Consider the following 130,000-nt stretch of genomic DNA (forward strand, 5'->3'; position numbering starts at 1 on the left):
CCGTGTGTCGTGCTGTGTCGTGCTGTGCTGTATTTATGTATTTATTGTGTCATGTTGTGCTGTATTATGTATCTATTACTGAGAAGAGTAAATGTATCCATGCTCCAGTTTTATGTACTGTATATATCCAGAGTTTCAATACACTCTGTACCGATCACAAATACCACCGACCTGGCTGTGTGGCAATAAAGGTATCTTGCACTTGGCAGCAGGCTCTCATATCTTTCGCTGACATTTACCCCCCCCCCCCCCCCCCCCCCCCCCCCCCGGCAGCTTGTTATCTGCAGTCTCAGAGACACACACACAGCCCTGAACAGCAAACCACTGCAACTCAAACTTTAATCACGGGAATAATCAACAACTTGTTTTCTCTCTTTACAGTATCGTGCACCTTCACCCTCCGCCAGAGAGAACATTCGGTTTCCTCTTGACCTTTTAATTAGACACATGGTGGATGGAAATTGGAGCGTCGTTTTCAGCTGAAGAACCGTTCTTGCTGAAAATCTGGAAATGCTGACGTTAGAGTCGACCTTTACAGAGCGGAGAGATAAAGTGGGGGTGTGGGGGGGGGGGGGGGGGGTGCTTTAGAATCCCTATCCACGGACATAGACTGCCCTTTTGAAACAGGTGATATAGGGTGGTGCAGCTATATCTATGATTTAGTATTGGTCCTGTGTGGTTCAGTATTGGTTCTGTGTGGTTCAGTATTGGTCCTGTGTGGTTCAGTATTGGTCCTGTGTGGTTCAGTATTGGTCCTGTGTGGTTCAGTATTGGTCCTGTGTGGTTCAGTATTGGTTCCTGTGTGGTTCAGTATTGGTCCTGTGTGGTTCAGTATTGGTTCTACTGTGTGGTTCAGTATTGGTTCTGTGTGGTTCAGTATTGGTTCTGTCTGTGTGGTTCAGTATTGGTCCTGTGTGGTTCAGTATTGGTTCTGTGTGGTTCAGTATTGGTCCTGTGTGGTTCAGTATTGGTCCTGTGTGGTTCAGTATTGGTTCTACTGTGTGGTTCAGTATTGGTCCTGTGTGGTTCAGTATTGGTTCTGTGTGGTTCAGTATTGGTCCTGTGTGGTTCAGTATTGGTTCTACTGTGTGGTTCAGTATTGGTCCTGTGTGGTTCAGTATTGGTTCTACTGTGTGGTTCAGTATTGGTCCTGTGTGGTTCAGTATTGGTCCTGTGTGGTTCAGTATTGGTTCTACTGTGTGGTTCAGTATTGGTCCTGTGTGGTTCAGTATTGGTTCTGTGTGGTTCAGTATTGGTCCTGTGTGGTTCAGTATTGGTTCTGTGTGGTTCAGTATTGGTTCTGTGTGGTTCAGTATTGGTTCTACTGTGTGGTTCAGTATTGGTTCTGTGTGGTTCAGTATTGGTCCTGTGTGGTTCAGTATTGGTCCTGTGTGGTTCAGTATTGGTTCTGTGTGGTTCAGTATTGGTCCTGTGTGGTTCAGTATTGGTTCTGTGTGGTTCAGTATTGGTCCTGTGTGGTTCAGTATTGGTACTGTGTGGTTCAGTATTGGTTCTGTGTGGTTCAGTATTGGTCCTGTGTGGTTCAGTATTGGTTCTGTGTGGTTCAGTATTGATTCTGTGTGGTTCAGTATTGGTCCTGTGTGGTTCAGTATTGGTTCTGTCTTTGTGGTTCAGTATTGATTCTGTGTGGTTCAGTATTGGTCCTGTGTGGTTCAGTATTGGTTCTACTGTGTGGTTCAGTATTGGTTCTGTATGGTTCAGTATTGGTCCTGTGTGGTTCAGTATTGGTTCTGTCTGTGTGGTTCAGTATTGGTCCTGTGTGGTTCAGTATTGGTCCTGTGTGGTTCAGTATTGGTCCTGTGTGGTTCAGTATTGGTCCTGTGTGGTTCAGTATTGGTTCTACTGTGTGGTTCAGTATTGGTACTGTGTGGTTCAGTATTGGTCCTGTGTGGTTCAGTATTGGTCCTGTGTGGTTCAGTATTGGTACTGTGTGGTTCAGTATTGGTTCTGTGTGGTTCAGTATTGGTTCTACTGTGTGGTTCAGTATTGGTCCTGTGTGGTTCAGTATTGGTTCTGTCTGTGTGGTTCAGTATTGGTTCTGTCTGTGTGGTTCAATATTGGTTCTGTATGGTTCAGTATTGGTCCTGTGTGGTTCAGTATTGGTTCTGTCTGTGTGGTTCAGTATTGGTCCTGTGTGGTTCAGTATTGGTTCTGTCTGTGTGGTTCAGTATTGGTCCTGTGTGGTTCAGTATTGGTTCTGTCTGTGTGGTTCAGTATTGGTCCTGTGTGGTTCAGTATTGGTTCTGTCTGTGTGGTTCAGTATTGGTCCTGTGTGGTTCAGTATTGGTTCTACTGTGTGGTTCAGTATTGGTTCTGTATGGTTCAGTATTGATTCTGTGTGGTTCAGTATTGGTTCTGTATGGTTCAGTATTGGTCCTGTGTTGCAATTGGAGGATGAAGAAAGGAGGGCAGAGTTTCAGACAGGCCAGGGAGGTGTAGTCCGCCGTCACTTTGGACCGCCCGCAAGGTTCACCCGTATAGGGATTTATCATTGGGAAAATGGATTATCGGCTATTGTAACAATTCTGCCTCATGGACATTGAAAAGCGTTTGCACAAAATGAGTTCCCTTCTATCACTAACGTTATTGTTTAAGCATTTTTGGTTGAAATAAAATTTGGCGATTTTTTTTATGATTAATTGCGAATATTTTCATGTTAGCTATAGATTGTGGATGAATACGCACAGAAAGGTACACCATGCAAATGTTCATGCTTTATTTGTTTAAAACGAGACGATTTAGAAATGGGCAATGGGGGAAATACATTGCAATTTTGCGAGGTGGACCGGCCGGAAACAGCAATGATGTAACTACTACACCTCCCTATTGGCACTGGGGGTAACCCATGCCAAAAAACAAAACGCTCCCAAGGTACTGTGATGTAGTCGAATGCATACTTTTCAGAAACAGAAGCATTTAGACGGCTAATAATTCCACCTGGCCGTAGCGAGACTAACACATTTCAGAACAGTTGGAGGGGATGGAGAGCTAGAAGACGGCACTCATAGATCCGGTGGAAACGCTGTCAGACGTCACAGCACACGGTCAGGTGTGAGTCACAGAGAGAGGAGCAGTGGGCGGGACGTCCTGTTCAGTGGCGTCGTTAGCCCTGGGCTTCCGGGGCTTTAGCCCCGGATGTTTTTCTCCTAGCCCCAGATCTAAAAAAAAAAAAAATAAAAATTGTTTACATTTTTTTTTTACATTTTTTTTTTTTTTATGTCAGCATCCCCATTGTCTGTGCTGAATGTTTGTTAGTGTTTGGTATTTTTTGTTGGTTTTTAGTACTTTTAAACATTTTTAGTAAGTAGTTTTCATTTGATCCTATAATTCTTTCATTCACCGATTTGTGGACTTTTTTTTTAGTGTCCTGAAAGGCGCCTTATAAATCAAATGCATTATTATTATTATTATCATCCAGGAGGGAAAAGACACTTTGGATAGTAGGGACTGCATCTCTGCCTGTCCTGACCAGGAAACACTTTGCAACTGTGATCTCATGAGACTACATCCGGCGCAGTCATGAGCAGTCGCATTACAGAGAGCTCTCACCATCGATCCAAAACAACAAGGTTTTGTGCACATTTTCTCCTCCTCATAATATGGATTACGGATTTATACCTCAATTCATCAATGAAGCAACATCTAACAGAAGTGGAGAGAAGTGAAAACGGATTTAACGAGACCCACAGTGACTTCTACCTTCTCAATGGCTCTGAAAAGAAACATCTACACGTCGGAACGGCGGCTATACACACGCTACTAACAGCGAGCCCGGCACGTAAGAACTTACCCCCGAATGGCAGATTGGACCGTAGGACCATGATCATCCTGGTTCTACTACTTTCGGGAGACATTCATTTAAACCCAGGCCCGGTCTTGACCAGAACTCAGGCGAGAAGACTTGGTCTGGCAGCGCAAGAAGCGAAGGTGGTTTCCATCGCGACCAACATCAACAACTCGACCCGTGGCAACATCCACTGCGCGGACGGCAACTGTTCCCCAATGACGCCGCAGCAGACGAGCACACGTGAGGCAGAGACGAGAGGAGGTGAACCGAGGGTCGAAACCATGACGACCAACTCGACGCGGGATTTAAACATCTCGACGCCCGATAGCCGGCTAGCTAGCAGAGCTAACAACGGAAACATCCAGGAACGAGTCCTTTGTTGTTCCAACACGGCGCGGGACCCGACCCCCCCCCTCCCCCCTTCTTTGTTGTTCCAGCACGGAGCGGGACCCGACCCCCCCTCCCCCCTTCCCACCCTCAACAACAAAGCCCCCCAGCCCTACACAGAGGAACAGATCACAAACGAACAATACTTCGAACCTGCCAACATCAATGAAATAACCAACGCCAATGGACTGAACATTTTTCACATTAACATTAACAGCTTAAAAAACAAATTGGATGAAATCAAACAATTATTCATAAATGGTAAGGCAAACATACTGTGCTTCTCAGAAACTAAGCTTGACGATTCTGTAAAAGATCCAGAGATAGAGATTGAGAACTACTCAATAATTAGGAATGATAGGAACAAACATGGAGGTGGTGTCTGTATGTACATACACAAGGACACCAAATTCATCAACAGAAATGACCTGAATCATAAATCAATTGAAACTGTATGGGTGGAAATCCTATTCGAAAGGGCGAAATCCCTACTGGTTGGCACAGTCTACAGGCCGCCAGATCATAGTGAATTTTATGATACACTGGATGGGTGTTTAGCTGGAGTTGAAAATGTAGACAAAATTCTTATTGGAGACTGGAACACGGATATGCAACGAAAAGATGCACCCGTCTTCAAGTCATTCAGTAGGTTTTGTGATCTGCACGGCCTCAGCCAGCTAATCACCCAACCCACACGTGTATGTGAATCAACTCAGACTACCATTGACCTCATTCTGACCTCCGACAAGTCCAAGATCTCCAAGAAAGGGGTTATAGCATGCGGGTTAAGTGATCATTATATGATATTCTGTACCCGCAAAAAACTAAAACAAAAGGCTGGCTGCCACAAAACAGTCACATCTAGAGACCTTAAAACCTACTCTAGCGAGGCCTTTAACCTTGAACTGGAGAGCCTGGACTGGTCAGATGAACTCAATGGTACACTGGTTGAAGAAACATGGCTTGGTTTCAAAACCAAATTCTCAACAATACTAAACGACATGGCCCCCCTAAGAACCACCAGGGTAAAAAATCGCGCTGAGCCGTGGATGCACTCCGAAATACTGGCCGCTATGAAAACCAGAGACAAAAAATGCTCTGAGTTTCGTAAAAATCAGTCAAAGCTTACTAAAAGCACGAGCAGTGAACTCCAAGCCCACGTGACTGAACTCAAACTAGAAAGAAACAGACTAAGAAACGACGTAAACTCCATGATCAAAACTGCAAAAAAGAATTTCATCAATGACAAAACTGAGGAAAACAAAAACAAACCACGTGAACTTTGGAAATTACTCAATAATCAACTAGGATGCAGTAAAAAACTTAAAACCAGATTCTCAAACATAAACATAAAAACGGACAACACGCTCATCACAGACAAGCTGGATGTAGCCAATTACTTAAACATTTTCTTCACAAACATAGCCACAACACTGGTAAACAAACTACCCTCCCACTCAGGGCTTTATGGGGTAGAACACATAGTAGCTTACTACAAAAACCTAGGGGTCCGCAAGGACGACTTCAAGCTGGAAATGGTAACAACAGATGAGGTACTCAATAAACTGAGCGCCCTCCAACCTAACAAGGCCACTGGCCATGACAACATCCCCTCCAAATTCCTCAGAGACTCAGCAGCCGCCATCACCCCAATCATCACACACATAATAAACCTCTCCATAAAACAGGGACACGTCCCCAAGGACTTCAAAATTGCGAGGGTGACCCCTCTGCACAAAAAGGGCAGCAAATTAGACCCAGGCAACTACCGCCCTGTTTCTATTCTCACCTCCATCTCGAAAGTCATGGAAAAAATAGTCTACGAACAGGTCGAAAAGTACCTAGCGGAAAAAAATCTAATCTACGAATTCCAATCTGGCTTCAGAACATCCCACTCCACTGACACATGCCTTCTCTATTTGAATGACCACATCAAACAAGAGGTGGACGCAGGCAAATACTGCGGCATGGTCATGCTGGACCTACAAAAGGCCTTTGACACGGTCAATCACTCCATTCTGATTGACAAGCTAAAAGCAATTGGTTTTGATAGTCTATCAGTGAGCTGGATGCAATCCTACCTTGAGGGGAGGGAACAGATGGTGGAGGTAAACGGTACCCTATCCCCCCCTCTCACAGTGAGCTGTGGTGTTCCACAAGGAAGCATACTAGGACCGCTACTGTTCCTAATTTATGCAAATGACATGTCGTCAGCTTGTGACTGCAACTTGTTCCTGTTTGCGGACGACTCAGCCCTGCTGGTCTCTGACAAGAACAAGTTACAGGTTGAAAAAACCCTCAGCTCGGAACTAGGCAGAATCTGCATATGGCTCGCTGATAACAAACTATCATTACACATGGGCAAAACAGAGTCCATTCTCTTCGGTTCAAATAACAAACTCAGCAAGACCGACGGCTTCTCAGTTACAGTGGGTGACAATATTGTCACAAGGAAAGATGAAATTACCTACCTGGGTTCCATCCTAGAGGCTAATCTCTCCTGTGACAAAATGGCATCCAATGTAATAAAAAAAGTCAACCAACGAACTCGATTCTTGTACCGGATCTCCTCTCTGGTAAACAAGAATACCCTGAAGACTCTGGCAGGAGCACTCATTCAGGGGTACTACGACTATGCTTGCACCTCATGGTACCAAAGCACCTCAAAGGCGCTAAAAACAAAATTACAAACATCTCAAAACAAACTGGTCAGACTACTGCTTGACCTTACTCCTAGAACCCACCTCACCCCTGCCCACTTTGACAACCTAGGATGGCTTAGAGTAGATGACAGAGTACAGCAACTTGCAATGGGCCTGGTCTACAAGATACACTACACGACCAAGGTACCCATGTACATGGCAAAATACTTCCCAAAGGTCAGTGAATACCACGATCACAACACCAGAGGGAGCTCCACAAATCATGTTAAACCCAGATTCGGCTCAAATAAGGGACTAAACACGTTTCGCAATTATGCCACATCAATGTGGAACGCCCTACCCAAAGCTGTAAAGGAATGTGGATCACTACCCACTTTCAAAACCTCTCTCAAGAGACACCTACGGGAGACTGCAATTCAACACTGGCCCCTGTAAATATCCTAACCCAACCCCCTCCAATGTACAGTCATTTACCTAGTATGGTTTTGTCAATAGTTCAATGTACAATTTTGTTTGTTTGTACAGAGTCTCCCCCCCTCAATGTACAGTTTTGCTTGTTTATACAGTGTGCCCCCCCCCCCCCCCCCCAACCACCTCCAATGTAAATTACCCAGTATGGTTGTCAATATCCCAGTGTACCCAACCCCCCCCACCCAACCTCCTCCAATGTACAGTTTCTACGTCAAATGTATATACTCCCTTTTCTTGACTCCTTCTGTATCACAAACAGTACTGTATTTGCAAATCTGGTATGTCATAAATGTATAGATGTAGCAGTACTGACTATCTGTATGTCATGTATGTCATATGTCCTGATGAATTGAAAATGGGGGACCCTGGTGGAAACAAGACGAAAGTCTTTCTCTGGTCTGCATCCCCTTAACAATTGTGTGTATTGAGCTGTACTGTATTGTACCCATTCTGCAATCTGTTAATAAAGTTTTCAATCAATCAATCAACCAATCAATCAATCAATCAATCAATCAATCAATCAATCAATCAATCAGCAATAGTTGGATATTGTTGGGTTGCAGCAATTCCACTGAGAGAAACTGGTCTGAGGCTGGATAACATGCCTGTATGCCTCTCATAAATTGTTATCCAACTCATGAGAACCTGCTCTCAAGCTCTTGCAGCATTCTGTCGACGACTGGATAGAACAGTCTCTGTCTCAGCTGATCTCCTGAGCTGAGGTCTGAGCTTGTGCCACAAGATGACTCAACTACATACTCGTCCATCCTTTTCTGCTTCCTCCTTTGGCTGGTAGTATGTTCCTCAATCCAAAGGCCATTACATATGGCCTTTGTCCTGTCATACATGTCCACTGCCATCTCTGATGTGCGATAACCTTTGAGTGTGTCCTGCACTGTGCTTTTAAATAGTACAGATATTGAAGATGTGCACTTTAACGCAGCAGCACCTGGAGCCATCCATACCCATGTCCAGTGTCCTATAATAAGCTTTAATCGAACCTCGGATAGTCCGGTTGGTTTGGGGTGGTGTGAAAGCTCATTCACTCTTGCAAGTGAACCCTGCTGCGGTTCATTTGAGATGTGAATGCAAAGCGGACCAAAGGCAGGAAAAGACCCAAAAATCGAATCTTTTTTTAATGAGAAGACTGAAACATATGTATATAATGAAACACACAATAGTTTTTTTTCGATTGCCTATAGCATGATTTTGAAAACGGGGCCCGGTGTTTCAAAACACACAATTAGCACAACCACACACACAATTATCAGAACACCTCAGATCCTTTGCTAAATTAAACACTTGTCAAAACCATACACTAATTTTGTTACCATATGAAACACACGTTACATAATGACTTAATTCTGTTTGAACCAGTTACACACACTGCTGTGCTTAACCTAAAACACATTTAGCAATTCTACTTCTCAGTGATTAGAGTACTGTAAGTGAAGTACGCAGATAATGTGCAAATATACAATAAATTCACCAAACACTACACAAGACCAATGCTGTAGACTGATGAAAATATAATTTATTTATCTACATATACCCAAATCAATGATGCAGACTGATGAAAAAAATAACATTTTCTCTCCATATAACCAAATCAGTCAACATTTCAACATGGAGAATCACAACAATACATGTCCCAGTTTTCATGCTACTATGTGCATAACACTGTAAGCTCAGCAAATATCAGACAAACATAAAATACTGTATCCAGTACAGGTTAAAATTACAGTAACACATTTTTTTTTTGAAAAAATGTAAACAGAAAATACTAGACATTATCTCTTTGCCTAGCTGGATCTGGCAAGATAATTTTTTGTTGTGATTCTCCATGTTGACTGATTTGGGAAAATGGGAGAAAATGTATATTTTCATCAGTCTGCATCATTGGTTGTCTTGTGTAGTGTTTGGTGAATGTATTGTATATTTTCACGTTCTCTGTGTACAGTACTTCACTCTCCTTCCATTTTGGTTGAAGACAGGTGAACTCACCTGCTGCAGGTGACCCCCCCCTCCACCCCCCTGGGCTGAAGCCCCCAATGTTTTCTAACCCTAAAAACGCCCCTGGTCCTGTTGTGTGGATGACTGAGCCTCACAGACTACTGTCAAATCAACCCCCGTTACTATTTCATGCCCTCATCCAACTTTTATACCAGCGGGTAAACTCCTCACAGCTAACGTTGTTAGAAGAGAAGGAGATGCAAAAGGGGGTGGTGTGTGTGTTGGCGGGGGGGGGGGGGGGGGGGGGGGGGGGGGGAGGGGTTCAACCTGTCACAGGAGCGCTGGGGCCCTTATAATAATGATAATAATTATAATGATAGGATAATAATAATAATGATAATAATGATGATAATAATGATAGGATAATAATAATGATAATAATGATGATAATGATAATGATAGGATAATAATAATGATAATGATAGGATAATAATAATGATGATAATGATAATAATAATGATAATAATGATGATAGGATGATAATGATAGGATAATAATAATGATAGGATAATAATAATGATAATGATAGGATAATAATAGGATAATAATAATGATAATAGGATAATAATAATAATAATAATAATAATAATAATAATGATAATAATTGTGAGGGCCGACGATCCACTCCACTGGTCAAATTACTTACTTGTGAGTAGTACGTCCGTTGATAAAGAAAAGCAATGTCCACAGCCGCTCCAGTGCAAAGTAAAGATATCCAAATGGTTTATTTGCAAAATCTCTCTTTACAGAAGTGGTCCTAAATCTACTTTCCTAAATATTCCTGTCACTACTACAAATATTACTACAAGTGGCTCCTACTAGCTACAAGTACTAATACTAGCTACCGCAGTACTACTACAAGGTAAGAAAACTGTATTTTCCCAGTCTCCAAAATTACCGCCGACTCGACACAATTCCTTCGTAATGTGAAAGCCGTAAATCCACGTGCTGGCTGCTGGCTTCTGGCTTCAGTCCCTTGTTGAGTCCATCCGTTCAGTCCTGTTCAGTCTGGTAGAAGATGCAACAATGCCGTTTTGAGGAAACACCCGTACCCACTCTGACTCACGCTGACTGACTCCCTTCCCATTGTCCCTCTTCAGCAATAAAGCTCAGAAAATGAACAAGGTGAACAAGGCAGGCTTTTCCAAGACTAGCCTGAAGGAGTTAACTGATCCGCTTGACCTCACTAACCAATCCTGCTCCACTCTTGTAGTTGATGGCGGATGGCTTCTCTACATGGTAAAATGGGAACAAGGTCAGACTTGGCAGGAGATTGCCAACATTTGAGCTACGTACAGTGTCTTGGCCGCCGCTCTCAGAAGATCACTGTGGTCTTTGATGGCTATAGCCGATCACCAAAAGATCATGACCACATCCGGTGCACTAAGAAGCCATGCTGTGATCTCCAGATTCGACCGGATATGATATGACTGGACACCAAGAGCAAAGTTCCTGGACAACACCAATAACAAGAGTGAGCTAATCCACCTCCTCTCTTCAACATTCAGACAACATAACATCACAGTGGAGCAGTGTGACAATGATGCTGACACTTCGATTGTGAGAGCGGCATTGGCCACTGCTACAGATGACTCTGTTGAGGTTAGTAGAATTTGTGTAGGTAGCCCATTTTATTTGTATAAAGTGCAATTACTTTGGAAACAAAAGTATTCACTCTCGAGTATTCAAACTTGAAGTTTTATCTGGTTTTGTATAGTGCAACACGCTTTGCATATTTTGTTCCATTTTCAGGTGCGGGCAGAAGATGCAGATGTGCTGGTGATGCTAGTACACCATATTCCAAGCAACAACCATCCACTCTTCTTCACAACATCTAAGGGCTCTTATGATGTCAGAAGGATCCGCAAAGCTCTCTCTGAAAGAAAGAGATGCTTCCTGCTCTTTTGTCACACCTTCACTGGTTGTGATACGGTTTCTGCAATAGCTGGCCATGGGAAAACAACCTTATTTGACAGGTAATAATAATAATGTATTTTCTTTTCTATTTCACTTTATATTTGAAACAAATGCCAAAGTGCATTTGTTTGCAGGTTCTGTGCAGGGGACATTGATGAACACATGGATATCTTCCTTGACACACAAGCTACTAAGGATGCAGTGATACAGGCTGGTACTACCATCTTCCAGTACATTTACCATCATGCACCAGGTACTGCTTTGGGTGAAATTCGACACAACATGTTCTCATGGAAGGCAGCGGCAGGGCTGATCAAACCAGAAACTCTACCTCCAACAGAGGGTGCAGCTGAACAGCATTCTATCCGTGCCTACCTACAAACCCAGGACTGGATCCTTCTGCAGAGTATGTCTCTGAACCCCAGTGACTATGGATGGACATTAGGTGTACATGGGCTATGAGCCAGTCCCAACACTAGACCCCATGGCTCCTGAGGAGCTACTGCAGTTCACAAACTGCAACTGTAACGGAGATTGCAGCAACCGGCGGTACAGCTGCAAGAGGAATGGCGTTAAGTGCATCTCAGCATGTGGAGTCTGTAACTGAGGGGTACAATTCCCTGACTGTATTGATAAGTATGGTATTATTAAACCACTACCTCTTGTACTTTAACTTCTGGCCATCCAGTACATGATATAGATATGATGAACACTTTCCCACCTGATGAAACGAAGTCCACACAAATGTACAAATCGAATATTTTATATAGCAAAGGGTATATACAACGTTCACTTGATGACATTTATGATTTGAAATGCACTTGTATGGCAAATGAGTATTCGTAGGTAAATCAACATTGAATGTCCAATCTCTGGTTACGCAGGGAGTAAGTATACAACCTGGTTCTTTAGGGAACTATAGCGATGGTACTTAAATGATTATAGCTGGATACACTAAGGGGGGGGGGGGGGTCCCGCTGGTTGTAAGACAGTAGGAGGGGGGGGTTAGAAGAGCCGCTGGCGGTATCCCATCTGGCCGACGATTTCTTGGGAGAATTTAGAGTCCTGAACACGATGCCCACAGAACCTCGGTCCGCAGATGAATACAGCTGGACCCTCTGGTGGACGGTAGCTGCCGGTCCACAACGGAGAGACGTGAGGCGACCTCACTGGTGTAGAGCGCCGTCTCACCTGGACTCCTCTCCGGGGGGTAGTTCCAACACTCAGCAGTGTTGGCCGTTATCCATGGAATAATCAAAGCACCCAAAGCATGTAGATAATCCAAGCCGTGGAAGGCTCGCCGTCGTCCGGGTAAAGTAATCCAATGTACAGGTCCACTCGTCCTGGCCCGGAGCTCCTCGGATGCAAGCACCACAAGTGGTCTGCCCAGCCTGGTTAAGACTCCAGATAACGTCAGGAACGATGGGGGTGCTGCTCACTTTATAACTCTAACCGAACGATGCACCATACATAATAGACTATTATTAGCTTAATAGAAATACGTCCAACTCGACGGTATAGTGCCAAACTATGACAATTCAACTATTAATCCACACGATATCTCAATGCCTATTCTGAGGCCAAGTAGGCCTTACTGCACCACACGTGCGTCGTGGGTGAGGCTTCGCGTCTGTTACTAGGTTGGAGGGTAAAGAACTAATGGACTAAAAGAAAGTTCTACTTTACTTGCGCCATATATATATGCGCTGTGAACAAATAGTACCATTCGTATTTCGCCAGACGTATTCCTACGCGGAACCGGGCTTGCCACGACATGTTGGTCGGCACGATTGAACTTGAACCTAGGGGTATGGCTGCTGGCGCCAGGTTCTCGTCCAATGGTAGAATGAAACTATTATGGGCTGTTTAGTAGACTAAAGGGATATTCAGTGCATATTGTACAAGGAATATACAGGGGATATCAAACGATATACAAATACTATTAAATATATATCCATAAATAAATATATATATTCGGTTTAATCTGATCCTTCACAACAGCCGCCCCCTAATTAGCTAAGCAGAGACAGATTAACCGCACTGTCTACCACTCAAGGTCCGCTGTAAGGGTCAGTCAACTCACAAAGTCATGGGGTCATGGTCATCATCGATAGTATCTGGGAGTCGGGGCAGTTCTATTAGCCTCGCCACGGGTCGTGTGTAAGTTCGCCCTTGGACGAGTACTTCAGCTGCTCGGACCTTGCCATTGGCACCGGTGACCACTTTGCTTACGCGGCCAGCCGGCCACATAGCTCTGGGTAGTGACTGGTCGATAATCATGACGACTGTTCCTTCTGTCAAATTGTCTCTCTCTTTTACCCACTTCTGGCGGGTCTGTAGAGACGGTAGGTAGTGGAGTAGGAAGCTGCTCCAAAACTTGTCAGCTAGTACTTGACTGTACCTCCACATTCTTCGGCCGTTCGCTTCTTCAGGCCTGTACATTGTCTGGGGTAGCGCGGGGTCCAGCCGCCCCATTAAGAGTGTGTTGGGGGTGACTGGGTCGACATCTGCTACATCACTGGAGACGTAACCGAGGGGTTTTGAGTTCAATACTCCCTCGATCTCCGTGAGGACTGTCATTAGGACTTCCTCCGCCACAGTCTGGGCCCCAAGCACGGCGTACAGGGCTGTCTTTATAGAACGTACTTCTCGTTCCCAGGTTCCACCGAAGTGGGGTGCGTTCGGGGGATTAAACTGGAAGTCAATCTGGGATGGAGCTAGGTGGGTCTTAAGTTCTGGGCCCATAGCTTGGAAGCTCTCTCTCAGCTCTCTTTCTCCGCCTTTGAAGTTTGTCCCGTGATCAGACAACAATGTAGACGGTTTTCCTTTCCGTGATGTGAATCTTCGGAAGGCCATAAGGAATGAGTCTGCGCTCATGGTCGGAAGGAGCTCGATATGTATCGCTCTGGTGGTCATGCATTTGAATACAATACCCCACCGCTTCTCGGTTCCTCTTCCTCTCTTTATATACAACGGGCCAAAACAGTCCATGCCTGTGGAGTGGAATGGCTTGTCGCCGAGTCGGAGGCGACAGGGGGGTAAGTCAGCCATCCGTGGTATGCTGGGCTGCGCGCGCCACTTTCGGCAGTCTAGACAGGTTCGCTGGAAGCGTCGCACCGCTTCTCTTCCTTGAAGTATCCAATAGCGACGTCTGATCTCCGCGAAGACTCTCTCTGCTCCTGCGTGGTGTACATCCTCGTCGTATTTCTTTATGATCAGCTCTGTGACCTTGTGTCGGCTGTTCAAGACTATCGGGTACTTAATGTCATCCGGTAGATCGGGGGCTCTCCGCAGGCGACCACCCACTCTGATGGGATTATGGGCGTCACTCTCGGGTGCCAGGTGGAGCAGTCTGCTGTCTGATGGGACGGGCTTTCCTCCCTGTAGACAGTCTAGCTCATCGGGGAACGAGTCTCTCTGGGCTCGTTGTAGTAGAAGAAGTTCTGCTTCTTCGTAGTCAGCTGCTGAAATGTCAGTGGTGGACTGAATCTCTGGGTGGTGCCACAGGAATGTCTTTTGCTGCGCACTCTCTAGGGTAATGCAGTCATCTATGTTGGGGTCTGTGGAGGCGACTGTGCTCAGTCCACAGAACATAGGTTTCTTGTTCTCAGCCTCCTCGTTACTTGCTTCCCGTGGGGTGGGCGTAGGCCACTCTTCTTCCGGGAGCTTGAGGAATTCTGGTCCGTCACTGTAGATGTTGCGACGGGTGAGGTCATCCAGAGACATTCCCCGGGTGATGACGTCAGCTGGGTTGTGTTTGGTGTCCACATACCGCCAGCTCGCTGCTTCTGTTAACTCTTGAATCTCGGTGACTCTGACTCCCACGAAGACTTTGTATCTGCATGAATCAGACTTGATCCATGTGAGTACTGTCGTGGAATCTGACCACAAGATTGTTCTGTGCACCGGAATGGTGAGTTCACGTTGGATTAACGTGGCTAGATGCGCTCCTGCTAGGGCTGCGCAGAGCTCTAGACGCGGGATAGATTGTTGCTTTCGTGGGGCTATTCTTGAGCGAGCCAGGATGAAAGCAGTGTGTATCTTTCCTCCCTTCTCTTGGGCACGCAAGTAGGCCACCGATCCATAGGCTACTTCGGAGGCGTCGCTGAAGACGTGTAGATCAATCTTGCATGTCTCTGGCCTCACTGTGGATGGGAAGTAGCTGCGGCGTATATTGACGCCTGGGAGTGAGCGGAGTTCCGTCTCCCACTCTCTCCATGTTGAGGCAAGGTGTGCGGGTATGGGGTCGTCCCAGCCCTGGTCCTTGTCCCATAGTGCTCGTACAATCATCTTTGCCCTGGTGGTGTAAGGTAGAATACATCCCAACGGGTCATATTGTCTGGCAAGTGTTCTGTACACACTCCGTCTGGTGGTCGGTGTCGCCGTCGACCTTCCCTGCTCTGGAGTCAGGGGTTTGTGTCTATAGTGGAGCGAGTCTGTTTTGAAGCGCCAGACTAGTCCTAGTGTCATTTCTTGGGCTTCTCCTGGGATGGTCGCCATCCAGGTCTCGCTGCTGGCAGCCTTGTCCGCGGGGGAGAGGCTGCGCAATACGTGCGGGTCACTGCTGGCCCACTGCCTGAGATCAAAGCCGCCTTTGATCAGGGAGGCGCGTAGCTTGATTAGGAGAGCCTCGGCTTCTTCTTGAGTCGAAACGCTTTGTAAACAGTTGTCCACATAGAAACTGTTCTTCACACTGTGTCGGACCTCTTCATCTGCTGCTGGGTCCTCTGCGACGTGTTTCTGTAGTGCAAATGTAGCACAGCACGGGCTGCATGTGGTTCCGAAGGGGAGTACATCCCACTGGTAGATGGCTGGGTTCTCATCTACGATCCTCTCTCTCCATAGGAACCGCAGCAGGGGCTTGTCCTCCTCCACTAGTCTCACCTGCAGGAACATCCCTTTGATATCCCCGCTGATAGCTACCTTGTCCTGGCGGAAGCGCAGTAGCACGCCTAGTAGGGAGGGGCCGAGTGTGGGGCCGGGCAAGAGCTCTTTATTCAGATTTTGGGATCCGATCTGGTAGCTGCAGTTAAACACAATGCGATCCTTGCCGTTGTGGTGGACCTTGTGATGCGGCACGTACCATGATTCGGTCGTCTGATCGGCCTCTTTAATGTCAATCTTTGTCACGTGTCCCGCTGTGATTAGCTTCTCAATCTCAGCGCGGTACACACCCTCTTGAGCGGGGTCTTTGGCTAGGCGCCGCTCCGTGTTCAATAGATAGCGCTCCGTGGCGTCTTTCTTTGCGTGAAAGGTGGGCATTCCCTCTCGCCTCAGGAGTGGAGTTGCGTATCTCATCACTCCGCCGACTGTGACTCTCTTTGTCCCTTGCTCGAGTAGGTTGATGGCGTAAATGTCTTCTTTAGAACGAATATCTTTCTTTTCGTTCTTAAAGGGCATTGTCTCTAGTGTCCATAGCCTCTCGACATGCTGCAGGAGAGTGGTGTCTTCTTCTGTCGTTCTGGAGTGGAGGCAGCTAGTGGCTGCTGTTCGGTTGAGAGATTTAGCGAGGGGGCCTTGTAGTGTCCACCCTAGGCGGGTCTCGACTGCTGCAGGACAGCCTCGGGGTCCTGTATGGACCCGGTCAATCGGGACTATGAGTTCTGCATGGTCGGAGCCTATCAGCAGGGTCGGGGTAGCGCCGTCTATGAGCGGGATAGGTAGTTGACGCAGGTGCACATATTTATCCATCAACTTGGCGATAGGGTAGGTGTACTGCGATAGTCCTATTTCTTGGCTGGTGAAAGCATTTGTAATCCTATACCGTCGCTCTGGCTGCCCGTTTGCTGCGATAGTGAAGGAGACATTCTCGCCCTTTATCGTCTTTAAATCTCTTCTTATTGTCCGAATCGTCATTTGGTTCTCGCTCCCCCGCAGTCCCAGCTGGGCCGCAGCGGACGCGAGCAGAAGGGTCTTCTCTGACCCGTCATCAAGGACGGCGTAAGTGTCCATGACTTTATCTTGGTAGCTCAATGTCACACGGACTACCTTTAAGAGCACTTGGGCGCCGCTGCTGCTGGCGGGGTCAATGTACATGACACTTGCCTTGGTGCCGCTCGATGGTGCAGGTGAAGGCCGTCTTCTGTTACTGTCGTGTAGTATATCTAGATGGGCTCCGTCGCACCGACTGCACCTTTTCTTTAGGCGGCATTCGGCTGCCATGTGACTGCGCGCACATCGGTAACAGCGCCTGTTGGACTTTATCCATTGACTCACTTCTTCTGCATTCATCTTTGTGAACAGGTCACATTGTGACAGCCAGTGTTCTTTCTCACAGTAGGGGCACACCATCTTCCACTTCTCTTTTCTCGAGGGGGTACTGTGGCTCTTACTGCTCGGTACTGACTCTGATTGGTGCATGACAGTCACCGATCTTCTTCCATCATTTATTCTCCTGGGTCCCTCTCTGGAGCTTGGCGTGCTCCGCCCGAACGTATCCAGTCGTAAGCTGCTGACTTCTCTCGCCAGGAAGTCGGCTAGATCAAGGAGGGATGGTTCGGGGCCGTTAGGATCCCGGTAGTCCCTCTGCCGCCTAAAACGCTCTTGTCTTGCGGGTGGCAGCTTCTCCAAAATCCTCTCGACGTTAGAGTTGGCGTATAGCTCATGCATGCCCTTTTCCCGTTGCGCTCCCAGCATCCCTACCAGGGACTGCACTTTGATTGACAGGTCGTCTAATGAGCGATTGTCTGTTGCTGGGGGTAGGCGATCAATATGCCTTATCTCTTGGATTACGTAATCCCATATACGTCCATATCTCTGGTCCAGCGCTGCTAGGGCCGCGGTGTATGGGGTCGTAGAGGTGGCATAGGCTAGCGCTATATTGTGCGCTCGCGGTACTTTCAGGTGCTTCAGTAATATTGCATACTTGTGGCGTTCATCAGCGACATCCACCATCATTGTCTCTAAGCACATCCGGAGCTCCGTGTACTGTGCTCGATTCTCATAGGTGAAGTCTGGAAACGACGGCGTGGCAATGTATGACGCCGTGGATGGCTGATACATCGGCGAGCGTTGGGGGAGAGACCTCCTAGGCGAGTCTCCTCTTGCGCCTCTCTGTGGGCTGGTACCGACAGGGTACCATGGCCCGCTGGTCCAGGTGCTATTCCTCGGGGCTGGTCGTGCGTCGTGCTCACCCGTGAATAGAGTCGGGGGTCTGTAGCGCAGCGCCGCGGGGGTATAGCCTGGGCTGTACTGGACCTCCTGGTCCGGTGGAGTACTGTGCTGTCGTCGGGCTTGGTTCTCCTCCTCTCCCTCTTCTTCCTCTATCAGGTCTTCCAGATCCTGTAGTCGTTTATTTAGCTTCTCCGCAGTGTATGCCGCTTCTTCCTTGTAGCTGGGTCTCGCTTGGACCGGTCTGGGAAGGGGGTCTGCGGGGGGTATAGGCTTGGTCTGTTGGTCAAGTTCAGGGTCGCTTGCTCGGTTAGGAGACGCTGCCCTTGACTGTTGTCTCGACGAGTTCCTTGAACCCCTGGCGGAGGGAGAGGGTGTTGCCTTGAGGATCAGCTGCTCCATTAGCTGCGCTTGTAACTTGTCGCGCTCGACTTCGCGCTTGGTGAGATCTGCTTCTCTTTGGGCACCGGCAGCGGCGCGCTGGGCGTCGGCCCGGTCTCTTGCCATATTCTCTTCCGTCTGAAGGCGTCTCATCTCCAGGCGTATGCGCTCTTCTTCGCTCCGTTGCTGTGCTTGGAGTCAATCGCGTTCGCCCTGAAGTCGATCGCGTTCACCCTGAAGTCGATCGCGTTCGGTAGAGGCTGTCAGGCTGACGAGGAACGCCTGTTGTAGCATCCTCTCCGCTTCGCTGGGGGAAGGCGGTTGTGGAGGTGAGCCGCTCCTGGGTGAGCCGCTCCTGGGTGTACTCGTTGGGGAGTCCTGGAGCTCTATTTCCTCTGCGCTCTCCTCCTCTTCTTCCGTGCAGAGTTCTCTCTCTGTAGGGTTGTCTTCCTCCCGGGGCTGGTCGGGGACTACTTCTTCGGTATTGGCGGGGGGTAAAGGCATGTCAGCTCCCTCCTGGTCCCCACCGTGAGCTTGGTCAGTTACATTAGAACCTACTAGGGCCTCTGTGGTCGGGGAAACCTGGTCGTTAAGGTCAGACATAATTTTACTTTCTACTTTTACCGCGTTTACCGTTTGTCGAAGGCTAGGTAGTTGACTGACAGCGTAATCCTCTAAGTACTGAGGTGGCTGTCGTCTGCGCTGCGGGCGTTCTACGTTAGGAGGACCGTTTCGTGGAGTGTTCATCATAGGCCATTTCAATATTAATAACACTATATTAATATTACACTAGTTACCCTCCGGCTCGAAGGACCAATTGTAACTGAGGGGTACAATTCCCTGACTGTATTGATAAGTATGGTATTATTAAACCACTACCTCTTGTACTTTAACTTCTGGCCATCCAGTACATGATATAGATATGATGAACACTTTCCCACCTGATGAAACGAAGTCCACACAAATGTACAAATCGAATATTTTATATAGCAAAGGGTATATACAACGTTCACTTGATGACATTTATGATTTGAAATGCACTTGTATGGCAAATGAGTATTCGTAGGTAAATCAACATTGAATGTCCAATCTCTGGTTACGCAGGGAGTAAGTATACAACCTGGTTCTTTAGGGAACTATAGCGATGGTACTTAAATGATTATAGCTGGATACACTAAGGGGGGGGGGGGTCCCGCTGGTTGTAAGACAGTAGGAGGGGGGGTTAGAAGAGCCGCTGGCGGTATCCCATCTGGCCGACGATTTCTTGGGAGAATTCAGAGTCCTGAACACGATGCCCACAGAACCTCGGTCCGCAGATGAATACAGCTGGACCCTCTGGTGGACGGTAGCTGCCGGTCCACAACGGAGAGACGTGAGGCGACCTCACTGGTGTAGAGCGCCGTCTCACCTGGACTCCTCTCCGGGGGGTAGTTCCAACACTCAGCAGTGTTGGCCGTTATCCATGGAATAATCAAAGCACCCAAAGCATGTAGATAATCCAAGCCGTGGAAGGCTCGCCGTCGTCCGGGTAAAGTAATCCAATGTACAGGTCCACTCGTCCTGGCCCGGAGCTCCTCGGATGCAAGCACCACAAGTGGTCTGCCCAGCCTGGTTAAGACTCCAGATAACGTCAGGAACGATGGGGGTGCTGCTCACTTTATAACTCTAACCGAACGATGCACCATACATAATAGACTATTATTAGCTTAATAGAAATACGTCCAACTCGACGGTATAGTGCCAAACTATGACAATTCAACTATTAATCCACACGATATCTCAATGCCTATTCTGAGGCCAAGTAGGCCTTACTGCACCACACGTGCGTCGTGGGTGAGGCTTCGCGTCTGTTACTAGGTTGGAGGGTAAAGAACTAATGGACTAAAAGAAAGTTCTACTTTACTTGCGCCATATATATATGCGCTGTGAACAAATAGTACCATTCGTATTTCGCCAGACGTATTCCTACGTGGAACCGGGCTTGCCACGACATGTTGGTCGGCACGATTGAACTTGAACCTAGGGGTATGGCTGCTGGCGCCAGGTTCTCGTCCAATGGTAGAATGAAACTATTATGGGCTGTTTAGTAGACTAAAGGGATATTCAGTGCATATTGTACAAGGAATATACAGGGGATATCAAACGATATACAAATACTATTAAATATATATCCATAAATAAATATATATATTCGGTTTAATCTGATCCTTCACAACAGAGTCTGTAAAGGAATTTCATGCAAGAATTGTGGTCATGATGTTGGCGAGTCTGGAGAAGACTCAGAGATTGACTCCTGAAGTGATCAGCACTTGTAACTACAAATAAAGCTACTTTCGAATTTAAATATAAGAGTGGGCGCGCATGGCCTTTTTTCAACCAAGGAATGATTTTAGTGAAAAATACATGATTGCAATCAACTCAGAATCCTTAAAAAAAACCTAGTTTGACCCCTCACAAGTTACCCAAGGCCAAACAGAACATTTTAGATCTTTCGAAAATCGGTATTCGGTACCTCAACTTTGAGCAGTTGTTACAAAAAAACATACAGCATTTGAACTTCAACTTTTTAATACATCTTACTACACACCTTTACAAACACATTAGTAAAGAAATTGATTGGTAAGGATTTAGTTTGCAGATTTTCATATATTTCCCTTACTACTGCTTATATAGAGACCAAAAGGTTCTAGAATGTTCAGTTATGACATCATACGGTGACATCACGACGGTTCCATAACCTTCTATCATGATGTCATACTGTGGTTCTAGAATGTTTTAGAAAGGACTACTATGACATCACCCCAAACGTTCCAGACTGTTTTATGTTCTAGAAAGTTCCATTATGACATTACCACAAACGTTCCGGACTGTTTTATGTTCTAGAAAGTTCCATTATGACATCACCACAAACGTTCTGGACTGTTTTATGTTCTAGAAATATCTATTATGACATCACCACAAACGTTGCGGAATGTTTTATGTTCTAGAAAGTTCTATTATGACATCACCACAAACGTTCTAGAAGGTTCTATGTTCTAGAATATAGAGTATTATTGTGCATTACCATTCTCTCCACACCGCGGAGGGAAAACTCCCACTTGGGTAGGGAACTCTACGCTCTAGTGTCTGGGGTCTGCAGAAGCCGTACTTGGCCTGGGTCTGCCGGCGCGTCAGCCTGTTCTCCGCCCAGCAGTTCTTCAGCTCCAGCTCGCGCTCCTTTGCCTGGTGAACGAGGTACATGATCTGGTGCTGGTTCTTGCTGAAGGACTTGCGCTCCTGCTTCTCCTCAGAGATGTTCTTGGTCATCCACTGCTGGTTGCCGCTCAGCTGGTCGTCTCCCTTGATCTCCAGGGACTTCGCCTCCTCTTTCCCCCGATTCCTCTCCCCCTGCAGTCTCGTGAATGGAGTCTGTGCTCTCTTCTGAACAGGTTCCTCATAGTCAGAGTCCGAACTCGCTCCTCTGATCTGTGGTACAGTGATCTCGACAGGTCCCGTCCTCTTCTTGGGCAGTCGCCATGCTTTGGGAGTAGGGAGGAGCGAGAAGAGCCATCCTTTGCTGGGTTTGCTGGATGTTTCTTCCAAGTCACTGTCACTACTGTAGGCTACTAGAGACATGTCTTTCCACAGCAAACCGGTAGGCAAGGCACCTTGGTTGAGAAATGCAGGCTTCAATCTATGTTGTTTAGTCTATCTGTTCAGTCCTGATCAGTACAGCTCTTGTTGTCATCCTTCTTTCAGCGCTGCAGTAGTTCGTGTTGTTCCTAATTCCTTCGTAATGTGAAAGCCGTAAATCCACGTGCTGGCTGCTGGCTTCAGTCCATTGTTGAGTCCATCCATTCGGTCCTGTTCAGTCTGGTCGAAGATGCAAAACTGCCGTTCTGAGGAAACACCCGCTTATATAGAGACCCAAATGTTCTAGAATGTTCCATTATGACATCACCACAAATGTTCTAGAATGTTCCATTATGACATCACCACAAATGTTCTAGAATGTTCTATTATGACATCACCACAAATGTTCTAGAATGTTCTATTATGACATCACCACAAATGTTCTAGAATGTTCTATTATGACATCACCACAAATGTTCTAGAATGTTCTATTATGACATCACCACAAATGTTCTAGAATGTTCTATTATGACATCACCACAAATGTTCTAGAATGTCCTATTATGACATCACCACAAATGTTCTAGAAAGTTCTATTATGACATCACCACAAATGTTCTAGAAAGTACTATTATGACATCACCCCAAACGTTCTAGAAGGTTCTATGTTCTAGAATGCTCTAGTATGACAAATACGACGGTTCAATGACTCTAAATCCAATCAATATTAAACATTCATATAATACAATAACCTAAATATATATAGCTTTGGCTCTTACAATAATAATGATGATAATGATAATGATAATAATGATAATGATGATAATAATAATGATAATAATAGGATAATAATAATGATGATAATAATAATGATAATGATTATAATAATAATGATGATAATAATAATGATAATAATAGGATAATAATAATAATGATGATAATGATAATGATAATAATGATGATAATAATGATAGGATAATAATAATGATAGGATAATAATAATGATAGGATAATAATAGGATAATAATAATGATGATAATAATAATAATGATAATAATGATGATAATGAAAATAATGATAGGATAATAATAATGATGATAATGATAATTCAATTTTAAAAGCACCTTTCTCAAACTCAAGGACACTGAAGAGGATGAAGAGATGTAGGGATGTAGGTGTAGGGGTGGAGTGTAGGGGTGGAGTGGGGGTGTAGGGATGGGGTGTAGGGGTGGAGTAGGGGTGTGGGGGTGTAGGGATGGAGTGGGGGTGTAGGGTTACAGGGTTGGAGTGGGGGTGTAGGGTTGGAGTGGGGGTGCAGGGTTGGTGTGGGGGTGTAGGGTTGGAGTGGGGGTGTAGGGTTACAGGGTTGGAGTGGGGGTGTAGGGATGGAGTGGGGGTGTAGGGTTACAGGGTTGGAGTGGGGGTGTAGGGTTACAGGGTTGGAGTGGGGGTGCAGGGTTGGAGTGGGGGTGTAGGGTTGGAGTGGGGGTGCAGGGTTGGAGTGGGGGTGTAGGGTTGGAGTGGGGGTGTAGGGTTGGAGTGGGGGTGTAGGGTTGGAGTGGGGGTGTAGGGTTGGAGTGGGGGTGTAGGGTTGGAGTGGGGGTGTAGGGTTGGAGTGGGGGTGCAGGGTTGGTGTGGGGGTGTAGGGTTGGAGTGGGGGTGTAGGGTTACAGGGTTGGAGTGGGGGGGTAGGGTTGGAGTGGGGGTGTAGGGTTGGAGTGGGGGTGTAGGGTTGGAGTGGGGGTGTAGGGTTGGAGTGGGGGTGCAGGGTTGGTGTGGGGGTGTAGGGTTGGAGTGGGGGTGTAGGGTTGGAGTGGGGGTGGAGTGGGGGTGCAGGGTTGGTGTGGGGGTGTAGGGGTGGAGTGGGGGTGTAGGGTTGGAGTGGGGGTGCAGGGTTGGTGTGGGGGTGTAGGGGTGGAGTGGGGGTGCAGGGTTGGTGTGGGGGTGTAGGGGTGGAGTGGGGGTGTAGGGTTGGAGTGGGGGTGCAGGGTTGGTCTGGGGGTGTAGGGGTGGAGTGGGGGTGTAGGGTTGGAGTGGGGGTGCAGGGTTGGTGTGGGGGTGGAGTGGGGGTGTAGGGGTGGAGTGGGGGTGTAGGGTTGGAGTGGGGGTGCAGGGTTGGTGTGGGGGTGTAGGTAGGAGTGGGGGTGTAGAGATGTCCAACGCTACTTACAAGCTCTGTACAACAAGTCAGCAGGAAGAGAAGGGTACAACTCTGGCAGCTAAGGGTCAGTGGTATTGTTCGTCAAACAGTGTTGAACTTGAGTGCTACACTCTTGAGTGCATAGTAGTATAGACAAATTAGCATAGTAGGTACAATAGATTACTTAAAGTACATAATAGTCAAAGACAGTACGAAGGTGTCGTAATTTAAACTTTTTTTAATTTCAGATATTGATTGAAGAAGTGTGTTTTTAGTCGACAGTGGAAACGTGGCCAGATTTCAGCTGTGCCGACTGTGGTGTGGAGTTCGTTCCACCGTTGTGGAGCGAGGAGAGAGAATAGTCTGCTGCTCTTTGATGACCCCCCCCCCCCCCCCAGGAGCCCGAATAGGAGTGGGTCTCAGGCGTCCAGAGGGTGCAGAGCGTAGGGGTCTTGAGGGTGTGTAGAGCCAGCGGTTCTCAAACTACGGGTCACGACCCAAAGTGGGGTCGTGGGTAGGTGACAGTTGGGTTGTGCAAGTAAAAAATAGTAATAATAATTTAAAAAAATTCTATAATTTTTTTTTGCAACATATTTTGGCTAAATATGCCTCGTTTTATAAATGTGTATTGATAACATAGTGCTGTAATACAATTTTCTAATAAATATGCATGATCAAGTTCAAAAACGTGTGCTTTTATTTTGATATTCCTTAATTCCACATTGAAATGTGGAATTAAAAAAAGTGTGGGGTCAGCAAAAAATGTCCTAAATAAAATGGGGTTGTAGTATAAAAGAGTTTGAAAACCCCTGGTGTAGACCATTGACAGGAGGTAGGAGGGAGCCATTTTATGGGAAGCCAGTGAAGTTTGTGTAGGGTGGGGGGTTGATGCGCCGCCATGGTTTGGCGTGGGTGAGAATCCTAGCAGCGGAGTTCTGTACATATTGGAGCCGGGGAAAAGGGCCTTGACGGGAACACTGTACAGAACTCAGTGCTGTTGTCATGGCAACATGAGATCTCTCAGAGCAACAACCCGAGCCACGAGCCGCTTTAGGACGAGCCCCCAGTGATGCCACAGAGAGGAGATCTAAGAAAGGTCCTCACGTGACCAGTATCCAAGCCACAGGGACACCCAGGTCCCCCTGCCGCACACTCCTATCCAGGGCCGGACGGGGGAGAGCATTCAGGCCGGGGAATATAGCGCAAAATATATATCCCAGACAGTAAATATAGCACGAAATATATCCCAGACAGTAAATATAGCACGAAATATATCCCCAGACAGTAAATATAGCGCAAAATATATCCCAGACAGTAAATATAACGCAAAATATATCCCAGACAGTAAATATAGCACGAAATATATCCCAGACAGTAAATATAGCGCAAAATATATCCCAGACAGTAAATATAACGCAAAATATATCCCAGACAGTAAATATAGCACGAAATATATCCCAGACAGTAAATATAGCGCAAAATATATCCCAGACAGTAAATATAGCACAAAATATATCCCCAGACAGTAAATATAGCACAAAATATATCCCAGACAGTAAATATAGTGTGGAATATATCTCCAGACAGTAAATAGTGTGAAATATATCTCCAGATATTAGTAAATATAGTATGAAATATATCTCGACAGTAAATATAGCGTGAAATATATCTCCAGATATTAGTAAATATATAGTGTGAAATATATCTCCAGACAGTATATATAGTGTGAAATATATCTCCAGACAGTATATATAGTGTGAAATATATCTCCAGACAGTATATATAGTGTGAAATATATCTCCAGACAGTATATATAGTGTGAAATATATCTCCAGACAGTATATATAGTGTGAAATATATCTCCAGACAGTAAATATAGTGTGAAATATATCTCCAGACAAGCCACTTAAATGTTTTTTTTCTGCTGGCAAATTTTTGTAAGTCCTACTGAGAGGTCCTACTGAGAGGTTCTACTGAGAGGTTCTACTGAGAGGTCCTACTGAGAGGTTCTACTGAGAGGTCCTACTGAGAGGTTCTACTGAGAGGTTCTACTGAGAGGTTCTACTGAGAGGTCCTACTGAGAGGTTCTACTGAGAGGTTCTACTGAGAGGTTCTGTTGAGAGGTCCTGTTGAGAGGTTCTACTGAGAGGTTCTGCTGAGAGGTTCTACTGAGAGGTTCTGTTGAGAGGTTCTACTGAGAGGTTCTGCTGAGAGGTTCTACTGAGAGGTTCTACTGAGAGGTTCTACTGAGAGGTCCTGTTGAGAGGTTCTACTGAGAGGTTCTACTGAGAGGTTCTACTGAGAGGTTCTGTTGAGAGGTCCTACTGAGAGGTTCTACTGAGAGGTTCTGTTGAGAGGTCCTACTGAGAGGTCCTACTGAGAGGTTCTACTGAGAGGTTCTACTGAGAGGTCCTACTGAGAGGTTCTACTGAGATGTTCTGTTGAGAGGTTCTACTGAGAGGTCCTACTGAGAGGTTCTGTTGAGAGGTTCTACTGAGAGGTTCTACTGAGAGGTCCTGTTGAGAGCTTCTGTTGAGAGGTCCTACTGAGAGGTTCTGTTGAGAGGTTCTACTGAGAGGTTCTGCTGAGAGGTTCTGTTGAGAGGTTCTACTGAGAGGTCCTACTGAGAGGTTCTGTTGAGAGGTTCTGTTGAGAGGTTCTACTGAGAGGTTCTACTGAGAGGTTCTACTGAGAGGTCCTACTGAGAGGTTCTGCTGAGAGGTCCTATTGAGAGGTTCTGTTGAGAGGTTCTGTTGAGAGGTCCTACTGAGAGGTTCTACTGAGAGGTTCTACTGAGAGGTTCTACTGAGAGGTCCTACTGAGAGGTTCTGTTGAGAGGTTCTACTGAGAGGTTCTGCTGAGAGGTTCTGTTGAGAGGTTCTACTGAGAGGTCCTACTGAGAGGTTCTGTTGAGAGGTTCTGTTGAGAGGTTCTACTGAGAGGTTCTACTGAGAGGTTCTACTGAGAGGTCCTACTGAGAGGTTCTGCTGAGAGGTCCTATTGAGAGGTTCTGTTGAGAGGTTCTGTTGAGAGGTCCTACTGAGAGGTTCTACTGAGAGGTTCTACTGAGAGGTTCTACTGAGAGGTCCTACTGAGAGGTCCTGTTGAGAGGTTCTACTGAGAGGTCCTGTTGAGAGGTTCTACTGAGAGGTTCTACTGAGGTCCTACTGAGAGGTTCTACAACTCATCTTCACTATCACGCCATCGCAACTAGAAACACTATGTATATGTATCATTTTATTTATTTATTTATTTATTTGGGGGGGGGGGGCATGTAGGCCACTTAGCAAGCCAGGCCACCAGAAAAAAAACTCAGTGGTCCCGATGGCCGGTCCAATAAAGACAATGGGTCTCATTCCCGAAAATTTTTCAAAGATATATTCTGGAAGACTTATCTTGGAACCACTGAGACATAATCTATGACAAGTACACTCTGAGTCCTGAACGTGCTGGAGATATGTCTTAAGTGGCTGAAACGGTCGCACAAATTATATTATCTGATATCTGCTTGGAGAATGGCATTCTGTCGTAAACTCCAAAGCGCGTTCCCGTTCAGCTCATTTGCATACAAAACACCGCCTCCATAGCTCCTTATAAGGCAACTGGTGACGCAGCTGTGTGAAATGGAATGGCGGAAGTGCTTTGCGAGCCGCGTGATTACGAAACCTAGCGTCAGTCAGTGCCAATCAGAGAGCGTCTCCGAGAAATGCGGCTAGGTTTCGTAATCACGCTTGCGCCCATCAAAACTAGATTAGATTAATGTATTGGCATCATATACAGCTCACGGTACACACCTGCCGCAGCGCGCGCGCACACACACACACACACACGCGTGCAGTACTGTATATGAATGAATGAATGACATAATATATATAGCCTACGGCGGGCGTAATGAATGAACGCAGTATGGCTTATTATTCCATAATTAAGCCTATAGGCTACTGTTCATTCGTAGGCGCACACAAGACTTGTTATGGAATATTAATGCAGTCTATTTCCACTGATTAGCTTTAGTTCTTATTTATTTATCCACTGTCATTTCAGTGTTGGTGTATAGGCTATATAGTGTATTTCAATATAAGTTTAATTGATTAATGATATATTCGAAGGAATGCAGGTTTATAGCTATATCAACCCCCTCCAATGTACAGTAAATGACCAAGTATGGTTGTCAATATTCCAATGTACAGTTTTGCTTGTACAGTGTAAGTCTATCCCCCACCCACCCCTACCCAACCTCCTCCAACAGTTTCTACGTCAAATGTACTCTTTTTTATAGACTCTTTTTGTATCACAAACAGTACTGTATTTGCAAATCTGGTATGTCATAAATATATAGATGTAGCAGTACTGTCTATCTGTGTCATATATGTTATGATGAATTGAAAATGGGGGACCCTGATGTAAACAAGACGAAATTCTTTCTCTGGTCTGCATCCCCTTATGTAATTGAGCTGTACTGTACTGTACCCATTCTGCAATCTGTTAATGACGTTTTCAATCAATCAATCAAACAAAGGTCTGTCCCATTGTATACCAATCAATGGGATACATTGCATGTTGACCTGCATTCTTTCAAATGTATATAATTAATCATTAAAACAGATGTGTAACAAATAAGAAATACAAATTCCACAGAAGGCATTAAATTATTATTATTTTCAATCATTTCACAATAATTGCATAATTGTGTTTGAATATCTGAGTAATTATTTGTCCAAAATAGCTGGTTCAGATATGGTTAATCAAGCTGCCCTGTGATCAGATGAATCCATATTATTTATTTTTCCGACATCAAATTCGTAATTTCTTATCGTACAAATATTGTCATATTTATTTTAATTATGATTAAGTAATTAATTCCAAGGAGGCCTGTAGCGTTGACGTGAAGGAATCACTATGAGAACACAGTCTGTCAAGTTGTAATACAGTTTTAAATTAGTCAATCAATCATGAGATTTGATCGTGGGCTGAGAGCATATTTAAGTGTGCTCCTCAGCACTCTTAGATCTGCTCTCAAATAAGATCTCAGGAAAATTTGAGGACTCCCACTCCCAGCCCTAATATGTCTTAAATAGGCCGAAATCTGGCTAAGATGAAATATTTTGTCGTAACTTCGTTCGAGAATGAGACCCAATGGCTTCGATTTTCCTTCCACGTATTAAGAATCCGGTGACGGCTCTCATTATGCCGCATTGTTTGATTAAGCGGCTGAAGCAACGAGGTTAAATGACAACATTAAACATGCGCCGACAGCCACGGTTCCACTCATGTTCCACTACAATCTCCCAGACAACAAGAGCTGGCCAAGTGGTTTTTCTGAATGGATTAATGACGTCAGGATCTGCATAATATATAAATTAAACAAGTGAGTTTGATGAGATTAGCTATGCAAAGTGAATGACTCACCAAATACAATTATACATCACTTGCAGCCAATCCACACATTATTGAAGTAAGCGTTAGACAACATGCTACACAACTGTTGAATTGTACTCTATATTATTCAGTAATCATTGATCAAAATAGATGTAGATGTGATATGTTTGCTAGAGGATGTTTGGTCTACAGTACTGCAAGGGAATAACAAGCCCCGGCTCTCATGTTTCATTCATGTCATTCCTTCATCCATATAATTCCACTAAACGCCTCCGTCTTTCCTGGTAAAAAATAAATAAAGATGTACCATTAAAAATGCAAATTCCTCTGGAATAACTTAACATTTAGAACAGCGTTAAAAAGCAACTGAGTCAGGATTGTGTTTTTTTTTTTTTGACTGAGACTATGGATTTCTATAATAAGGATAAAGCAACAACACACAGAAAGCACAGGATGTGTGCGTGTGTGTGTGTTCTCATGCAAAATGATGTGAGCAAATAGGATGCTTGTGTTGTTGTCATCGTCGTTTGTGGTTTAGTGCTTGTGATCAAAGGAAGATGATTAACCAGACGGCAGTAAATGAATACTGATGATGAGCTGGGGTTTCCACGGTGTGCAGACAACAATAGCTGTCAAAACACCAGACTCACCACATCACCACCTGAACAAGACCAGGCTTCATACAGCCAGACTCACCACATCATCACCTGAACAACACCAGGCTTCATACAGCCAGACTCACCACATCATCACCTGAACAACACCAGGCTTCATACAGCCAGACTCACCACATCATTACCTGAACAAGACCAGGCTTCATACAGCCAGACTCACCACATCACCACCTGAACAAGATCAGGCTTCATACAGTCAGAATCATCACCTGAACAACACCAGGCTTCATACAGCCAGACTCACCACATCATCACCTGAACACCGTGTACTACAGGACCAACTGGCCCAGACAACAGTGGGTTTCCCCTCTCTCTGACACACACAGGCCAGGCAGACTAAACTTATCTGGATACATATTTTTTGACCATGGTCCAACATCCCCCAATGAATGTATGATTCATAAATTATTGGCACATTTTCTAGCCAAACTAAAGTGACCATGATGGTTGGTTAGTAAACCGTCACATGCATATAGCTATATATTCAAGAGTTCCCCATCCAGAGATCATAGGACTCATGATAATACTCCTTTAAGATTCAGCCAAGCCTCGAGGTTAAAGCCATTTGAATGACTCCCAGGTATGAATCAGGAATGGCTATTATTTGGTAACATGTTTATTACTTTAGGGGGCATAATACTACTAATAATAATACTGAATAAGAACAGAGGAACTAATGTGGAACTATATATTAACTAACTGTAAGTTGGCAATCACTTACCGAGGTCTTGAGTTTGACTTGATAATTATTATATATTATATATATATATAAGAGCCCAGAAAAAGAAAAAAAAAACCTCAAGGATGCTACACAAAAAAGTCAAGACTTATTTCCATTGTGGTCCTTGGTCTCAGACAGACAAGCAATACAAAACATGACCACAAATAACAATATGACAAACTACATAGACATGAACATAAAAGATGGCTCACATTCAGTCCTATCCATCAGACAATCAAATCTCCATCTTCTACCTGCACTTACTTCAAAACATTAGCGTAACAATCACTTAAATAATATTTGTTCCCACATCTTGTATAGTTCCTTATTAGCTCCTTGAAGTAAAGTGTTACCATTTCCTCAAGTAGACATGCTTGGCGAATTGGCCTGAAACAACTGTGCTATGCTGTACTGTACTACTGAACTATAATATTACCACTATGTATTCAGATGGTTAATATTAGGGTGTTTCTTCTGACCATGCCACTGTTGGCCTGTAGGGGTGCTGTGGTGCGTACTTCACACAGTGGCTTACATCTGTGATGAATGCACACAGTGATGATGGGGAAGGTCCGTATAAGTAAAACCCACCGTTTGAAATCCGGATCCATTCAAAATACAAAGGGCAGCAGTAGACTCGACAACAAAGACGTAACATGAAAATTATAAATATAACAGGCCCTGAAAACATTAACGGATAGGCCAATAGGTTACTTATAAACAGTTAAGTGCAAACTCACCAAACAAACACAAGGAAAAATAGTCACAAATTGGAAATAAACATGTTTTATACAACTGCGATTAAATACAGAGAATTACTTTTTTTTGGCGTGTTAATAAAAGGCACTGTCGTGTTCAGGTTCATCCTCTTTATTAAATGGCTCTAAAGTTGAATCACGGTCCTCACCTTGTGCGCCAGGTCCTCGTTATAGGGGACCGTGGAGGAGGAGGAGGGGGTGTGGTCCTCGCTGTCCGAGCGCCTCAGCTCCATCATCTCCCAGCCGGCGCTCTCCAGCTCACAAGTAGACTGATACTCCCATCATATCGTTCATTCGTATCGTAAAAATAAATAAATAAAAAATCACTTACGAGGCTCAAATCTACAGCTAATTTTTATTAAAAACGACTCGACGCAACTTTCTCTCACCCTCTTCATCTATTGCTCCCATTTCCTCTGATTCTTTACTCTTGGAGATTTATACCCTGCATCTGAATGACAGAGACCACTTTAAGAATAGACAGCCATGAATATTTAAAGCGTTCCGGTTAGGAACACGGAGGTGTGGTGTTTCGTGTGGAGCTTCTCTGCAGGACGAGTGCTCCTCAGCACCCAGGAGAGCGCCTCTCTTCTGGAGAAACTTCATTCGTCATTCCACCCACTGTACTTCCTCCTTTGGTTTACTGCAAGTATAGGCCTATGAAATAAACTAACCTTAATTGGTGACTGAGAAAGTATTAACCCACATCGGCTAGCCGGTGTAAATCAGTGAGTTACATTTTAAATTTTTATTGATGTTTACCCATCACCCATAGAAAAACAAAAAACAAAAAGAGTGAGTGAGAGTATAGATGTTACTGATCCTGGACTGGTAAACCTATCCATCCATCCATAGTATAAAAAAGTGTCAAGATTTACAATATACATATGTACATTTGTGTGTGTGTACGTATGTATGTATGCATGCATACATGTATGTGTGACTATGTATATGCGTGTGTACTCTAAATGTAGAGTGACTTTATTGACACAATAAAGTATATATATAAAAAAAAAAAGTGTTACATTCTTTTGAAAAGACTACTCACCAAGATCTCCATAACCAACTCAAAAGATGGAAGTTGAGGAGGTCCATGTTCACATCGAAGAAATCACAATAAAAATGACAGACGACAATGAAATAATCCAAAAAAAAAGACACCAAGGAATAATTCATGGTTTTGTTTTGTTTATTGAGCCACCAGTCGACGTGTCCGTCAGGGGGGGGCCTGTACCAGATGCCTCCTGCTAGAGGCTGAAGCCCTCTCCTCGCAGGTAAGAGCCAGAGAACCGTAACGCATCACCGTCATGTGTCACATAAAGGATGAGTCACCAACCAACCAGTCCCCCCCCCCCCCCTCCCCCGCCACCCACCCGGGGAGAGAAGGTCCATTTCAAACCACCACGAGAGTGGAGCGTGAAGACTGTCCGATACAAAACACACACAAGCAGACGGCAGTCCTTAATAGTGTGGTGAAGATGAAAGGGACTACGATTCTTTCCTCTCAGACGTAGATTAGAAAAATATTGATATTCCTTTGATGCCAGACTTGCTTTCTTGTTTCTTGAACACAGGGGGGGGGGGGGGGGGGGGGCTTCACTGAAGCAAATGTGCTGTGCAAGGTCAACAAGGTCACTTGAAAACTCATAGTGGCAAACTATTAAAAAACAAAACGTAAAAACAAAAAAAAAACAGATCGAGGGCATTAAACTAATTCTAAAACAATAATATTACAAACCGACAGTGGGCTCATAAACGGCCAAAGAAAATAGCATTAATTGCACATGTCTTCAAGCTATCGTTCAACGGTAAACAATTCATCTGATGAAGCTAAGAAAAAAGGCAGCTTAAGATTTTCACGACCCTGGCTAAAAAGAAGCAAAGTAAACGGAGGAGTGCTATTTGAGCCGGTAGACTTGTGTAAAAACGGAACACGTGAAGAAAACGCTGGCTGAATAACGGGTGTCTGGCCGGGTGACGCTCTCCGCCGCTGCGTGGCGTACGTACAGGGCACACAAACACAGAGGTACGTTTATATATACTGCATATAAACTGATAGGAGGTATATATTATGATACGAGGTCCCAACCTAGACATCCTTTGAAATGTACAAAAATACAAATAAAATCAAAAGAATGTCCTCCCCTTTTCAATTCGTCCATAGCCTCACACCGTATAGTAGGTTGCAGAACACGCGTGATGTGGACTACAGATGTCGTCGTTATCGTCATTTCGAAACACAGTTCATGCCGCATCACTTCAGGCACTTTTTTTTTTAACCCTAACCAAGCGGTTAACCCTTTCACTGCGACAATACACAGAAGGTTAAACCTTTCACTGCCACACACCAGGAGGTTAACCCTTTACTATCACACTACAGACGGTAACCGTCGGTAGTGTGATAGTCAGGGGTGCGTTGCTCATGGGACGGGGCTCTGTGAGCAGAAGCACACGCGTGCACACAGGAATGCGCTGCACTCAACTGATGCGCCAACTCGCCAAGCACCCACCTGGCTACGTTGCATAACACTAGCACAGGTCGTCAGGTGTGTTCAAATACGTCCTCGGATACATTCACACAAAACATGTGAATGAAATGTGTTACATTCCATTCGTAGAGGGAATTAGGCATCGTCTTTAGTCTGTGCGCACGCGAGGGAACATTTATGCGCATGCGCGGGAGCACGCACGCACATGGCGTCATTAAAACACAGTGCAACCAGCTTTGAAATAGTAAAGGGTTAACCTTCTGTAGTGTGGCAGTGAAAGGGTTACTGTATGTAGCACACTCTCAGGGGCTCATACAGAAACAAGCATTTCATCATCATAAAGTATTCTGTATTTTGTTGTGACAATATAATAAACAAACTTGAAACTTCCTCCAACCAGACGGGACAGGCCGAGAGGTTTCATCAGGAAACACATCTTACACACAGCCAGTTAAAAAAAACTAACCAACTAACAGACAAAATGCATACAAATAAAAATAAAAGTCGTCACACATTCAAACAAAGCTGATGCGCACAGTACGAGAGCTAACATTGAAAGGAGACTTAGACCCTCGGAACTCCAAACTTCCTGTCTTAAATATTCATTGATGTGTCCTGTGCAATAGTGAGTGTTGAACCTCTACCCCCTGGAGCAGCACTTTAAACCACCCACTGTCAAGTAAAAACAGGGCGAGGAGGATGTCGTGACCCTGTCTGTACCCCTTTCTCCTCCTCCTGCTCCTCCTCCTCCTCCGAATGACCTCTCATGTAACATTGTAGTCTTACAGTAAAGTGCATTTCATCACTCGGTTCCCAAACGCTCACTTAATAATAATAATAATAATAATAATAATGCTTAAAAATAAGCATGGAAATATCCTCCCCCCTCGAATCCTCCCCCCTGAAATTAAGATAGAACACAGCAATGAGCCTTTTGTTGGGAGTGTTGGCGACCCCGCTTTCTAATCCCACAAAGCAGGGGAAACATGAAACGTATGCAGCGCGGGAATAAAGAGTTCACCACATGTGCTCTTTCTTTTCAAAGTCCAAACCAGACAGACCCTGACCGAGTGACCGAACCAGCAGAGGGCGCTCTCAAGACAGTCCGTGGAACCGTTCAGTGGCGTCTTTCAAAACAAACAACACAGCGGTTATGCTCTCTCCTCGCTCTTTTAAGTCTTTATGTGCAAATTTCCAGCAGGCATGTCCTCCTTTAGCAGAGTCCATATCGCCACGCGACTGAAAATGTCTCGACTCTTCAGTGTAGGAGAGACTCCTCGCTCGTCTCGGCGCCTTCGGGGTTAAAGAGCCGGCCTTAAAGAGCCGGTAGCCCTCTCAGAGCTCTCACCCTCTGAGCTCTCACCCTCTGAGCTCTCACCCTCTCTGAGCTCTCACCCTCTCTGAGCTCTCACCCTCTGAGCTCTCACCCTCTGAGCTCTCACCCTCTGAGCTCTCACCCTCTGAGCTCTCACCCTCTGAGCTCTCACCCTCTGAGCTCTCACCCTCTGAGCTCTCACCCTCTCTGAGCTCTCACCCTCTCTGAGCTCTCTCACTCTCACCCTCTCTGAGCTCTCACCCTCTCTGAGCTCTCTCACTCTCACCCTCTCTGAGCTCTCTCACTCTCACCCTCTCTGAGCTCTCTCACTCTCACCCTCTGAGCTCTCACCCTCTGAGCTCTCACCCTCTGAGCTCTCTCACTCTCACCCTCTGAGCTCTCACCCTCTGAGCTCTCTCACTCTCACCCTCTGAGCTCTCACCCTCTGAGCTCTCACCCTCTGAGCTCTCACCCTCTGAGCTCTCTCACTCTCACCCTCTGAGCTCTCACCCTCTGAGCTCTCACCCTCTCTGAGCTCTCACCCTCTGAGCTCTCACCCTCTGAGCTCTCACCTTCTCAGAGCTCTCACCCTCTGAGCTCTCACCCTCTCTGAGCTCTCACCCTCTGAGCTCTCACCCTCTCTGAGCTCTCACCCTCTGAGCTCTCACCCTCTGAGCTCTCACCCTCTCTGAGCTCTCACCCTCTGAGCTCTCACCTTCTCAGAGCTCTCACCCTCTGAGCTCTCACCCTCTGAGCTCTCACCCTCTGAGCTCTCACCCTCTCTGAGCTCTCACCCTCTCTGAGCTCTCACCCTCTGAGCTCTCACCCTCTCTGAGCTCTCACCCTCTGAGCTCTCACCCTCTCTGAGCTCTCACCCTCTGAGCTCTCACCCTCTGAGCTCTCACCCTCTCTGAGCTCTCACCCTCTCTGAGCTCTCACCCTCTGAGCTCTCACCCTCTGAGCTCTCACCTTCTCAGAGCTCTCACCCTCTGAGCTCTCACCCTCTCTGAGCTCTCACCCTCTCAGAGCTCTCACCTTCTCAGAGCTCTCACCCTCTGAGCTCTCACCCTCTGAGCTCTCACCCTCTGAGCTCTCACCCTCTGAGCTCTCACCCTCTCTGAGCTCTCACCCTCTGAGCTCTCACCCTCTGAGCTCTCACCCTCTGAGCTCTCACCCTCTCTGAGCTCTCACCCTCTCTGAGCTCTCACCCTCTGAGCTCTCACCCTCTGAGCTCTCACCCTCTGAGCTCTCACCCTCTCTCCGCATGTGTGTGTGTGCGTGTGTGTGTATGTTGGGACGCCCAGAGTCTTCCCTCTCTCCCCCGAGGCTACCTGATACGGCCGTCACTTTTGACGGGCCCCAGGTCGGACTTGGGGTCCGGGGACAGGGAGCTCCAGGAGGACTTGCTGCAGGGCCCCAGGGCGGGACAGTGGGAGGTGGTCTGGGTGGTGGTACACAGGTCCCCGGTCACCCAGAAGGCCGCCACGCTGCTGTCCACCCAGGCCTCCAGGGGCCGGCCCACCAGCTGGGCCTGGCGCTGGGCCTCCTGCAGGGCGGGCTCCTGGGGGGGCAGCTTCAGCAGGGAGCTCAGCTGCTGGAAGTCCTGCTCCAGGTACAGATTGCCCGGAGGACCCGAGTGGAGCCAGCTGTCCTCCTCTGGGGAGGCGGGGACATCAGGGGACAAGACAAAGAGGAGGTGAAGAGGAGATGTTAAGACTCCATTCATTACACTCACTGGAGTCTTCCTGTATAAAGACATCACATGCTAAATTCCAATACTGGTAGTGAAAGGTTCACCTTCTGTAGTGTGGTAGTGAAAGGGTTAACCTTCTGTAGTGTGGCAGTGAAAGGGTTAACCTTCTGTAGTGTGGCAGTGAAAGGGTTAACCTTCTGTAGTGTGGTAGTGAAAGGGTTAGCCTTATATAGTGTGGTAGTGAATAGGGATGCCCCCCGAAACCCGGTTCTAAATGGGAACCGGTACTAAATTAGAAAAAAACTGAGTATTGATAAGCTCCGACGTTATCGGTACTGCTATCGGTAGTCTAGGAGCGGATTAGCTACGGAGCTAACAGTGTACCATCCATCTGCGACGCAACGGCGGCAGCCAGCAACACTGGAAATGGAGTAACGTTAACGTTATGCCGAGTTCATACTACACTACACGTATGAACTCGACATAACGTTAACGTTACTCCGTTTCCATGAAGTGTTTAATTAGCAGCAACCTGTTGTTGAAAATGTGACGTTAAAAATCTCCGTGCATAGCACCGGAAACCGTCATGAAATCATTGTAGTCATATTGTTTATTTTATTTATTGATCTTTTCCCCCCTCCTTTTTCCTCAGTTTTTCTCCCATCCCAATGTTAGTAGTTATGCCAATTCCCAATCCCCTTCCTGGTCGCTGCGCACCTACCCCCCACAGTCGGTCTGGGAGAGTGGAGGCTATCACGTGCTTCCTCCGATACACGTGTAGCCAATCAACCGCTCCTTTTCACCTGGCAGCGTGGACTCTCACTTAGAGGGTGTAACGTGTGGAAGGATCACACTACCCCCCTTAGATCCTATCCTCGCTGAGCAGGCGCCCCGACCGAACTGTAGGAGTCGCTGTTTACAACGACCAGGACCCACCCATCAGCTTTCCCACCCCCAACACTGCCAATTGTGTTAGTGTGAACGACCAGCCAAGCTGATAGCAATGTGGAGAGCTGGGCTCGAACCCAGCATCTCCTGCATTGGTGGCGAGCGCCTTGCCCACTACACCACCTATTGTAGTCATATTGTAGTCTTTTAGTCTTATTAACTAAAAGATTTTAACAAAATAAAAAGCAGCAGCACTATTGCATAACTGAGTCATGTTTGCTATGCATTTCTTTCTTTAGGGGAGTAGGACATTTGTTTCACAGTTTTAGCATGATGTTTTATAGATGGCTAGGTTAAACACAGGTTTTTGTTTTTAAGAGGGGGGGTTTGATTTGATTGAAGTTTATTTCAAGTATGCAACACAACAAACAAACATCAAGTACAGATATGGCCTTAAGCCGTTCAAATAATAAATGTATAATATTTTTTTTAAATAATAATAATCTAAAAGAACCGATAAGAGTATCGATAAAGTGGGCGGCTACGTGGCGTAGTGGGCAAGGCGCTCACCACGGATGCGGAGACGCTGGGTTCGCCTGTTCGAGCCCAGCGCTCCACATTGCTTTCAGTTTAGCTGGTCGTTCATACTAATACACATTGGCCGTATTAGGGGGAGGGAAACTGATGGGTGGGGATCGGGCGTTGTGGACAGCGACTCCTACAGGTCGGTTGGTGCGCCTGCGCAGTAGAATCAGGAAGTGTCGGGGGCAGCGTGAGCCTCCCACGCGTTACTCCTCGCCACTGAGAGATCGAGCTGCGCAGGTGAAAAGATGCGACTGCTGTTACCTCAAGTACCGGAGGGGACTTGTGCTATGTATGACTTAGTCCAGTGATTCCCAACCTGGGGTCCGCGGACCCCTGGGGGTCCGCCAGGGGGTCCGCCAGACCACAGATGATTTGAGTTTTTTTCTTTTTTTTTTTTTTTATCATCAGAAGCATGAATAGTCTCTCCACTACAATAAAAAAATAAAGATAAATAAATAAACATCTAGACATGATTTTTGAATGTTAACAGTAGGCTACCGGGTAGCCGCTAAAACGCGAATCAGTTGACTGTATCACTTTCTGTATCACGCTAGTTAACTTTCTCGGCTCGTCTGCAGTCAGCCGCCAGAGGCGAAAATGTGTGACAAACGAAAAGGAGATGATGGCAGCTCATCTGCAAAAAAAGTTAGGACCTACAGCAATCGCGAAAATTACATCACCATGGGCTTCACTGAGGGACCAGACAAACGACCTGAGTGTGTGATTTGTGGAGAAAAGTTGGCAAACTCGAGCCTGAAGCCCAGCAAGCTGAAGAGACATCAGGCGTCTAAGCACCCAGAAACCATTGGGAAGGATCCAGACTTTTTTCGGAGGAAAGAACAGTCTCTCAAGGCGAACAAGCCTGTTGATGTTAGAGTAGCGTGGAGCAGGGGTGGCAGTGATTTACAGAAGGCTACCGAAGCCTCCTTTGAGTGTTCGCTTTTAATTGCAAAAGCAAAGAAACCGCACAATATTGGCGAGCAGCTCATCAAACCAGCCTGCATCAAAATGGTTTAGAAACTGTGCGGCCCACAGGTGGCGGATAAACTAAAATCAGTACCACTCTCGAACAATGTAGTGAAATACCGAATTGATAAGATGTCAAGTGATTGCGAGCAGCAGCTGTCAGAAAAGCTTAGAAAGGGTCCATTTGCCATACAACTTGATGAAACTACAACTGTCGCAGACGAGGCTGTGCTCATCGTTTATGTGCAATATATTGAAAATGAGGATCTGAAGCAGGACATTCTCATGTCAGTCAACCTTACTACCACCACTCGAGGTGAGGATATTTTTACTGCAGTGGATTCTTACTTCATTCAACATAAATGCAAACCGTTCACCATTAGGGCCTGATTTGAGAGGATGAATACAGGATTTGAATATTGGCCAAAATTTTGAAATACATAAGGTGCAAGATTAGATTTGTTGATTGAAGGCACAAGTCAAAGAAGCATAGTGGGTCTAATTATGATGCATATGCCTGTGTATAAGCAGTTTGTTATTAAAATGAAAAAAAAAAGGTATTAAACCCAGCTAGGACAGATTCTCTCTGCTACTGATTGGAATTTCCTGTCTCATATTTAGTTTAATTTGTTGCATTGATTTGTTCCATAAATGCAAACCGTTCACCATTAGGGCCTGATTTGAGAGGATGAATACAGCATTTGAATATTGGCCAAACATTTTGAAATGCATATGGTGCAAGATTAGATTTGTTGATTGAAGGCACAAGTCAAAGAAGCATAGTGGGTCTAATTGTGATGCATATGCCTGTGTATAAGCAGTTTGTTATTAAAATGAAAAAAAAAAAAGTATTTTATGGTATCTTATTAGGAGGGGGTCCGCGAATTTCATCAGAGATGTTTGGGGGTCCCTGGGGGGAAAAAGGTTGGGAACCACTGACTTAGTCCACATTGCAGCCGGCTTGTGGGAGGCAAGAAACAGCGTCCGTGACAGGGGAGGGTTTAATTGGATGATGCAAAATTGGGATGGGAGAAAAATATAGAAAATGGGAGAAAAAGTGGATAAAAAAAAAAGAGTATCGATAAAGTACCGAACCGTTAAGCAGTATCGACAACAACAACTGAGGAGCTCCAGCCCCCTCTACCTCCTCACCACCTCCTCCTCACCTCTCCGCAGGGGCTCCTTGCCCTTGAAGGCGACGGGCATGACGAGGAAGCGCACGTGGGCCACGCGCTCCCACTGCCGCAGCACGCGCACCGTCCAGGTCCCGGGCCGCAGGGGGCGCTGCAGCGGGGGCTTGTACTGGGTGTACTCCGCGTCCACGTCCACGCTGATGTCGTAGGACGCCGCCACCACCTGCGCCGGGTCCACCCACACCACGGTGGCCGTGAGGTTGGGCCCGCGCGCCCACTTCTGCACCGCCACCGGCTCGTCCAGCGGGCCCATCACCCCGCCGTGGTTCCGGAAGATCCTCTCCTTGGGGTCCCACTCCGTGCCGATCTGCCGGAGAGAGAGAGAGGCGTGTCGGTCGCCGAGTCGTCCCGTTTACATTTTAGTCGTTTAGCTGGAGGCTTTTAAAACCCTTTCACTGCCACACGACAGCCGGTTAACCCTTTCACTGTGACAATACAGAAGGTTAGCCCTTTACTATCGCACAACCGACGGCGATGCTCCATCATTAGCATCATTAGCTCCGAGCATCGCCGTCGGTTGTGTGATAGTAAAGGGCTCACCTTCTGTCGTGTGGCAGTGAAAGGGTTCATCCAAAGGGGTTGACATGTTGTGTACAACGAGTCAGCAGGAGGGAAGGGTACAACTCTGTGTGCAACACTGTGCTACACTCTTTAGTATAGAGACATATTAGCACAGTAGGTAGTAACATAGGCACAGTAGATTACTTGGTAGCAAAGTGCATGATCGTAAAAAAGACGGTATTTATTTTTATTTTATTCATTTTAAATGTTTTTACGTTTTAAACCTTTTTATTCTTAAGTTTTTATTTCATTTATTTGAATGTTTTCATGTTTTAAACCTTTTATAAAAAAAATTCCTTTCCTTTCGCTGTGAAGCACCTTGATATCTCTCAGAGTTTAAAGTGTGCTATATAAATTAAATGTATTATTCTTATTATGATGACATAAAATATATATATATATATATATATATTCTGATATTGTTTGATGTTGTGTGTTTTTAGTTGACAGCGGAAAATTGCGGCGGGTTTCAGCTGTTTCCCGACTGTGGTGCGAAGTTTGTTCCACTGTTGTGGACCGCAAATAGCCTGCTCCTCTTTGATGACCACCCCCCCCAGGAGCTCGGATAGGAGTGGGTCTCAGGCGGCCAGAAGACGCAGAGCGTAGGGGTCTTGAGGGGGTGTAGATAGTTAAGAGACCATTGACCGGAGGTAGGAGGGAGGCGTTCGCCTCGCTGCACGGTACGCCAGGTCAAGGACCTTGAGGCGGATTCGTGCGGCAATGGTTCTGTAACTGTAATCTGTAACTGTAATTGCCATGTAGTTATCCTTGGTCTGAAACCAAGGTGAATTCACTTGAGTTAATGAATCGGCACTATACCTCCACTAGAGCCTCTTCTCAGTCTGCGGGTTGAACAGCAGGGTATCGTGAGCTAATCCAAGCAGCACATTTTAATCTCGACTCGATGGAAACCCAAATGACCCTGCACACCGTGTTACAACATCGTGGCTAAAAGGACTGTGTGTAACTAGGAGGGATATGAGGACTGTGTGTAACTAGGAGGGATATGAGGACTGTGTGTAACTAGGAGGGATATGAGGACTGTGTGTATGTGTAACTAGGAGGGATACAAGGACTTTTACCATCCCCCAGCCCCTTTCGAAGGCCACTTCGGTGGCAGGTGTGACGATGATGAACAACAACAGCCGATCAATCTAGGCCTTGTTTGCCATTTAGCTACAGCTGGTGAGGCAAGTGGCTATCGATGAGACGAGTGGCTTCTCTCCCACAACCTTGATCTTAACTCAATGGCCGCCAACAACGATTATACTCGTTATTGGCCGCCAATCGGTGAACGCCAACAACGAGTATACTCGTTATTTGATCGTTATTTCTTTTATTCGATATTTCTATTCATTACAGGCCCACTGACTCGGGGTTAACATTGGGAATCGCATTGAGAATGCCTAGGTGCAATACCGGCCGCATCAGGCTAGATGGCGGTATCGAGCACCCTTTCTACCCTTGTATCTTTCTCTGTGAGACGGCCCCAGGTCTCGGGTTTCATTTTTCCTTGTCGGGCGAGGCGAGCGGTTCTCAAATATTCCCGATCCATATGTTATGGTGGGTTATGCCGTGGACCAAATGGACATTGGATGTACCAGATGGCGATCAAACAATTGGAATATTATTTTTGGAATACTCCCGATCACAGGTAAGGACGATTTGACGTAAATGTTTGCTTGATCCTGCAATGCTTTTATACCGATCGGGCTGATAAGCGTTTTTAGTGTTCAATACGAATGCCGTTACTGACAATCAAATAATCAGAAACAACCCCCCCCCCCCCGCCTTTCATGCATTCATGATGGAACATAATACCTTATGATATAGATTTGATTTCGGGATAATAGCGTGTACAGGCAAGAAACGACAACGTCTATAGTGGAATTGACGTGTACGGCTATAACTCAGCATTTAAGGAATTACCCTAGACCGCTCTAAAACCATACTTATTCACCACGGTATAACACGGGAACGTATGGATGGAAAAATCTATTATTTTTCACATATTGAACGATAGGTGATGTCAAATGGGCCATAGTATTGTATCCATAGCTATAATATAAAATATAGTTATAGCTCTACAAACAAGGTGATGCAGTCCTATCTTTTAAAGCGTGGCAGTGCTAGAGCGGGGGCCCGACTAATCCCCGGCAGTCAATGAGTTAAGGGGAACATCACGCAAACGAGTGGCACGGTGTAGTGCAGTGCTTCTCAAACTTTTTCTGTCAGGCCCCCCTTTGGCGGACCAAAATATTTTGGGCCCCCCCCCCCCCCCCCAACAAAATAGTCATGAATTGGCCCTATATTTTGTTTTCAGAGCTGTCATGGATGAAAAGCCAGCTTCACACAGATACTGTATGTGGTGCTGAATGGTATCAACACCTTAACTGCTGCATCATGAGATACTTGGTACTCAGCACCACACTCTGAAACTAGCTCTCTGGGTGGTATCAGATGAGATTTCAAAGAGTTCTTCCAAGAGTTTGGATGGAGATGTGTCAGGAAGCTTTGTCTCAATGTTATCTGTAAAGGTTTTTTTTTATCCAGAGTAACTTGGTGATCCTTTTCTGTGTTTTATTAAATAATGATTTTCAGATTTTGAGAAATGGTATTTTCATGGAGAACAGTGCAGCTGCAACAGATAGCACTTTAGTGATAATTTTCTCAATTTTCTCGTCTCTTTAATAAATCTCAAGGCCTCCCCTGTCATGCCTCTGCGCCCCCCCTGGGGGGCGCACCCCCCACTTTGAGAAACACTGGTGTAGTGAAAGGGTTAAGCTTCTGTAGTGGTAGTGAAAGGGTTAAGCTTCTGTAGTGTGGTAGTGAAAGGGTTAACCTTCTGTAGTGTGGTAGTGAAAGGTTAACCTGTAGTGTGGTAGTGAAAGGGTTAACCGTCTGTAGTGTGGTAGTGAAAGGTTAACCTTCTGTAGTGTGGTAGTGAAAGGGTTAAGCTTCTGTAGTGTGGCAGTGAAAGGTTAACCTTCTGTAGTGTGGTAGTGAAAGGGTTAAGCTTCTGTAGTGTGGTAGTGAAAGGGTTAAGCTTCTGTAGTGTGGTAGTGAAAGGTTAACCTGTAGTGTGGTAATGAAAGGGTTAAGCTTCTGTAGTGTGGTAGTGAAAGGTTAACCTTCTGTAGTGTGGTAGTGAAAGGGTTAAGCTTCTGTAGTGTGGGGTAGTGAAAGGTTAACCTTCTGTAGTGTGGTAGTGAAAGGGTTAAGCTTCTGTAGTGTGGTAGTGAAAGGGTTAAGCTTCTGTAGTGTGGTAGTGAAAGGTTAACCTTCTGTAGTGTGGTAGTGAAAGAGTTAACCTTCTGTAGTGTGGTAGTGAAAGGGTTAACCGTCTGTAGTGTGGTAGTGAAAGGTTAACCTTCTGTAGTGTGGTAGTGAAAGGGTTAAGCTTCTGTAGTGTGGCAGTGAAAGGTTAACCTTCTGTATTGTGGTAGTGAAAGGGTTAACCATCTGTAGTGTGGTAGTGAAAGGGTTAAGCTTCTGTAGTGTGGTAGTGAAAGGGTTAAGCTTCTGTAGTGTGGTAGTGAAAGGGTTAAGCTTCTGTAGTGTGGTAGTGAAAGGGTTAACCTTCTGTAGTGTGGTAGTGAAAGTGCTAACCTTCTGTAGTGTGGTAGTGAACGGGTTAACCTTCTGTAGTGTGGTAGTGAAAGGTTAACCTTCTGTAGTGTCGTAGTGAAAGGGTTAAACTTCTGTAGTGTGGTAGTGAAAGGGTTAAGCTTCTGTAGTGTGGTAGTGAAAGGGTTAACCTTCTGTAGTGTGGTAGTGAAAGGTTAACCTTCTGCAGTGTGGTAGTGAAAGGTTAACCTTCTGTAGTGTGGTAGTGAAAGGTTAACCTTCTGTAGTGTGGTAGTGAAAGGTTAACCTTCTGTAGTGTGGTAGTGAAAGGTTAACCTTCTGCAGTGTGGTAGTGAAAGGTTAACCTTCTGTAGTGTGGTAGTGAAAGGTTAACCTTCTGTAGTGTGGTAGTGAAAGGTTAACCTTCTGTAGTGTGGTAGTGAAAGGGTTAAACTTCTGTAGTGTGGTAGTGAAAGAGTTAACCTTCTGTAGTGTGGTAGTGAAAGGGTTAAGCGTCTGTAGTGTGGTAGTGAAAGGTTGTGTTGTAGTGAAGGAGTTAACGTTCTGTAGTGTGGTAGTGAAAGGTTAATCTTCTGTAGTGTGGTAGTGAAAGGGTTAACCTTCTGTAGTGTGGTAGTGAAAGGGTTAAGCTTCTTTTTTTTATCCACTTTTTCTCCCCATTTTCTATTTGTCTCCCATCCCAATTTCGTATATCCAATTCTCCCCTCCCCTGTCTTGAACGTTGCTAGACCATGCCTCCCACAGGTCGGCTGTAGTGAGGATAGAAGCCTTGCATCACGTGTCCCCTCCGGTACACGAGGAGGCAGCCTGTCGCATCTTTTCACCGCAGCAGCTCAAACTCTGTGGCGAGGAGTAACGCGTGGGAGGCTCACGCTGCTTCCTGCTTCCGTCGCACCGGCGTCACCAAACCGACCTGTAGGAGTCGCTGTCCACAACGTCCAATCCCCACCCACCGGCTTTCCCACCCTCTAACACTTGCCAATTGTGTTAGTATGAACGACCGGCCAGCCGGTAGCAACGCCGAGAGCTGGGCTCGAACCCAGCGTCTCCTGCATTAGAGGCGAGCGCCTTGCCCACTGCGCCAATCAGCCGCCCTAAAGGGTTAAGCTTCTATAGTGTGGTAGCGAAAGGTTAAGCTTCTGTAGTGTGGTAGTGAAAGGTTAACCGTCTGTAGTGTGGTAGTGAAAGGGTTAAGCTTCTGTAGTGTGGTAGTGACAGGGTTAATGATCAACAGATTCCGTGCATCAAACCTTAAAAGACAGACGTCTCCTGGACCTTCTCAGATAAGCCCCAGCGACGGCCTACGACCTCATGTGGACTCACCTCCAGGTTCTTGAGTCTCTCGAACTCCTTCAGGTTTTTCTCCAGCACCAGGGTGGCCTGAGGCACCGCCCACATCTCCACCGTCTCCCTGACCTTTGACCCCGGGTTTTGGACTTCCTGGCGCACCAAGTATCCCTGGAAACGGTCGTCGTAGAAGTACAGGTGTACCGACACGGGGTAGCCCACTGGCTCGTACCTGCACAGGGGGGGTCATCTTGCGTTTAAAGAAACTCCCATGGTTACTTGCCCACTAGTATTCAGAGCAGGACTCCGACAAGAGCTGAGATCAGGGTTTCCGTTAGAATATTTTTTTTGCCGGTCTGAGTGTCCGGTAGATTTCAATCTACCGGACAAATGGGATCAATTCCGGTCAGAGTTTATTGAGCTTAAAAACAATTGATAGGCCTATATAAAGAATGACATCCTCAAGGCATTTATAATATTTTAACTTAAAACTAGGCTACTTTTGCGTATATACAGACATTAATATATTCCAAATAAAATAAGTCCCTCGAGACTTCGTGCTGCTGCCGACTTGAGGTGTCGGTGGGCAGTCTGCCCGACATTAATAAACAGCAGTCTGTTATAATCACATTTTTATGAGCTAACGAATTCCGTTATATTGGACATTTGTATTAATTATATCAAGCGAAGAACTGAGAAATTTGGCAGAGAGAGACGGCAACATTATCGTGGGTTTGCGTGATGTATATCTCCACCTCCCAACGACTTGGTGCTGGTCATAATGTCCGGTGAAAATAATTCCCTCTAAGCACAATTTGATTATTTGAATTGTATTAAAGGGGAAATATCTTATAAATGGCCTTTTTGAGTGTTTAGCATTGTTTCCTAGATATGTGAACTTATATTAATATGATCTATGTCTCTAATTCTCATATTGGCGCATTCTTCCAATTCTCCTCTCACAATATTCACCCTGACTGAACTGAGTCATCTGAAAATGTGATGATTTGTGATGTCAGAGAGACACCGCTGCATGATAATGGCGAGGTACAAGATGAGCTGCACACAGTGGCTGGAGCCCAGGCTCAAAACGACTCGAGATCTTGAGGAAGAAAAATGCTGTTTTTGAGGACTTGATTAGAAATACAAAACAATGAATAAAAAAAATATATATATTACAGATGTGTTCCATAGACTCACAGGAATTGTGTAAAAGTGCCCAAATAGTGAAAGAAATAGTAAAATAGTTCCCCTTTAAAATAGGCTAAAATTAAATAGCCTATGCGATGAACAAAACAATCATTACATTTGTTTCATCGTTGCTTCACCAAGCAGGTCTAATAATGACAACGCTGTTGTCAGCGGGAGCTTGCTGCTGCTAGATTTGCGAGATGCATGCAGCTGCAGACCAGCGGTGTTTTCAGGTCCGGTCTGGGGACCGCTGAGCAGCGCCCCCCACCCAACAGCTGAATTGCCAATGGCTGAATTGGAGTACTGCACTGTGCCGGCACATCTGGTGGGTTCTGTGGCTCTGCAGCTGCATGCTTTTCGCAAATCTAGCAGCAAGCTCCCGCTGACACAGCGTTGTCATTATTAGACCTGCTTGGTGAAGCAACGATGAAACAAATGTAATGATTGTTTCGTTCATCGCATAGGCTATTTAATTTTAGCCTATTTTAATACAATTCAAATAATCAAATTGTGCTTAGAGGGAATTATTTTCACCGGACATTATGACCGGAGAGATTAAATATGTCGGACTTCAACAGATTTTGCCGGTCAAATACCGGTAATTACCGGACAACGGCTGAGATATGGACAAAATCTTCTATCACGATATGGGTAATATCATATCTCAATAAAGATATATATCACTATATAGTACTTTTTCTGTAAATTAGATGAAAGAATTGTCTTTACAAAATAACTACATGCCTCATGTGGCTGCTTTTTGATGATCCTGTGAACTAATACAAATGAAAGTGTTTGTTATTCAAGCCCACATGTAGAGAACGTAAAACGTGGTTTGAATTATGTAAAATACTGCTGTAAAACGTGGTTTGAATTATGTAAAATACTGCTGTTAAGCCGGGTCTGAATGATGTAAAAGACTGCTGTAAAGCAGGGTCTGAATGATGTAAAAGACTGCTGTAAAGCAGGGTCTGAATGATGTAAAAGACTGCTGTAAAGCAGGATCTAAATGACGTAAAATACCGCTGTAAAACATGGTTTGAATGACGTAAAATACTGCTGTAAAGCAGGGTCTGAATTATGTAAAAGACTGCTGTAAAGCAGGGTCTTAATTATGTAAAATACTGCAGTAAAGCAGGGTCTGAATGATGTAAAATACTGCTGTAAAGCAGGTTCTGAATGATGTAAAATACTGCTGTAAAGCAGGGTCTGAATGATGTAAAAGACTGCTGTAAAACGTGGTTTGAATGATGTAAAATACTGCTGTAAAGCAGGGTCTGAATTATGTAAAAGACTGCTGTAAAGCAGGGTCTGAATTATGTAAAATACTGCTGTAAAGCAGGGTCTGAATGATGTAAAAGACTGCTGTAAAGCAGGGTCTGAATTATGTAAAATACTGCTGTAAAGCAGGGTCTGAATGATGTAAAATACTGCTGTAAAGCAGGGTCTGAATGATGTAAAATACTGCTGTAAAGCATGTTCTGAATGATGTAAAATACTGCTGTAAAGCAGGTTCTGAATGACGTAAAAGACTGCTGTAAAGCAGGGTCTGAATGAAGTAAAATACTGCAGTAAAGCAGGTTCTGAATTACGTAAAATACTGCTGTAAAGCAGGTTCTGAATGATGTAAAATACTGCTGTAAAGCAGGTTCTGAATGACGTAAAAGACTGCTGTAAAGCAGGGTCTGAATGATGTAAAATACTGCTGTAAAGCAGGTTCTGAATGATGTAAAAGACTGCTGTAAAGCAGGGTGTGAATTATGTAAAATACTGCTGTAAAGCAGGGTCTGAATTATGTAAAATACTGCTGTAAAGCAGGGTCTGAATCATGTAAAATACTGCTGTAAAGCAGGGTCTGAATGATGTAAAAGACTGCTGTAAAGCAGGGTCTGAATTATGTAAAATACTGCTGTAAAACAGGTTCTGAATGATGTAAAATACTGCTGTAAAGCAGGGTCTGAATTATGTAAAATACTGCTGTAAAGCAGGGTCTGAATGATGTAAAAGACTGCTGTAAAGCAGGGTCTGAATTATGTAAAATACTGCTGTAAAGCAGGGTCTGAATGATGTAAAATACTGCTGTAAAGCAGGTTCTGAATGACGTAAAAGACTGCTGTAAAGCAGGGTCTGAATGATGTAAAATACTGCTGTAAAGCAGGTTCTGAATGACGTAAAAGACTGCTGTAAAGCAGGGTCTGAATGATGCAAGACTGCAGCTTTCCCCCCGACAATGGCAATAGAATAGAGACGATAGAGGTAAATCTCTATTTTATTGCACTATTTTACTCTTTATTTTATGTGTATCAGTGATAATCAAACCGTAAACGAAGAGGCCTGTTAATATGTTAGATCCTAATATGAAAAACTGTGATTTAATGTTCGGTTTTACCTTGACTTTATCTATTTCGCTGCAGTCTATTTTATGCTCATTCTATGTCTGCACTTTATGCATTGCTCTTGATCTGCCAATTTGGTGCTAATTTTATGCCTGCCTTTTCTTCTTACTGCTGTGAAGCACTTTGAGCTGCAATTCTTGTATGAAAGGTGCTATACAAATAACGTTTATTATTATTATCATATCACACAGCCATAGAACAGACTCTCCCAACATTCTAGACGTGAAACCACGGGCCTACCTGCAGGTCTCCACATTGCTCTGCGTGGTCTCCAGACTCCTGAGGCCCAGGCGGAAAAAGGAGGTGTAGGCGGTGAGAGCCACGTCGGCGAGGGAGCCCACTCCGTCCGCCTTCTCAAACAGGTTCTCCCAGTAGGCCTTGATGGACACGGTGCCCGGGGCGTAGTGGCCGTACAGGTGGGTGTCCAGGATGTCTATGGCCTCCTGGTTCACCGTGGACTCAAACTTACGAGCAAAGAACGTGGGTCGGGTCAATTGCTGGGGATGGAATGAGAGAGAGAGAGCGAGAGTTTGTTATAAACTGTCACAAGAAAATATGTTGCCGGGCTTTCCCAAAACAATGGTATAGGGATGCAGCACCACCATGTGTTTGAAAAAACAAAAACCTTTTTTCTTTTTTATTATTTTAATAAACATGCCGTGAAAGCCTGGGGTCAGCTTAGAAACAGAAATATCATTGTCTAACATGATTGCTCGGTCCCTCTGTGTGTGTGTGCGTGTGCGTGTGTGTGTTCATGTTCAACGTTAAACTACTGTGCAACCTTATACATTAAATAAAAAACATATTTGGAACTTGCCCTTGTGTTTGCGATTTTATTGAAATTATGTTTTTAAGATGCAGGAAATCACAGCAAATGGATTTCTGTATTGCTAAAAATGTTGCCTACGGGACGGGGGGCACAGCCCCCCTCTGGACCCCCCCTTACTTGTGACTCTGCACCATCTTGTTTGAAAATCATGGGGGGAAATCCCTGAAGACTTTCTACTTTGGGAGGAAACGGGTCAACTCTGTGTACTATTGTATTAGAAGACTGCAGTTGGTGAATGAAAAACGTTTTCTGTCCCTATTCATGAATGATAAACAGACACACTAGAGCAGATTTCCTCATGGCCGAAAGGGAAACGGGACTCAACGAGAACGAACAAACGTTAGCGCGACTGTAGCTCCACACCACCCCGCCCCCGGCTGGGCGACTCACCTGGATCCTGATGAGGTCTTGTGGCTTGAAGTCGTTGGGCGAGCAGCCGCACCAGTCCACGATGTGCTTGTACTGACACTTGCAGCCCAGCTTCCGGTTCCAGTTGGTGACGCGCAGGTTGTTGTCCACCAGCGAGTCGCACATGTGGCTGTTCCCCAGCACCGTGTGGAAGAAGGACTGGGGGGGGGGGGGGGAGAGGACAGGAAGGTTAATGTGGCTGTTCCCCAGCACCGTGTGGAAGAAGGACTGGGGGGGGAGAGAGAGGACAGGCAGGTTAATGTGGCTGTTCCCCAGCACCGTGTGGAAGAAGGACTGGGGGGGGGAGAGAGGACAGGCAGGTTAATGTGGCTGTTCCCCAGCACCGTGTGGAAGAAGGACTGGGGGGGGAGAGAGAGGACAGGCAGGTTAATGTGGCTGTTCCCCAGCACCGTGTGGAAGAAGGACTGGGGGGGGAGAGAGGACAGGAAGGTTAATGTGGCTGTTCCCCAGCACCGTGTGGAAGAAGGACTGGGGGGGGGAGAGAGGACAGGCAGGTTAATGTGGCTGTTCCCCAGCACCGTGTGGAAGAAGGACTGGGGGGGGAGAGAGGACAGGCAGGTTAATGTGGCTGTTCCCCAGCACCGTGTGGAAGAAGGACTGGGGGGGGAGGAGAGGACAGGCAGGTTAATGTGGCTGTTCCCCAGCACCGTGTGGAAGAAGGACTGGGGGGGGGAGAGAGGACAGGCAGGTTAATGTGGCTGTTCCCCAGCACCGTGTGGAAGAAGGACTGGGGGGGGAGAGAGGACAGGCAGGTTAACCCTTTCACTGCCACACGACAGCCGGTTAACCCTTTCACTGTGACAATACAGAAGGTTAGCCCTTTACTATCACACAACCGACGGCGATGCTCCATCATTAGCATCATTAGCTCCGCGGATGCGGAGCTAATGATGCTAATGATGGAGCATCGCCGTCGGTTGTGTGATAGTAAAGGGGTAACCTTCTGTCGTGTGGCAGTGAAAGGGTTAATGACGAGGAAGAAATTCAGCAACACTGAATTGTCACCATAGAGCACAAGTACAGTACTACGAAAAGAGGTTTGGCGATCCAACCAGAGTGCAAATGTTGGATGCAAGTTCGTAATGGTTAACTGAACAGTGATATGATATACGATACATTTATTTATATTGCGCAACCCTCAACCAATAGTTACATCGGCCCGGGGCGCATCCCGGGAGAGAAAGAGAAACAAAAAAGACAGGAACAACACGAAAACAGAAAGAAAATACATGCAGGCCAACCAATCAGATAGAGAACAGACAGACCATAATACACCACACATACAACAATACAAAAAACTAGCTCATGGATTGTTTATGGCGAACAGGTGGGTTTTGAGCATGGCCTTAAAGGTCCGTAGAGTGCTTGCAGATTTCAGGTTGAGTGGGAGCTCGTTCCAGAGGGTCGGTGCTGCGACTGTCGAGGCCCGGTTTCCCTTCGTCGCCAGTCTTGTGTGGGGAATTTAAGGCAGATTTGGTCGGTTGATCCGAGGGATCTGGAGCCGGCCGATTGGACGAGGAGTACTTTTATGTAGGCTGGGGGGCGATACCGTTTATGGCTTTGTATGTGAACATAAGGATCTTGAAAATGGGCGGCTGAGGTGGCGCAGTGGGCAAGGCGCTCGCCACTAACGCAGGAGACGCTGGTATCGAGCCCAGCTCTCGGCGTTGCTACCAGCTGGCCGGGCGTCATACTAACACAATTGGCAAGTGTTAGAGGGTGGGAAAGCCAGTGGGTGGGGATCGGACGTTGTGGACAGCGACTCCTACAGGTCGGTTGGGTGAGGCCGGTACGGCGGAAACAGGAAATATCGGGGGGCAGCGTGAGTCTCCCACACGCTACTCCTCGCCACTGAGAGTTCGAGCTGTTGCGGTGAAAAGGGGACACGTGATGCAAGGCTTCTATCCTCACTACAGCCGACCAGTGGGAGGCATAGTCTAGCAACGTTCAAGACAGGGGAGGGAAGAATTGGAAACACGAAATTGGGATGGGAGAAAAATAGAAAATGGGGAGAAAAAGTGGATAGAAAAAAAAAGGATCTTGAAAATGAATGAGTTGTTTTACCGGTAGCCAGTGTAGGGATACAATACAGTAGTCATTCAGCGATACAGTACACAATAGTATCGTCCGCATACAGATGGTCAAGATGTAGAAACAATATCATTAATATACACTAAATAGTGAAAAGGACAGGACCCAACACTGAACCTTGTGGAACACCTTTAGTTATGGACAAGAATTCTGATTGAGCAGGGCCCAATTTCAAACACTGACGCTTAGAAGATTAGATTAGATTAAAATGTATTGTCGTCATGCAAGTACAACGAAAAAGAGATTTGGCATTCAACCAGAGGTCAAATGTAACAGTAAAGTGCAACAATAATATACAATGTACAGTGGATTAAACTGGCTATATATAAATTAGTACTACTGAGTAAGAGTGTTAATCAGATGCATGTACAGAGTTGAAATATAATATGTACAATGATACAGATATAAAGACACTATGGTAGTAAGTCATACTGGTCAGCAGTGTAACTAGTAAGAGTAGGTAAGGGATATGTACAGATATAGATATAGTAACTAGTAAGAGTAGGTAAGGGATATGTACAGATATAGATATAGTAACTAGTAAGTGAAGGTAAGGGATATGTACAGATATAGATATAGTAACTAGTAAGAGTAGGTAAGGGATATGTACAGATATAGATATAGTAACTAGTAAGAGTAGGTAAGGGATATGTACAGATATAGATATAGTAACTAGTAAGCGTAGGTAAGGGATATGTACAGATATAGATATAGTAACTAGTAAGAGTAGGTAAGGGATATGTACAGATATAGATATAGTAACTAGTAAGAGTAGGTAAGGAATATGTACAGATATAGATATAGTAACTAGTAAGAGTAGGTAAGGGATATGTACAGATATAGATATAGTAACTAGTAAGAGTAGGTAAGGGATATGTACAGATATAGATATAGTAACTAGTAAGAGTAGGTAAGGGATATGTACAGATATAGATATAGTATCTACAGATAGACTACAATAGACTTTTAATGTTAAACCCAACGTGTTTCGGCTGACGTGGCACAGGGGCGACAGTGGCTCAGGAGGTAGAGCAGTCGCCTGGCAATCCGGAGGTTCCCGGTTCGATTCCCGCTCCTCCCGGGCAGCGTGTCAAAGTGTCCTTGAGAAAGACACTTAACCCCTAATTGCTCCCGATAAGCATGTTGGCACATTGCATGGTTGCCTCCGCCGTCAGTGTGTGAATGTGTGAGTGAATGGGTAAAATGTGAGTAACAAATTGTAAAGCGCTTTAGATAAAAGCGCTATATAAAAAAGCAGCCATTTACCATTTACGTGGCCTTTGTAGGAGTTACATAATGAGAACAAAGCGAATGATTTATGAAAAGGAGGCGTACATAGAACATGGCCACCTAAGATAAAGAAATATATGCCAGAATCTCACAACTAATTGAGTGCATCCAATTAAGTATACATCCGTTTCTGTACAAGGCCAATATTGTTGATCTTCCACGCTACAACACTTTAATTACTGGATTGGAGCTCTGGACCTCATCACACTCACTCTGGTGATCGGCTTAATACACTTAAGGTCCTCAGAGTTTGCACTGAATTAGGAGGATCTGCTTTTAGCTTATGTGCCCCCAACATGTGGAATGTATTACAATGCACTTTAATAAAACTCAATACATAGTATCTATTGGTCAGTGTAAATCTTTAATAGCAAACCACTTCACCACAGTCTGCAATTGTTTTTTTTTGTATTCATCATGTGTTGTATTTCTCGACGTCATTGTAAATGAGAGCTTGTACTCAATGATCCTTACCAGATTAAATAAATATTGAATGAATGAAAGTGAAAGTCTGAAGTAGGCATCTTTGCAGATTAGAGCCTTAACACTTTCAGTGCCACGGTTCCGGTGCCACGGAAACCCCTTGCGTGCCACCACCCACTTCAATGACAGAGCTCTCATATTTGCGAACGCATAAACTATATCTTAAATTATGGCTATGTGTCTAATATGGCCGTCGCTTATCAATGACTTGTTTGCAGTCAACATTGTCGAAACGGATAATTATTATTATTATAATTTATTTTTTTTTAAATCGGTTCATTTCAGTTTATACCATTTTGAAAAATGCTAGTTTTAGTTCCAGAAAAAAATAAAGATTCTGTGATAAACGCCCTTTACTGGAATACACAAAACACGTTGTAATTTTTCGGCCTATTTATAAATAGTTTTCAAATAAACGCTAGATTATCAATAGTATATGTGTACGTATGCACGCTATAGAAGCGGGCTGAAAAATCGATTATCTTATTTCCTGATCGCACACACACACACACAGACATACACACATATGGCACACGCTGATATATAAGTGAAAATAGCTCTGATTATCCCAAGACTGGTAAAATAGATTCCTTACCTCAGATCAGATGTTCTCCAAAAAGATTATTCTAATTCCTGATCGCCATTCCAAATATCGATCGCGTTTATTGATCTAACGCTGGGTACTGGAAACACACATTCTCCGCTGTTCTGGTGGTGGGCGATTACTTGGATCGTCTCTGGTTACTTGTCTGACAAGTAAAATGTGGAAGCAGGACTTTTTTTCCCTCCATGTTCGAGTTCAGACAGATCCCCACTGGTAACGTGAGGCTAGATTGATGAAAAATGTATGGATAAATTATTAGATAGTTATTAAAAAAATAACGATCGTCGGTGGCACTCAACGGTTGGCATGAACTAACGAGAAATCTCGTCGCTGGCACACAAAGTGTTAAGACATAATATCAAACCAAACTGTTGGGCAGTAGGTGTGGTTAGTGGTTTAACCTCTGAACAGGTTGGGGGACGTATACGCCCGACGTGCGTGCACTTTGCGCGCGTGTAGCGGCTCGGGCTGCATTTTTCAGCGAACATATAAATTACAGTTGGAAAGATCCATTTGTTGCCGTTGGAACGCCACCTCACTCGACCAAATCCGCGCCTCGGTTCTCGAGTTACATGACGATATGTCAGGCGAGCGTCTTTTTACGCACCGCGTGTCAGATGACCACCCGAGACACTCCCGAACTGCCAATCATCTGCTGATGGCAATAATTATTGGTCAGCGTTGTAGCCAATGAGTGTACATTTCCAACGACACGTGGGGTGGTGCGAATAAGGGATCTAGGTGAAAGTTGACTAAACGAAAACCAGAAGTCAATCAGACTGAACAAACAACGGTGGATGAGGAAATGGATTTGAGAGCCTTTTTTTTTTTTTTTTAACGCCGGTTATACTCCGACGTCTCTCAAAGACCCATTTCTGAACGGATTTTTATTAAATTTGGACCTGTACTACATAAGACTTCAGGCTATGGAACCGCAGTGTTTTCCAGCGTATACCTCTATGCTGGCATATTGGAATATGGAATCTTGCAACCACTAAGAATACCTGCTATGTCCAGTTCCTACTACAGAACGAAGGGTGTACCACACGAGTCAAAGTAACCTTTACTATCCCTGCAGGGAAATTCATTCATAAATTGTGGTCCGTGCAAGAAAACGACAATATAACTCTTTTTAAAAAGACAGACCCTCACCCTCCGAGCCATGAAAAACGTTTGCCATTGCATTTTCTTGACTCATCATTGACCATCAACGTATCGTCAAATTCCACACCTGGGTGTCTGCAGGTGGAGACTCTCTGCTACAGTGAGCGGGACATCAGATTTCTTTGGTCTCAAATCTATCAACATACCTTTACGTTTCATAATGGCAACTTGAGATATTTTTTGTTACACCATTGTATGACATTTTCAGCCTCCTTCCCGAAGCTCACGAGGGGAGAGTAATCAGATTTTAAACCCAGACTGCGCACTAATTAGTGAGGCCCTACACCCACTGCGGTCCTCTGGGGCTTCCTGTGCTTGTGGATCTTGAGGAGGATAAGGAGTCCAACTTGCTGACTGCGTGCCAGTAGGACATTGTTTAGCCATGAGATTAGCTCAGGGCTCACACCCCAGATCCAGCAGCTTTGCCAGCCAGCAGGGGAGGCTGTATCATAGCGCGTTGAATGCACTGTTCATCAAGGCGATGGGACACAATCGTGACCAAGGCTGCATGCTTCAAGGTGCTTCAAGGTGCTCCAAGGTGCTTCAAGCTGCTTCCAGGTGCATCAAGGAGCTTCAAGGTGCTTCAAGGTGCTCCAAGGTGCTTCAAGGACGCCGTTGGCGATCGTCACACAAGGAGGAAGCCCTCCAAGTCAATCCCCATGTTTGGAGCAAAGACTCTGCATTTGCCAGGTTTTTCTGTGAGGCAACTCAAGCAGGACTGGCGGTAGTCCAGTACTGAACAGAAGCCCATAGCTGACTGCATGCAACTAAGACATTGTTCAGCCATAAGATTAGCTCAGGGCTCACACACCAGATCCAGCAGCTCTGCCAACCAGCAGGGGAGGCTGTATCATGCGCGTTGTGTTGAATTCACTGCTCAAATTGATGAACACAATTGCAACCAGGCTGCCTGCTTCAAGGTGCTCAAGGATGGCGTTAAAGGAACAGCCTAGCTTAGCGTCATTCACTGGAAGTAGGTGTGCCAGTGTAGCCTAATACAACTCCAAAACGTTCCTGTAAACATGTTGTGACCCGTGTATTTACCACGTGGAGAATATATTTTTTTTTAAATACATTTGTTTTCTAAGCAGATATATACTCAAACTATTTTTTGCCGAACCACTGCTGCCTGGGCGCAGTGATTTAATCACCTAGTAAAAAGGCTTGTTGTGTTTTGAAATATGGCTTCCGCCCGGCGAGCCACTAAATGCTGTACTGAACTCTGATTCCATTTGGCACGGCATGGCACGCCAGCGGCTCTACTTCCTTAGGCGTCTGAGGAAGTTCAAAGTGAGTCAGAAGATCTTAAAGAACTTCTACTTTCTTGATTCAGAACAATTTGATCATGGATGAACAAAACATTCAATGTGAATGGTTGATTTGAATTTCAAGGACTTTTTAAGCACCTTGTTAATATCTTTTTGGTGTAAGGAATTTCAGGCCTTTACTTCTTTTGGTAAAAAAATAAAGCACTTCAAGGACCTTGTGCGAACCCTGCCTCCTGGTTTGGGAATTGCACTGCACATGACCGCAGCAGACTGCTTCCCACTCGCCAGGACATTTACACCAAGCATTGCAGGGCCATGGCTAAGAGAATAGTCTAAATCTGTAGCCACCCAAACAACTGCCTCTTTGCACTGCTGCGGTCAGGCAGGCACTCTCGTAAAAAAATAAAATAAAAACGTTGTATATTGCTGTTGCACTTTACTGTTACATTTGCACTCTGGTTGGATGCCAAACTTAATTTGATTGTACTGTACTTGTGCTGTATGATGACAACACATTTGAATCTAATCTAAAATCACTCATAAAACTCTCAAGTGAACTCTGTGAACCCTTCTGGCACGGCAGTCTTGGCACCTCCAGGGCCTGGAGACTGAGGCCCTGTCCACACGCACGCAGGGTGCTATGTAACAGAGCCTTAATGTGCGCGGTTGCACTGTTCGCCCACACGCAACCGGGGTTTTGGAACACTGCAACAGTGTCCTTTCACAACCGGTGTCCAGGGTGAAGTTTTGTGCGCATCCCGGTTGCAGTGGCTGCGTGTGGACATAGAAACCGAGGTTATTTCCAGTGTTTACAGCAGAGCTGTCCCAAGTAGCGTTATATGAAAATGATTGTAACAAACTTTTGTTCGAAACGTATCGTCTGTGTTGAAGAGTGCTGTGATTGACTGATGATGTCTGTTGTTGCATTCCTGACCTGACGCTGAGTAAACCTGTAGCTGCGGCTAAACTAAGCTCATGTGTTGTCAAGTTATTGTTATAAGGAACCCAGTCCAGACTGCATCCCCTTAACAATTGTTTGTATTGAGCCGTATTGTATTGTACCCATTCTGCAATGTGTTAAATAACGTTTTCATCCATTAATTCTACTAGCGTTAATGTTACTACTTTATTATTACGTTAGCACGTAAGCTAACAAAAAGCTTTTTGTGAGACTAAACTCCGCTCTTGGTGGTAAATTGTGTTGATGTTGGTTTTGTTTCATCAACAAATGAGGCAGAACACACAGTGAATGTATCCTTTTTTGTTTATTGCACGTTGTTCTAGCTGCAAACTGTAGAATTGTTTGGCTGTGAGCAAGGAGGGATGTTTGTGTTCCAGGCTTCAGTTCAGTTTCCGGTATTAATGATAAACCCTTCTGATTGGTTGAAATGGCCTTCATGTTTGAACTACATCGCCACCTACTGCTTTGGCATTGTACTACATGTATATACGTCACTCAGTGCGGGGTTTAAACCACGTCGTGTGGACAGTTTTAATTAAAAAAATAAAAAATAAAATAAAAACTGTGTCAAAAATACCCGTGATCGTGTGGACTGGGCCTGAAGGGCAGTCTTGGCACCTCCACCCCCCTGGAGGCCTGGAGACTGAAGGGGCGGTTCTGTATCGGGCCGTTACCCTCCGTACGGAGAGAGGCGTTGGTGGGAACGGCCCTGTACAGCGACAGACATTAGGCTCGTGTATCAAGCCGCCTCTGGAGACATCGTGACAGGCGTGTCCTCACTAGGGTTGGGTACCCTTCACATTTGAACCAGTACCTGTGAAACGATACCGGTACCCAGCTGTACCTTTTTCGGTACTTTAGTCTAAAAATGTAATCTACCTACCTCAGTTGTATAACAAAAATTCCAAACTTCAAATTATTTATTATCATTATTATTTATTTAGAACAATTTGTTAATATATATATAATATTGCAGCGAGCGTTGTCTGCATCTAGCTTTGTAAAGTGTAACCACACTTGCGGCCGTTTTTCGGCTTGCCATTTTTTTTTTTTTTTACCGAAATGTGGGACCGGTGGATCTCATGTCAATCGGTACTCTGTAGTAACCGACGTGATTCGGTCGATAACCCTCAACCCTTAAAAGTACCGGATTCGGTATCAGTACCCATCCCTAGTCCTCACCTCGGCAGGGAGCAGGGCGTAGGTGTAGAACTGCTTCAGCCCCGACACCAGCTCGTCCTGGGACGTGATGACGTACTCCACGAAGCGGCGGGTGAGCGAGAACCAATCGGAACCCCCGGAGACCTCCAGGCCCTCCGGGATACCTCGCTCGCCCAGACGCCACATGTGGTCGTCGCACTCGTGGAAGAGACGGTCCAGACCTTGTTTCTTTATGAACCTGGAACAGAAGTCATTTGAATAAGCTTTATTTTATTGATATTTAGAGACTCTTACGGAAAACAGCGGAGAGGGGTTGCAAATACAATACAAAGTGGAATTGTATTCATGGGAATTCCTGGCATGAATACCAATAGAGGACGATCGATAATGGAAAGGGCTGCGACGATTGGAAATCATTTTCATAGCAATCATGATAAGCGGCCGATTATCTCCGCATGAGGTGCCTCGTATTTAGCATCAGCAGAATGACATCTTTTACATGTTTTGCCACTAGACCCGTCTTTCGTGTGTGTGGGCGTTGTGCGCCGATACGAGGAGGCAAAGATGACCGGATTCTAAGACCCCATTAAATCAAAGCCCGTTCCTGATGGAAATGAGCAGCTAAAAAGACCCAGACGGTGGGGGAGAGCTGTGAACTAGGGACGGGCGCGAGTAATCCATGAGTCCAGTATTCGCCGTTTCAACTGAACTCGAGTGGTTTTTGAGGGAGCTAGATTGAAACAGAAAACTGGCTTTGAAATCTCACTCAGGAAGCTGGAAGCTGTGGAGCATGGGGCAGTACACTTTAACGTTACCGCGAAAGGTTTGGTAGCTTAGCGGTATCCAGCGGTCGGTTATAGTGTTTGTGCATTTCCAAATTGTGCCGACAACACGTCGCCCACTTTGCGTAGCGTTCATAGACTATTAATATACGGACACGCCGTTCCGTGAGCATAGAGACCTGCTGCAGACCAGAGTGGAGGTAATGTCATTATTACAAACGGGCAACAGACTGTTTTGACTGACAACACACATTAAGCATCGGGCATATTGCTGTGCATTGTAATGTCCGCGGAGCGAGACATAATCAAATCGGTAGTGTGTGTGTGTGTGTGTGTGTGTGTGTGTGAGACTCAGCACAATATCTCGTTATTGCCGCTACCATGCGCTTTAAGATGTGTTCTAAAAATAGATTTCCTAAACAATTACTGGAGCATGGCGGCTACGTGGCGTAGTGGGCAAGGCGCTCGCCACGAATGCAGAGACGCTGGGCTCGCCTGGTCGAGCCCAGCGCTCCACATTGCTTTCAGTTTAGCTGGTCGTCCGTACTAATACACATTGGCCGTATTAGGGGGTGGGAAACTGATGGGTGGGGATCGGGCGTTTTGGACAGCGACTCCTACAGGTCGGTTGGTGCGCCTGCGCAGTAGAATCAGGAAGTGTCGGGGGCAGCGTGAGCCTCCCACGCGTTACTCCTCGCCACTGAGAGATCGAGCTGCGCAGGTGAAAAGATGCGACTGCTGTTACCTCAAGTACCGGAGGGGACTTGTGCCATGTATGACTTAGTCCACATTGCAGCCGGCTTGTGGGAGGCAAGAAACAGCGTTCGTGACAGGGGAGGGTTGAATTGGATGATACGAAATTGGGATGGGAGAAAATATAGAAAATGGGAGAAAAAGTGGATAAAAAAAAAAAAATTACTGGAGCACTACTCAAGTAATTCATGAGTAAGACCTGACTGCTGCTCATCCCTAACTAGAGTGCTGATCTGGGAAGACATGACTGCTGCTCATCCCTAACTAGAGTGCTGATCTGGGAAGACCTGACTGCTGCTCATCCCTAACTAGAGTGCTGATCTGGGAAGACATGACTGCTGCTCATCCCTAACTAGAGTGCTGATCTGGGAAGACCTGACTGCTGCTCATCCCTAACTAGAGTGCTGATCTGGGAAGACATGACTGCTGCTCATCCCTAACTAGAGTGCTGATCTGGGAAGACATGACTGCTGCTCATCCCTAACTAGAGTGCTGATCTGGGAAGACATGACTGCTGCTCATCCCTAACTAGAGTGCTGATCTGGGAAGACATGACTGCTGCTCGTCCCTAACTAGAGTGCTGATCTGGGAAGACATGACTGCTGCTCATCCCTAACTAGAGTGCTGATCTGGGAGGACATGACTGCTGCTCATCCCTAACTAGAGTGCTGATCTGGGAAGACATGACTGCTGCTCGTCCCTAACTAGAGTGCTGATCTGGGAAGACATGACTGCTGCTCATCCCTAACTAGAGTGCTGATCTGGGAGGACATGACTGCTGCTCAGAGGCTCCGCTCACCGGGCGTTCTCTCTCCCGTGGGACTTGAGGAAGTTCTTGTCTCGGTGTTGCGACAGGAACGCCACCAGCTCATCATTGGTCCTGTGAGGAGAGGAAGTGTGAGGAGGAGGAGGTGGAGGAGGAGGAGGAGGAGGAGGAGGAAGAGAAGAGCAAGAGGAAAGAAAAACTTGGTTGATGATAATAAAATTCTGACTGAGGGAGCGAGAGAGAGAGAGAGAGAGAGAGGAGGGTAAATGTGATGACTTTCCCCTCGGTTGCGACTCCGGGGCAGGGTTCGGAGGGCGGAGGCTTGTGCATCCGAGCGTTCCCAGTTTATATTCACCCTCGGGACGGTTCAGGAGGATTGGCCGCCGCTTTGATAGGGGGCTCAGAGCGCGCCCTCAGGGTTACAGCCAGAGCTGATCGACAAGAAAGAGCGCTTTACTGCCGCCTCTATGCGTCAGGCGACCAAAACGGTCTATTTAGTGAAGCTACCAGAGGGGGGGGGGCTTTTCATCTGGCAACAGCACTGAGAGTTTCCTTTATCTTGTAGCCGTGCGAGTCACTGAGTCACGGTGGGTTCAATAGAGCAAGCGGGTCAAATCCCCGAGCGAGCGGGACTGAAGGGGCCAAGCTTGCAGAACGAGAACTAATCAACACCGTCCACAAAGTGGTGTCTGGTGAAGGTGTCCTAGATAGATACACTACACTGCAAAAGTAGCATCACATGATATCAAGCAATTATTATCGAGTCAAATAAATACACTTAACATAATTCACAATATAGTCAAGCTACTAGCCAACTTTTTTAAATAACTACCGTCTGGAAAAACTAAAAACAACTCCGTGTTTGACAGCACTGCTGTAGTTATAACACCAGTGTACTAACTGTACTGGTATAAAGCAGAGTGGTTATAACACCAGTGTACTAACTGTACTGGTATAAAGCAGGTTATAACACCAGTGTACTAACTGTACTGGTATAAAGCAGGTTATAACACCAGTGTACTAACTGTACTGGTATAAAGCAGAGTGGTTATAACACCAGTGTACTAACTGTACTGGTATAAAGCAGGTTATAACACCAGTGTACTAACTGTACTGGTATAAAGCAGGTTATAACACCAGTGTACTAACTGTACTGGTATAAAGCAGGTTATAACACCAGTGTACTAACTGTACTGGTATAAAGCAGGTTATAACACCAGTGTACTAACTGTACTGGTATAAAGCAGGTTATAACACCAGTGTACTAACTGTACTGGTATAAAGCAGAGTGGTTATAACACCAGTGTACTAACTGTACTGGTATAAAGCAGAGTGGTTATAACACCAGTGTACTAACTGTACTGGTATAAAGCAGGTTATAACACCAGTGTACTAACTGTACTGGTATAAAGCAGAGTGGTTACAACACCAGTGTACTAACTGTACTGGTATAAAGCAGAGTGGTTATAACACCAGTGTACTAACTGTACTGGTATAAAGCAGGTTATAACACCAGTGTACTAACTGTACTGGTATAAAGCAGGTTATAACACCAGTGTACTAACTCGGGGTTCCCACAGACATTGCAAAATGATGAAATTCAATGACTTTCACTTTTCCAATCACTATTTTTGAAAAAAATCTGCTCCAATATTTATGGCTTAAAAACCAATTTCCGACAATTAGTTACACTTTAGATTTAAGGTATCAAGGACTTTTAAAGCACCTTGTAATTTTTGTTGCCGTTTTCAAGGAATTCCAGGCCTTGAATTTTTTTTGTTAAGAATCAATAATAATAATAATAATAATAATACATTCGATTTATAATGCACTCTATATCTGGAAACAAAGTCTCAGAGTGCTAAAAATAAGATGTGTTTGACAGGCAGCACTGCTGTAGAGAATCAAGCACTTTAAGCACTTCAAGGACCTTGTGCGAACCCTGCTAACTGTACTGGTATGAAGTAGGGATGGGACAGAATATTTAATCCCATATCTACATTCGATTTTCATAGACAATAAAAAATTTAATTAAAATAAAAAAAATTAAGCAAACCATTCTTATTTCATTCCTTTTTATATTTAGAGGCAGCCTAATTTTCATAGCCTAATTTATCTAAAAGATGCACATGCTACAGTTTCTTTATTAAAACCGGTTGATAGAAGTTGATAGAAGTGCCAATATTCTATTAAAAAGAATAACTGAATTTTACTGAAACTGAAAATTTTAACTGAATTCAAACTGAAACAAAAAATAACAATAAACTTTTCTTTTTTTGGGGGGGAGGGGGTCGAATATTGGAATATTCGATATTATGAAAAACGAATATTCAAATAGCACTTTTGCTAGAAAGTCCCATCCCTAGTATGAAGCAGCGTGGTTACAAACAACACTAACCTGGTGGGGAAGTCGGTGGCGCTGAGGTTGATGAAGAAGTCCCACTTCCAGTCTAGCATGGCGAGCAGGTCCTGCATGCTGTGGAGGTAGGCCTTCAGCAGGCTGGCGCCGCCCCAGATGGTCACCATGCGCCAGGGCGTGGCGCGCACGTTGGGGTACTGCTGGGCGATCTGCAGCACCTCCCGGTGAAGGTAGTTGGACCGCTGGAGGAGTTGAATGAATGAATGAATGAATGAATGAATGAAGTTTATTTTACGGTCGGTCTTGTTTACAGACAAATCAAACACACCCTTGTGGACTTGCAAAAAAATTAAAAAATTAAAATAGGAAATCACAAATTTACATATTCAAGGCAAGCTCACACACAAAATCCAAAATCCAACAACCGAAAAAAGGAATAGGCTGAAGCACATGCTTATTTTTGCCTATCATTTACAAATTCTTAAAAACGAAATATATTTTAATATAAGAAAGAAAAACTTAAAATATGCTGCAAGATATACTTTTTTTTTTATTATTCTTTTTTAGAAAAAAACAAATGTTTGATGTTTACTCAACTGTACTCCTGAATTATTTTATCCTTTAACACATTAAGTTTGCCCGTCTCATACCACTCTCCTCCACCACTCTAAGCCTATGGAGATGTTTACCTTCTTTGCAGGGCTATAACTTTTTAAATTGTATTGCTAAATTGACATTACTATGGCCCATTCAACATCGATTATCTATCGTTCAGGATGTAGGAACGTTATACTTTTTCATTCATAGATTCATACGAAAATACAGTCTAGAATATAAATATGTTTTTATCGTTTTCTGCAGTAATTCCTAGAACGTGGGTTATAGGCATAAACGCATATATAGATTATCAACTGCAGTTTGTTGCCGATACACGCTATATTAAACATTTCAACTGTACATGATCCTAAACGTTATGACTTATCATGAGAGGATGAACGGGGGGGGGGGGGGGGGGGTCGTTTATAATTCCGTGATCGTCAGTAAATGCTTTATGTAGTATGGGTGATATATTGATCAGAGCAGTTTGCATTAATAATAAACAAACACGCTGAAAATGACGTCAGCGTCCTCTTACCGTTCACCGATGAGACTGGAGGAAAAAGATCCCACTTATAGATCCATTACTAGATCCTCCTACTATTAGATCCTACTACTAGATCCATTTCCGGTTTGTATAATAATAATAAACACCCAAATCATATCGATTATTGAGTTATGGCAGGGTTTCAGTTAGAAAAAATTGTTGCCGGTCTCAGTGTCCGGTAGATTTCAATCTACCGGTCAAATGAGAGAAATTCCGGTCAGAGTTTATTGAGCTTAAAAACAATTGATAGGCAGGCTATATAAAGAATGACATCCTCAAGGCATGTAGATTTATAATATTTTAACTTAAAACTAGGCTACTTTTGCGTATACAGTAATTATATTCCAAATAAAATAAGTCCCGAGACTCCGTGCTGCTGCTGACTTTAAATCAAATAGGTGTCTGTGGGCAGTCGGCCCGACATTAATAAACAGCAGTGTTTTAATCACATTTTTATGAGCTAACGAATTCCGTTATATTGGAGATTTGTATTAATTATATCAAGCGAAGAACTGAGAAATTTGGCAGAGAGAGACGGCAACATTATCATGGGTTTGCGTAATGAATCTCCACCTCCCAACGACTTATTTGCGAGTGCATGCAGCTGCAGAGCCGCAGAGAGCGGTGTTTTCAGGCCCTATCTGGGGACCGCTCAGCAGCGCCCCCCACCCAACAGCTGAATTGCCAATGGCTGAATTGGAGTACTGCACTGTGCCGGCACAGCTGGTGGGTTCTGTGGCTCTGTAGCTGCATGCACTCGCAAATCTAGCTGCATGCTTCCCGCTGACAACAGCGTTGTCATTATTAGACCTGCTTGGTGAAGCAACGATGAAACAAATGTAATGATTGTTTCGTTCATCGCATAGGCTATTTAATTTTAGCCTATTTTAATACAATTCAAATAATCAAATTGTGCTTAGAGGGAATTATTTTCACCGGACATTATGACCGGAGAGATTAAATATGTCGGACTTCAACAGATTTTGCCGGTCAAATACCGGTAATTACCGGACAACGGAAACCCTGAGTTATGGCAGCGATCGATATACAAGAATGTGTGTCTAGAGTCCCGCAACAATATGCGAGTGCCGGACGCATTTGCCAGATGCACGGAGATCTCCAGAGATCCATTTCCGGTTGTAACTCGCCGATCATCCACCAGGCGGCAGTATTGAAGCGTTGCAGAGTTGTGCAGGCTCCCACTGTATCAGCCGAGGCTGGGTGAGGGCATTATGAATACCATGGCGAAAAAATTAAATATGATCTCAATAACGTCGTACGCCGTGGAATGGCATAATTAGCATGACCTTGAAACACGTTGTACGACGTTATTGGCGCCAGATGTGTTAAGGCTTTTTTAAATCTCCCCTGAGAAGTACACAACTTCAACCCGTCACTAAGGCTATTCCATAATTTAACTCCCAAAATTGAAAACACATCTAGCTTTTACATTAGTTCTTACCTTTTTTACATGTTTTAAGAATACACAACCCTCTTAAATTATACGTTCCTTCTCTTGGTTGGAAAGAGACATTGAATACAAAGTTCAGGAAACAAAAACCAGGGCCATAGGGGTGAAGAAATGGTATCACATCGTCCATAATAACCATAAACCATAATCTACTCCTGGCTCCGTGTCAGCGTGTGTATTAGTCAGATCTGCTGTCGCCGCCTCGCTGAGGCAGCTGAAAAGATTTGGCCGGCGTTGAAACGGAATATGATCCGGGCAGGAACAACAGCGACCTGGCATGTGTCGGTAATGTGGGTCAGCGAGAGAAAAACTAAACAATGTACCGTACTAAATCTCAAGTCAAGTCAAGAGTTTTATTTGTCACGGCATACAAGTATACAATGAAATGCGGGTGGTCTTGCCCGCAACGATGTGCAATACAGTAGTACAACATATAATAGAATCCAATAAAAACAACATTGTGCAATAAACAGGTAACATAGTGGGACATCTCGGTATCTGTACAGCATCCGACAGCATCATCTGGCAGCATCCGACGGTAGAGCATGAATACGGAATGGAAGAAAACTAAAGCTACTCTTGAAGAGAAAGAGAGAAAAAGAGACAGGGATAGAGACTAGAGAGAGATAGAGACAGAGATAAGAGAGACAGATCAACAGAAAGAGAGAGTGGGGGGGGGGGGGGGCAAAACACAGATAGATGCTGTAGTGTAGAGACAGAGACACAGAAAGGAGAGACAAAGACAGAGAGATAGAGAGACAGGGGGGAGAGAGAGAGATACAGAGAGGGACAGAGAGAGAGGGACAGAGAGAGAGTCAAAGAGAGACAGAGTCAAAGAGAGAGAGAGAGTCAAAGAGAGAGAGAGTCAAAGAGAGAGAGAGTCAAAAAGAGACAGAGTCAAAGAGAGAGAGTCAAAGAGAGTCAAAGAGAGAGAGAGTCAAAGAGAGAGTCAAAGAGAGACAGAGAGTCAAAGAGAGAGAGAGAGTCAAAGAGAGACAAAGAGGGAGAGAGTCAAAGAGAGAGACAAAGAGGGAGACAAAGAGGGAGAGAGTCAAAGAGAGAAACAGAGAGTTAAAGAGAGACAGAGAGAGTCAAAGAGAGAGACAGAGAGAGTCAAAGAGAGAGAGAGTCAAAGAGAGAGAGAGTCAAGAGAGAGAGTCAAAGAGAGAGTCAAAGAGAGAGACAGAGAGTCAAAGAGAGAGTCAAAGAGAGAGTCAAAGAGAGAGAGTCAAAGAGACACAGAGAGAGTCAAAGAGAGAGAGAGCGAGTCAAAGAGAGACAGAGAGAGAGAGAGAGAGAGAGAGAGAGAGAGAGAGAGAGAGAGAGAGAGAGAGAGAGAGACAGAGACAGAGACAGAGAGAGACAAAGAGAGAGAGTCAAAGAGAGAAACAGAGAGAGTCAAAGAGAGAGTCAAAGAGAGAGACAGAGACTCAGAGAGAGAGAGAGGGACAGAGAGAGAGAGACAGAGAGAGACCGAGAGGGACGGAGAGACAGAGTCAAAGAGAGAGACCGAGAGGGGCAAAGAGAGAGAGAGGGACAAAGAGACCGAGAGAGTCAAAGAGAGACAGAGGGATGGAGAGACAGAGAGGGACAGAGACAGAGAGAGAGAGACAGAGAGAGAGTGGGGGGAGCGAGAGACTACAGAGATACTGTAGAGACAGAGCGAGAGCAGGATGAACACAGAGAGAAAGAGAGGAGGAATAGAGAGAGAGCTGGTGTTGCACTCAGAATGGAGGCAACAGCAGGGAAAACTCCACAGGAATGACAGTCCCAAGCTTCCTCCGCAAAAAACAAACACACAAGAGGTAGAAAAGAGAGAGAGCCAGAAAAATAATGACGGAGAGAGGGAGAGAGACGGGGAGAGTGAACGTGATGAAGAGAGACAAAGACGAGACAGAGTGAGTGAGTGAGTGAGTGAGTGAGTGAGTGAGTGAGTGAGTGAGTGAGTGAGTGAGTGAGAGATAATGAGACGGGAGGGTTGGGCATCAGCGGGGGGGCTGGTGGGACCGATTCCAGTACAACCTGACCCGCTTTACTGCGCCGCGTGTCTCTCTCTCTCTCACACACAGGCGCTGCCCGGGGAGAGACGGATGAGGCGGGTTGTGTCTGGAGCGCTGGGAGACGCTCTCCGTGGCGACCGGGTCCCACCGCCGTGTCCTCATTCATCATCACTGCCTTCCTGCCCAGACTCCTCACCCCCTCAGGAGACTCTCCAGCGGCTCCAGGCAGCTGCGTTAAGCCGGCTCCCCAGCACCGCTCACTAACAACCTCTCCAGATATATACACACACACACACCGGGCAGCCACCTGTAGCCGTGTGCACTCCTGCCTCGATCCTGTGTGCACTCTTACTTCCACAGGGTTCAAGTCAAGTCAGGAGTTTCCCACAGACATTGCAAAATGTAGGACTTTTTAAGTACTTTTCCAAGCACTATTTTTCATTTTCAACGATGTCACTCGAAGGATACAATTCACTTTTAAATGCCGTTTTTTTTTTTTAAACATCTTCTTGGCCTGCTTGCCAGCTAGAGCATCACACGCGACGAAATGAGGAAAATCAGTTGGAGCGTGCGAGACAGCGACTAGTCAGATTTTATTAAAACGGAACAAAAAAAAATTTCTTGGTTCAGAACAATTTGATCGTGGATGAACAACACTTTAAATGCGGATGGTCGATTTGAATTTCAAGGGCTTTTTAAGCACCTTGTTAAAAAATTTGCCGTTTTCAAGGAATTCCAGGGCTCGATTTTTTTTTAATCAAGCACTTTAAGCACTTCAAGGACCTTGTGCGAACCCTGCCTTCCAGCAGTGCAGACAGATTAACGTGACGTCTCTGTTTTGCCCCGTTACAAATTTACCGTGAATAACCCCTCTCTGGGCTAATCCCCCCCCTGCCGCGCTCTAAGACCGTGGGGGTCAACTCAACCGCGGGGCAGAGTGAGGAACCAGCCTGTAAACACATTAGCCTCCACAGCGCGCCCCACGTACCGAGCGAGCAGCAACACATGTTACTACGCTGGCGGGTTCTCCTCCGCGAGTCATGGCGATCTCGTTATCAGTACAAGAGCCCGCCTGGAGCGAGTGCGTCCGGTACCAAACCATCGCCGAGGGTTTTGAGGTTCAACTAAAACGACACGGACTGCACCATGGTTGTCTCGGGCCAGAGTTTAAGGCTTCATTGTCAATATGTCCATACATGTGTATTTTGAAATAAACTAGAAAAGATGCCGAAATGACAAAAAGAAAAATAATGTCTCAGACTACATGTGAGGTTTAAAAAGAAGAAACATATTTACATGCAAACCTTTACTGTATCTTGGTTTAAATAAAACCAGGCTCCGTTGTAAATCAACAACTGGACAACAACAGCTACGCTTCTGAGGGAAAACATCACGTCTCAACATCAACATCTCCTTCCACCACTGTTGTCCACCTGGATGTAGTAATAGTGGTCTATGGGCTCACCTTGTGGATGTAGTAATAGTGGTCTATGGGCTCACCTTGTGGATGTAGTAATAGTGGTCTATGGGCTCACCTTGTGGATGTAGTAATAGTGGTCTATGGGCTCACCTTGTGGATGTAGTAATAGTGGTCTATGGGCTCACCTTGTGGATGTAGTAATAGTGGTCTATGGGCTCACCTTGTGGATGTAGTAATAGTGGTCTATGGGCTCACCTTGTGGATGTAGTAATAGTGGTCTATGGGCTCACCTTGTGGATGTAGTAATAGTGGTCTATGGGCTCACCTTGTGGATGTAGTAATAGTGGTCTATGGGCTCACCTTGTGGATGTAGTAATAGTGGTCTATGGGCTCACCTTGTGGATGTAGTAATAGTGGTCTATGGGCTCACCTTGTGGATGTAGTAATAGTGGTCTATGGGCTCACCTTGTCCACCTGGATGTAGTAATAGTGGTCTATGGGCTCACCTTGTCCACCTGGATGTAGTAATAGTGGTCTATGGGCTCACCTTGTGGATGTAGTAATAGTGGTCTATGGGCTCACCTTGTGGATGTAGTAATAGTGGTCTATGGGCTCACCTTGTCCACATGGATGTAGTAATAGTGGTCTATGGGCTCACCTTGTCCACCTGGATGTAGTAATAGTGGTCTATGGGCTCACCTTGTCCACCTGGATGTAGTAATAGTGGTCTATGGGCTCACCTTGTCCACCTGGATGTAGTAATAGTGGTCTATGGGCTCACCTTGTGGATGTAGTAATAGTGGTCTATGGGCTCACCTTGTGGATGTAGTAATAGTGGTCTATGGGCTCACCTTGTCCACATGGATGTAGTAATAGTGGTCTATGGGCTCACCGTGTCCACATGGATGTAGTAATAGTGGTCTATGGGCTCACCTTGTCCACCTGGATGTAGTAATAGTGGTCTATGGGCTCACAGTGTCCACATGGATGTAGTAATAGTGGTCTATGGGCTCACAGTGTCCACATGGATGTAGTAATAGTGGTCTATGGGCTCACCTTGTCCACCTGGATGTAGTAATAGTGGTCTATGGGCTCACCTTGTGGATGTAGTAATAGTGGTCTATGGGCTCACCTTGTGGATGTAGTAATAGTGGTCTATGGGCTCACCTTGTGGATGTAGTAATAGTGGTCTATGGGCTCACCTTGTGGATGTAGTAATAGTGGTCTATGGGCTCACCTTGTGGATGTAGTAATAGTGGTCTATGGGCTCACCTTGTCCACCTGGATGTAGTAATAGTGGTCTATGGGCTCACCTTGTCCACCTGGATGTAGTAATAGTGGTCTATGGGCTCACCTTGTGGATGTAGTAATAGTGGTCTATGGGCTCACCTTGTCCACATGGATGTAGTAATAGTGGTCTATGGGCTCACCTTGTGGATGTAGTAATAGTGGTCTATGGGCTCACCTTGTGGATGTAGTAATAGTGGTCTATGGGCTCACTGTGTCCAAGTGGATGTAGTAATAGTGGTCTATGGGCTCACCCTGTCCATGTGGATGTAGTAATAGTGGTCTATGGGCTCACCTTGTCCACATGGATGTAGTAATAGTGGTCTATGGGCTCACCTTGTCCACCTGGATGTAGTAATAGTGGTCTATGGGCTCACCTTGTCCACCTGGATGTAGTAATAGTGGTCTATGGGCTCACCGTGTCCACCTGGATGTAGTAATAGTGGTCTATGGGCTCACCGTGTCCACCTGGATGTAGTAATAGTGGTCTATGGGCTCACCGTGTCCACCTGGATGTAGTAATAGTGGTCTATGGGCTCACCGTGTCCACCTGGATGTAGTAATAGTGGTCTATGGGCTCACCGTGTCCACCTGGATGTAGTAATAGTGGTCTATGGGCTCACCTTGTGGATGTAGTAATAGTGGCCTATGGGCTCACCTTGTCCACATGGATGTAGTAATAGTGGTCTATGGGCTCACCTTGTCCACATGGATGTAGTAATAGTGGTCTATGGGCTCACCGTGTCCACATGGATGTAGTAATAGTGGTCTATGGGCTCACCTTGTCCACATGGATGTAGTAATAGTGGTCTATGGGCTCACCTTGTCCACCTGGATGTAGTAATAGTGGTCTATGGGCTCACCTTGTCCACATGGATGTAGTAATAGTGGTCTATGGGCTCACCTTGTCCACATGGATGTAGTAATAGTGGTCTATGGGCTCACCTTGTCCACGTGGATGTAGTAATAGTGGTCTATGGGCTCACCTTGTCCACATGGATGTAGTAATAGTGGTCTATGGGCTCACCTTGTCCAGGTGGATGTAGTAATAGTGGTCTATGGGCTCACCTTGTCCACCTGGATGTAGTAATAGTGGTATATGGGCTCACCTTGTCCACATGGATGTAGTAATAGTGGTCTATGGGCTCACCGTGTCCACCTGGATGTAGTAATAGTGGTCTATGGGCTCACCTTGTCCACATGAATGTAGTAATAGTGGTCTATGGGCTCACCTTGTCCACATGGATGTAGTAATAGTGGTCTATGGGCTCACCTTGTCCACATGGATGTAGTAATAGTGGTCTATGGGCTCACCTTGTCCAGGTGGATGTAGTAATAGTGGTCTATGGGCTCACCTTGTCCACCTGGATGTAGTAATAGTGGTATATGGGCTCACCTTGTCCACATGGATGTAGTAATAGTGGTCTATGGGCTCACCGTGTCCACCTGGATGTAGTAATAGTGGTCTATGGGCTCACCTTGTCCACATGAATGTAGTAATAGTGGTCTATGGGCTCACCTTGTCCACATGGATGTAGTAATAGTGGTCTATGGGCTCACCTTGTCCACATGGATGTAGTAATAGTGGTCTATGGGCTCACCTTGTCCAGGTGGATGTAGTAATAGTGGTCTATGGGCTCACAGTGTCCACATGGATGTAGTAAGTGGTCTATGGGCTCACCTTGTCCAGGTGGATGTAGTAATAGTGGTCTATGGGCTCACAGTGTCCACATGGATGTAGTAATAGTGGTCTATGGGCTCACCTTGTCCAGGTGGATGTAGTAATAGTGGTCTATGGGCTCACCTTGTCCACCTGGATGTAGTAATAGTGGTCTATGGGCTCACCTTGTCCACATGGATGTAGTAATAGTGGTCTATGGGCTCACCTTGTCCACATGGATATAGTAATAGTGGTCTATGGGCTCACCGTGTCCACATGGATGTAGTAATAGTGGTCTATGGGCTCACCTTCTCCACATGGATGTAGTAATAGTGGTCTATGGGCTCACCTTGTCCACATGGATGTAGTAATAGTGGTCTATGGGCTCACCTTCTCCACATGGATGTAGTAATAGTGGTCTATGGGCTCACCGTGTCCACCTGGATGTAGTAATAGTGGTCTATGGGCTCACCGTGTCCACATGGATGTAGTAATAGTGGTCTATGGGCTCACCGTGTCCACCTGGATGTAGTAATAGTGGTCTATGGGCTCACCTTGTCCACATGGATGAAGTAATAGTGGTCTATGGGCTCACAGTGTCCACATGGATGTAGTAATAGTGGTCTATGGGCTCACCTTGTCCACATGGATGTAGTAATAGTGGTCTATGGGCTCACCTTGTCCACATGGATGTAGTAATAGTGGTCTATGGGCTCACCTTGTCCACATGGATGTAGTAATAGTGGTCTATGGGCTCACCTTGTCCACCTGGATGTAGTAATAGTGGCCTATGGGCTCACCTTGTCCACATGGATGTAGTAATAGTGGTCTATGGGCTCACCTTGTCCACCTGGATGTAGTAATAGTGGTCTATGGGCTCACCTTGTCCACCTGGATGTAGTAATAGTGGTCTATGGGCTCACCTTGTCCACATGGATGTAGTAATAGTGGTATATGGGCTCACCTTGTCCACATGGATGTAGTAATAGTGGTCTATGGGCTCACAGTGTCCACATGGATGTAGTAATAGTGGTCTATGGGCTCACCTTGTCCACCTGGATGTAGTAATAGTGGTCTATGGGCTCACCTTGTCCATGTGGATGTAGTAATAGTGGTCTATGGGCTCACCTTGTCCACATGGATGTAGTAATAGTGGTCTATGGGCTCACCTTGTCCACATGGATGTAGTAATAGTGGTCTATGGGCTCACAGTGTCCACATGGATGTAGTAATAGTGGTCTATGGGCTCACAGTGTCCACATGGATGTAGTAATAGTGGTCTATGGGCTCACCTTGTCCAGGTGGATGTAGTAATAGTGGTCTATGGGCTCACCTTGTCCACATGGATGTAGTAATAGTGGTCTATGGGCTCACCTTGTCCACCTGGATGTAGTAATAGTGGTCTATGGGCTCACCTTGTCCACCTGGATGTAGTAATAGTGGTCTATGGGCTCACCTTGTCCACATGGATGTAGTAATAGTGGTCTATGGGCTCACCTTGTCCACCTGGATGTAGTAATAGTGGTCTATGGGCTCACAGTGTCCACATGGATGTAGTAATAGTGGCCTATGGGCTCACCTTGTCCACATGGATGTAGTAATAGTGGTCTATGGGCTCACCTTGTCCACATGGATGTAGTAATAGTGGTCTATGGGCTCACCTTGTCCACCTGGATGTAGTAATAGTGGTCTATGGGCTCACCTTGTCCACCTGGATGTAGTAATAGTGGTCTATGGGCTCACCTTGTCCACATGGATGTAGTAATAGTGGTCTATGGGCTCACCTTGTCCACCTGGATGTAGTAATAGTGGTCTATGGGCTCACAGTGTCCACATGGATGTAGTAATAGTGGCCTATGGGCTCACCTTGTCCACATGGATGTAGTAATAGTGGTCTATGGGCTCACCTTGTCCACATGGATGTAGTAATAGTGGTCTCTGTGGTAAATGGCTTTGATGAGGCGCTTCAGCTGCCGGATGGAGCGCCCGTGGACCACCAGGACGAAGGCCACCCTGACAGGGTTGTCCACCTTGGACGAGAGGCTGTTGTCCAGCTGGTCGCCAGCCTGCGCCGGGCTGGAGATCCCTGGGGTGGAGGAGAAGAGGACGCCATGAGGGAACCAACGGGACACAGAGAACCAGGGGTGGGAAGTCACTGTCTCTAAAGGGAGGCATGCATTTGCGTTTTTCCCCCTCTATTGTGAAATGAGAAACGGTCACACATTATTGATAGAATTACGACACTTGCATTCATTTTCATTTGTAATCCTTTTAAAAAGGGAAATGTTTGCACCCATAATCCACATGTGAGGGGTATCGTGTGAGCTGTCGGCTTCCCTTTAAATGTCCTACCTCGCAGAGTACTGGGCTACATTTACATTTAACACAATTTTTCCACTTCAAGATATCAAGCTGTTTTTGGGCTGGGCTCCGCCCATAAGCGCTTTGAGTGACAGTCACCCACACAGCGTGATACATGTATATACGAGAGAGAGCGAGAGAGAGAGAGAGAGAGAGGATACATCGCTCTGTGCGTTGTGAGCGGCTCAACTGCGATTGTGTGTAAAATGCAGGTTGAGAGAGAGAGGGAGAGAGAGAGAGGGAGGGAGAGCGAGAGCGAGAGAGCGAGAGCGAGAGCGAGAGAGGGAGAGGGAGAGGGAGAGGGAGAGAGAGAGAGAGAGAGAGAGAGAGAGAGAGAGAGAGAGAGAGAGAGAGAGAGAGAGAGAGCGAGAGCGAGAGCGAGAGCGAGAGCGAGAGCGAGAGCGAGAGCGAGAGAGAGAGAGAGAGAGAGAGAGAGAGTGAGAGAGAGAGAGAGAGAGAGAGGAGAGAGAGGGAGAGTCAGGGACACCGCTTCTGCATTATTCCCACTGCTCCGTTGTTGAGCGAATTGTTGATTCTCTCTGTCGGCACCCGCACATGTCAACCCGTTTGAGGAAGTAATTCCACTCGCTCTGTTGTTGAGCAAATTGTTGATTGTGGGCAGTGACTGACTACAACCAGTGCCTTATTCACGTCAGCAAAACAGTCAAATCAAAACGGCTTAGTTGAGTGAGAGAGGATCTTGTGAACTCGAGACTAGACTGATGAGCCAAAATGAGAATTAGAGAAACAGACCCCATTGATATAAACCCCCATTGCTAGGAAATAGGGATGTCCGATATTATCGGCCTACCGATATTATCGGCCGATATTGGCATTAAAATGTAATATCGGAAATGATCTGTATCGCTTAAAAATTATTATATATATTTTTTTTTACATTTATTTAATCTTTATTTACCCAGGCAAGCAAGTAAGAACAAATTCTTATTTTATTTGTCAAAAGTATGCATAATGTTGTGTTAATTCCAAAACAAGAGATATGTAATGTTAATTACCTGAAATTATTCAGTTTTTTTGGGGGGGGAAACGCTGCATATATCGGTACCGGAAATTAAGAGTTTGCCAATATCGGTATATCGGATATCGGTAAAAAAGCCAATATCGAACATCCCTACTAGGAAACAATGCTAAACACTGGAAAAGGCCATTTATAAGACATAACCGGTTGATAGGCCAATGCGATGCTGTTATTATAGGCTACGATGACGAATGGTGTCATTTAGATTTATTGTCGGTCAGCTGAGCCGATCAACGTTCTGAAGGATTATCTGAAGTGCCTATTTATGTGCAATACCCTTTGATTTTAATTATCCATTCTATTAAAAAGAATAACTGAATTTAACTGAAACTGAACATTTTAACAGAAAATAACATTTTCAGATTTTCGAATATTCCGTTTTAAGAACAGTAGATTATTCGAAAATGATTTTGGTCAGTCATGCACATCCCTAGTATAAGTATAGTAGTAAGGTACATTAATAGTAAAAAGACAATCATTTCAGATATTATTGGAAGAGGTGTGTTTTTAGGGTTTGGAGGAATAGTAGACTATGGGGGGTGGATGTGGATAAAAGGCAGAACAGTTCCTATATGTCGTCTTTCTTTCAGGCTAAAGTAGGGCTAGTAGAAACAAAAGATCAGCAGAGAGTCAGGAAACATGGAGTACACACACACCCACACACACTGTACATGCTCACACACTAGCAGTCACTTTAACATGAACACACACACACATGCTGCACACGCTCACACTGGTCACTTTACACAATGAAAGGTCACTTTAAAAACAAGAACGGGAGTGGTTCTTGTATAGTAAATAGATGGATAGCAAGCTAGCATAAGGACACATAGTATAACTGTAGATTGTATAGTATAGCATGTATAGTAGTGTACATAAGACCCAGTGCCCCATCCGTAGCTAACAGTGTATTGCACTATCGCAGGACCTAGCATGTCTTACCATGCACCGTCTTACTCTTATGACTTGTATTATTGCACAAATGTCGCATTCTCATCCCTTGGATTCTTATTATTGTATTATTGTATTACTGTACTATGCACAATCGTTGCGGGCAAGACCCCCCGCATTTCACTGTATACAAGTGTGCCGTGACAAATAAAACTCTTGACTTGACTTGAGATCAAAGACACAAGAGTCACACACAGTCGACTAAAACCACATGGAACCAGGGTTCGAAATTGACGCGGGCTTGGGGCAAAATGCCCGTGAAAATGGACAAAATGCCCTCGAAAATCAGTTAAGGGGGGCACAAAATGCCCCAGACAGTTTACTAATTATATATATATATATTCTGTTGAAGTCCGACATATTTAAATATCTCCGTCATAATGTCCTGTGAAAATAATTCCCTCGCAACCTGTGGTTTGCTGATGAGAATGGCGGAGCTTGGTGCTGGATTAGCGAGAAGCATGCAACTGCAGAGCCGCAGAGCCCGCACAGTGCAATACTCCAATTCAGCCATTGGCAATTCAGCCACTGGGTGGGTGGCGTTGCTGAGCGGCCCTCGGAGCCGGACCTGAGAGCGCCGCTGGCTCTGCGGCTCTGCGGTTGCATTCTAGTGGGATTAGTTTATCGCTTCGTTGAACGTTTCAGTGAACCGGACCCCACGATAATGTTTGCCGTCTCTCTCTGCCAAATTTCTCAGTTCTTCGCTTGATATAATTAATACAAATGTCCAATATAACGGAATTCGTTAGCTCATAAAAATGTGATTATAACAGACTGCTGTTTAATGTCGGCCGACTGCCCACAGACACCTATTTGATTTCAAGTCAGCAGCATCTTCCAGGACACGGAGACCGGCCCCAGTATTTTCTAACGGAAACCCTGATGGAGACATTAACATTACATTTTGTTTCATTTATGTGAATAGTTTATTTACAAGTGAACCAAACTTCTCCTCCATTGCAAACACCGCAACGCTCCCAGCTGTGACACACAATTTCACCCCTGTGCACACTGACAGGTATGCGTTCTCGGCTTCCCTCATGTTAAGGGGGGCCGGGGGGGACAAAAAGCCCCAGACAGTTTACTAATGATATATATATATATATGGAGACATTATTAATGTCATTAACATTACGTTATCAAACATAGTATACAAATTAATAGATTGTAGTGGGGATTAGATTAATTGAGTTGTATTTTTTAAATGATAAGGATGTTTAATAACAGTTTATCATAAAAATTCAGTGCCCCCGAAATACAAAAAAAAGCCCCCGAAAATCAATTAAGGGGGGGGCAAAAAAAGCCCTTGAAAGAAAATGTTAATTTCTAACCCTGCATGGAACCATCAATATTAGTTGCTGACAAAACAGCGGTTTACAGGAGACAAGCGCTCTTCCGTTGGTAGTACGCTTCAGGGCTATGTTTAGATGGAACACCCAGACGAGGAAACGGAACGACAACAACCCCCATGGAATATTCATGTGAATTTGGTCTCCTATTAAAAATGTATTAGTGAGGGGGGAAAAAGTGTCCTAATAAATCATTAAGGATCTGCAGTGTGTGAGCAATGAAGTCTACAGACTTACGAGGAAACCGAGAGAGAGCAGTGAGGTCTACAGACTGATGAGGAAACAGAGAGAGAGCAGTGAGGTCTACAGACTGATGAGGAAACAGAGAGACAGACTGATGAGGAAACAGAGAGAGAGCAGTGAGGTCTACAGACTGATGAGGAAACAGAGAGAGAGAGCAGTGAGGTCTACAGACTGATGAGGAAACAGAGAGAGAGAGCAGTGAGGTCTACAGACTGATGAGGAAACAGAGAGAGAGCAGTGAGGTCTACAGACTGATGAGGAAACAGAGAGAGAGAGCAGTGAGGTCTACAGACTGATGAGGAAACAGAGAGAGCAGTGAGGTCTACAGACTGACGAGGAAACAGAGAGAGCAGTGAGGTCTACAGACTGACGAGGAAACAGAGAGAGAGAGCAGTGAGGTCTACAGACTGATGAGGAAACAGAGAGAGAGAGAGCAGTGAGGTCTACAGACTGATGAGGAAACAGAGAGAGAGCAGTGAGGTCTACAGACTGATGAGGAAACAGAGAGAGCAGTGAGGTCTACAGACTGATGAGGAAACAGAGAGAGAGAGAGCAGTGAGGTCTACAGACTGATGAGGAAACAGAGAGAGAGAGCAGTGAGGTCTACAGACTGATGAGGAAACAGAGAGAGAGCAGTGAGGTCTACAGACTGATGAGGAAACAGAGAGAGAGCAGTGAGGTCTACAGACTGATGAGGAAACAGAGAGAGAGAGAGCAGTGAGGTCTACAGACTGAAGAGGAAACAGAGAGAGAGAGAGCAGTGAGGTCTACAGACTGACTAGGAAACAGAGAGAGAGCAGTGAGGTCTACAGACTGATGAGGAAACAGAGAGAGCAGTGAGGTCTACAGACTGATGAGGAAACAGAGAGAGAGAGAGCAGTGAGGTCTACAGACTGATGAGGAAACAGAGAGAGAGAGCAGTGAGGTCTACAGACTGATGAGGAAACAGAGAGAGCAGTGAGGTCTACAGACTGACGAGGAAACAGAGAGAGCAGTGAGGTCTACAGACTGACGAGGAAACAGAGAGAGAGAGCAGTGAGGTCTACAGACTGATGAGGAAACAGAGAGAGAGAGAGCAGTGAGGTCTACAGACTGATGAGGAAACAGAGAGAGAGCAGTGAGGTCTACAGACTGATGAGGAAACAGAGAGAGCAGTGAGGTCTACAGACTGATGAGGAAACAGAGAGAGAGAGAGCAGTGAGGTCTACAGACTGATGAGGAAACAGAGAGAGAGAGCAGTGAGGTCTACAGACTGATGAGGAAACAGAGAGAGAGCAGTGAGGTCTACAGACTGATGAGGAAACAGAGAGAGAGCAGTGAGGTCTACAGACTGATGAGGAAACAGAGAGAGAGAGAGCAGTGAGGTCTACAGACTGAAGAGGAAACAGAGAGAGAGAGAGAGCAGTGAGGTCTACAGACTGACTAGGAAACAGAGAGAGAGAGCAGTGAGGTCTACAGACTGATGAGGAAACAGAGAGAGAGAGAGCAGTGAGGTCTACAGACTGATGAGGAAACAGAGAGAGAGAGCAGTGAGGTCTACAGACTGATGAGGAAACAGAGAGAGAGAGCAGTGAGGTCTACAGACTGATGAGGAAACAGAGAGAGAGAGAGCAGTGAGGTCTACAGACTGATGAGGAAACAGAGAGAGAGAGAGCAGTGATAGAGGTAGAGAGCAAGAGAGAAAAGAGAGCAAGAGTAGAGAAAAGGGCGAGAGAGAGAGAGAGAAAAGAGAGCGAGAGAAAAGAGCAAGAAAAGAGAGTGCGAAAGAAAAGAGAGCGAGAGAGAAAAGAGAGCAAGAGAAAAGAGAGAAAATAGTGAGAAAGAAAAGAGCGAGTGAAAAGAGAGCAAGGGAGAAAAGAGAGCGAGAGAAAAGAGAGCAAGAGAGAGCGAGAGAAAGGAGAGCAAGAGAGAACAGAGAGCAAGAGAGAGAACAGAGAGCAAGAGAGCGCGAGAGAAAAGAGAGCAAGAGAGAGAAAAGAGAGCAAGAGAGAGGAGAGCGAGAGAAAAGAGAGCAAGAGAGAGAAAAGAGAGCGAGAGAAGAGAGAAAATAAAGCGAGAGAGAAAAGAGAGCAAGAGAGAGCAAGAGAGTGAGAGAGAGAAGAGCAAGAGAGAGAAAAGAGAGCGAGAGTGAGAGAGAAGAGCAAGAGAGAAAAGAGAGCGAGAGCAAACAACTTCCTTCAGTTAAACGCAGATAAAACTGAGGTTCTGTAATTCTTATTATTATTATAAGTTCAGACAAAGTCACTTCAAAAGTTGCCCCATGCAACAATTTAAGGTCCAAACTAAGAAACCTTGGTGTGATCTTTGACCAGCAAATGCACTTTGATCACCACGTACTTGTTTTTTCCATCTGTGAAATATTGCTAAACTCCGATCTGTTGTGTCCCAGCCAGGTGGAGTTGGAAATGATTGTTCATGCTTTTGTTTCATCCCGCCTGGACTATTGCCACTCCCCTTTCACTTGCCTCGACGTGTCCACTTTGGGCCGGCTACACATGGTCCAGAATTCAGCCACAAGGCTGCTCTGACTAGGTCCAGAATGTACCGCCACATCACTCCCATCTTAGTTTCCCTTCACTGGGTCCCCATCAAATTCAAAATTCACTTTAAGGTTCTGGTCATCACCCACAGAGCACTCCATGGTCAGGCACCTGCCTACATCTGCGACCTACATCTGCGACCTCGACACCATATCTCACTCCACCCTCCTTAACCGACTAGCCTCCATTGGAATCTCCCACACATCCCTAGACTGGTTCCACTCATATCTCTCTGGTCGTACTCCGTTCATTCAGTTAAAATCATTCACATCCCATCCACCCCCCCCCCCCCCCCTCTCCTCCGGTGTTCCCCAGGGCTCTGTCCTTGGCCCTATCCTCTTCATCATCTACCTCCTCCCACTTGGTCTGATTCTCCGTAAATACAGCATCAATTTCCACTGTTACGCGGACGACACCCAGCTCCTTGGTTTCCCCTTCCCCCCAGGTCAAGAGTCTGGGTGTCGTCCTCGACAGCACCCTATCATTCCATTCCCACATCAATAACACCATCCGGTCCGCCTACTTCCACCTTCGCAACATCAACCGCCTCCGCCCCTCACTCACGCCCAACAGCGCCGCAATCCTGGTCCACTCCCTCGTCACTTCCCGCTTGGATTATTGCAACTCCCTTCTCTTTGGTCTCCCCCACAAATTCCTCCATAAGCTCCAACTGGTCCAGAACGCTGCTGCCCGTATAATAGCCCCTGTCATCAGTCACATCACCCCCGTCCTACGCCAACTACACCGGCTTCCCATTAAACACTGCATAGACTACAAGATCCTCCTCCATACAGTCAAGGCCATCCACAACCTCGCCCCTCCATACCTGTCCGACCTCCTCCACATCAACATTCCCACCCGGTCCCTCAGGTCTGCCTCCTCCATCAACCTGACCGTCCCCCCAGCCCGTCTGTCCACCATGGGGTCAAGAGCCTTCAGCTGCTCTGCCCCCCGCCTCTGGAACTCCCTCCCCCCCGACATCAGGAACATTGACTCCATCATCCCATTTAAAACCCACCTGTTTAGGCAGGCGTATGTCTGATTTTATTTTTTAAATGGATTGTGATTGTTAATGTACTGTTTTTAAATTGTTGTACGGCGACCTTGAGTCTCTTGAAAGGCGCCTTAAAAATTAAAAATGCATTATTATTATTATTGCTGCGTCCTTCCTCCACGAGTAGATCACTCAGGTGGTCTGACCAGGGCTGGCTGCTGGCCGGCCCCCGTCTGGATTAAAGACAGAAGGTGACCGAGCCTTTGAAACGTGGCCCCCAGGCTGTGGAATGCTCTGCCTTTGGCCCTAAGATCGGTGGTCTCTGTAAACACCTTTAATTAAAAAGCAGCTAAAGACTGTGCTGTTCAAACAGGAGTTTGACTAACTATGTCTGTGTAAATCTTTTATGTCTTTTTATCCGTTTAGTTTTTCCTGTTCATTCACGTTTTGAATTACTTTTCTTTACCATGCTGCCATCTTTTGTACTTTACTGATGTTTTTATTATGTGAAGCACTTTGTGACCCTGGTCTGTGAAAGGTGCTATATAAATAAACATTACTTACTTTATACTTAGAGAGAAAAGAGAGCAAGAGAGAGAAGAGAGCGAGAAAGGAGAGCAAAATAGAAGAGAACGAGAGAGCAAAGAGAGCGAGAGAAAAGAGCAAGAGAGCGAGAGAGAAAAGAGAGCGAGAGAAAAGAGAGCGAGAGAGCGAGAGAGAAAAGAGAGCGAGAGAACGAGAGGAGAGAAAAGAGAGCGAGAGCGAGAGAAAAGAAAGCAAGAGAGAAAAAAAAACGAGAGCAAAGAGAGCGAGAGAAAAGAACAAGAGAGAAAGAGCGAGAGAGCGAGAGAAAAGAGCAAGAGAGAGCGAGAGAGAAAAGAGAGCGAGAGAGCGAGAGAAAGAGCGAGAGAGCGAGAGAAAAGAGCGAGAGCGAGAGAAAAGAGAGCGAGAGAGCGAGAGAAAAAAAAGCAAGAGAGAAAAAAGAACGAGAGAGCAAAGAGAGCGAGAGAAAAGAGCAAGAGAGCGAGAGAGAAAAGAGAGAAAAGAGAGCGAGAAAAGAGCAAGAGAGAGCGAGAGAGAAAAGAGAGCGAGAGAGAAAAGAGAGCAAGAGAGCGAAGAGAGCAAGAAAGGAGAGCAAGAGAGAGAAAAGAGAACGAGAGAGCAAAGAGAGTGAGAGAAAAGAGCAAGAGAGAGCAAGAGAAAAGAGAGCGAGAGAAAAGAGCGAGAGAGAAAAGAGAGCGAGAGAAAAGAGCAAGAGAGCGAAAGAAAAGAGAGCAAGAGAGAGAAAAGAGAGCAAGAGAGAAAAGAGAGCAAGAGAAAGAAAAGAGAGCAAGAGAGAGAAAAGAGAGCGAGAGAGAGAAAAGAGAGCAAGAGAGAAAAGAGAGCAAGAGAAAGAAAAGAGAGCCAGAGAGAGAAAAGAGAGCGAGAGAGAGAAAAGAGAGCGAGAGAGAGAAAAGAGGTGCTGGCAGACGAGACAAGAGCAAGAGAGAAAAGAGAGCGAGAGAAGAGCAAGAAAGAGAAAAGAGAGCGAGAGAAGAGAGCAAGAGAGAGAAGAGAGCAAGAGAGAGAAGAGAGAGAAGAGAGCGAGAGAGAAGAGAGCGAGAGAGAAGAGAGCGAGAGAGAAAAGAGAGCAAGAGAGAGAAGAGAGCAAGAGAGAGAAGAGAGCGAGAGAGAGAAGAGAGCGAGAGAGAAAAGAGAGAAGAGAGCAAGAGAGAGAAGAGAGCAAAAGAGAGAAGAGAGCAAGAGAGAAGAGAGCAAGAGAGAGAAGAGAGCGAGAGAGAGAAGAGAGCGAGAGAGAAAAGAGAGCATGGGAGAGCAAGGGAGAGTGAGAGAGAGCAAGAGAGAGAAAAGAGAGCAAGAGAGCATGGGAGAGAGAGCAGCGCAGTGTGTGTGTGAACATGGGAGAGAGAGAGCAGTGCAGTGTGTGTGTGAACATGGGAGAGAGAGAGAGCAGTGTGTGTGTGAACATGGGAGAGAGAGAGCAGTGCAGTGTGTGTGTGAACATGGGAGAGAGAGAGCAGTGCAGTGTGTGTGTGAACATGGGAGAGAGAGAGCAGTGCAGTGTGTGTGTGAACATGGGAGAGAGAGCAGCGCAGTGTGTGTGTGAACATGGGAGAGAGAGAGCAGCGCAGTGTGTGTGTGAACATGGGAGAGAGAGAGAGAGCAGCGCAGTGTGTGTGTGAACATGGGAGAGAGAGAGAGAGCAGCGCAGTGTGTGTGAACATGGGAGAGAGAGCAGTGCAGTGTGTGTGTGAACATGGGAGAGAGAGAGCAGCGCAGTGTGTGAACATGGGAGAGAGAGCAGTGCAGTGTGTGTGTGAACATGGGAGAGAGAGAGAGAGCAGTGTGTGTGTGAACATGGGAGAGAGAGAGAGAGCAGCGCAGTGTGTGTGTGTGAACATGAGAGAGAGAGAGAGCAGCGCAGTGTGTGTGTGAACATGGGAGAGAGAGAGCAGTGTGTGTGAACATGGGAGAGAGAGAGAGCAGCGCAGTGTGTGTGTGTGTGAACATGGAAGAGAGAGAGAGCAGCGCAGTGTGTGTGTGAACATGGGAGAGAGAGAGAGCAGCGCAGTGTGTGTGTGTGAACATGGGAGAGAGAGAGAGCAGCGCAGTGTGTGTGAACATGGGAGAGAGAGAGAGAGCAGCGCAGTGTGTGTGAACATGGGAGAGAGAGAGAGAGCAGCGCAGTGTGTGTGTGTGAACATGGGAGAGAGAGAGAGAGCAGCGCAGTGTGTGTGAACATGGGAGAGAGAGAGAGAGCAGTGTGTGTGAACATGGGAGAGAGAGAGAGAGCAGTGTGTGTGAACATGGGAGAGAGAGAGAGCAGCGCAGTGTGTGTGAACATGGGAGAGAGAGAGAGAGCAGCGCAGTGTGTGTGAACATGGGAGAGAGAGAGCAGCGCAGTGTGTGTGTGTGAACATGGGAGAGAGAGAGAGAGCAGCGCAGTGTGTGTGTGTGAACATGGGAGAGAGAGAGAGAGCAGCGCAGTGTGTGTGTGTGAACATGGGAGAGAGAGAGAGAGCAGCGCAGTGTGTGTGAACATGGGAGAGAGAGAGAGAGCAGTGTGTGTGAACATGGGAGAGAGAGAGAGAGCAGTGTGTGTGAACATGGGAGAGAGAGAGCAGCGCAGTGTGTGTGTGTGAACATGGGAGAGAGAGAGAGCAGCGCAGTGTGTGTGAACATGGGAGAGAGAGAGAGCAGCGCAGTGTGTGTGAACATGGGAGAGAGAGAGAGAGCAGCGCAGTGTGTGTGAACATGGGAGAGAGAGAGAGAGCAGCGCAGTGTGTGTGAACATGGGAGAGAGAGAGAGAGCAGCGCAGTGTGTGTGAACATGGGAGAGAGAGAGCAGTGTGTGTGAACATGGGAGAGAGAGAGAGCAGTGCAGTGTGTGTGTGAACATGGGAGAGAGAGCAGCGCAGTGTGTGTGAACATGGGAGAGAGAGAGAGAGCAGCGCAGTGTGTGTGAACATGGGAGAGAGAGAGAGAGCAGCGCAGTGTGTGTGTGAACATGGGAGAGAGAGCAGCGCAGTGTGTGTGTGAACATGGGAGAGAGAGAGAGAGCAGCGCAGTGTGTGTGTGAACATGGGAGAGAGAGAGAGCAGGGCAGTGTGTGTGAACATGGGAGAGAGAGAGAGCAGCGCAGTGTGTGTGAACATGGGAGAGAGAGAGAGAGCAGCGCAGTGTGTGTGAACATGGGAGAGAGAGAGAGAGCAGCGCAGTGTGTGTGTGAACATGGGAGAGAGAGAGAGAGCAGCGCAGTGTGTGTGAACATGGGAGAGAGAGAGCAGTGTGTGTGAACATGGGAGAGAGAGAGAGAGCAGCGCAGTGTGTGTGAACATGGGAGAGAGAGAGAGAGCAGCGCAGTGTGTGTGAACATGGGAGAGAGAGAGCAGCTCCTCACCCAGCTGTGGGCAGAGCTGAGGCAGGGTCTGGGGCATGAGGAGGCCGGCCTGGTGCTGGCAGACCAGGTTGGCGATCTCCTGCCGGCACTGCTGGGAGCCGGCCCGGTGCAGGGCCGACAGGGCGTCCTTGCCCGCTATGTTACACTTGGGCACAAAGTCTGTGCCGGCGGCCCGCGGCGCTCCCTCCACGCTGCCCGGCTCCCCCGGGGGAGCGGCGGCGGGGGGGGGGAACCTGGCCGCGCCCTCCGCGCCGCCCCCCCGGCTCTCGCTGAAGTTGCGGCTGCTGGAGGGGTCGTGGGGGACCTCGGCGCCGGCCCCCGTCATCGCCTGCTCCTGGGGGCTCTCGGCCCGGACACTGGGCTTCCCCCGGCGGTTGGTGCCTCGCCGGAGCGCGCTGGCCGCCGTGCCGCCCGTCCTCTCCAGCCGCGTGCTCCAGCGGCTGCCGCTGCGCCCCGACAGGGAGTTCTGCCGCTCCCACGGCGCCGGCTCCCGCTTGGGGTCCTGGCTGTTGTGGTCGGGGAGTTTAGACCGCCGTGTCTTCCTCTGAGGGGAGAGAGAGAGACGAGAGAGAACAGAGAGAAAGACAGACCAGAGAGAGAGAGACAGAGACCAGAGAGAGAGAAAGACCAGAGAGAGAGAGAGAGACCAGAGAGAGAGAGAGACCAGAGAGAGACAGACCAGAGAGAGAGAGACAGAGACCAGAGAGAGAGAAAGACCAGAGAGAGAGAGAGAGACCAGAGAGAGAGAGAGACCAGAGAGAGACAGACCAGAGAGAGAGAGACAGAGACCAGAGAGAGAGAAAGACCAGAGAGAGAGAGAGAGACCAGAGAGAGACAGACCAGAGAGAGAGAGACAGACCAGAGAGAGAGAGACAGAGACCAGAGAGAAAGAGAGACAGAGACCAGAGAGAGAGAAAGACCAGAGAGAAAGAGAGAGACCAGAGAGAGAGAGACCAGAGAGAGAGACCAGAGAGAGAGACCAGAGAGAGACCAGAGAGAGAGACCAGAGAGAGAGACCAGAGAGAGACCAGAGAGAGAGACCAGAGAGAGAGACCAGATAGAGAGAGACAGAGACCAAAGAGAGAGAAAGACCAGAGAGAGAGAGACCAGAGAGAGAGAGACAGAACAGAGAGAAATACAGACCAGAGAGAGACAGACCAGAGAGAGAGAGACAGAGACCAGAGAGAGACCAGAGAGAGAGAAAGACAGAACAGAGAGAAAGACAGACCAGAGAGAGAGAGAGAGACCAGAGAGAGAGAAATACCAGAGAGAGAGACCAGAGAGAGAGAAAGACCAGAGAGAGAGAAAGACCAGAGAGAGAGACCAGAGAGAGAGACCAGAGAGAGAAATACCAGAAAGAGAGAGACCAGAGATAAAGACAGACCAGAGAGAGAGAGAGACCAGAGAGAGAGAGACAGAACAGAGAGAAAGACAGACCAGAGAGAGAAAGACAGAACAGATAGAAAGACAGACCAGAGAGAGACAGAAACAAAAAGAGAGAAAGAACAGAGAGAGAGAAAGACCAGAGAGAGACCAGAGAGAGAGAGAAAGACCAGAGAGAGAGAAAGACCAGAGAGAGTCAGAATTACATTCCACGTCAGTATTTGCTGCGTGTCAATCCAGCTGAGGACAGATGCTGCAGCAGAAAGGATGCTTCACACCCGGGAGGACGTGTTTACTCCATCTGGCTTCCTCCTTTTGCTCTGATCAGGGGGGGGGGGGGGGTATTTTTAGCGCGACAGCCTCTGCCTTTTGTAAGGGTAATCTGGGAAAGACACAACAAGAGTCCAGCGGAGGAGGCGTGTGCTTCACTAAACTGCATAATGAAGCCAGGGGTTGGGGACCTGGACAAAGCCCTCGGGCAGCCCCTGTGGCAGAGACCCCTGTGGCAGAGAGCAGGGCGGCAGGCAGAGGCATGCGTGTGCTCAAGATTCAAGAGGTTTATTTGTCACATTATACATACCAGGGCATATACAGTGAAATGCGGGTGGCCATGACCGCTTTGATTGTGCAATAATACTAAAAAAAAAAAAAAAAAAAACATAATAAACCGGTAATAAAATAGACATAAAATAGGCATGATAAAGTCCTGAGATACTAGACAATGTTAGCTACGGATTAAGGCCTCCTATGTACACTATATAGTTTTACTCTATATCCTTATGCTATACTTGCTATTTCTAACCTATACAAGAACCACATCAGTTCTTTCCTTAGTGACCTTTATTTTCTATGTGCTCATGTGTGTGCCGTGCTGGGAGCGTGTGAAAGTGGGGGGGCAGGCATGAGCTCAAAATATCGACGAGGTCACACACAGTCACAGTCAACCCACTATGGGTGTGTGTGTGTGTGTGTGTGTGTGTGTGTGTGTGTGTGTGTGTGCGTGCGTGTGTGCGCGTGACACAGGAGGAGAAGACCAGGCAGAGAGGAGTAATTACAGAGGCCTGTAAATGGGGGCTGGGGGGGAGGAGTTGGGTGGGTAAATGGTGTCATCAGCAGTGTTCCCAGCAGCTGATCTTCCAGGTACACGCTACACAGCAATGCCCAGAGGGTTCACGCACATTTTCCCGCAAGCAAGTTCTGTAACTTTTCCACAATTTGTAGGACTGCAGCGCAATTACCAGGACCAAGACGGGAAAGGTGTTAATATTCAAAATGTTACATTTTATTTGGTCGCTCTATAGGCCACTATAGGCTCTATAGGCCAACTCTCACCATAGACCCGTGTAGACAAATCGGAGGATTTTGGTATTTGGATTGTTATTCCGTCGAAGGTCACAGACGAGATCAATCCGCAAACAAGCCTGACAAGGCTGTATCGACTGGGGGGAAATTTTAACAAATATCCATAACACTCCCAAAACATTTGGACATGTATAGTTTTCTTTAATTATTCCAGGCCTGAAAAACACAATCCTCAAATGTCTCTGTAGCAACGCTTTTCCCACATTATGCTACTGAAGAACAGGGGGGAAGCAACCAACACAGGTTTTTAATAGGCCTATTTAGCTTGAGGTATATATAAAATAATGCTTTAAGTTGGCAATGTTTATTCACAGTATTCTACCACAGACCTCTCGGTTGCACACAACAGGTGATTGTAATCAACCAGCAGATGATCATCATTAAACGACAACCGCAGCCAATGAGCTGCGTTGTTACATTGCATGGTAAAACACGTCATGGGAATACTATGAACTAAAACACTAAAACAGGCCTATATTCTGAGGTTCCAAAACCAGTAATAGTCTAAGGCCTATTCCACCTACAGGGACGCAGAGGGCCACAGTGTGAGGGGGCGCACAGAGGGACGCGGAGGGCCACAGTGTGAGGGGGCGCACAGAGGGACGCGGAGGGCCACAGTGTGAGGGGGCGCACAGAGGGACGCGGAGGGCCACAGTGTGAGGGGGCGCACAGAGGGACGCGGAGGGCCACAGTGTGAGGGGGCGCACAGAGGGACGCGGAGGGCCACAGTGTGAGGGGGCGCACAGAGGGACGCGGAGGGCCACAGTGTGAGGGGGCGCACAGAGGGACGCGGAGGGCCACAGTGTGAGGGGGCGCACAGAGGGACGCGGAGGGCCACAGTGTGAGGGGGCGCACAGAGGGACGCGGAGGGCCACAGTGTGAGGGGGCGCACAGAGGGACGCGGAGGGCCACAGTGTGAGGGGGCGCACAGAGGGACGCGGAGGGCCACAGTGTGAGGGGGCGCACAGAGGGACGCGGAGGGCCACAGTGTGAGGGGGCGCACAGAGGGACGCGGAGGGCCACAGTGTGAGGGGGCGCACAGAGGGACGCGGAGGGCCACAGTGTGCCCGACGTCACTAATCCAGGCCACTTCATCGCTGCGCGCGATTTTCAATCTAAAAACAAGCGAGCGTATGACGGAGGGATCGATGCGTCGATACGAAGCGTCTCCGAGGGGGGGGGGTCATCTTGTTTCCCCTGGCGCCGGGGGGGCTCCGAGGCTGGAGTGAAGAAACGAGCGGACAGTTGTGACTAAATGTAGCCGACGGGTGTTCTGGATGCAAAGCTATTCTTATCGCCTGGGTTTCACTGGCGCGCCTCCTCTCATCGGTTGGCGTGTAGCGCTTGGCCTTCTAAAGACAAACGGACACACGGGCCACAGTTTTTTTTTTTTTATATAACTGAAGCATTTTTCTCACGAACACAGCGCGGAAAACAAATCACCACGCCGCCTCAGCCTCACTGGAGAGATGGTTGAATATAGGCCGGCGTCACCACACGGCACACCGACAGCGCCAGAGACTGTGTGGGTACAGAACGGAGGCTGTGGCCGGGGGGAAGGGGGGGGGGGGGGGGGGGGGGCAGGGGCGGCTGGAGGAGGAGCCAGATAATCCAGTGCCAGGCAGCGCGCCGACCATACCGATACGATACGGCACAGTCTGCTGCCGATGGCCCATCATCACATTGACTAAAACCCATTACAGTAGAGTGTGAGGCATTGTGGAAGCCATTAGAATACGGTGCAGCTACTTCAGAGAGACCCGTCTTGAGCAGGCCAAGCTAAAAACATCACGGAGCAATAAGACAGCGTGAGACCCACAACCGTGTCCAGGAGAGAAATGTTGACACAATTCTTCCCCCTCTACTGTCCATAAAGAGGTTCCAGTCTGTCAGAGTGGAGGTTCCTCTACTGTCCATAAAGAGGTTCCAGTCTGTCAGAGTGGAGGTTCCTCTACTGTCCATAAAGAGGTTCCAGTCTGTCAGAGTGGAGGTTCCTCTACTGTCCATAAAGAGGTTCCAGTCTGTCAGAGTGGAGGTTCCTCTACTGTCCATAAAGAGGTTCCAGTCTGTCAGAGTGGAGGTTCCTCTACTGTCCATAAAGAGGTTCCAGTCTGTCAGAGTGGAGGTTCCTCTACTGTCGATGAAGAGGTTCCAGTCTGTCAGAGTGGAGGTTCCTCTACTGTCGATGAAGAGGTTCCAGTCTGTCAGAGTGGAGGTTCCTCTACTGTCGATGAAGAAGTTCCAGTCTGTCAGAGTGGAGGTTCCTCTACTGTCCATAAAGAGGTTCCAGTCTGTCAGAGTGGAGGTTCCTCTACTGTCCATAAAGAGGTTCCAGTCTGTCAGAGTGGAGGTTCCTCTACTGTCGATGAAGAGGTTCCAGTCTGTCAGAGTGGAGGTTCCTCTACTGTCGATGAAGAGGTTCCAGTCTGTCAGAGTGGAGGTTCCTCTACTGTCGATGAAGAAGTTCCAGTCTGTCAGAGTGGAGGTTCCTCTACTGTCCATAAAGAAGTTCCAGGCCGCCCGAGTGGATGTTGCGTCGCACAGAAGACAAACACTCAGCCCTAAACATTTTCGAAATTTCTCTCATCAACCTCTCAGTTTTTTATTAAACGCCATCACGTCAGAAAACTGTAACCGATTGAAAAGCGAGCCAGGCAGCCTTTTCTCTTTCCAATTAAGAGCAGAGAGAGAGAGAGAGACCATATCAGTGCAATAATCTGCTCGCGGGGGGAGAGAGCGGCAGAGAGAGTCGTCAGCTCTGATGCTCCGTGGGAGAGAGAGAGCGAGAGTGGGAGACAGTCAAGGGTGTGAGCCGAGGATGACAAGAGGAGCAGAGAGGCGTGCACCGTGCGGGCTCCTTCCTCACAAGCCTCTGCTTCTTCTTCTGTGGGGGCTTTAATGGGATGCGTGTGGCTCTGTGTGTGTGTGTTCACACATTATGCAGCCAGCCGCTGATTAGAGCAGATGTGAGCCAACACAGTCAGACACCACTGACGGCACTGAGCAGGAAGAAATCCAGTCAGACAAGTCACTCGAGCTCGCGTCGCCGTACTAAGCCTTCGTCGCCTGGCTGAACAACAAGGCCCTCGGTTCAGAGGGGGCCCCGGTGATGATTCTCCTGCGTCCCCCTTATGCAACGCACCTTATGGAAAGCAAGCGGGGGTTAGAAGGCAATCGGGTAACAGAGGTCAAAACGGACTTCCTCCTGCTTGCTCAGTGGGATCACATGTCACGTTTCCTGTTCACACCGGGGACGGTCCAAACGAAAGGGATTAATTGCACCCTAGCTGCTGTTCATTTCTATTCAGAGAATGGACAGTCCGATGCTCGGCATAGGTAGGCTTAGGGCTATACCTTTTTAGTAGAGCTACTGTATAACCTACAGGAGGATGTTTTAAAAAGGTGTGGATAAGAGAGCGATAATCAATACTCCGTCCTCTCTGCCGTGTCTCCATCAAGACAATCTTACGCTGTAGCAGGGTTTCCGTTAGCCGGTAATTACCGGTATTTGACCGGCAAAATCTGTTGAAGTCCGACATATTTAATCTCTTCTGTCATAATGTCCGGTGAAAATAATTCCCTCTAAGCACAATTTGATTCTTTGAATTGTATTAAAATAGGCTAAAATTAAATAGCCTATGCGATGAATGAAACAATCATTACATTTGTTTCATCGTTGCTTCACCAAGCAGGTCTAATAATGACAACGATGTTGTCAGCGGGAGCTTAGTGCTGGATTTGCGAGAGCATGCAGCTGCAGAGCCACAGAACACACAGAGCTGTGCCCGCACAGTGCAATACTCCAATTCAGCCATTGGCAATTCAGCTGTTGGGTGGGGGGCGCTGCTGAGCGGTCCCCAGACCGGACCTGAAAACGCCGCTGCTCTGCGGCTGCATCATGCTCTCGCAAATCCAGCACGAAGCTCCCGCTGACACAGCGTTGTCACTATTAGACCCGTTTGTTGAAGCAACGATGAAACAAATGTAATGATTGTTTCGTTCATCGCAGGGCGGCTACGTGGCGTAGTGGGCAAGGCGCTCGCCACGAATGCGGAGACGCTGGGCTCGCCTGTTCGAGCCCAGCGCTCCACATTGCTTTCAGTTTAGCTGGTCGTTCATACTAATACACATTGGCCGTATTAGGGGGGTGGGAAACTGATGGGTGGGGATCGGGCGTTGTGGACAGCGACTCCTACAGGTCGGTTGGTGCACCTGCGCAGTAGAATCAGGAAGTGTCGGGGGCAGCGTGAGCCTCCCACGGGTTACTCTTCGCCACTGAGAGATCGAGCTGCGCAGGTGAAAAGATGCGACTGCTGTTACCTCAAGTACCGGAGGGGACTTGTGCTATGTATGACTTAGTCCACATTGCAGCCGGCTTGTGGGAGGCAAGAAACAGCGTCCGTGACAGGGGAGGGTTGAATTGGATGATGCGAAAATGGGATGGGAGAAAAATATAGAAAATGGGAGAAAAAGTGGATCAAAAAAATGTATTGTTCCGTTCATCGCATAGGCTATTTAATTTTAGCCTATTTTAATACAATTCAAATAATCAAATTGTGCTTAGAGGGAATTATTTTCACCGGACATTATGACCAGCACCAAGTCGTTGGGAGGTGGAGATAGTCATCACGCAAACTAGGGCTGGGCGATATGGAAAAAAAAGTTTATTTTGCAGCAATTCTTTGTTGTTGCCGCCATCTTTAGTGTTACATCCCCTCACACTCCAGTTCTCAGGCTGCAGCTGGTTTAAAAGCGAAAGTAAACCGGCTTCTCTGCTGGCTGTGGCTCCAGGGGAGTTGAACAGTTCTGGCTCTGCTAGTTTATTTTCTATCTTTTGGCGCTTTTTTGGTGGACAAGATCAATTCTAATGTGCACCGTGACTCGTGACTGGAGTCTAGTTCTGCTAGCACACATAGCCTACTGTGTACAGACGGTTTCAAACTGTATTTTAAATTAGAAAGCAAACAAAATAAATGGACAAGAGAAAAATAAATCTCAATTTGGTCAGTATTGTCATTTGGACAAGCAAAGCCATTACTTTAAGTTGCAGGCAAGAAAGACAAGTCTGTCCACCGTCTCTGGTTTTAAAACTGCCCTGTTGCAGGTCACAAAAAAAAAAAAAAAAATTAAAAGGAAAAAGAAAAACGATTTTTCGATTTTTTTAGTTCGATATTCAATATCGATTATTAAAATATATCGCGATATTTATCGTTATAGTTATATCGCCCAGCCCTAACGCAAACCCACGATGATGTTGCCATCTCTCTCTGCCAAATTTCTCAGTTCTTCGCTTGATATAATTAATACAAATGTCCAATATAACGGAATTCTGTTATAAAAATGTGATTATAACAGACTGCTGTTTATTAATGTCGGGCAGACTGCCCACCGACACCTCAAGTCGGCAGCAGCACGAAGTCTCGAGGGACTTATTTTATTTGGAATATATTAATGACTGTATATACGCAAAAGTAGCCTAGTTTTAAGTTAAAATATTATAAATGCCTTGAGGATGTCATTCTTTATATAGGCCTATCAATTGTTTTTAAGCTCAATAAACTCTGACCGGAATTGATCCCATTTGTCCGGCAGATTGAAATCTACCGGACACTCAGACCGGCAAAAAAATGGGATGGGTCAAGCGCAGAGAGGCATTTCATCGGTGACCTGCATAGGTGTGTTCCTGTGTCGCCCATCTTACATGCGCGTGTTGCTGCACGACAAATAGACTTATTCTAAACCCTACCTCCACCTCCAGGATATGCTAACCCTACCTCCCCTCCAGGCTATGCTAACACTACCTCCCCTCCAGGCTATGCTCTGCTGTATGTGTGTGACCCATCCCTCATGGGGGAAGGTTATTTGCACATGTCATATCATGACAGAAAGAGTTGGGCTCCTGACTTGCATATCAACGTCACATTCCTGTGGCTCCCTCTGTATATCAATGCGTCTCCGAATGATAACTAAAAAATGCAGGGCCCTGCAGCGGCCAAATCTGTTAACGGCTCGCAATTACCTTATTTAGAGAAGAACTGGGAGGGTCCGGGACTCCGGGGCACAGCCTCGAGGCAGTGTTCCAGGTGTGCACAGGTGAGATATGGAGGCCAGATACTCAGAGGAGGATCAGTGTTTCCCATAATTTATGCTCTTAGATTATCTGGGGAGCCGGTGCACAGGGCAAAAGAGACACTGTGTGCAAGACTTATTAATAAATGTATCAGTTTGTGAAATCTATATGGCCCTGAATGATAGTGTTGTTGGGACACCACAGCTAAATACGTATGGGAGACACAGTCTCAACAACCCTGGAATGCGGACCCTTGATATGTTTAGCAAGATCAAGGCTTGGCGATGCTGCGCAGACAAAACAGCCAGCTTCTTAAGTACCGTAATACGCGATAACTGACGTGAACGATCATATTATGAACAAGAGATGCATGATGCGATAGCTTGGAACAGGTTGAACACTATAGACAGTCGGCTCAAAAGGTCGACTTCTCAGGCAGCCAGAATGAATCACAACCAAGTTATATTTCTAAAAAAGCTCGCACTACGCTGCATCGTATGGATGATATTATAAGCGATATTTATCGTAACGTGTCAATAATACTACAATGTTCGCCTCTGTGTGTCAGAAACTCACTGCCTCTTCGCCTAACTCGTTAATTAATACGCCACGAAAACAGTCACACACCAGACTCATTGACAGCCGCAACATTCCAACCAAAAATGTAATTAATGTAATGACCCAGTGCGGTAGTCACGTTACACAACACAAGTATCTACCGATACGCATTCCGATCAGGGGATATCGATGACATGCCAGGTTTACCGTAGTGACAGACAAGAAGACAGTAACGTTACTGGTTCGGTTCTGATTAACCCTTTCACTGCCACACTGCAGAAGGTTAACCCTTTACTATCACAACTACAGAAGGTTAACCCGTTCACTACCACACCACAGAAGGTTAACCCGGCCTTTACTATCACAACTACAGACGGTTAACGATTTCACTGCCACACTACAGAAGGTTAACCCTTCACACTACAGACGGTTAACCCTTTCACTGCCACACTACAGAAGGTTAACCCTTTACCATCACACTACAGACGGTTAACCCGTTCACTACCACACTACAGAAGGTTAACCCTTTACTATCACACTACAGACGGTTAACCCTTTCACTGCCACAGTACATAAGGTTAACCCTTTACTATCACAACTACCGACGGCGACGGGTAACCTGCTGTTCTTGTTGTGTGGCAGTGAAAGGATTAACCTGCTCTTGTTGTTGTGTGGCAAGTGAAAGGGTTAACGTTCTGTGTATTGTCGCGGTGAAAGGGTTAACTGTTTGGCAAGCGGACCAACTGACTACTAGCCGCGTTAGCTTAGCTCTACTGTACAATACAATCCCATACAGTTGGCTAGCTAGCGGCTAACACTCAGCGAGCAACAGAATGGGGACCCCAACCAACTGCATAATTCATATTCACCGTGCCCCCCGAAAAAGAAAACAAAGCTAGAAGAAGTTCTTTCTCACCTCTGCCTCGCCCTCTTCCAGACTCCTCAGACTCCATACCACCAGCCCTTGAATCAGAAGGATAGTTAACGCGGCGGCAATCGCTAGTTTGTACCGTCGGAGGAGCTTCTGCACCCGGGCGCTGGCGGCCGCCATCTTCCTCCGACTATCTCGTCTGAGAGTTTACATCGTGCGCGCGCACGTAGTGACACCGGCCGTAGGTGCGTTATTTCTTTCCGTAGCCGCATTTCTGGCAAGACGCTCTCTGATTGGCCGACGCCTGTTTCTACACTGGTTAAGCTTAGGCACTCTTTCGAAGTTGGTTAAGGTTAGAGTTTGTCTTAGAGCGTGACGGCAAGTTCTTTCGACGGTTAAGCTTAGGCACTCTTTCGAAGTTGGTTAAGGTTAGAGTTTGTCTTAGAACAGGGTCATGCTGGCCTGGACCTACAAAAGGCCTTTGACACGGTCAATCACTCCATTCTGATTGACAAGCTAAAATCAATTGGTCAAATGTAATCAGTGAGCTGGATGCAATCCTACCTTGAGGGGAGGGAACAGATGGTGGAGGTAAACGGTACCCTATCCCCCCCCCTCACAGTGAGCTGTGGTGTTCCACAAGGAAGCATACTAGGACCGCTACTGTTCCTAATTTATGCAAATGACATGTCGTCAGCTTGTGACTGCAACTTGTTCCTGTTTGCGGACGACTCAGCCCTGCTGGTCTCTGACAAGAACAAGTTACAGGTTGAAAAAACCCTCAGCTCGGAACTAGGCAGAATCTGCATATGGCTCGCTGATAACTATCATTACACATGGGCAAAACAGAGTCCATTCTCTTCGGTTCAAATAACAAACTCAGCAAGACCGACGGCTTCTCAGTTACAGTGGGTGACAATATTGTCACAAGGAAAGATGAAATTACCTATATTGGGTTCCATCCTAGAGGCTAATCTCTCCTGTGACAAAATGGCATCCAATGTAATAAAAAAAGTCAACCAACGAACTTGATTCTTGTACCGGATCTCCTCTCTGGTAAACAAGAATACCCTGAAGACTCTGGCAGGAGCACTCATTCAGGGGTACTACGACTATGCTTGCACCTCATGGTACCAAAGCACCTCAAAGGCGCTAAAAACAAAATTACAAACATCTCAAAACAAACTGGTCAGACTACTGCTTGACCTTACTCCTAGAACCCACCTCACCCCTGCCCACTTTGACAACCTAGGATGGCTTAGAGTAGACGACAGAGTACAGCAACTTGCAATGGGCCTGGTCTACAAGATACACTACACGACCAAGGTACCCATGTACATGTCAAAATACTTCCCAAAGGTCAGTGAATACCACGATCACAACACCAGAGGGAGCTCCACAAATCATGTTAAACCCAGATTCGGCTCAAATAAGGGACTAAACACGTTTAGCAATTATGCCACATCAATGTGGAACGCCCTACCCAAAGCTGTAAAGGAATGTGGATCACTACCCACTTTCAAAACCTCTCTCAAGGGACACCTACGGGAGACTGCAATTCAACACTGGCCCCTGTAAATATCCTAACCCAACCCCCTCCAATGTACAGTCATTTACCTAGTATGGTTTTGTCAATAGTCCAATGTACAATTTTGTTTGTTTGTACAGTGTCTCCCCCCCCCCCTCAATGTACAGTTTTGCTTGTTTATACAGTGTGCCCCCCCCCCCCCCCCCCCCAACCACCTCCAATGTAGATTACCCAGTATGGTTGTCAATATCCCAGTGTACCCAACCCCCCCCCCCACCCAACCTCCTCCAATGTACAGTTTCTACGTCAAATGTATATACTCCCTTTTCCTGACTCCTTCTGTATCACAAACAGTACTGTTTTTGCAAATCTGGTATGTCATAAATGTATAGATGTAGCTGCGCAGTACTGACTATCTGTATGTCATGTATGTCATATATGTCCTGATGAATTGAAAATGGGGGACCCTGATGTAAACAAGACGAAAGTCTTTCTCTGGTCTGCATCCCCTTAACAATTGTGTGTATTGAGCTGTACTGTATTGTACCCATTCTGCAATCTGTTAATAAAGTTTTCAATCAATCAATCAATCAGGGCGATAGAACACCAGGTAGTTTGCAGGCTGTTCGAGCGGAAATGGGCAAAGACACAGCTCGTCACGTGATTGGGCAAACATGTCAGTGGCCAATCAGAGAGCGTCAGTCAGTGGCCAATCAGAGAGCGTCTGCCAGAAATGCGGCTACGGGAAAAAATAACGCCTCACAGGTTGCTGCAAAAAGTTTCCTTTCAAGTTTTGTTTATTGATCATCAAGTTTGATTGATTGATTGAAAACTTTATTAACAGATTGCAGAATGGGTACAGTACAGTACAGCTCAATACATACAATTGTTAAGGGGATGCAGACCAGAGAAATACTTTTGTCTTGTTTACATCAGGGTCCCCCATTTTCAATTCATCATAACATATATGACATACACGACATACAGATAGACAGTACTGCTACATCTATACATTAATGACATACCAGATTTGCAAATACAGTACTGTTTCTGATACAAAAAGAGTCCAGAAAAGAGAGTATATACATTTGACGTAGAAACTATACATTGGAGGAGGTTGGGTAGGTGGGGTGGGGTTGGGTGGGTGGGGACTGTACATTGGAGGTGGTTGGGTGGGTGGGGTGGGGGGGGGACACTGTACAACTGTACAAGCAAAACTGTACATTGGAATATTGACAAAACCATACTTGGTCATTTACTGTACATTGGAGGGGGTTGGGCTAGGACATTTACAGGGGCCAGTTACATATCATGTAGCTCTGCTCAGCGTCATTATTGCACATACTTCACTCCAGTACTCGTGCCAGGGTTTCCGTTAGAAAAAATTGTTGCCGGTCTCCGTGACCTGCAAGATTTCAATCTACCGGACAAATGAGATTAATTCCGGTCATAGTTTATTGAGCTTTAAAACAATTGATATGCAGGCTATATAAAGAATGTCATCCTCAAGGCATGTAGATTTATAATAGTATTACTTAAAACTAGGCTACTTTTGCGTATACAGTCATTAATATATTCCAAATAAAATAAGTCCCTCGATACTCCGTGCTGCTGCTGACTTGAAATAAAATAGACCGCGTATGTGGGCAGTCGGTCCGACACTAAACAGCAGTCTGTTATAATCACATTTTTATGAGCTAACGAATTCCGTTATATTGGACATTTGTATTAATTATATCAAGCGAAGAACTGAGAAAGCAGAGAGACGGCAACATTATCGTGGTTTGCGTGACGACTCTCTCCACCTCGCAACGACTTATTTGCAAAGAGTATGGCGCTGCAGAGCAGCTGATTCAGCTGTTATTGGCTCTTTTCTGGGAACCGCACAGCAGCGCCCCCCATCCAACATTGGCTGAAAATGGCTGAATTGGAGTACTGCTGGAATACTGCATTGTGCTGCTGTTGCTATGGCTCTGCAGCTTCACAAAAGTTCGCACACCCAGCACTAAGCTCTCGCTGACAACGTCGTTGTCATTATTAGAAGCAACGAGGAAACAAATGTAATGATCGTTTCGTTCATCGCATAGGCTATTTAATTTTAGCCTATTTTAATACAATTCAAATAATCAAATTGTGCTTAGACTCAGGGAATTATTTTCACCGGACATTAAGACCGGAGAGATTAAATATGTCGGACTTCAACAGATTTTGCCAGTCAAATACCGGTAATTACCGGCTAACGGAAACGCTGACTCGTGCACTGAATAAAAACTCACAAATGTACCTTTACCTACCAACATCCGTCTGGCCACACCCCCATCCGCCACCTATATAAGCAGGGGTGTGGCCATACACTCACCTCCTTCTTCGCTTTCACCACAAGAAAGTGCCTGTCTACCAATCACTTTGACGAGGTTTATTAGCTGAAGAAAGTTGAGTAAAAGCGTTCACATTATTTATTGCTTTTTTCTTTCTCTCATAATTTTCAAAAGAAAAAAGCTAAGCTATAATGTTTACCTTGGGGGGTCGCGCTAGCAACGTCGCCCTTCACCAGCGGTTCTCTGTTGCCTCCTCTGCCGTGCGTCTTGGGGCGGGTTTGACGCCGCTGTCGTGGACGTCATCCGCGCCCGGTAGACGTCCGGTGGGTAGCTTGCCTCTCCGAGGAGCTGGTGCCCCAGCGGCATCTCCTGTGAGTTGGCCTGGTTCCTGCTCTGGTTCCTCCGCCGCCGAGGGGTCGTCTGCCGTTGGGCGGCCGACTCCTCTCGAGGCGGAGGATTTGAGACGCAAGCTTTTTGCGTCTGCTCGCTTCCGTCATAGGATGGTAGCGTGCAGGCGCAAACGGCCTGGTTTCGGGGAGTTGCTGGAGCCGGATGAAGGTGTGTCTGTTTCTCCGTGGCCGATGGAAACGGAGGATTACATGGTGGAAGCAGATGTTCTTTTGTTCGACGCACCGGTGGAGACATATCCCCCTTCCGTTCAGGATGAAATGGCAGGGGGTGATATGTCTCCTTGGGGTCCCTCGTATTCTGGTGTCGGGTTAGAACCTCCGACTCAGCGACGAGATGCCCTGCTATCAGCCACATCGGAGAGTGGCTCTGCAATGGGCAGTAGTCTGTCGTATGTGAGGGACGCGAGCTCGGTGCGGGGAGGTACGCATGGGGAACTACGTGCCTTGTTCCCCGGGCTCATGGCGGCGGCGACAGTCGCAAACGGCGTGCCGCTGCCACAGTCACTGCCTGCTCCTGTCCCTGATGATCTCATAGGTCACTTATGGCAACGTCGTCCTGTGAGGGAGACGGGCGTTGTCTGCCCATTTTTTCCCTCAATGGAGGCCTACGTCCGTCAGGGACAGGTGGTCTCCCACATCACGGGCCTCACCCCGCCTACGTGCAAGTCACAAGGGTGGTGGGTCTGGTCGAGGGTATGAAGGAGGGGGTGCCTCGGCTTGATAGGCCGATGGCGTCTCTCCTTTGTCCTGAGGTGGTGTGGGAGCCTTTGCGGAAGCCGGTTCCCCACGGGAAATCGGCGAGGTGGTTGGCCAACTGGAGTGACCAGTCATTCATCGCCGGAACCCAAACCCTGGCTGCGACATCCAACATCGCGCAGCTGGCGAGGTTCATGTCCGGGATGATGACGGGGGGTACGGTGCTGACGGAGGAACAACATGCTCAGCACGCCCAGGCGGCCGGAGCCATCCTGCATCTGATCCAGCTGCAGGCCATCGCCGCCGGGAAAGTATGCGCCCTGGCCACTCTAGCTCAGCGCCATCTTTGGCTGGAGCAGGCGTGAGTGCCGGACAGGAAGAGGCTTCCCCTACTGACGGCACCCCTCTCCGATGCTGGGCTCTTCGGGTCGGCGTTGCAGCTCATGACTGCAACCTGCAGGGATATGCAGGAGGAGCGGTCCGTGCTCCAGCCTCACTTCCCCCCGCCCAATGTCGCCGGTGGAGTCAGGCGGAAGGCTCGTCGTCGGGGATCCGTGTCGGAAGCCGCCGCCGCTACCACCGCCACCACCGCCACTGCTGGCCCTTCGGCGAAGAAGGCCAGGAGGAGAGAGGGCACCTCGACCACTGCAGCCGGCCCATCCACGCTCGGAGGTGACGGTAGGGATCGTCGAGACCAGGCAACCCTTTACCGTCCCTCCGGGGCTCCCCGGGGTGGCAAACCACGAGCGGCTCGTGGCAAGCGTCGCTAAAGATTACTTTTTCCCCTATTGTTTCCCTGTTCCCTTCCCCGGCCCACATATGATTTTGTCCAAATAAAAAGTCCCTCCTAGGAGGGACTGTATTTTGTTACAAACTGTGTGTTTATTCACTACATATGATGGGGATACGATGTGTTAACCTTCGCTAGTGTGGGTTTGATAGGAGGGCTAGACTTTTAGTCTTTGTTTGGTCGCTACATATACATGTGTGCTTAGCAAGGCCTGTGGCTAACACTCGGTCTAAAGGGTTTTTTCTTCCTCGGCCTGAAGACTTATGTTCTTCATATAAAGATAGAGGTTAGTTGTGTGTTCTGTTGCTTAAAACTGTGATATTGAGCCACAACACTGTAGTGTTGGTCTGCAGAAGTGCTCGTGTATGTAATGGTACCACAGTCTTTTAGACCGCGCTCTCTCTATCAAACTTCTGTTTTCTTGTAACATAAAACACGGGTGTCGTGTTCACATATAAACCTTGGCCTTGTTATAAACCCTGTTCACAGACTTCGTCTGTGGCTAGCGTGTGTTGGGTAGCTTATCCTTTGGATATACGCTGTTCGTTAGCATGCTGGCTACTTAAGGTATCATATGGCTATTGTTGTTATCGTATACGAGGGTTGGGTTTGTGAGGCGGTAAATCGAATAAACCCCTCCTTCCCTCTTCTGATTGGTCGGGGGGTTTGGCCCTCTTTTCATTCGGTCCGGCCACGCTGATAGGTCAGCTAGGCACGGGGGGGGGGGGGGTTCTCTGACTCCGCACCTATCACGGGCAATTGAGTCATGGGATTCCCCCCGTCATAGAATACGTCACTGGGCACGTTTCTATTGGACGATGACTTCCGTGAGTTTTTTACAGGCCCCATGTGTGGTTCTCTGTTATTGTCAAGTTGTCGTGGCAGAGCGTAGGAACTTGGTGTTCTGCTACGCTCGATATATGTGTAACTTGAGCCTTTTGGTCACATGGCTCAATGTTACGTTGACTTTTCAATTTGTGGCTAACGTGGGAAGTCTCTGAGGATTCCCGTCTCCCTCTTATGGAGAGGTTGACGGGGTGTAAAAGTAAAAAGATTTTCCCTCAGCCGCGTCACATGGGATTCATGTCGGTCTGTTTTTTCTCTTTTATAAAAAAAGAGGAAATAAAGCGCGACGGCTTCTTGTCGTTCTCCCAGGCGGCTTGTAGGAACAATGTCTGGTGTCTTGTGACTATCCATTGATGTGTTTGGGTCTCGACGTGTATATAGTGCTGGCCCTGGGTGCTTCTCATGGGAATCACGCATGGGCCTGCGCGCCCTGGTTGCTCATCATTAAAACACCGTTTTTATGGGGCAACTGGGATGGAGTCTGTCTCTTCCGAGTGCCAGTGTTGTCTCGACGAATTCTCTTGGGGTGGGCCACTGAGCGCGGTACATAGGGGACCGTCTGGGTGGCGCCCTCTATATTGTTTTAGATCGACACGCGTACCTACCCCCCTCCTAGTGTCGGGGATGTCGGCATGATTAGGGCACGGGACTGGTTCTGGTCACGCCGGTCCAGATCAGTTAACCTGTTGTCCTCCGGGGACGCAGATCTGCTGTTCTGGTACCCTGAGGGACTTGTGCTTTTTTCAGGGGGAAAAATGCCGGGTCGGCCCGGGTGTCACAGGGTTTTTGACGTTATGGAGATGTTCGTGGTTGTGTTACTGCGTGTTACCCCTCACTGTTAAGGCTAAGGGGGCCTGGTCTCTCTCCATTCTTTTCGCCCCTCTCTTCTCCTGTTCAGCATGGCTGGGAGGGGGCTGTTGAGGTGATTCTTTGGAATTCCTCTGGCATCCCTGTGTACGTCCCGGTCCGCCGGGCCCGGTCCGAAATTGTTTCGTCGACCCGTAGGCCTGGGATAACCCCTTTTTGAAAACTGAAACACTTGTACTGCGGTATAGCCAGTGTATACCCGCAGGTGTGTTTTGGAGTTTTTTCCTGAGGGGTTATAGGAACAACCACCTCATGTTGAACCAAGAGGGTGGTTGATTCCCTGGTGTGTTGGAGCGGAGTCAACTCCCGTGTTACCCGTTTGAGTGTGCCCCTGCACGTTCATGACGTCTGCCAATCGTGTCAGCCTTCTCTGCCTCGGCCCCTCTAGAGCGTCAGGGTTTTTTTGTGGAGGCTTTGACATGGTGCTCAACAATGCCAGCATACGCCCCTTCCGCCGGGGTGCTGTTTTCAGTTGACCCCTTTGGCGCCTGTCTCGTCCGCAGTGCTCCAGGCTCGGGTCAAGTGCCTGCTGCCTGGATTGAGGGGTCGGCCTCTTCTGGAGGTCGTCTCCCCGGTGCGCTGCCTGCTCCCGCTGTTGTGTAGCCTCTTGAGTGCCTCGAGTTACGGCCATGCCGCCCTGAATGCGTCCGATCTCGTTCGATTTCGGAGGCGGTGTAGGTTCAGGCCTGGGTTGTGCTTGGTTGGTGACTGCCTGGATATGCCAGGGGCAGTGAGCCAGGCGGCGTGCTGTTGGGGGGAAGGGCCTGCTCTTGAATGGGCCCTGTCCGAATACGCTGGCGATGTGGGGGGCGGTGTCACTAGTGACCGCCTGGTAAGGTCTCGATGCTGTGGCCTCGTTGGCCTCTCCGGGCCCCCTTTTTCCGGGGGGATCCAGTCCCTTCTGGGTCTGGGTCCTCCTTCGCGCTCCGCTGCTACGGCCTTGCCACGGGGTTGTGCTTTGCTCTTAACCCCGTGATTTTGGGGGTGGTAACGAGGTTTGTTCCTTCCGTTCGTTCCCTGGTGGCATGCAGGTTGTGCGCGTGCGTAGTCGTGGGTCGCTCCACGGTCTGCACCCTGTGCGTTAAGTTGCTCGAGTTCGGATCCGTCTCCCTCCCGTCCTCCAATAGGGAGGGTCGTGGGGGCTCGGGTCCTCCCCGGTTCTGATGGTTGTGGGGGGCCTCAGTGGGGTACATTTGTCGGGCGTAAGCTCTGCTCAGCTCCTGTGGTGCACTAATGACACTGAGCAGAGCTACATGATATGTAACGTACGGTTATGTATATAACCATAGTTACATGAATGTAGTGACGCTCAGCGTCAGGACGCCACTGCTGCCCTTGATCTTGCCTTGTGGTGAAAGATTGAGAAGGAGGTGAGTGTATGGCCACACCCCTGCTTATATAGGTGGCGGATGGGGGTGTGGCCAGACGGATGTTGGTAGGTAAAGGTACATTTGTGAGTTTTTATTCAGTGCACGAGTACTGGAGTGAAGTATGTGCACTAATGACTCTGAGCGTCACTACATTCATGTAACTATGGTTATATACATAACCGTACGTTTCGAATTGCAGTCTCTTCTCTTTCAAGTTTAGTTTATTGATCATCGTTGAAGGTGAGCTAATTTATTTGTTGTATTATATACCTTCTTGGTTTGGATGCACAAATTTAACAGAATTCGGCTATAGGGCGACAATAATGTGGTCAAGAGGCATGGTTTCTATCTTGAGCCTGAACTGGCGTGGTTTCTTTTTATTCACATGGAAAAAGCAGCAGTAACATACAGGTCTTCTCTGAGAGACATAGGGGGAGAGAACGAAGTGGGAGGATACATTTGCTTTTATACTCGCCACAAGGTGGTGTACCTGGGTGGCTCCGCCTAGAGCGCCCTCTAGTGGGAACAGATATATATGCAACTAAACAGTCACTGGTGGAGACAGTTATATATGCAGGTAAACAGTTACTAGTGTAAATGTAAATGTAAATGTGTAAACAGCCATATGTACAGTTAGACAGTTACTAACAATCCTACACAGAGCCTCTGATCTCAACACTCCCACTTAGGTTTGTATTAGCACACTGGCTGACATCTTGGAAAAACATTTTACAAAGGAAATAATATAATTCCAAAAACATCAATAGGGTATGACAGTCAATATCTTCACATTAAACATGACCCTTGCAAATCCCCTCAATTTTAATTTGAAACAGGTTCCCTCATAGTATCTACTACTCTGTTGTCCATTGGACAGTAAACCGGTGTCGTTCTTATCTGATGACATACCTGATGAGATGATATTATTTATAATATTTACATCTATACAGGGCGGCTACGTGGCGTAGTGGGCAAGGCGCTCGCCACGAAATCTGGAGACGCTGGGCTTGCCTGTTCGAGCCCAGCGCTCCACATTTGCCTTCAGTTTAGCTGGTCGTCCGTACTAATACATATATGGCCGTATTAGGGGGTGGGAAACTGATGGGTGGGGATCGGGCGTTGTGGACAGCGACTCCTACAGGTCGGTTGGTGCGCCTGCGCAGTAGAATCAGGAAGTGTCGGGGGCAGCGTGAGCCTCCCACGCGTTACTCCTCGCCACTGAGAGATCGAGCTGCGCAGGTGAAAAGATGCGACTGCTGTTACCTCAAGTACCGGAGGGGACTTGTGCTATGTATGACTTAGTCCACATTGCAGCCGGCTTGTGGGAGGCAAGAAACAGCGTTCGTGACAGGGGAGGGTTGAATTGGATGATATGAAATTGGGATGGGAGAAAATATAGAAAATGGGAGAAAAAGTGGATAAAAAAAAGAAAATATTTACATCTATATTGACACATTGGGTTCCTAGCAATCACAATGGTCCCCTGGTTGTCCTCATAAACAACCGTCTCCATATATACACAATGTACAACGGTTTTGACAGAACGCCCATTCTTCAAAAACACCATATTCGGTATAGAGGATACATTTCAATTACCTACTGCATTTTGAGCAGTTGCTCTTCTAGATAAACACATTGTCATAGCTAGAAACATATACTCAGCTTCACCGGCTGATAATATCGCTGTAGGCTTTAAGCCTAAACCTTTGTTGTCTTTCCTGAAACACCGCTGTCCGTCTGCTGGATAATGAAATACATATTTTTGACGTAGTTCAATGATTCTCTGTGGGGTCAACAAAAATACTATGACACTCTTACTCACTACAGAACATAGGTCAGGGCGAGTACAGGTTGTCCAACAGAATGAAGCTACCCACAGTTTATCTATACATTTCTTACTTCAGTCAAAAACATCTCAGGACCTTTTCCCACATATCTCTTCTGGGATATTTTTACACAGTTGGCAGACTGTTCGAAGTCCATACCTATAAAATGGTTTAACCTGCCTAGGTCTTTCTTTTGTGGTCTGGAGCGATGATCAAATCCTCCATTTCTGTATTTTAAACATAGATCCTCTTTTGTATTTAAACATTAAATCACCTCTGTACTTAAACATTGTAAACCAAACATATAGGACTCATTTCAGTATTCAAACATGGTCTCTAGTCAGACTCTCAAACCTGGATTCTATTCCTTCAGTATTGTATTGTCCTCCTCGTCACTCCCTTTCCTGGCATAGTCTGGCAGATATTCTGGGGGTTTGTGTTCCCTTGGGGGATACCTCCCACTGCTTGGGGCACTTGACGTCACCCTCAGGTGCTCCTCGTCATCGCCCTCTGGGGGTTGCTGACTGTCTGTCTGCACAACTGTACTAAGTACACTGGGGTGATGTGTTTCTGTTTCTACACACCTTGCTCTGGAGTCCAGCTCTGGCTCCTCTGTCTGTGTCTCGCTCTCACAGGTTGTCTTCGTGACAAACTTGACTAGCATGTGTTTCTGCACTCTCCCGTTACCGGGGTGATAAACTAGGAAAGCAGGGCTTCCTCTGTCGTGTCCTACGAAAAATCCTTTTACATCCTTGGACTTGGGTTTTCCCCTGTCCTGCAGAAACGCATAACACACTGATCCAAATCGGTGCATTCTGGCTAGATTAAACTTCTTTCCTGTCAGCGCTGTATACGGGGGGTGGTGCCCGAGTGCTTATTAAAACACCTGTTTCTCGTGTAAGCGGCTTCTTGCACCGCATAATGCCACAGGCTCTTTGGTAAGTTACTATCTGCTAGCTTACACCTAGCCATTTCTAAAAGGGTGTGCCATTCCCTCTCTGCCACCCCGCTCTGGTGTGTGGGATATGGACGTGACGTCTCGTGTCTTATCTTATACCTTCTCAACAGTGATTGGAACTCTCTGTTTGTGAACTCAGTTTCGTGGTCGGACCTCAAACATCTTACTGTACCATAAGGGGCTACGTCTGCCAGGAATTTCTCTGTGGCCTGGAGTGTGTCACTCTTTGCTTTGATAAAGTAAACAAACACTGCCCCTGTACACACGTCTGTAAAAGACTGTACATATCTAAAACCTCCTATGGACTCGTTGCTTACTGGGCCTGCTAGGTCCATGTCAACTAGTGCAAGTGGTACCCTTACTTTGTCTGTGGGATTTCTGTATCTCGGTTTGGTAAACTTCCCCGTTTTGCACATTGCAAAATTTTTGTCAGGTCTACGCTTCTCCCCTTCAATGTGCATGCCCTCTGACACTACTTGCAGTTTCAGTAAATCCTTGTAATTACAATGACCCATAATCTCGTGCCATTTCTGAATATCGTGACGGGCCGTCCCGCTACACACATCATCATTATCATTACACTGGTCGTTGTCATTACACTCCGTTTTCAGATAAAATATTCTCTGGTACATCTTTATGTCAAACCGGGTACCGTCAGGTTCTACAAGAAAATGTTTACCTTTATCGAAGAATACCTTGGCGCCGCTTGCAGTAGCAGCTATTACAGAGAATAGTCCTTGTGGGAACGATGGTACGTATAGAGCGTTCTTTAGCGTCACCGTACGCCAGCGCCCCTTGCTGTCCGTGAGGCATACCTGTGCGTCTCCCCTCTCTTGTGCCAATCCGTAGATGCATCTACCGTCCGCCAGCTCCATGCAGTGCCTCTCCGGGTGGAAAGTGTCGTCAAAGTTCTTGAACCGACTCCTGTCGTTGATGACATGGGACGACGCACCCGTGTCCACGATCAGTCCCCTTCTCTGGGCCCGCTGCAGCTGGGCCGGTCCGGCGATGCCCGCCGTCCGCGCTCCGAAAGCGCATTCTTCTTGTCCCGTTATTCTCCGGGCGTCGTCTCGACTCGCCTCACGTCGATCGTCGCCGCCATCGATTCTCCGGGTGTCGTCTCGATTCATCTCACATCGATCGTCGCCGTCATCGTGTCCGCTGTCGTCACCCCGTCCACAGTCGTTATCTTGTCCGTAGTCGCCATTTTGTCCGTGGCCTCCGTCTCGTCTGTAGCCGCCATTTTGTCCGTGGCCTCCGTCTCGTTCATGGCCGTCGTCTCGTCCGTAGCCACCATCTTGTCCATGCGCGTATCGCGCACTCTGGTTGTGTTTCTTCATGCACGCTCTGTCTGTGTGCCCCGTGGATTTGCAGAAGCTACACCAGACAGTCTTTGTGCATTCGCTTCTCCGATGGCCTTTATCTCCGCATCGCCAACACGCCAGTTCCGTCGTGGTCCTGGTTCTCTCCCTTGGCGGCGGCTGGGTGGCGGCGGCTGGGTGGGTGTCTTCTGAGGCCTCGAAGTTCCTTAACTTAGCCTTGAACTGTCCCAACGTCATGTCCGTTGAACCGTGTGTTACCAGGAGTGTGAACGGTTTGTACAGCTTCGGTAGTCCTCTCATTATCATCGCCATCATTAGCCCATCGCTTGGTGCTTCTCCGGCACTCCTCAATGGCGTCGTGATCTGCTCCGCTCTGTTGACGTATTTGGTCACGGTCTCGGTGGTCCCCTTCCTCAGGCCCGTTAGTGCTATGTAGAGGGCCAAGACTCTGGGTCTTCCTCGCCCGATGTAATGCTCTCTCAATATGGCCAGGCTTTCTCGGCCTCTGTCTTTAGTGTCGCGGAATATCAGCCCCAGGCTGGTGTCGTCGAGCATCGGCGCTAACTCACAGTACGTGTTTGCGTTCCGCTGGTCGTCCAGGGCTTGCTCTTCCACCGTCAGTTCTCCCGTGGGGGCCCCCAGGATCGTCTCCTTCAGCCCCGCCCCGTGCATGCAGCACAGCATGCGCTCTTCCCAGAGCTCATAGTTCTCTGCTTTTCCATTGAATGTCGGCCATTTGCCTCTTCTCTTGTTTTCCATCCTCTTCGTTAATGGTATGCTTAGCTTTTGCTCTTGTTGGCCTAGCACAGGGATCGGCAATAGGCGGCCCGCGGGCCGAAATGGGCCCGCCAGCAATAATTTCTGGCCCGTCAGGTTATTTTGAGAATATGATGTTTATTTTACGCGCAGGAAATATTCACTCGTTGTGACGCCAGAGTGTCTTTTGAAGCTGTATCTATCTATTCATCATATCTATGGCTGTCACTATAGCCAATTGAAATGCTAGAAATGGTCACATGGACTGGGAGAACCAATGGAATTTCACTTTCACTTCCGCGTTTGGGATGCCGGCGAGCGAAGCGAACGTTTGCAAAAACAAAACAAACGTCTTTGAATAACTTCTTTGCAATGCAACGGGGAAATATGATGAGCCAGAAGAGGAGCTTACGACCTATAAAGCTTATTTTAATAAACAGGTGTCATTCTTAAAATACGGGTTTATCGCAACAGGTAACTCTTGCAATAAGCAACCGGTGACTCTCGCTTGTTGACATGGCAACACGAGCAAGCAACTGTGTTCAAGTTGGGTGGGCATTCAACGCGAGTGGACATTTAACATGTTATTAACATGGATTTTGGAGGACCGAAGCAGAAACAATATCAAGTCCAGGGCAGGGCTGCCTGCATTATGCCGGTGAGTGTTGTGTTTTAATAATAATAATAATACATTCGATGTATAATACACCCGCTGTGGTGCTTAAAATCAAATGCACCCTACTGATCTCGATTTATAATGCGAGCACCTGCATTAAAATCAAATTACTGATCTGTTCATGTGTAATGCACTGTCTGAGAGGCACTTTATAATAGAAAAAAGACAGTGCAAACATGTATATGTCGTTTTTTTTTACAGTTAAAAAATTTTCACTTATCATTGGCCCGCCACACAATGGCTTGGGGAAAATTTGGCCCGTGGGCAAATCTAATTGGCGACCCCTGGCCTAGCGTCTAGCCACGCTGTGCTCCCGGCACTATCCTAGCCTATACTTCAGCTAAGCTTGCTACAGTACCTCCACTATTTTTCGCCCCGGCGTTATCTGGGCCCATAACCTGTTAACAGAATTCGGCTATAGGGCGACAATAATGTGGTCAAGAGGCATGGTTTCTATCTTGAGCCTGAACTGGCGTGGTTTCTTTTTATTCACATGGAAAGAGCAGCAGTAACATACAGGTCTTCTCTCACTGAGAGACATAGGGGGAGAGAACGAAGTGGGAGGATACATTTGCTTTTATACTCGCCACAAGGTGGTGTACCTGGAGCGCCCTCTAGTGGGAACAGATATATATGCAACTTACTAAACAGTCACTGGTGGAGACAGTTATATATGCAGGTAAACAGTTACTAGTGTAAACAGCCATATGTACAGTTAGACAGTTACTAACAATCCTACACAGGGCCTCTGATCTCAACAGACTGCTGCATTTGAAATGCCTGGGGGAAATATTGTGCATATTGTACTAGGCAAATGAAAGTGTAAAACAAAAAGAGGGGTTTCACTGGAATGCTGTTGCTATAGGGGACGGTTTGGACCCATGTGTGTTTCCTGTCAAGTATTGTTAAGTTAAACATTTGCAACACGAAATAAACTCTGGTCCATTTAGATTATTATGTATGTTGTCAAGTTGAAACCGTATAGTGGTCAAACATCTCAACGGGGGCAGTACCACCTCCTCCTTCCAGCCAGGGGGCGTTCAGAGAGTGGGTGCAGAATTGTTTTGATTGATTGATTGAAAATTGTATTAACAGATTGTAGAATGGGTACAGTACAGTACAGCTCAATACACACAATTGTTAAGGGGATGCAGACCAGAGAAAGACTTTCGTCTTGTTTACATCAGGGTCCCCCATTTTCAATTCATCATATATGACACATACATGACATACATGTTTAAAGGGGGCGATAAAGAAATCCCATTTCAGAAACAAGGAAAGTGCCTACTTTTTTAGCAAATAAAATGTAAACTTTTTAGTGTATACACACTTGGTAGTAAACAGTAAAATGAGTACAAATCTGAATCCAGAAGAAACTGAATTTGAGAAAAAATATTTTATTTAGAGTAGACCCTACCCATTGTTAGAAGCCTTAATTTGACGGGCTTCATTGGCAGGCTTAATTGGTCCAATACACTGAGCCAAATAGAAACTTTAAAGGCTGAGAATTTCATAGATACCCATGATAAACAAATAATCATATGCATCAATCAATCAATCAATCAATCAATCAATCAATCAATCAATCAATCAATCAATCAATCAATACTGAGAGCCGAAAATGTAATTCCCATTGGGTGTAGGTGGTTGGGGGGGGGGCGGGGGGGGGGGCGTTATGGGAACTGGACGTCAGATAGGGGGGCGCTGACCCAAAACAAGTCTGAGAACCACTGATTTACACACAATATGGGCTGCTTATATAGACACCAAACAAGTTGGGCGACTTTTTGGGCAACATTATAAGGCAGAGTGATTGCCAGCAAGATATGAAGTGAGACAGAGGGGGAAATATATAATAGAATTTAACTGGGCAACAAGAGATTGCAATACAATCAGTGCAGATGTGCTTGAGTTTGTCCAACGTTGGGCAACAATGTCGCCACCATTATATATTTATATTCATATCTCTTTCATTCAAAGGCTCCCTCCCCTTTGTCTCCACCTTCTCATCTCCAAGGTAACAATGACTCCAACTCAGGAATGCAATGCCTGGAGAGTCTAGATGTAGGCAGGGTTGATATATTGGCCTCTGAACACAAATTTGAACACACTTATCTATTTGTCAATAAGAATCAAATCAAATCAAATCAAATGTATTTGTAAGGCCCGACAACACACGTTAATGACCCCATGGGCTGGACACGTCTTCTTTAAACAAGTCAAGAAACATCACAATAAATCAAGATTCAAGAGATTTATTCGTCACATACATACACGAGACATGTAGTGAAATGAAGGTGGCCATGCTTGCCTTGATTGTGCAAAAAATACAAATAATAATAGAATAGATAATCAAATAGACATGATAAAAGTACTAAGATAAAATACAATACAATGCTAAACTTACTTACTAAGGTAATGAGTCCTATATACACTACTAGGCTATATAATATACTATATAATATACAGTTATACTATATATAACTATACTATACTAACTATACTATACAAAAACACAGTTATGTTTTTTAAAGTGACCTTTTCTTTTGTGTTTAAAGTGACCTGTAGTGTGTTTGTGTGTGAGAGAGTGCTGGATGTGTGGTGTGTGTGTGTGCACGTTTGACTACAGTCTAGAGCAGGGGTGGCCAACCAGTCAGAGACTAAGAGCCACAAAAATGACTGTGGTACCGCAAAGAGCCACACCATATACCAACGTTTCTCAACCTTTTTTTTCAGTCATGGCACCCTTCATGTGTTTATAGGTGAGGGGCGTATCTCGACCCAGCACTTCAGTAGGGCACAGAAGGGCACCAAAAACGATGAAGAGGGAGCGCGTAGCGCGACCGCGAAAAAAAATTGGCCGGTTTTGGCCGGTTTGTGGGCGAAAATGGGTGGATTTTGTAACTATTTTTTTTAAACTTTATTTCGGTTTTAGGGTTAGGTTAGGGTTATGTTATTTAATTATTTGGGGGAGCCAGCCCCCCAAACTCCTGAAATGCATAGAAATCTATGAAATAAATAAAACAATCTGACATTTATATTAAAAAGAGCTAGCCCCCCAAACCCCTAAAATACATAGAAATCTATGCATTTTGGAACAGTTACTATATATATAGTCAAGAAAGCATTTAGTCATACTTTAAAGTGCTTTACTTGCATTGAACATTGCATTGAACATTGAACATTGAGGAGACATCATTAGAAAGCACAATGTATGTTTCCATAGTTACGCAGATTACACACAATTGTACATCTCCGCTGAACCAAATTATCACACAGCTATAAACTCCATTTCCGCCTGTCTCTTAGCAATAAACAAATGGATGACGAACAACTTCCTAAAATTAAATGAGGGCAAAACTGAAATCCTACTAGTCGGTCCTATAACAAAAAGAGAAATGTTACAGAGCAATATGGGGCAACTTACTCCTTGGATCAAACCCAAAGTTACAAGTAAATAACCTACACTGGCTTCCAGTAACATTTAGAATTGATTTCAAGGTCCTCCTCCTTATATACAAAGTATAAACATTGCGATCATCTACTATTGAAGGTTCCAAGCCACAGTATAAAGAAAATCGGGGATGCAGCCTTTGCTAACTATGCACCAAAGTTATGGAACACACTACCTATGGACATTAGGGAAGCTAGATCTCTTAATATTTTCAGAAATAAGCTAAAAACGTACCTCTTCACCATAGCCTTCTAATACACCCTGCTGTTGATTGTACTGTAGCACTATTTTACTCTGGCCATTCTATTGCATAATTTTACTATCTATTCTACTATTCTATTATTGCACTGTATTATTGGTGTGCAAACCAGTCAACTTACAAAAAAGAGCCTGTTGGAGGATTTCAACAAGATAAATGCGACAACATTGCAAAATATTTCACTATAATATTTCAAAGTGAAGTAAAAAATATTATAATAATTATTTGATCATGTTAAATGATCATTTGATCATGTTAAAAAAGGGGAAATAAAAAACATTTGTAAAAAAAAAAAAGAAAAATGTAATCAGTGGGGCACAGATGATCATCAGTAGGGCACGTGCCCTACTGATAGTGGTCTAAATACGCCGATGGCCACCTCTGGCCTCTGAAGTTGCTAATGTCTTTTTTATTTGGGCCTCACAGGGTTAAAAGTACCCTGTGAGACCCACGGTTGCAAAATTACAAAATCACTTTTAGCCATTTAAAAAAAGAATGTTTATTTAAAAAATGTTAAAGGGGAACTATTTGACTATTTCTTTCACTATTTGGGCACTTTTACACAATTCCTGTGAGTCTATGGAACACCTAGGTTTTTTTCAAATGGTGAGGTAAGTACCACGTCCTTCCTTCCTCTAGATTTAACGTACGGTTTGTATTTCTAATCAAGTACTCAAAAACCGCATTTTTCTATCTCAAGATCTTAAGCCGTTTTGACTCAGGCTGGGCTCCAACCACTGTGTGGCCTGGTGCCAACTGCCACATTAACTGCCACATTATTATGCAGCTGAGAAATCTCTGACATCACAGATATGCAAATTTTCAGATGACTCAGTTCAGTGAGGGTGAATATTGTGAGAGGAGAATTGGAAGAATGCGCCAATATGAGAATTAGAGACATAGATCATATTAATATAAGTCCACATAGCTAGGAAACAATGCTAAACGCTGAAAAGGCCATTTATAAGATAGTTCCCATTTAAGCACATGTATAGTCAATTGGTCCTGTTGTTCAGCCTCACAATGCTATTTGATAGTAAATGTGTTTATTATGTCCCACCCTCTGGCCTCTGAAGTTGCTAATGTCTTTTTAATTTGGGCCTCACAGGGTTAACCTCTTAAGCCCGAGATATACAGTACAAGTGTATATTTTCAGCATTACGTTTGTTTACCAATTATTTTAACTGTTATTAGTGAAATATAAGATTATAGAAATCTCAGGGCATTGAGTCGGAAACCGGCGCATATTGACAGGAGGAAGTGGCACATCCAAAAGTGAGTGTAGTCTTTTGAAGGAAGAGACGCAGGGCTTTCAAATTTTGAAAAACGACCCTACCCAGCTCACACCAGCCCCTGTCAATCATCTGACTTCTGGATAAACTTTTTTATTTCTCTTATTTTTTGGGATTATCTCCCACAAACCTGAACGTTATTGCCATAAAACAGAACGCAGTTAGTTTCTCTACCTTTCTGTGAACGTCTTGCAAAAAACGGTGTTGCAATATGATGAAAAATGGTGGAGAAATTCCCTAGATTCAGATACCAAGAACATGCAAATGGACCATTTAAAAAAGAAATTAAATGTTTATTCTACGTCCTTGTGGAATGAGTGACATAAAAAAAAAAAAAAAGTAAAAAAAAAAAATTATAATATTTTTTATTTTTATTTATTTTTATGGATGGAAGAGCCGCACATTGACAGGCAAAGAGCCGCATGCGGCTCGCGAGCCACGGGTTGGCCACCCCTGGTCTAGAGGAAGCCTTTACAACCAAAATGTTAAAGTATCAACTGTTAGAGCATACCATATCACAACTCGGCTACAACTGTAAACTTTTAGTCTCCATGTTTCCCCTCAGGGATTAAGAAATAAACCATACCATACCATACCATACCATACCATACCATACCATACCATACCATACCATACCATACCATACCATACCATACCATACCATACCATACCATACCATACCATATTTGGAAGCCTGGGTCATGTTCATAAGTTGGGTGTTAGAGGCCTTCAGATGGCCGGTCTTCCGAAGAGAAGAGCCAAACAATTAGCAAGATATTGCTCAGTGTCAGCAATTATTGGCAGCCACGCAATTTGGAGAAGACGCTGCTATCTGTACCCATGATCTACTGTGTGTTGATTGTCAGGTTCATCATGTGTGTGTAACTTTGGTTGCCATTGTCAATTTGGGCACGAATGTATCAGAATAACCCACAATGTACAACTGCACTGATAATATTTGCGTCCTTTAAACATTGTCTTTATGTGGACATAAATACAGATTCTAAATGTGTGTGTGTGTGTGTGTGTGTGTGTGTGTGTGTGTGTGTGTGTGTGTGTGTGTGTGTGTGTGTGTGTGTGTGTGTGTGTGTGTGTGTGTGTGTGTGTGTGTGTGTGTGTGTGTGTGTGTGTGTGTGTGTGTGTGTGTGTGTGTGTGTGTGTGTGTGTGTGTGTGTGTGTGTGTGTGTGTGTGTGAATAAGCTGAGTCTCCCAGCCATGCACTGCTATCTGATACATTATCATTTATGATATTAGGCACCTATTGTTTTACCCTGAGATATCTGTCCGGAGTTCAAATGTCAAAGGCTAGACTGGAGTCTGTGATATTAGGCAACCTGTTTATTAAATCATAACTTTATTTTCTGTAAACAGTCCTAGATATCTTTTTAAGAGGCCAATCTATGTGAACAGTCTCTATAGCGGCATCTCACCGTCTCTGTTGACTGCAGCTCAGCCAATTTCAATCTATATAAACCAAATATATGCAAATATCCTTTTTACATATTTGTAGATACTAGCCTATATATCTATATCTGTACATATCCCTTACCTATACTCTTACTAGTTATACCGCTGGACAATATGATTAAAACCATAGTGTCTTTATACCTGAATTACTGTACTGTACATAATAATACTATAACTCTGCACACACATCTGATTATCACTATTAGTCTGTAGTACTATATTTTATATACATTTTAATCACATGTAGGCCTACATTGTATATTGCCATTTCACTTTACTTTTACATTTGCACTCTGGTTCGATGCAAACCATGGTGCAAAGTGTTGATACTTTCTCTCACTGTGTAGTTGCCTTGTTGAGGACTATATGATTATCACGTCATCAAATCAAGCTGTATCCGTGTGATAAGGGGCCTGGAGTACAGTTGGTACAGTACAGAGTACAGTGCTGCCACATGACCGTTGAAATACTTTTCTCTATTATCAGCGATAGCTTTAAGAGGTCTCTTGTTATCTCCCAAGCTACCTCTCCATGAACTGATGATGGTTATGAAAGTTATGATTGATTTATCAGGTTCCTATATGGTCACAGACTCCAGTGTATAGTCTATATGTTGGCGTTAGGGTCAGGGTCAAACAGTAGTTGTCTATCACAAATGATAAAGTACTGTATATTTGTAGATCTGGTATGTCATAAATGTATAGATGTAGCAGTACTGTCTATGTATGTCATAAATGTTATGATGAATTGAAAATGGGGGACCCTGATGTAAACAAGACGAAAGTCTTTCTCTGGTCTGTATCCCCTTAACAATTGTGTGTATTGAGCCGTACTGTATTGTACCCATTCTGCAATCTGTTATTAAAATGTTCAATTAATCAATCAATCAATTATATTCCATAAAAAGCTAGAATGTCCCTCCCTCGTTGTTCACATTTACCTGGGTGGTTTATTTGATCTCATCACACAAACCTTGTGTGAAATGAATATCTCCTCTGATTTGAAACCGTGTGCCGCAGATGTGAGCAGAGTTGGTGACACATCATTCAAAAGTGTAAAATGACAGTTTGACACAGTGAGAGGAAGTATCAACACTCGTTCAGGCGTTGATGTTTGTTTGTTCTAGATTCACTTCATCCTCAGAAAGACGAAAGTCTTTCTCTGGTCTGCATCCCCTCTTAAAGGGGAACTATCTTATAAATGGCCTTTTTCAGTGTTTAGCATTGTTTCCTAGCTATGTGGACTTATATTAATATGATCTATGTCTCTAATTATCATATTGGCGCATTCTTCCAATTCTCCTCTCACAATATTCACCCTCACTGAACTGAGTCATTTGAAAATGTGATGATTTGTGATGTCAGAAAGACACCGCTGTATGATAATGTTCAGGCGAGTCAGTAACTTACCATTGTGGTTGGAGCCCAGCCTCAAAACGGCTTAAGATCTTGAGGTAGAAAAATGCTGTTTTTGAGGACTTGATTAGAAATACAAAACAATGAATTAAAAAAAATTAAAATTACAGAGGTGTTCCATAAACTCACAGGAATTGTGTAAAAGTGCCCAAATAGTGAAAGAAATAGTAAAATAGTTCCCCTTTAACAATTGTGTGTATTGAGCTGTACTGTACTGTACCCATTCTGCAATCTGTTAATAAAGTTTTCAATCAATCAATCAATCAATCAATCAATCAATCAATCAATCAATCAATGTATAAGATCATTCTTATTAGATTAAAATGTGTTGTCATCATACAGCACAAGTACAGTAAAACGAAAATAAGTTGGGCATCATCCAACCAAATAAGAATTATCTTATACATTATAATTTGTGATAGACAACAACAACTACTGTTTGTATACCCTAACCCTACACGCCAAAGTATGTATGACTGGAGTCTGTGTGACATATAGGGAAAACCTGATAAATCAATCATAACTTTATAGTGTGTTTATCTCATGTAAACAGATCCTATATCGTTTTTCCCCCTGGGGTGGGGGCGGGGGGCTCAGTTTAAGGTGGGCAATTAATGTGAACAGTGTCGCGTCCCTCTCATGTTGACTGCGGCTCCGATCTATAATATATAAACCAAACACACACTGCTGTCCGGCGCAGGGAGGGTGCAGGTCTTGGTGCAGGTCCCCGTGACGTCACTGTCCTCCTCTCCTCTCCCTCTCTGGCATGTTTTATGTTGTCGTGATGAGTTTGACTGATCCGAGAGACGAGCGCGCAGGAGGATGAAGACGAGCAGCCAGCAACACGAACCTTTAATAATATGAGTAACACAAGAATCCTCTCGTCTATATAGCCCGCTAAGTTCAAGATCCAGGGGAATAATAGTATAGCAGAGAGATGTCCACTACTGCGAGTCCGACCACCCCGGCAGCCACGCAGTTGACATCGGATCAACTCACAGTGATCGTCGCATCATGTAAGTAATAAAGCCTTTATAATCTCTCTATGACCGCATGTTCAGTGGCAGAGAGGTGTCGGGATTAGAATGACGCGTTTAATTCCTTGCACGTTTATTTATTTTCCTAAAAACGCTGCCGCTTTAGATAAATTATTATGTGTGTCTTTTATTATCACCATATATGGACTGAGGATGAAGTGAATCTAGAACAAACAAACATCAACGCCTGAACGAGTGTTGATACTTCCTCTCACTGTGTCAAACTGTCATTTTACACTTTTGAATGATGTGTCACCAACTTTGCTCACATCTGCGGCACACGGTTTCAAATCAGAGGAGATATTCATTTCACACAAGGTTTGTGTGATGAGATCAAATAAACCACCAGGTAAATGTGAACAACGAGGGAGGGACATTCTAGCTTTTTATGGAATATAATTGATTGATTGATTAATTGAACATTTTATTAACAGATTGCAGAATGGGTACAATACAGCTACGGCTCAATACACACAATTGTTAAGGGGATGCAGACCAGAGAAAGACTTTCGTCTTGTTTACATCAGGGCCCCCCATTTTCAATTCATCATAACATTTATGACATACATAGACAGTACTGCTACATCTAGACATTTATGACATACCAGATCTACAAATATACAGTATACTGTTTATGAGTACAAAAATAGTCTAAAAAGAGAGTATATACATTTGAGGGGGAATAAACTGTATACATTGGAGGAGGTTGGGTAGGTGGGGTAATGACACTTGCATGAGAAGATCATGTGTATGTTTTGAATGCGTGGCTCATTACATGAAGCGTTAGAATCAACAGATAAAGAACATGTTCTAACAACATGTTCCCACACCTAAACTGGATCTCTTTTGGCATCAGTAAACCTTACATTAATTCATAGATTTAAGTAGACAAATTGGATCAAAGTGTCTGAACACTATTTCCTTTGTTATCATTATTATTATTATAATTTGTGGGGCATTGATGGCTCTTCTTGACAAATCAACAGCTAAATAATTGACCGTGATATAACTGTGATTAATGAATGTCCCTTTTCTCTTGTCCCCGTCTTTCAGTCTCGTCTCTGGTCTTCTTCGTGGTCATAGTGGTGCTGTTGTCCATTATTTATCGGAAAGATCGGAATCTACAGTGTTGCAAAGTCCGCTCTTATCAGGAGTCACACGGAGATACGGTGAGGCCCTTTTTTTGCAAAAACAAACAAGAGAAAGTCCCACTTGTGTTTGTTTTTGTTGTAGAATAACCCGTAAATTAAGTTTATGTTTGATTATTCATGCTATTCAGCGAAGCAGATTAGATTAAACTGACCCAGGTTAAAAAATGCAATGCAATGCACCGTGAAGGGGTGTCATATTAAATGTGCATGACCGCGAGAAGAGGCTCTCGCAGTAAACCTGATATGATCATTGTCAGGGAATGGATTTGCCTCCATTGAGTGAGTTGTTTATCTGTCCTGCAGAATTATCTCTTGAGTGCCACTGTATCTCTAATGGAACTGGACAGAATTAGCACTCAGCAGTGCTCAGCACACACTAATTCAGCACCAACATAATTAAATCACAGACGGCAATGGAATTCAGGGGGGTCAATTTATAAACGTGTCATTTGACATTCAAAGGGGGGGACGGAAAACAGCACTAAGGGTAGGAATCCTTTAACTGAATATACAGGGTCAGCAACCTTTTTGACATGGAGTGCCTGTTTGAAATATAGTTGTAACTAGTGTTCCTCAACAATATTCCATGCATCGTACATTTTTTCTCTCATAATCAGGTCTTTTTAATGATAATTTTTACATTATTACACCATTATTGTTATTGTTATTATTAACAATATTATTATGATGGTTGTATCAACCCTAAATCTGAGTTGGGGGGGGGGATGCAATGCAGACAAACAGCTGCATACAGTGCGACCATTTCACTCACATTTGCCCATTCATTTTTGGACACATCACACACCATCGGTGTGTGTACTGTACGTGTGCTGTCATAGCTCCACCTACAGGCCTAATGGAGAACACCAGGAGAACACCAGGATGTGAATGGAGGGTGAATGTGAGGTATATCGTGTAAATAAGTTTTGATTGATCGCAAGACTACACTGTAAAAAAAATTATAATAATAAGTTACCAGAACTTAAAAATATTGAGTTCAGTTACTGTGCATTAAGGTTTTCAGTTTTCAATCCATAATAAGTTAACAGAAAAATAAGTACACAACCACATTATTTCAACCTAATAAAACTATGTTTATTGTCATTGTTTTAAGAACACAAGTTGACTTGGTAATACTCACATTTTGAGTAAAAAAAATGGCTTTTAACATGTGCAATGTTCAATGAAATAGAAAAATAAATAATAAAATGTGTTGATTAATCCCACTGGTCACAATGGTGACCGTAATAATGTTTTTGTTATAAGGCTCTGCAAATGTTACTGAATGATGTAGCAATGTATTTCCAGCTAAATTGAAATAATAAACAAATAAAGGGTCTCAATTAAATATGTGGTAGTAAAAAGAACCTGTGGGAGGATTTCAACAAGATAAATGCGACAACAGTGCAAAATATTTCACTATAATATTAAAAAAAAAGAAAAAATCTTTTTTCTTTTTCTTTTTTTTAATGCTGCCCCCTGTGCCTATGAAAGGCACGCGTGCCTAGGGTTTCCTACCCCTGGTCTACATCATTGTGAAGTGTGTAACTTTAGGAACTGTGTTCCTAATATACTAACCTACACTGTAGCACTCAACACTTTGATGAACATTGTTACTCAGCTGATAGAGTTGTGCCCTTCCTGATGACTTGTTGTACAAAACTTGTAAATCGCTTTGGATAAAAGCATCAGCTAAATGACTAAATGTAAATGTAAATGGAACTCACACTCGGGGGAAAAAGCCGGCCGACCACGTGATTGAACCGCGGCCGTCGACGTTACACACACTTCTCCGGTGTCACAGACACAAGTTAACTGCTGATATAAATTTGGAGGAGATGGCGCAGAAAACAGCGAAGAGGAAGTGTAAACCCTCCGCTGAGGTCACTCTCTCCGCTCGCTGCCCATCCTCCACGCTTCCTCTTCCTGGTCCGCGGCCCACCGACACGGCTCCCACGGGGGAAGTTGGACTGTTATCTCTGGAGCGCAGGAACACGACCTCATACCCTCCCCCTCCCTGTGTCTCTGTCTCACAGGGAGGTAAATAACACAAGTTCTCCCATCCCGCGCCGGTGCGTGTTTTTAGACATGTTGACTTGTTGTAGCTGTCGGCACGGCGGATAGGACAACATTGGCTGGCCGCGTTTCAACTTATTGTCAGGTTGTGAGAGTTGCCCCGCCCTGCACGGTAAACGAGGGGGGTTGTAAACACACAGAGAACACAGGAGACGACCTCTGGGAACCACAGAGGTGAGAAGGTGTTATATAGGCAACACTCTCGGTTTCAGAGGTTGTTCCCAGTCGTTACAGGGTTATAACTTTCTTTCTAATTTAGGCGGCTGGGTGGCACAGCGGACATTGCCGTCATACTAACTCAATTGGCAGAGTTAGCGGGAGGGAAGTCGATGGGTGGTAATCTGGACGTTGTGGACAGCGACTCCTACAGGTCGGTTGGGGGACGCCTGCACAGCAGAGACAGGAAAAATGGCGGGGGCAGTGTGAGCCTCCCACACGTTACTCCTCGCCAAATGAGAGTCCGCGCTGGCAGGTGAAAAGATGTGACTGGCTGCCTACACATGTATCGGAAGGGACATGTGATGGGCTTCTATTCTCCCTACGACCGGCCAGTGGGGGGCACATGCGAGCAACGATCAAGACAGGGGAGGGGAGAATTGGCACGGCTAAATTGGGATGGGAGAAAAAAAATCGAAAAAGTGCACTACAAAAAAACGTTCTTTCTAATTTAATTGTTTATTTGCTCAAAGTTGACAGGGCCCGACTAAGGTAGATTTGCTGGTGTTGTTTATCACTACGGGGACCGGGGCTGGTGGGGAGGAGGCCACAGCGAGGTCGCCACAGACACAAGGGTGCGTCCCGATCAAAGAGTTTTGTAATATAACGGGGTGTCTCCCCCCCCCCCGGCCCAACTATGGGACATCTTAAGTTCTTCTGTTTGCGTCATCACATACCTCTCCCTGCTTCGGTTCGCCCCGTGAATGGCGGAGCGGACCCCACCGTGGGTGTCGGGACAACGGGGAGGACAATGGGCCTCCTCCGGGGCCGCAACGCTGAAAAAGACACACTGACGACAGGGTCCTCCCCCGACTTCAGGCCTGATTTTACACGGTTGTGCTTTTTCACACTGTGAGTGAATCACTGGCAACGGGACAAAGGGACGACTCTCCTTTTTATCTCCTCTCTTTCCTGAGGACCTTTTTTTTTTTCTTTTTTAACCTCCTTAAATGTGGAAACCGTTGAGGGAAAGTGACCTTTGACATCACTCTCTCTCTCTCTCTGTCTCTCACAAGTCACATGCTTGTTAGGGTTGTGGAAAAGCTCATTATAGCGCATCACACTGGGTTTGAGTGATGTCATTGTTTAAGTGGCCATGGGAAAATGATAGGCCCAATATTTTGACGCTGACCAATACTGCCCTACAAAGGGAAAGAGCGGTAACTTCGGTTACCTTTGTACAGTAGAGTAGCCTTCTACGTGTGTATTTGTGCCACTATATTTGTACCCCTCTCTACATATGTATGAATACCACTACATAAGATAAGATATTCCTTTATTGATCCCCTTTGGGTAAATTCAGGCATCATAGCAGTATGGTGGAGGGGGGGGGGGAACAGGTAGGGTGGGCAGGCTAATAGAAGAAAGACATAAATATAGGCAATCAAATTAGATCTGAATATAAAAATATGAGACTAAATAAACAGTGTGAACAATATAATCAACTCTAAATGTAAAAATACGAGAAAAATAAACAATGTAAACAAAGGCGCAGGTGAGGGTCCGTATGCCCCGACAGTTATAATATTATACGTTACAGTAAATATGGCAATAAAGAATTTGAATCTGAATGTATACGATGAGTACGAGTAAAAGTAAACGGTATACACAAAGTACCCCAGCTGATCTGTATCCTTCTACACGTGTGTGTACTAATTACAATTACATCGGTACTGCCCCACAAAGGCAAACCCTGGTGAAGTGATTGTTTTTTCGCCTTTTGTAAAAGGGGGCAGAATACAGCGGTCTGTGTGCTCAAGTGATACATCCTGGTAGCCTCTCAACAAATCCCCCGGCATCTGTCTCCCGGTCGCATTGTGGCAACAACCCTGCCTCCTCTAAACAGGCCCATTATTTGCATGCCGGATTTAACTCTCTCAGTCAGGCAACAAATTGACTTTGTTGTAACGCCGCCCAGACTGACGTACGGGGGCCATAATGTGCATTGAAGTGCGCTTGTTAAGACGTACCTGCTGCTGTTCCGAGGGGAGGAGAGCGGCTGAAAGGGCCACACTGTGTGGTTTGTTTGTTGCCTAGGGACCCCGGCGACACAGTAGGACGGCGCATTGTCCTCGAGACAAAGGCCACTCATTTAAACCCGAGGCGGCGAGGCAATCACCTAGTTTTCCACCAGACGCCCCCCGCCTTCTTCTTCTTCCTCTTCTTCAGGATTCCAGCACCTCATACAGTGGGGTCGTGGGCTGTGGGTGCTGTTTTATGAATGGGTGGTACAGTCAGTGGGGTCGTGGGCTGTGGGTGCTGTTTTATGAATGGGGTGATACAGTAAGTGGGGTCGTGTAGTGGGTGCTGTATATGAATGGGTGGTACAGTCAGTGGGGTCGTGGGCTGGCCGCTGTTCATGAATGGATGGGACTGAGGGGAGGCATGTAAACCAAGAGGGTGGTCCTCTTACCAGCTGGATAATTTATGGCATTGCTAAACCACCCATAGTGTCCCATAGTGATGAAATAAAGCACGGAAATGGACCAATTAGGCTGAAATGAAAGGATTCCAATCCTGACTAATAGGCCGCGGCAGCATCGACGATCCGTTAGGATAGACTGCTGGAGATTGGGGATTTGGAACACCTTTCTAAAAAGCTCCACACTTTTGTATACACACACACACACACACACATACACACACACACACACACGAACACACACGCTCTCACACACACACGCACACACGCACGCACGCACGCAACGCACACACACACACACACACACACACACACACACACACACACACACACACACACACACACACACACACACACACACACACACACACACACACACACATACGTGGCCTCATTCAATCCAGTTCCTAATAATAATAATAATAATAATAATAATAATAATAATAATAATAATAATAATAATAATAATAATAATAATAATAATAATAATAATAATAATAAAACTTTATTTGTATAGCACCTTTCATACAGAAACTGCAGCTCAAAGTGCTTCACAACAGAAAAAAGACAGGCATAAAATAAGCACATAAAGTGCAGACATATAAAATCACAGTTTTTCACATTAGGCTCTAACATCCCAACAGGCCACCTTGTTTATGGTTTGATTAAAAAAAAACAATAATAAAAAGAGTAATAGACAAAGTAAAATTGTGTAATAGTGCAGTGCAATAAAACAGTTAGTCAAATAGAATAGACAGAGTAAAATAATGCAATAGTGCAGTTCTGAGAATAGACCTACACTAAAATTGAATAGACAGAAAGTTAAACCACATGGTATGGTATGGTTTTATTTCTTAATCCCCGAGGGGAAACATGATTTGCCGCCAGAGCGAATACACATATACAAACATGGAAGACACAGTTACATGATACAATACAGTACAGGATACACAACACAATAGGAGAGCCTCTTAACACAGTGCTATCGGTGTTCGTTATTTCTTTTTACCGCAGCAGGTACAAAGGACCTTCTCAATCGCTCAGTAGAGCATTGAGGCATCAGCAATCTCTGTTACTAAAAGAGCTTCGCAGAGCATCGAAAACACTAAACAATGGGTGGCCTACAAAAGATAAAATGGTGTTCAGTTTAGTCCTGGCTCGCTTGACTATGGTGATCTCCAGGGAATCAGGAGGAAGGCCAATCACTGAGCCAGCCTTTTTGATGATTTTATTTATACGTTTTTTGTCCGAAACAGTGATGCTGCCCCCCCCCAGCAGAGAACAGCATTGAACAGGACACTAGCCAGGATACCTTGGTAAAATACGTAGAGAAGCAACCTGCTGATGTCAAAAGAACGAAGTTTTCTCAGATGAAAGAGCCGAGACTGGGCTTTTTTAAACACAGAATCTGTGTTCTGCTTCCAGTCCAGCTTACCGTCCAGGTGAACGCCAAGGTATCTATAGGACTGGACTATTTCAACCTCCTGCCCCCTAATGATGACAGGAGAGACATTCACCTTCTTCCTACTGAAGTTGATGACCAACTCCTTGGTTTTTTAAATGTTTAATTCCAAGAAGTTGGCATCGCACCAGTGGACAAATTAGTCAATCTCCTTTTTATAGGCTTGGTCATCGCCTTTATTGATTAGACCGATCAGCGCTGTGTCGTCAGATGTCTGCATATGGCACATGGCCTCACTGTGTCTGCAGTCCGCAGTATAGAGCACAAAGAGGAAGGGCGCCAAAACTGTTCCCTGGGGGGCTCCAGTTTTTGTCCAGATGACATCTGATACTATCAAGGCCAGATTAAGAATTCAGAGGCCCCTGGGCCAGATTCTTGTGGAGGCCCCCCCGACGCCTGAATACTTTTACCGACGGATTTCCAGTTTCGCGTTCGCGCTCTGCGCTCTGATTGGCCACTGACGTTTCTTAGGCGACTCTTTCGAAGTTAGTTAAGGTTAGAGTATGGAATCAGGGCTGGTGTTCTATCGCCCTGCTCTAAGACAAACTCTAACCTTAACCAACTTTGAAAGAGTGCCTAAGCTTAACCGGTGAAAGAAAGAGGCGTCACACGATTGGCGCTACCAGAAACGTCAGTGGCCAATCAGAGCGCAGAACGCGAACGCGGAACTGGAAATCCGCTGGTAAAAGTATTCAGGCGTCGGGGCTGGGATGTGGAGATTTATTTTTATTGCTGTTTTTACCTCAAACGGAAAACCTCAAACTCTTATGAAGAGGAGAAAAAATACTCAAGATTAGCCACTTGCAGACGGCTGGGTGTGACGTACTGTATATTTTAGTTGATGAAATATTTTTGTTGACTAAATATTTTAGTTTTCATTTCAGTGTCACAGTATGACACCGATCTCCAAAATAAGAAAACAAAAAAAAAAAAAATGTGGGGCCTCTAGTGACGAGGGGCCTCCAAACAAATAAAAAATAAAAGTAAAAAAAAAATTCAAAATAATTTGGGGCCTCTAGTGACGAGGGGCCTCCAAAAAAATTAAAAATAAAAGTTCAAAAATTCTTTTTAAATAATGTGGGGCCTCTAGTGACGAGGGGCCTCCAAAAAGCCTCTAGTGACGAGGGGCATCCAAAAAATAATAATAATAAATAAAAAAAAATATATATATATATATTTTTTTTTGGAGGCCCCTCATCACTAGAGGCCCACGGGCCGCGGCCCAGACGGCCCGGTCGTTAATCCGGCCCTGGATACTATGTCATCCAGCCTGACAAACTGGGGTCGAGGAACAAGGTATTGAGATGGTTGAGTTGTGCAGTTTGAACTGGATCATTTTATTTGCTAGGATATGTGGCTGGATAGTATTGAAAGCGCTCGAAAAATCAAAGAACATTACCCTAACAGAGCTGGCAGACGATTCAAGGTGGCTATACATTTGGTGCAACATAAAAATCAGTGCATCGTCGACTCCTACACTCTTCCTATATGCAAATTGCAAGGGGTCTAAATAAGGTGCCACCTGCTCCCTGAGGTGGCCCAGCACAACCCTTTCAAAACATTTCATGATGTGACATGTCGGAGCAATAGGTCTCAGGTTAGTGAGGCTATTACGCACATTGTTCTTTTTAGGAATAGGGACAATACATGATGTTA

The 130,000-nt window shown here is 45.8% G+C and overlaps 2 protein-coding genes across 2 annotated transcripts in view; one reads left to right on the forward strand and one right to left on the reverse strand.

Annotated features, from left to right (window-relative positions):
* Positions 1 to 37,021: 37,021 nt before the first annotated feature.
* xylt2 (xylosyltransferase II) lies at positions 37,022 to 97,910 on the reverse strand (the record flags this gene model as incomplete). The annotated part of the gene is made up of 11 exons (XM_084328806.1): positions 37,022 to 37,494; positions 41,137 to 41,470; positions 46,636 to 46,831; positions 50,427 to 50,683; positions 51,406 to 51,582; positions 60,488 to 60,704; positions 62,801 to 62,881; positions 65,166 to 65,368; positions 76,016 to 76,194; positions 87,487 to 88,030; positions 97,776 to 97,910. 11 exons carry the CDS (start codon positions 97,908 to 97,910, stop codon positions 37,166 to 37,168), a joined length of 2,652 nt encoding a protein of 883 aa, XP_084184932.1. The 3' UTR covers positions 37,022 to 37,165.
* Positions 97,911 to 120,850: 22,940 nt separating this feature from the next.
* Positions 120,851 to 130,000, forward strand: part of LOC311239947 (uncharacterized protein) — a 19,720-nt gene continuing 10,570 nt past the window's right edge. Inside the window, exons 1-2 of the mRNA XM_084328391.1 lie at positions 120,851 to 120,996; positions 122,071 to 122,186. Of these exons, the coding sequence (XP_084184517.1) occupies positions 120,918 to 120,996; positions 122,071 to 122,186 (195 nt within the window). The 5' untranslated portion in view covers positions 120,851 to 120,917. The remainder of the gene's footprint in view (positions 120,997 to 122,070; positions 122,187 to 130,000) is intronic.

The sequence above is a fragment of the Notolepis coatsorum genome (genome assembly GCF_963971535.1).
Source record: "Notolepis coatsorum genome assembly, chromosome: 14".
NCBI lineage: Eukaryota > Metazoa > Chordata > Actinopteri > Aulopiformes > Paralepididae > Notolepis > Notolepis coatsorum.